Raw genomic sequence first — 144,179 nt, forward strand, 5'->3', positions numbered from 1 at the left:
ACAGCTGGAAGCGGTCTCACTGACAAGTGAAACGGATTTTCATCTAGAAAACCATTACACTTGGCAGAAAATTTCATCTGACTTGGAGAAGACAGATTAATGTATCGCGAAGGCTAATTTTGAATTGTAAAACTTTATTTGAAGTCACAAAGGCTGCCGTGAGAATAACATCCTGTGTCACAACTAGTGACAGGTGATGCAATGTTATGACAAATGAGACCGAAAGCATCTTGGGTCAAACTTTTATCTTTAGTCATAAGAGGATGTTGTTGTTACAAGTTCCCCATGTGCGATGCTATATAATTCATTTGACAGTGTCATATTTACTTCATGATAGACCCTCTCTGTAAAGTGTAACTGCTAATGTTCTTGCTGATGGTGTTATAATCCCTTTGATGTGTTGCTCTGAGGGAAAGTTCTGCTGTCTTCTGATTTGCGGCCACAGTAGGAGTTCTGGGGGAGGAAGAATGAGAGCAGCCAGACTACAGGACCGTGGTTCAACCAAACCTGATTTACTAATGCTGAAGCAATAGCGCTCATTGTGCCAAAAGATCAAGGTTGTCTGTAACCGCTTCTTGAATAATATATAGCCGACTAGAATAATTTCAACTCTCTTGTTTTGAGTGTGGACCAGTGATGTAACTATTGTACTATAAATAAGAAGGCAGACTTCATGCATAAACAACATTTCCTGCATATGCAAGATTAGGCCTGCAGAGCGATGACAACTGTGTGACAACAGCGGAGAGAGTACAGTGTGTTATATATATACACTGTAAAAAACGTTCTGTAATTTTAACAGTAGCACAGGCAGCACAGTAGCAAGTAGATTACTGTAAATGTACAGTAAATTATTGGCAGCAGCCAATAAGAAGCCAATACATTACCTTAGATTTATAGGACCTTTACTGAAACACAAATTTACAGCATGTTACTGTAACACCTGACTACAGCAACATGCTGTATTTCTAGAATCTACAGTGCATTACTGGAAGCACAGTGCTTAGTAAACTGCTTCAGATGTACAGTGCTGTTAGCTAGTACCAACGACAGGCAGTATTTATGTCACATATATTTGACATACTGTAGGTACTTCAATGCCTATTTTGTTGTTTATATTTTGCTGGACCGACCTACAATTCATGTTGCCTATTTAGTAACAGTTGAATTAGAATACATGTATTGTAGTATTTTCTAATAGAAAGATATACTTGCAAGTAACCCGCTTAACTACAACATTCTCGGTAATGGTAACATCATCTTTTTACCTGCAATGACTGTGGTATATTCTTATTTACTGTCACGCCTTGGTCTTAGTATTTTGTGTTTTCTTTATTTATTTGGTCAGGCCAGGGTGTGACATGGGTTTATTTTGTGGTGTGTTTTTGTATTGGGGTTTTAGTAGGTATTGGGATTGTGGTTGAGTAGGGTTGCCTAGCATAGTCTATGGCTGCCTGAGGCGGATCTCAATCAGAATCAGGTGATTCTCGTTGTCTCTGATTGGGAACCATATTTAGGTAGCCTGGGTTTCACTGTGGGTTTGTGGGTGATTGTTCCTGTCTTAGTGTTTGTATTTCACCAAATAGGCTCAGTCACTTTGATTTTTCTTTTTTCCTTGTTTTGGAAGAGAAGAGAACGTGCGCCATTCTCCTTGCGGAGATGGTGCTAAATCCATCAACACGGTCGGTCCCTGGGATTGGGCTGGCCAACACGATTAGGTTTGCTTGGAAGGAAAAGGAGTTGGAGCCTTTAGGACGGGAAACTTTTGGAAGGATAATATTGATGGGGATTCTAAAGCTGACGGTGAAGGACGTGTTTTGTTTCCAAGGCAACTCGTTGGAGGGAGCATACGACGTGGCACTATATACAGAGGAGAAACACGATGATATCCTGAGAAGGGCAAGAGCAGTGGGAGGTGAGAGGCTGATGAGCCACTATGAAATAACAAGCCTGGCGAAGAACAACTTTAGGGTTGTAACTGTCAACATTTACAACCCATACGTTAAGGACGAAGAGGTGAGGGCCTTTCTGGGGCGATACATGGATAACGTCTCCTCAGCAAGGCACCTCAAAGACTCCCTTGGGTTTTGGAATGGGAGGAGAGGCTTCCAGGCCCTCCTCAGAGAGGACCCAAAGGGACATGGTGGCTACCTCCATCCTCCTGCTATGTTCTCCCTAGGGGCTGACAGGGGGACGTTGTTTTATGCACGTCAGCCCCCATTTTGCAGGCGCTGTATGGCCTACGGCCACATATTCGCCTCGTGCAGCACAAGAAAATGCAGATTTTGTGGATCTGAGGAACACGAGGCGAGGATTGTGACAAGCCTAAGGCGTGCCACGGGTGTGGCTCGTCAGCACACCTGTGGCGGGGGTGCCCGGCTCGTCAGAGGTCATATGCGTCTGCGGCTGGGGGGGAGCAGGAGCGGGGGATGGGGGAAGAAGAGGAGGGGAAGGAAGCACGCCTCATGACCTGAGTACAGGTCCAGAGGGGAAGGCCGCAAGGAAGGAGGAGGAGCAAGAAGCGGCGGATGGAAGAGAGAAGGAAACAGAAGGCACGGGAGTAGGAGAACCAGGAAAAGCGGCAGAAGAAGGCAACCGAGTGGAGGAGCATGAGAGAGAAGAAAGCGAGGGAGGAGTGTTGGAGAAGGAGATGGTGGAAGAGCAAGTGGACTGGGGGGAAAGTACCCTGGTGGAAGAGATGAGGGGTATGGTGGAGGAGCTGGCGGGGGGGAGGGTGGTATCTCTCCACTGCCGCCATCACCAAAGAAGAGAATGAAGAGGAGGGTGCGATTGGCCGACAGTGAGAGGGAGGGGATGGCCAAGAGAGTGATGGGGGTGGGAGAAACCTCTGGGTTGCTGCTGGTTTCCCCAGGCCCTCAACTTCTGTTGGGTGGGGACACACCTAACAAGACTCAGGACTGGGTACAGGAGGGGTGGGGAGTTTTTTGTTTGGGGACTCAGCCTCCCCGATTTTTTTTCCAAACCAGCTGCAGCACTGGGGAGGGGGAGGGGGAGGAGTGTGGGGGTAGACCCAGGGTGCAGGGCACCCCAGAGCCAAACACTATTCCTGCATCCTGGGTTGGTGAGATGGAGGAAGAGGGGGGGATGTCGGGAGTACGGATGGTGTTCTCACCGGTAGATATGGAGCAGGGGAGCATCGGGTGAGTCTCCTGTTTTTGTTTTTTTCTGTCTGGGTTTAGAATTTGAGTGTATTACATGATTTTATTTTATTCTTTCATGGCATCTAATTTTACTTTTGTTAGTTTAAATGTAAGGGGTTTAAGGGATTTTGTTAAGAGGAGGGCGGTTTTTAGTTATTTGGAGGGTGTGGGGTTTGATTTTTGTTTTTTACAGGAGGTTCACCTGAGGGATGGAGGGGATGTTAGTAGGTTTAAGAGGGAGTGGGACAAGGGGGAGTCGGTTTGGGGTATTGGGGGGGTGCACTCATCGGGGGTAGGGATTTTGTGTGGGCACAGGGAGGTAAAAGTGGAGGATTCTTTTGTGGTAATGCAGGGGAGGGTTATAGGGGTGGATGTCACGATAAGGGATTGTAAATTTAGATGAGTGGTGGTGTATGGGCCACAGGTGGTGGCAGACAGGGGGAGATGGTGGACTGTCTGACGCCCCTGTGTGTCACAAATAGGAAATTAGTGATAGGGGGGATTTAAATACAGATTTAGGAATAGGGGGGGATAGCAGTGCAGGCGCCATCACCAGGCTAATGGCTTGCCATGGTCTGGTTGATGGTGGTCTGCACACTACTCCGAAAATGGCCGGTCCTACATGGCGCAACTCCAGGGGGTTGAGCGGAGGTCTTTGGGTAAGTTGTCTGGGCGGCTGTTGCCTGTTTTCTTTTCGGATCACGACGGGGTGCTCCTGCAGGTGGGGTCGCCAGTCTGCCTCTTTGGTAGGGGGTACTGCAAGTTAGATCGGGATGTGCTGGAGGAGCAGGCTTTTGTTGACGGGTTTTATGGTTTCTTTTGGAGGCTTGAAGGCCTCCGGTCCATGTGCGAGGGGGTGTTAGAGTGGTGGGAATTAGTTAAGGTGAGGATTAGGGCTTTTATAATAGGGTATTGCAAGAGGAAAAAAAGGGAGGAGAGGAGGGAGGTGGATCGTATCCAAAGGTTAATTGAACTCTAGTACGAGGCAGGCAACCTCGGCGGGTCGTTTGACTGGGAGAGATCCGCAACCCTAAAGGCGCAGCTCAGGGAGTTGCAGGAGCGGAAGGCTCGAGCTTTCCTGGAGCGTGCGCATAGTGGCTTTCTAGAACACAATGAGACTTGTTCTGCTATGTTCTTTAAGTCAGTTAGGGCCAGACAGAGTAGGAAGGTAATGCATGGCGTTAGGGAAGAAAATGGTAGTATAGTTAGAGAACCAGAGGATATGGTCAGGGTGACAACTGATCATTTCCAAGGTTTATTTAAGGAAAGGGAAATAGATATAGAGCAGGGAAATGTGTTTTTAGAACACTTGTCCAGGCGGTTGCCGGAGGACATAAGAGAAGTGATGGAGGCCCAGATTTCACTAGAAGAGGTTGAGAGCGCTCTTAGGAGGATGGGAAAAGGGAAGGTGCCTGGGATGGATGGGCTGCCGGCTGAGTTTTATCTCAAGTTTTGGGGTATACTTGGACCAGTGGTCCTCGAAGTCTTGAAGGCCATCCTTGAGACGGGGGTCCCGGGGGGATCAATGGCTGTTGGTGTGCTGTCACTTTTATATAAGAAGGGGGAAGTAACAGACCTTGGCAACTGGCGGCCGTTGACCATGCTGTGTGTAGATTACAAGCTACTTGCAAAGGTTTTAGCAGACCGGTTGCACACAGCCCTTCCCTACGTTGTCCATGAGGATCAGACGTGCGGGGTAGAGGGCCGCTCTATTAGATGGAACCTACAGTTAATAAGGGACTCCATCGCTTGGGTTGAAGATAGAGGACTGCCTTTAATGGTAGCAGCGCTAGATCAGGCGAAAGCTTTTGATCGCGTGAATAGATCCTTTTTATTCAGAGTGTTAGGTCGATTAGGATTTGGGGAGAAGTTCATAGGATGGATTCGTACATTATATGTCGGAGCGGGGTGCCGAGTTAGTGTAAATAGTCACTTGGGTGACGTTTTGACCTCTCGTCTGGGGTCAGGCAGGGGTGCCCACTCTCGGCTCTCCTCTTCGTTCTGTACATGGAGCCTCTGGGGGCTGCCATTAGGGCAGACACAGGGGTGGAAGGCTTGTTGATCCCTGGAAGTGGTGGGCTGCGTGTTAAGATGACGCAGTACGCCGACGACACTTCCTTGCTGCTGTGCAAGGACTCGTGCCTGACAAGGTCCCTTGCCATCTTTGGGGATTTCACCCGAGTGTCGGGAGCAGTTCTGAACAATGCAAAGTCTTCCGTCAAGTTTTTCGGAAGATGGCGCGGTAGAACGGATGTGCCCGGGGGGTTATCTCTCTGTGAGAGGGCCCTGAGGATTCTCGGGGTCCATTTTGAGACCTCCGGCTCAGCGACGCTAAACTGGAACATGCGTATCGCAGTGGTACAGAGGAAGCTAGCAATGTGGAAGGCTAGGTATTTGTCTTTTATGGGCAAAGTCCTGGTCCTAAAGGTGGATGTGTTGCCGTCTCTTTTGTATTTGGCGTACATCTACCCATTGCCGGCTTGTCTGAGGAGGCCTCTAGTGAGGCTTGTGTTTCAGTTCATGTGGAGTGGCAGGTGCGAGTGGGTCGCCAGGGCACGCATGATCTGTCCCATCGGGGAGGGAGGTAAGGGGGTACCACATTTCCCCCTCAAGCTGGACACAATTTTTGTTTCTTTCTTGTTAACGGAGCTTGCTCACCCAGTGATACACCCGTCCGGTTACCTCCTGCGGGTGTTCTTCTCGTATCAGGCGAGAAGCGTAATGGTGTGGTCTAACACGGGTCCTCGGGCGGAACAGCTGCCATGGCACTTTGGTCATGCGGCCAAGTGGCTGCGTGCGCACCCTGAGGTTGAAGTTGCCCGAGTAGGTTTAGATCACAGGCACCTGTACGAGGAGGTCAGAAAGGCAGGGAGTCCGGCGCCTGTAGTGGGAATCTCGGAAGTGGTCTGGGAGGGAGTGCAGGCGCGGGGTCTGGACAACAGGCTCAAGGACCTGAATTGGTTGAGCCTCCATAAGTGCTTGCCGGTACGTTCCATCATGTACCGGTATAGTTTGGTGCAATCCCCCACCTGTCCAAGATCCTCTTTTGGCAGGGAGGAGACTGTGCGCCATGTCTTTTGGGACTGTGCCTTTGCCGGAGTAGTATGGGCTAGGGCACGGGTGTTGTTAGGTTTGGTAAGGGGGGATTTTGTATTGACGTGGGCCAGGTTAAGGAGAGGTGTAGGGAGAGCGACAGGGACGGATAGGGACAGGTTTCTGCTCTGGCTTCTCATGAGTCTCTTTAAACGGGGGCTGTGGGAAGCCAGGCAGAACATGGTGAAGACAGGGAGAGATTGGGGGTGGAAGGGATAGTGAGGAGGGTGGAAGGAGATTTGAGGGGAGGATGAAGAGGGAGGAGAGGAAGTGGGGGCAGCATGCTGCTCGGGAGAGGTGGAAGGGGGGTTTAGGGCTGGGTGTCATTTAGATTTGTAAGGGGATAGATTAGGGACGGGGAGATAGGGAAAGTTATTTTGTAGGGTGACGGGGAGGGAAGATGCTCCCCTGAGGTTTTGTTTGGGGTTTATGTTTAGTTAAATTAGTTAAATTAAAATACCATTATTTGAGTATGTATGAAAATTATGAGTTGTAAAGAATGAATGGTATTGAAGATAATAAATTATTTTTTATTTAAAAAAATAGGCTGTATAGGTTTTCACGTTCCGTTTGTTGTTTTGTATTGTTCGTTTGTTCTATTTCATTAAAGAACATGAGTAACCACCACGCTGCATTTTGGTCCGACTCTCCTTCGACGGAAGAAAACCGTTACATTTACCTTAATTTAATACACAGTTTGTAAGTCTCTCGATAAGAGTCTCTGTTAAATGAGCAAAATGTAAATGTAAAAATGAACACTTCCAAAGCACACTGCTGGGTATTATTCTAATGAAGACCGCCTCCAAACAAGGCCATATTTGATCAAAATACAAACAGTTTATTAAGGGCGGAGCTCATTAGAATGATATCCAGCAGTGTGCTTGGCAAATGTTTATTTTTAACATTTACATTTTGGTCATTTAGCAGACGCTCTTGTCCAGAGCAACTTAGTGTCAGTGCATTCATCTAAGGTTGATAAAAACCTACATATCACAGTCCGCAAGTAAAACATTTCCTTAACCGTTACTGGGAATGTTGTTGTAGTTAAGGATACATCAGTCTTCAAAATATCTTTTATTTGTAACATGTTACATTTTCTAATGTTTCATTGCCAATCTCTGGCCAATGCAAGGTATGTTAATATTCACAGTAACTATAAACCAGCTTCCTGTAAGTAATTGGATAATGCAGAGCAATGACACAGTACAATATTGTAATATTTGCCAAATATACTCTAAAAAAGTAAATGCTCCTGTAATAATGTTGGTATTTTACAGTAATTACATGGGATTAGTTAGTGCAAGCAGGTTGGCATTTGTATATTACAGCATACTAGTTGGTGTTCAATATCACTTAAAATTCTAGAGACCAAAACAAAGACTTCAAAACTGGCCATTATAACAGCTCAGCACTTAATATTCAACCATGAAAGGTTCAAGAAACACAGTCAAGCTGATCTGTTCTCTATATCCATTACATTGTCAGGGCACTACTACCACATATCAGTTAAATTGGTATAGCATTCTCACTAACGGGTGCAACAAATATAGCCATTCACAGGGCACGCCTCAAAATATGTTAATGAGCCAGCAACTCTTTCCCCTCCCACAACATTTTTTCCACAATGCACCATAATTTACAGAATGGTGCAGGTAATATTTTACCTGTATTTAACCAAGCAAGTCAGTTAAGAACAAATTCTTATTTTCAATGACGGCTTAGGAACAGTGGGTTAACTGCCTGTTCAGGGGCAGAACGACAGATTTGTACCTTGTCAGCTTGGGGATTTGAACTTGCAACTAGTCCAGTTACTAGTCCAACGCTCTAACCACTAGGCTACCCTGCCACCCCAATATACCTATACAGCAATACAGTACTTTATTGTTCAATTGTTTTGTAATAAAATTATAGCAGTTGCTAACAGTAAATATGTAATTCTATATTACAGAATACCAAATGAATATTTGGTGTTTGATATCACTTGTAGAGGCCTTAACAAGGCTTTGAAACTGGCAGTGACGACAGAGCTAAACGCCCATTAAAGGTCCGAGACGTATCTGATCTGTCCCCTATATACATTTAACTGTTAGGGAACTACTACCACATATTACTTAAATTGGTACAGCACTCTCACTAACGGATGCAACAAGTATAGCCTCTTACAAGATACGCCTCAAATTGTGTTAATGAACCACAACAACAGCATGCGCACACAAAAGGTATTTGGTACATCAAAATTACAGTATGGTACTGTGTTCTATAAGTGTAGTACTGAATTACAGTAAATTACTGGCAGCACAGTAGTCAGTACATTTCTGTAGATTTACAGCAAAAGGTTTTTAGATGTAAAAATATGGTATGGTACTGTATTCTGTGAGGTGGTACTGAAATACAATAAATTACTGGTAGCACAGTAGCCAGTAAATTACTATAGATTTACAGGACACATTTTTAAATATGTTATGACACTGTATTCTGTGGGGTAAAGCATTTTCACCAATGAGTGCAACAAATATAGCCTCTTACAAGGCATGCCTCAAAATATTTTTATGAGCCAGAGATTCTTTCACCACCCACAACATTTTCTCACAATACACCATAATTCAGTGTTCTGCTGAAATTGTATTGTACAATTATAGCAATTGTTGTAATTTTACAGCAGTGTAGCAAAATGCCATTGAGCTCCCAAAATGCATTGCTCTTTACAGTACAGTACTGTAATATAGAATTACAGTAGCTAACTGTAAAAATGTTGCTGTAAATGTACCGTGTAGATCTGAGCGGGCCTGGCTGTTGATTTGTTTGTTTGTTTGGAGTTTGTACTTGTGTGTAAAAAGTATCTGATATGCTGAGGAAAACAGAGTGTATGACAGTATGTAATATGTGGTGTGTGTCTGACTGCTTTTGTGTGTGGGTATATTTGTATGCCTCTCCAATTGTTTGAGTGCATGTGTACAGTATGTGACTGCATTGTTGATGTTTGTACAACTGGTCTCTGTGCATGTATGGTATGTGCATATCACATGACACACATGCATACAACTTTTATACAAATTAGTGGATGTGTGTTATACTTAAGTATAATGTGTTTCAGGAGAGTATAGCAGTTTTATAAGTGTTTGTATTTAGTCTAGGTGGGTGCGCGTAGGTGTGTGTGTGTATTTTGACATATAGGTGTGTGTGTGTGTGTGTGTAGGTGTTTTTATATATATACAGTATATACAGTGGGATCAAAAATGACCGGCACCCCTGACTGGCAATGCAGGAATTCAATTCCACTTATTTATGTTTATCTAAGTCTTAAGGAACTATATTGAGCCATTACATCACTTCCTGTTTCACTAGGGTATAACAATTAGGTAACAAGCATGCAGTATCCCTTTGTCCTCCAACACCATGAAGAAAACAAAATAACTGGCAGTTCAAAATTGACAGATGGTTGTAGACCTTCATAAATCTGGTAATGGCTACAAGAAGATACACAAACAATTAAATATACCACTGAGCACTGTCAGGACAATTGTTACATTTTTTAAAAGATATGGAACAGTAGAAAACCTCATGGGTAGAGGACGCAAATGCATTTTGCCCCCCAGGATAGGGAGGAGGATGGTGAGAGAAGCAACAAAATCCCCTAGAATCACTGTGAAAGAATTGCCGTCCTTGGTGGCATCTTGGGATCACCAGGTTTCAAAAAGCAACATCAGACGCCACCTCCACAACCACAGGCTCTTTGGAAGAGTTGCCAGAAGAAAGCCCTTTCTGACTCCAAGACACAGACACAAGCGCTTGGAGTTTGCCAAACATCATTTAAATTATGACTGGAAGAAGGTGCCTCTCTCACAGCTCCACATATGAGCCCCATATGTTTCTTTCTCTTGTCCTCCCCCTCACTCCTTTTAACACAAGCAAACATGGAGTGGGGACGGTAACCACGACACCTTCCTCTGGCGGAGCTCTGTCTCCTTGTCCTCCTTGTCTACTTGTGCTCTGGTCAGATGAGACCAAAATTGAACGTTATGGTCAGATACAGCATCGGCATGTTTGGCGTCGAAACAGAGATGCATACAAAGAGAGGCACCTCATACCCACGGTGAAATATGGAGGGGGGTCAGTGATGTTTTGGGGCTGCTTTAATTCCAGAGGTCCAGGGGCACTGGTTAAGATTGATGGCATAATTCCACCAAGTATCAGGCAATTTTGGCTGACAATCTGGTTGCCTCTGCCAGAAGTCTGGGACTTGGCCTTAGGTGGACTTTCCAACAAGACAATGACCCAAAACATACCTCAAGATCCACACAGAAATAGTTGTGGCAACAAAATCAATGTTCTGCCATGGCCATCTCAGTCGCCGGACCACAATCCAATCGAAAATCTGTGGGCTGAGTGGAAGAGGGCAGTTGATAAGCGCAAACCCAAGAATGTGAAGGATATTGAAAGGATCTGCATAGAGGAATGGTCCAAAATCTCTCCAAATGTGTTCCTTAACCTTGTCAAACATTACAGGAAAAGACTCCATGCAGTTATCCTTGCCAGAGTTGTTTGCATTAGTACTAAATGAGGAGTGCCAATAATTATGAAACCTTGATTTTGGTGAAATTTATGTTGTATTAAATAATTGTATGATTTTGGTTGGTTCCACTGAAACATGAATAAAGTACAGTATTTCTCACGTTGGTATTTTGAGTTTATCTCTATAATTATATTGTTTATATTTTTTTAAGTATTGTTTGTACATTGCCAGTCAGGGTGCCAGTAATTTTGGAGCCAACTGTAAATATGTGTGTATGTGTGTGTGTGTGTAGAGTAGTGGAGCTGCTAATTGCAGGTAATGGGGACGTTCCTCACTGAGCGCCAGTATACATACACAAACCTGTCCGTCAAGTGCACTGTCACCATGGCAACAACCTACTTCCCAGCGAGCTAGTGGCGAGCGAGTGTAAGGGAGCCGCTGTCGGAGGAAGACAAGAAGACAGAGCTCCGCCAGAGGAAGGTGTCGTGGTTACCGTCCCCACTCCATGTTTGCTTGTGTTAAAAGGAGTGAGGGGGAGGACAAGAGAAAGAAACATATGGGGCTCATATGTGGAGCTGTGAGAGAGGCATCAGTGACTGAAACAACTAGAAGTGAACCAGAGGAGAAAATAGACATTTCCCCATTACCGGGTATAGGTTTATTATGCTTGTGTGTGAGCATTACAGGCAACTTGTTTGTGTTGATAGAAGTGGACAGCTCCCTGTGTGTGTATTCGCGAATGTTGCCATGTGTTTTCAGCAATCAGTTTGAGTATGCCTGCATTATGCAGGTGTATACATTTACAGTATGTACACATCTGATGCTCATAGTTCACTATCATATTTTATATCCTTCTTTCCCCTGTTACTTTTTGGTTGTCTCTGTTAACAGATTGGACTGATTCCGACAGCCCTGACAATGAGCTTGAAGCCTTTGGCAAATCTGTCAAACACCATGTAACCATTACAGACTTAACATCCAGCTTACATCACCACCAGCCTGATAATGAGCAGATTACTGAGTATGAGCAAGGGACAGAGTGTTGGTGATAGATCTGACACACTGTGTGTGTGTGTGTGTGTGTGTGTGTGTGTGCGTGCGTGCGTGTGTGTGTGTGTGTGTGTGTGTGTGTACAAAAGAAAACATCAATGACGTTAGTCGACGGTTATCACTATATCACACCAATGATGTGTTAACATTAGACATTACTTGTGTAAGACGTTAAGATTAGAATGTGTTTGCTATCGTAGTGACATCAGAGTCAAAATTGTTGTATTATCGTCTCCCATTGTATATGGAGTAGGGGACTGTTTTGTTGGATGGGGCAAGATGAGTATATGTTTGTGTGTGTGTTTGTGTCCGTGTGTGTTGTAGGGTGTGAAGAAAAGAGAGAGAACGTCATGGATGAGAGAGAGAAGGTGACAGAGAAAATGATAGGTGGTGATAAGGGAAGGTCCCTGTCTTTCTGGGAATTGAGAAGAGATTATCTTTAAAAGATTCCGAGAAAGACAGATGGTGTGAAGGATGCTGGGAAAGACCAAAGATTTCAAACTTCTTGTGTGAAAATTCTGAGCAAGTTAAAAAAGGAAGGAGAGGAAAAAGAGGGGAAAGAGGGAAAGAAGGGGGAGTTGTAGATAAGAGAGAAAAGAAAAAAGGGAATGTGGGGGGACTACTAATTGGCCTTCAGAGAGAGGTGAGACACAGCTGGCTGCATGCACACACACAGAGGTGAAGCGGTGTGTTTACAATCACAGTTGACCTGAAGGTAGATGTGTGTTTCAGTCTAATTAACAGCAAACAATTTGGTTCTTCACACAAAAACTTTGTGTAGATCGTAACAATTAAATCCCACTTTGTAACACAACAAAATGTAGAAAAAGTCAAGGGGTGTGAATACTTTCTGAAGGCGTGTGAAAGTGTTCATAGTCAAGTCACATGCTGCATGTGCCACAGACCATGTCTACTGATCCACATCACTCACGGTATCTTATTCAGTTGAGACAATCTTCATTGGAAAGCCTTGACACCTCTCCAGCAGTGACCAAATGAGAATGCTACATGATTGGCTATATCATCAGAACTGTTGAACAAGAACAACTGCAACTTTAGAGGTTAATGATGGAGAAACCTCTCAATGTACAGAGGTACCCATGAACAACATGATGAACACTGTAAAGACATGTAGTGAATTCAGGGGGTAGCTCTGACCGTGACTCGAACCTGGGTCCGACGCCTGTAACGCCGACACCTTATCTGCCACACCAAAAGGTCCGAACCACTTCATGAGGTTGTTCGGTGTTGTATTAACGTCGCTACATTACCCCACTTCTTCATGGAAGCGTGTCCCCACGCTCCTCTATACCAAGACCCTCACGTGTGCACACCTCTCTGACGGCCTCACTGGCTCCATCCCACTCCATCAGCAATGTAGCAAACGGCAGGGCGGGGAGGTGACCCCAATTCAAACTCCCACTTGGTGATAATTGTAACGTGGCTCATATAGCGAGAATCACTACAGAAAGTTGCTACCATCACTTTGCTGTTCCTGTTGCCCCTGCCTTCAGCCCATCTTCTAAGAACCAGTCGGATCCAGAGGGGCGTTGTGTCAGCACTGCTTTGTGACGTATTGACTCATATTCAATCAGTGGCTGCACGCTAATCAGTGGAAACAGATGGGATGAAATGAGCAGAGCTTTAAACCACGGGACGACCGCCAAGATAGGACGGTTCCATTGCTATGGAAACGGCTACGCTCGTTTGCTGTGGTAACGGCCCTGATTACTGTCGCGGGAAACAGCATTCTGGGATGGATCCGAGCGGTGACCAGCTGTTCAGAGGATGCTTAGAGACTAAAGATGACACGCTCCCTAACTCCATGGTCATCACATGGTCCTAGTACTGAACGGAAAAGGATGATGATGATGATGATGATGATGATGATGGACAAACGCAAATAGAGGACGTCACAGTGATGACATCCATGATGATGACCACAAGGACAAGAAAGACAGTAGGAACAAGTGGAAAACAAAAACAGTGATGACATACAGTGGATAATAATGATCATGATGATGATGATGATACTAATTAAGTTGAGAGTAATTAGGTGGGAGATTAAAAGCGAAACCGTAGAGGTTTCAAAACATCACAGACAGGAAGTTAACTAACTATAGTACAAACGGCTTCTATGGGTGGAAGAGTGAAGGAGCTCACCGACTAACCAGAGAGGTGATTTCATTGAAAATGGGGAGATGGGGGAGGGGGAGGAGTGTGTCTTTGAGAGTAGCCTGACTCATAGCGCTGAGAGAGAGCCAACAGGAAGCCAGATGCAGGTTCCTACAGTATTTAGAGCAGCAAGCCTGATCGTTGGCCATGTTCAAAGAGACTGCTCAGAGGAGGTATGTTGAAAGGTGAGCTACGCAGGCATGCTCGCACGCACACATACACGTGTCTCATACACAATGCTCTCTCTTTCTCACACTGACAAACATGCACACACACACAGTCAGTCACGATGTAATCCAAGCCCAGGAGAAAGGCAGGGATATAAAGTGTTGGTGATTGACACTATGTACTGTACATATATGGCATACCTGGATAAGAGGATAAGCACCTGGCTCATGTGTTCAGCTACTGCACCTGATCTGGGGGAGAGGAGAGGGTAGGACCAGGAGGAAAAGAAAGAGGTGAGGTGGAGAAGATATAAGTCATAATTTGTCTAGGGCCTAAGGCAACTTACTATGACTTACATCCGGCAACTACTTAGGCCATACAGACTGTTTACAGTTCACACACACACACACACACACACACACACACACACACACACACACACACACACACACACACACACACACACACACACACACACACACACACACACACACACACACACACATCATGGGTGTAAAATTTTTACATTATGTAATTTGAGGTGGAAGAGAATTCAGACACTGACAGCTCACCTGTGAGTGTGGTAGTCATCTGCTCTGGAGTGGTCTGTGTGTGTGTGTTAACAGTCACTGTCTGGAGAAGTCTCTGAGTGAGTGTGTGTAATCACTCATCCATTTGCAGTAGATAGATCTGTAAGTATGTGTATGAATGGACATTTCCGTGTAAAGGCTGTGAGTATTGGTGTGTATGTGTGTGTGTGTGTGTGTGTGTGTGTGTGTGTGTGTGTGTGTGTCTCACTGTGACTGTGTGTATGTTAGTCCACTCTGCAAAGGCCTTTGAGTGTCTTTCAGTGCTACACATCCTCTGTTAGTCTATACTGTATTGATCATCTCTGCTGCTCTATCTACTGAAATCTCTCTTCTGCAACATGTTTTTCCTACACTGAAAAAATGTGTTATTCCTCAGCTCGTAAGGTTCCTTGGAGATCTCTTGCCCTATAAAGCACCTCTGATGTTGCATCTAAAGGTTCTTGAAATGTTTAGAAGCATGCAGATGTGTCGCTTTCATAGCACACAGCACACTGGCCAGTGTTAACTAGTGTTGATTCAGGAATTTAATAAACACTGTAAAGAGTTAAACTAACACACATTGGTGTGAAAGAATCCCAGTGTTAATGTTAATAACCAGAGTTGAACCAAAACCACGCCCATCAATATCATAATTGCCAGCAAGCTCTTTTCAGGTTGATTTTTGAAATAGTTTGTTTCGATATCTATGTTTCTGCATGTACATTGATTGATGAATTAATCTTATTCTACTCAACCATAAATTAAATAACAATTCTGAACTTTTCCACTTGTTACTGAAATGGTTGTTCCATGTTAAAGGTATTTTCACATTTTTGTCTTCCCAACCCTGTTCATTCTGAATGCAGGTTTTGGGGAGAATAAAAATTCAAAATGTTTGATATCCCCCCTCTGCCTGGATTCCAGGCATTGTTATAATTCCAGGATTGTTATAATCTCCACCCGGCACAGCCAGAAGAGGACTGGCCACCCCACATAGCCAAATCAAATTAAATCAAATCAAATCAAATTTTATTTGTCACATACACATGGTTAGCAGATGTTAATGCGAGTGTAGCGAAATGCTTGTGCTTCTAGTTCCGACAATGCAGTAATAACCAACAAGCAATCTAACTAACAATTCCAAAACTACTGTCTTATACACAGTGTAAGGGGATAAAGAATATGTACATAAGGATATATGAATGAGTGATGAGCAGTTGCCGTACCAGGCGGTGATACAGCCCGCCAGGATGCTCTCGATTGTGCATCTGTAGAAGTTTGTGAGTGCTTTTGGTGACAAGCCGAATTTCTTCAGCCTCCTGAGGTTGAAGAGGCGCTGCTGCGCCTTCTTCACGATGCTGTCTGTGTGAGTGGACCAATTCAGTTTGTCTGTGATGTGTATGCCGAGGAACTTAAAACTTGCTACCCTCTCCACTACTGTTCCATCGATGTGGATAGGGGGGTGTTCCCTCTGCTGTTTCCTGAAGTCCACAATCATTTCCTTAGTTTTGTTGACGTTGAGTGTGAGGTTATTTTCCTGACACCACACTCCGAGGGCCATCACCTCCTCCCTGTAGGCCGTCTTGTCGTTATTGGTAATCAAGCCTACCACTGTTGTGTCGTCCGCAAACTTGATGATTGAGTTGGAGGCGTGCGTGGTCACGCAGTCGTGGGTGAACAGGGAGTACAGGAGAGGGCTCAGAACGCACCCTTGTGGGGCCCCAGTGTTGAGGATCAGCGGGGAGGAGATGTTGTTGCCTACCCTCACCACTTGGGGGCGGCCCGTCAGGAAGTCCAGTACCCAGTTGCACAGGGCGGGGTCGAGACCCAGGGTCGAGCTAGCCTGGTTCCTCTCCAGGTTTCTTCCTAGGTTTTGGCCTTTCTAGGGAGTTTTTCCTAGCCACCGTGCTTCTACACCTGCATTGCTTGCTGTTTGGGGTTTTAGGCTGGGTTTCTGGACAGCACTTTGAGATATCAGCTGATGTACGAAGGGCTATATAAATACATTTGATTTGATTTGATTCCAATAGGAATTACACATCACTTTGCAAACTAGCATAATGTGACTTGTAGGCCTGATGTGGCCTCAAAACTATGGGGTTCAGACCACCGTATTATGTATTGTCTTAATTAATTACATTTGAATGACAACGTACAGTATATTCATTCAGAAACTCATTTGGTGAAGTCCACAGGACTGAAAATGAATCAATGCAACAACCATTTCTCTGTCACTACAAAATACCGTCATGGGTGGGACCAAAGACAGTACAATATGAAGATGTCCAGAAAGTGCTTATCCAATAGAAATCCCCGATCACACTTGTCATGACGACATTGGCTAGCTAAGCTCATGCCCAGAAACACATCATCAGGTCTAACGGTTGTCTCTCGCTGAACTGCTCATGTGCAAGCCGTCAAATCAAAGGCACTCCTTTGTTATAAAGTAGTTTTTGACAAAAATGAAAATGTATCGGTTTGTCACTTTCATGAGGTTGGAGTAATAACATGTTCAACTACTTAGGACATTGGCTCTAATCTAGGTTGTGCCTTTATATTTTGTGAAAGTTAACAGCTAAGCAGTAATTTTCACTTCTCTCATTGACTACTCAAACCCCAAACCCCGGCCTGGTCCGTTTGCTCTGTTTTGCAAGCGTTCCCGGAAGACTCGCAATGTTGATTCTTCAAAGACACTAAAATGGTTCCACCATGTCATCACTCTCAGCAACCTTATTTGGTTCCAACTTGCACCTTCATTTTTAAAAGTGTAGGTCATTGCTGTAAGACAATATGCTCTCAGCAAATATATCTAGTATACCTGCTAAAGCCATGGTAAAATGAAATAAAAAATATTGCTCTATTTATGTTGATTATCTCTGTGCAACTGTGACTGTACATGGCCATCCGGCTGGCCAGCTCTAGTTGTGTAGTGATTTATTATTCATGGACATATTTCTGTGCTCTGCTGTAATTGCAGCGTGCCGCAGCAGTGGCTGCATCTGATGGAGTACAAATGAATAAATAAATCTGGACCGAGGAGCCATTTGGACGTTTGACATTTACTGATGAGACAATTAAGAAAGCAGCGCACAAACACACAGGCAAAGGGCCAGGAAAACACATGCCCACACTTCCACAAACAGTATAAACACACATGCTTGAGCACAAATGAAAGACCAACACACACAAACCAATAGTGGAGCTCAAACATCCACACACTTGCCAACTCACATCAAAGCACACAAACATACACACATGACTGCATGCAAACTAACACAAGTGCACACGCGTTATGTCTCCTACCTAATTTGGAACTTTCTTTTTTCCCAGGGTCCCGTTCTATCCTAGAAGATATAGGGGCACCAGATGAGGTAAGTCTTGGAAAAGACAAGATAAACACAAATGCAAACACACACACGCACGGACGCACACACGAATGCAGCGGCCATGGGACAACATAGATGTGATGTTACTATATAGGCAGCATCCTAGAGATAATATGACTCCATGCCTTCATCAGGGAATTGTAGTTCTGCATAAGGATTTAGCAGTCCAGCACATTAGGCTGCAAGTCTTTCATTAGGTCTCCATTTGGACTTGACATGATCACCCCTGGTCTATGAGGTAAAGTCTCTCACCTTATGGACCATTCTTACATCGAAATTGATATTGTAGGCTCTATAGATGGGTTAGCTGACAACGTCATGAAAACAGCGTGCACGGCTTAACGGGGCAGAAGTCTCTGAGTTGTTGTGATTATGGATGGCCAGATGGCTAACAATGACAAGAAACTGCCATGTGGGGAATCGTGTCTCATTTCAGCTAGTTTCATCTTGTTCTTGATACCATTTTCTTGTTTTGAGGTGTTTTGACTGATTTCATGTCAATGCTTATATGGCAAAAAATGTGCTATCTAGTTTACCAACAATTGTAACGACGACGTATGAGACACAAGTGCTCATTGTGCGTTGTTGCTAAGCAACCAACCATCTATTGGTAGCTAAAATAGGAAATTAGCCCGTTTTACTTTTTTACAATTTACCTCTTTAAATTGCAGTTCTTCGCTTCAAGTCAACTCGTGGCTGATGATCCCCCACACTTAAAGGCACTATATTTCAAATAGGTTACAACCTGGTAACAACCAATGATGTAGGCCTATATAAACCCTGGGTTGCTAATGCTATCTATTGGCCAATGAGAGGCTTTGAAGCCACCGGTCAGACATTTTATTGGACAAAATTACATACATTTAAGTATTTTTGTTGTTGTAGTGGGGCTAGTAACATTAGTACTTTATTTTTATGTTTAGCTCACATTATATCATTTAATGTGGTTGATTGGTCGAGGAATGTGTCAATTTGTTAGTAGGCAAACAGAAGAGTGTCCTCCTCTCCTCGATAGCCACCTTTCATGGAGGATACTCTTGGCCTTTTATCAATTAGATTTGCTCACCTTCTGCGTCTCGCCTCCTTTTGAAAAAGGTCAAAGTTAATTGAGGAGACATGCTGAGGAGAGTGAACGTGGATGGAAATGCACTTGCTTGAAACGAGATGGTCCTTCTCCACTTGTATGTCATTAGGCAAACGTTTACAGGGTGGATCGCAAAATAAATGTGTAAAGTGCTCAAAACAAATAAAGTTAGTTGAGCAAGACATTTCATATATAAAACAATAAGTAACATAGGGGTGGGGGATATTTTAAAATGCTCGACCACTTATTGGTTTCCCCAAAACATCAAAGGATTAAAGTACCACTTGTATCCTAACTGAAAGAGTTTTGAAATCAGCTTTTGTTTTGTCAAAGGACAAAAACATGCACACGTTAAAAACAATATGATCCTTATTATTTCACCTATACAATGTCTTGCACAGCTAACAATTTGTTTTGAGCACTTTACGCATTTATGTGTAAACGTAATTTGCCTAATGACGCTTGAATGGAGCAGGACCGTCTCATTTCAAGCAAGCCATTTTCATCCAAGTTCACGCTCCTTGCCGACTCTCCTCGATTAACTTTGACCTTTTGCAAAAGCAGGCGAGAGAGGACGCAAGAGGCGGGCAAATCTAATTGATAAAAGGCCAATATGACAGACAAAACAGACCGAATGTGCTAGCCTGACGACTCAAACTGAACTATTCTGCTGCTCTGTGTTCGCTAAATAGTTTTTCCCTCGTCCGTGGGCGTGGCGTTTGGCCGGAGCGAGGAGTCTGGGTAGCCAGGCAACAAATGTGCAGTATTCATGCATCGGATTTGAAACAGCGGCGTGCAGCTCGGTTAACGGGAGGAGAAAACGGACAGTACCTTTCCCGAAAACAATGAAGACGGGCACATTTCCTAGGTAAGGCTTTGTTAGCGCCCTGCTGGATTTGCAGGCAATTGCTCTTCACGCTTCAAAGCACTTTGTGGGAATAGCCCGCGGTTACATACAATGAGTGTAACAACGAGCAGTCACTGGGCAGAAGGAGATGTGGCTACAATTCAGACAGCGATTTTATATATTTTTGGAATGAATGTATCAGTAAAACAATTAGGGAAGAATATTCCATAGTAAATGAGTAGCCTGAACGGTTTGCGTGAATGGTTTAATCTTTGCAGTCAGAATGATGAAAGCCATAGCCTAGCCTACTGCATGCACCCTTGTACTATTGTATCCTATCATCATCGCTACCTACTCCTTGATACATTTAGAAGCTTACAACATAGTTGGTATTATAAAACAACCTCGCTCTACCTCGTGCGGCAACATTGTAGCCAAGCCACACATGTAAGCGAAAGCCTACTTTGTAGGGAATCATTAATGGACATATTTGCTTGTTCACATCAGTCCAACTGCATTATGCCTTCCTGTGTTCTACGCATTCCTTTGAGTTTTACGCAGTAGCTCGTGAAATGAGAAACTCGTGAAATGAGACAATCATCTGCTGTTTAAACTATTAGACCACAAGTTTCACAAACGAACAACAGTTCTGTTTGTGTTGTGAAACCATGTCTGTGGCATACGAAGAACGTTTGATTGCGGAGGACCTTGTGTCCATGTGAGATTTGAGGCGGCCTGGCCTCCATTCAATTACGAACAGTAAAAAGGGAGATAAGATAGAACAGACGGAGGTGTAGAGGCAGGGTCAGGCTGCAATTCAAACAAACCTGCCATAGAAAAGTTTAGAACCCGTTTTTCACATACTTCCGCCTGCACACCTCTTATTCTTAACTGGTAGTAGTACTAGTATCACAAACCATAAGATAATTTATTTGGCCCTGGTTAACTAATACATCTCCTCTACGGGTGACTCGGTCAATTACATTAAACACAGCGGCCATGCCAGTCCTTTGGCAGGCTGTTGGTGGATGCTCATGCCCGCCCTGTGAACCACGCTGTCTGTGCCAGGAGATGTCTGATTTAAGACCATTTAGATCGCATCATTATTGACTTAAGCAGCGGTTTGAATCCCACCCAACAGTGTTATGATCTCAATAGCCTTTGCATTAGACAAATTGAACGGAAATGCCGGTAATTATGCCATTTGAGAGAAATTATAAGAAACGGAAAGAACACAAGTGCCAATGATGAAGAATCTTGGCAATTTGCCCGATAGGTTGGGAGTGAGTGTGTAGTCTTTGAACTGGTCAGATTCCTTGTTGCTTTGTCTGGGATCTACAGATGGGTCTAGGTTTGCCTCAGAACAGAGGTCTTTTTACTCAATTGCCTAACAAATAAAAACCAAGACTCATCTGAGGGAAAGGGAGGGAGGAAAGAGCAAAATGCATCTTTTGTATAAAATATTCCGCAGCGTACACCAATTTACATTTGTATCAATATACAGTCCTTGAACAAACTACATTTCAAATGTGATGTTTGAAGGATACAATCACAGTAAGTGGTATAAAACCCCCAAACCAAAACAAAGTGTCACATTCTCACAGACTTATGAAATCATGTCCCTTTGCAGCACGGGGAAGGTGAACCAAAGAGGGCTTTAACATTGAGGACACTCTGCTACCTGGTGGCGGTAGTGTGTTCTTTGTAGTGATGGGGCAAAAAATCGATACAGTTGAGTATCACAATATTATTGTTGACCATATATCGATACTTATTTTCTCATTGCTCTCTTGTCGCTCTGCAGCTGACATAACGATGTGCTGTATGTTTGTAACATTGAGTCACAAATAAATCGCATTATCCGATCGCAATACATATGGCATCGTGATACATACATCATCGCTATACAAATCATATCGGCACCTAAAAAGCCAACTTTATTAATGTTTACATACTGTTTTACCTACTTTATATATGTATATACTGTATTCTAGCCGTGGCTCATCCTATATAACTACTGATGTACACACCTTTTCTATTTATATACTGTCTATACACACCATTCACATACATGTATATGTGTATTCTGGAGTTTGGTCCGGAAGCTAAATTCCTGCAATTCTATCCATTTTGTCATGGGGTTTTGTACTGTGTATTTAAATGCTGTATTCTCGACAAAGATTAGTCTATTATTTATACTACTGTGCATTGTATTTTAGTTACACTGTTTGTACACACCACATTTATTTATATACTGGATTCTTGACATAGCTCATTCTACTATATCTACTGCTGTGCATATCATTCTTAGTACATCTTGTGTAAATTCATCCGGTGTATATACCTATAGATTGCATGTGGATTAATGTTACAGTGCTATTTGGCTGAATTGGATTCATTATGACATGGTATAATTATTTGTATACTTGTCTGACATTTTACTGCATTGTTAGGAGCTAGTAAAATACGCATTTTGTTGCACCTGTTATAACATCTGCTAAACTGTATACGCTACCAATAAATGTTGATTAGATTTAAGTATCATGATAATATCGCATCATAAGGTCCCTGGCAATCCCCAGCCCTAGTTATTGTGCAGCTGGACAGTTTATGATTGAACAGATCAAATTGAATTTATCACATGCGCTGAATACCACAGTAGACCTTACCGTGAAATGCTTACTGACAAGCCCTTAACTCCATTTCTTGAACTCCATTGTTGGTTAAGAAAATATTTACTAAATAAACTAAAGTATAAAAGAAAAGTAACACAATAAAATAAGAATAATGAGGCTATATACAGGGGGTACCAGTACCGAGTCAATGTGCAGGGGTACAGGTTAGTCGAGGTAATTTGTACATAGACTGCATTGATAATAAACAGCGAGTAGCTGCTGTGTAAAAACAAAGGGGGGGTTTAAGTATATAGTCCGGGTGGCCATTTGATGAATTGTTTAGTTTTATGGCTTGGGGATAGAAGCTGTTAAGGAGCCTTTTGGACCTAGACTTAGTGCTCTGGTACCGATTGCTATGCGGTAGTAGAGAGGACAGTCTGACTTGGATGACTGGAGTATTTGACAACTTTTTGGGGCCTTCCTCTGACACCGCAAAGTATATAGGTCCTGGATGGCAGGAAGCTTGGCCCAAGTGACGTACTGGGCCGTAGGCACTACCCCCTGTAGCGCCTTGCGGTTGGATAACGAGCAGTTGCTATACCAAGGTGATGATTCAACCGGTCAGGATGCTCTCGATGGTGCAGCTTTAGAAGTTTTTGAGGATCTGGGGACCCATGCCAAATCTTTTCTGTCTCCTGAGTGGGAAAAGTTGTTGTGTCCTCTTCACGACTGTCTTGGTGTGTTTGGACCATGATAGTTTGTTGGGCTTGTGGACATCAAGAAGCTTAACTTTCGACCTGCTCCACTACAGCCCTGTCTGTGTGAATGGGGGTGTGTTCGGCCCTCCTTTTCCTGTAATCCACGATCAGCTCCTTTGTCTTGCTCATGTTGAGGGAGAATTTGTTGTCCTGGCACCACACTGCCAGTTATCTGACCACCGACCTATAGGCTGTCTCATCGTTGTTGGTGATCAGGCCTACCACTGTTGTGTCGTCAGCAAACTTAATGATGGTGTTGGAGTCGTGCTTGGAAATGCGGTCGTAGGTGAATAGGGAGTACAGAAGCGGACTAAGCATACACCCCTGAGGGGCCCCAGCGTTGAGGATCAGTGTGGCAGATGTTTTTGCCTACCCTTACCACCTGGGGGCAGCCTGCCAGGAAGTCCAGGATCCAGTTGCAGAGGAAGGTGTTAGTCCCAAGGTCCTTAGCTTAGTGATGAGCATTGTGGGCACTATGGTGTTCAACGCTGAGCTGTAGTCAATGAATAGCATTCTCACATAGGTGTTCCTTTTGTCCAGGTGGGAAAGCGCAGTGTGGAGTGCAATAGAGATGGCATCATCTGTTGGGGTGGTATATGAATTGGAGTGGGTCTGGGGTTTCCAGGATTATGGTGTTGATGTGAGCCATGACCAGCCTTTCAAAGCACTTCATGTCTACCGACGTGAGTGCAATGGGGCGGTAATCATTTAGGCAGGTTACCTTCGCTTTCTTGGGCACAGGGAATATGGCGGTCTACTTGAAACAGACTCGGGCAGGGAGAGGTTGAGGTTGAAAATGTCAGTGAAGACACTTTCTAGTTTGTCCGTGCATGCTTGGAGTTCACATCCTGGTAATCCGTCTGGCCCCGTGGCCTTGTGAATGTTGACCTGTTTAAATGTATTGCTCACATCGGCTACGTAGAGCGTTAACACAGTCATTCGGGAACAACTGGTGCTCTCATGCATGTTTCAGTGTTGCTTATCTCGACGTGAGCATAAAATGCATCTATCCCATCTGGTAGTCTTGCGTCACTGGGCAGCTCATGGCTAGGTTTCCCTTTGTAGTCCGTGATCGTTTGCAAGCACTGACACATCCGACGAGTGTCAGAGCCGGTGTAGTAGGATTAAATCTTATTCCTGTATTTACGCTTTGCCTGTTTGATGGTTAATTTGAGGGCATAGAGGGATTTCTTATAAGCGTCCAGATTAGTGTCCCGCTCCTTGAAAGCGGCAGCTCTAGCCTTTAGCTCAGTGCGGATGTTGCCTGTAATCCATGGCTTCTGGTTGTGATATGTACGTACGGTCACTGTTGGGACGTCATCGTCGATCTACTTATTGATGAAGCTGGTGACTGAGGTGGTATACTCCTCAATGCAATTGGATGAATCCCTGAACATATTCTAGTCTGTGCTAGCAAAACACTCCTGTATCGTAGCTACTGCTTCAGTTGAACACTTCTGTATTGAGAGAGTCACTGGTACTTCCTGCTTTAGTTTTTGCTTGTAAGCAGGAATCAGGAGAATGGATTTGTGGTCAGATTTGCCAAATGGATGGCGGGGGAGAGCTTTTTATCCGTCTCTGTGTGGAGTAAAGGTGGTCTAGAGTTTATTTATTTATTTTTCCCCCCCTCTGGTTGCACATGTGCCATGCTGGTAGAAATGTGGTAAAACTGATTTAAGTATGCTTGCTTTAAAGTGCACCACTTCTGGATGAGCATTTGCTTATGGCCTTGTACATCTCGTTGAGTGCGATCTTAGTGCCAGCATCGGTTTGTGGTGGTAAATATACGACTATGAAAAATATAGATAGTGTGGTCTACAGCTTATCATGAGGTACTCTACCTCAGGCGAGCAATACCTCGAGACGTCCTTAATTTTTGACATTGCGCACCATCTGTTATTGACAAATAGACACACCACCACCCCTCGTCTTACCGACTGCAGCTGTCCTGTCGATGCACGGAAAACACAGCCAACTGTATATTATCCGTCTCGTCGTCAGCCACGACCCTGTGAAACATAAGACATTAGATTTTTAATGTCCCGTTGGTAGGATAGTCTCGAACGTAGCTCATCCAGTTTATTCTCCAGTGACTGCACGTTGGCCAATAGAACAGATGGCAGAGGCTACCCACTCGCCAAGAATTATCACAAGGCACTCCGATCTCCGCCCGCTCTACAGGGGTGTGTGATGTATGTTAATTTGTGTATTGCTGATGAATTAGAATGGGTGTGTGTTTGTTGAATTATAACAGTGGTATGTGGGTTTCTGGAATTGTAACAGTGGTGTGTGTGTGTATTTGTGGGTTGAGTTATAGCAGGGATGTGTGTTTGTATTGTTGAGTTGTAACAGGGGTGTGTGTATTTTTTCATCCAAACTCTTGGGGGTATTTTATAATGTGGGCTCCACAGTTATGCAGTACCCCCAGAGAGAGTGAGTGATTGTGTGAGTGAGATGGAGCTGTGGGATCAGTCATTTACAGTATGTATTTACGTGCATCTATACATTCATCTGGTACATGGAGTAGAGCGTGTCAGTTGACTATTTCTCAAGTTTTCCTCCTCTGTAAATCCATTTGAATTCAGTCACTTTTTGAGAGCACCCCTTTTTGATTTGAACAAAACCTTCCGTACATATTTGCCCATTATCATTGTGCTCAGAAAGTAACTTTTTGGACCTGAATGCCAAAACATTCAATAGATAAAGGCCCCCCCCACCATACCATGAAACATCCATGTCTTCATTGCTGGAAAAGATGAATGGTTGGGATTTATATAATTTAAAAGCTTACAAACAGGGTCAAACTATTTGGTGATTTCTTGAAAAAAAAAGTTTTTTAAATGAAATGGTAATTGGACGTTTAAGGTTAAAAATTATCCTAAAATGAACAAACTCCTAAAAATGTTTATTTGCAAATAGCTATGACCCTATTTTACATAATCTGAGGTTTTTGTGTTGTGCCCGCCATCAGTTGAGACACATGCTCTTGAACCTCAGATGATGTGAAGTATTATCTTAGCTGCAACATGTGAATTTCAAACAACATCAGAGTATACACATGTGTATACACACAATTTTTAACCTTAAATGTCAATTATCATTTGATTTAAAAAAACAAACATTTTTTTCCCCAAAAAATCACCAAATAGTTTGACCCCCGTTTGTTTGTAAGCTTTTAAATTATATCAAACTCAACTGCTTATCTTTTCCTGTGATGAAGACATGGATGTTTTATGGTATGGTGCGATATGCAAAATGGGTCAACTTTTAACACTTATCTCTTTTTGGCATTCAGGTCCAAAAAGTCACTTTCTGGCCACGTCTAGGTGGGTGGACTGAGAGTAGCTGAAGGGTGGGTTTAAAAGCTCATGTTCTATAATAGTTATGACTGAACACGATTTATATCAAATTACTTTATTCTTGTAACTACTGTAAAAAAAATTGAAATGTGTGTACAATGTACATTTAACAACAAAACAAAGTTTATTTTTGTACTCTGAAGAGGGGGGTGGTGGATGGTCAAAAAGTGAGTGAATTCAAAAAGATTTACCTTCTCTGTCTTGCTCACTGTCTCTCTCTCTCCCCTCCCTCTCTCTTCTCTCCCCCTCTCTTCTCTCTTTGTAATCTTGGAGAGGTGAGGTAGAGGACCACTCTTTCTTCCTACAGTCTCGCACAAATCTACATTTCAAACGTGATGCTGATGGATGCTACACACACACACACAGCTCCCCTGATGGCTGTGATCTCCACAACAGAACATCTGCATTAGTGTTTCAGCACATATTTCTTGCTCATTATGGCACCATGCCAGCGTGCACCTCTTTCTCTCTGTGGCTGGCTATTTATGGGGGTGAACGGAAGGGATGTGCACAGTTATTAAAATATCAGAACGTCATTAGGCCTATACAAAATTATAGGCCTATTTTAACACTAAAAAGGCTTTTTTGTGAATTAAATTACATACAACAGGGATCATCAACTAGATTCAGCCTAGATTCAACTTTTGTCTTGATATCCAATATGTAGTTAGTCTTCTCCCATCGCTACAACTCCCCTACGGACTCGGGAGAGGCGACGGTCGAGAGCCATGCTTCCTCTGAAACACGATCCTGCCAAGCCGCACTGCTTCTTCACACACTTCTCGCTTAACCCGGAAGCCAGCCACACCAATGCGTCGGAGGAAATACCGTCCAGCTGACGACCGAAGTCAGATTGCAAGCGCCCGGCCCTCAACAAGGAGTCACTAGACCGCAATGGGACAAGGAAATCCCGGCTGGCCAAACCCTCCCCTAACGCGGACGATGCTGGGCCAATTGTGCGCCGCCTCATGGGTATTACGGTCGGCTGTGACACAGCCTGGGATCGAACCCGGGTCTGTAGTGACGACTCAAGCATCACTCAAGGCTAAATATCTCTTTATTACGTGTGGAAATACTTTGGAACAGATTTTCAACATTTAAAATCACTTGGCGCTGATTTGCTGGTATTTTTAGTCTTTTATATCCAACAATAAAACATAAAAAAATATATAGATAACTTGAAGGGCCAAATAAAATCACCCGCCGGCCAAATTCGTCCCACAGGTCGCCAGTTAGGGAACCCTGACTTTTCTAAACTACTCGAAACAGGCACAATAATAATAATAATAAGAACTTAATTATATGGGATGCTAAATAACATTGTGGCGGCTACAAGTTGGCCAGTCTTGGCTGTAGCTGAGTTGCCTTGGCTGCATCTCGATCTTTCTCCCTCAGCTGCAGCAATAGAGCGCCAGCCTCTTTCCCTCACGCAGCAGTGCTCAGTTAAAAAACACATTTCTCATATCCAGATATCTGACAACAATTCATGATACTTTTCGAATAGGGAAATAATTTCAAATCCCCATCCCTAGTGAACAGGCCACGCTCCCTTTAGGGATGTGGAAAGCCCGCACACACCAAGAACAGTGACACTTTCAATTACGCTGCACACTCTTGCCTGCATCTAGCTACTCCAGGGAGTAATTGTTAGTCTAACAGTTGCAAATGTGAATTTCTATTGGACAAATTCAGGTATTGTTTTTATCCCTGTTTGGTTTTTAAGAAAAGTTTTTCCACAGAAACGGCGGAATGAATACACCCCCGATCACACACAAACAGTTCACTTTCATAGCAGCCACCTACAAACAGCATGATCACTTTGCTCGTTGTATATATAATTCCTTCCCGCAACTATACACGGTCTCCTCCTCTCACCTTTTGCCTCGCATGTGGACTGTCTGTGACCAGGCGAAAAAACCTTTCCAAGCCAAACCTTTATATAATGACGGCTATAACTACTACACACATCCTCCATTGTTGTCATAGTAATCATAGCTACTAAAACTAATGCGTTAGTAAACCCGCTAGCTACAATCATCCAGTACAGTGTACAGTCAGAAAGCGGTTTAGCAGTTACACAGCTGAGCCCCGGTGGCAATAAATTAATAAAACCAAAAGCTTACCTTGAATGAGTTCGTGTTGGATAGCTAGCTAGCTAACATAGCATCCCTCTCTGGTTGAATGTAAAATATATATATATGTGTGTGTGTCTGTGTGTGTGTGTGTGTATTGCTCACCCAATCTCTTGCTTCTCCTTCATTTTGGAAGAAATTAATTTGTTCAAAACTTCAACTATTGTCTTTCTCTCCCTTTTGAGTCAACTACTCGCCACATGTTATGCACTGCAGTGCTAGCTAGCTGGAGCTTATGCTTTCAGTACTAAACTCAGCAAAAAAGAAACTCCCTCTCACTGTCAACCGTGTTTATTTTCAGCAAACGTGTAATATATGTATGAACATAACACGATCCAACAACTGAGACATAAACTGAAAAAGTTCCACAGACATGTGACTAACATAAATGGAATATTGTGTCCCTGAACAAAGGGGGGTCAAAATCAAAAGTAAAAGTCAATGCAGCTGGTATCCACACCAGAAACTAAGCACTGCAGTGCATCTCCTCCTCATGGACTGCACCAGATTGGCCAGTTCTTGCTGTGAGATGTTACCCCACTCTTCCACCAAGGCACCTGCAAGTTCCCAGACATACCTGGGGGGAATGGCCCGAGCCCGTACCCTCCGATTCAACAGGTCCCAGACGTGCTCAATGGGATTGAGATCCGGGCTCTTCGCTGGCCATGGCAGAACACTGACATTCCTGTATTGCGCACCGAATGAGCAGTATGGCTGGTGGCATTGTCATGCTGGAGGGTCAGGTCAGGATGAGCCTACAGGAAGGGTACCACATGAGGGAGGAGGATATCTTCCCTGTAATGCACAGCGTTGAGATTGCAGGCAATGACAACAAGCTCAGTCCGATGATGCTGTGACACACCGCCCCAGACCATGACGGACCCTCCACCTCCAAATGGATCCTGCTCCAGAGTGCAGCCCTCGACGTAACGCTCATTCCTTCAACGATAAACACGAATCCGACCATCACCCCGGTGAGACAAAACCACAACTCGTCAGTGAAGGGCCCTTTTCCCCAGTCCTGTCTGGCCCAGCGACGGTGGGTTTGTGCCCATAGGCAACGTTGTTGCCGTTGATGTCTGGTGAGGACCTGCCTTTACAACAGGTCTACAAGCCCTCAGTCCAGCCTCTCTCAGCCTATTGCGGACAGTCTGAGCACTGATGGAGGGATTATGCGTTCCTGGTGTAACTCGGGCAGTTGTTGTTGCTATCTTGTACCTGTCCCCAGGTGTGATGTTCGGATGTACCAATCCTGTGCAGGTGTTGTTACACGTGGTCTGCCACTGCGAGGACGATCAGCTGTCCGTCCTGTCTCCCTGTAGCGCTGTGTTGGGCGTCTCACAGTACGGACTTTGCAATTTATTGCCCTGGCCACATCTGCAGTCCTCATGCGTCCTTGCAGCATGTCTATGGCACCCAGGTGAGCAGGGACCCTGGGCATCTTTCTTTGGGTGTTTTTCAGAGTCAGTAGGAAGGCCTCTTTAGTGTCCTACGTTTTCATAACTGACCTTTATTGCCTTCCTCCTGTAAGCTGTTAGTGTCTTAATGACTGTTCCACCGGTGCATGTTCATTAATTGTTTATGGTTGAACAGGCATAGGAAACAGTGTTTATACCCTTTACAATGAAGATTTGTGAAGTTATTTGGATTTTTATGAATTATCTTTGAAAGACAGGATCCTGAAAAAGGTGTTTATTTTTTTGTTGAGTTTAGATTCATTCTCTGATCTTTTTGATTTGATCGTGTCAGTTCATGCTGCAAGATCTCTGATAGCTTGGAGGATGTCCTCCGGAAGTTGTCATAATTACTTTGTAAGTCTACGAAAGGGGGTGATAACCATGAGCCTCCTAGATTTAGTATTGAAGTCAATGTACCCAGAGGAGGACAGAAGCTAGCTGTCCGCCGGCTACACCATGGTGTTAACCTACAGAGTGCTGTTGAGGCTACTGTAGACCTAATGTTGAGGCAAAAGTGTGTTTTTAATAAATCATTTGTTTTTGTAAATATATTTAGTACAGTTTAATCAACAAAAAAAAAGTTCACTTTTGTTTAAAAAATAAATAAAATGAAATTCAATGAGGATGGTCCTCCTCTTCTGAGGAACCTCCGCAACTCACAATCCACCCCCTTTCCTCCCTGGTATAACTACAGAAAGACATGATACTATGATATTCAGCACAGCACATCACAATATAGTACCCTATCATTATCCTCCCCTCTCTTATCCCCTGTGTCGTGACTTTGATTTAATGGGATGACTGTTATTTATCGAATCAACAAACTGTTTTAATTGTTACTCAATTTATATATATTGTGTGTTTAACAATGAACTCATTGTTGGGGGCACCACGGAAGAAGTTGTTTATCGTGTTTAATTCGGGAGATGTTATACATCGATAGGTCCCTTATTAATCATTACCTCATAAGTCTAATTTTGAACGTCGCAGACTTTTTGGATCTGTAAGAACCCCAGCCTTTTCTTATTATTCAATTCTACACAAACTGATTTAATTATTTATTTAATAACTGACTAAATAATAATACAGAATACACAATTACTTGAGACAAATGTCCCTAGTGAACTGACTAGATATGATGGCTAGATACACAATGGAAAGAGATAAAGGGACATTTTATCGTGGATACATTCTAGGACCGTTCTCAAATTAATCCTACACATTGCTCATGAACTGCTGCCCATTTCGGTAAGAAATGCAATGTAAGTTAGATGTCTTTGTTTGACTTCTCTCTGTTGAAACCAATCGAGCATTCTATGGAGAATGGCTTGTGGGTGTAAGGCTCTGATTGTCCACCAGAGGTCACAATGTTTTTAGTTGTTTTGGCTTGAAGTGAAGTGTTTCTTCAGAACAGATCTTCAGCTGCACCAATGATTGTCTGAGATGGGATCTTCTTCCTTTCTGGGGTAGATAGTCAATATTCCATATCCGTTTACAGGCACAGCTGCAGACTGTCAATGTTTTGGTCTAGTGAGTTTATCTTCAACTCTTGAGTTTCAGAGTTTCCAACCATTTGTAACGTTTAGCTCATGCTTCACATCTGTTGGTCTGCATGTTAATTCTTAATTTTTTAAATTTGTATTGAATATCCAAAACATACAATATACTTGCAGTGAAGCCACTCAACAACTACACCACACCGGTCATCCAACAGACTCCCATTCAGAGCGACACACAGAAGCATCCAGGGTCAACGCCCTGCTCAAGGGCACATCGACAGATCCCCCTCCAGACCAAAAAAACAGGGACACCCTCCCCCCCAACAGCATGTTAGTTCTTAGCGAGTACTTTTAAGCACTCTGGTCGAAAAGGGCGACTCCATCACAGATCCGCTCTTCTGACCTCATTCGGTGTGTGGTTTAGTTAATGTGCAAGGGACATGAAAACTCTGATCTCGTTAACTAAAATCACATTCCTATCATAACAAAAATAGTTTAATTGTTCTTTATATTCTATTAACATCATATTGGGCTCTCCTTCGTGGCCGACGTGAGTAAGACATTTAAGCGTGTTAACCCTTGCAACGCTGCCGGCCCAGATGGTATCCCTAGTCGCGTCCTCAGAGCATGCGCAGACCAGCTGGCTTGTGTGTTCACCGATATATTCTCTCCCTCTCCCAGTCTGTTGTTCTCACATTCTTTAAGATGTCCACCATTGTCCCTGTACCTAAAAGTAAAGGTAATTGAACAAATTACTATCACCCCGAAGCACTCACCTCTGTCATCATGAATTGCTTTGAGAGACTAGTCAAGGATCGTATCACCTCCACCCTAGACCCACTTCAATTAGCTTACCGCCCCAATAGATCCACAGACGATGCAATCGCCACTACACTGTCCTCTCCCATCTGGGCAAGAGGCTATGTAAGAATGCTGTTCATTGACTATAGCTCAGCATTCAACACCATAGTACCCTTCAAGCTCGAGGCCCTGGGTCTGAACCCCGCCCTGTGCAACTCTGTCCTGGACTTTCTGATGGGTCGCCTCCAGGTGGTGACGGTAGGAAACAACACCTCCACTTTGCTGATCCTCAACACTGGGGCCCTACAAGGGTGCATGCTCAGCCCCCTCCTGTACTCCCTGTTCACTCATGACTGCGTGGCCAAGCACGCCTCAAACTAAATCAAGTTTGCAGACGACACAACAGTAGTAGGCTTGATTACCAATAATGATGAGACAGCCTACAGGAAGTAGGCGAGGGTTCTGGGAGTGTGGTGCCAGGAAAATAACCTCTCACTCAACGTCAACAAAACTATGGAGATTAACGTGGACTTCAGGAAACAGCAGAGGAAGCGCACCCCCCCCCCCTATCCACATCGATGGGACCGCAGTGGAGAAGGTGGAAAACTTCAAGTTCCTTGGAGTACACATGACTGACAAACTGAAATGGTCCACCCACACAGACAGTGTGGTGAAGAAGGTGAGGAAGAGACAGAAGCTGTTTTTCAATCTCAAGGCCATCAGACTGCTAAACTGCATTCACTAGCACATCAGAGGTGTCTGCCTATAGACATAGATTAGGAATCACTGGCCACTTTTAGAAATGGATCACTAGCTACTTTAACGATGTTCAGTGTCTAGCATTACTCATCTCATATGTATAAACTGCACTCCACACTATTCTACAGTATCTTAGTCACTTTTAAATTTACATATTGCATCACTCATTTCATATGTATATATTGTATTCTATACTACGCCACTGACAGTTAAACAGCATCTCCAGCACATCAGAGGCTGCTGCCTATAGACATAGATTAGGAATCTCTGGCCAGTTTTCAGGAAATTAAACACTTTTAATGTCTCTGTATATTACATTACTCATCTCATGTGTGAACTGTACTCTATACTATTCTACAATGTCTTGTGTGTAAATTTTGCATCACCCATCTCATGTGTATATACTGTACTCCATACTATGCCACTGTATCTAAGTCCAATGCCTCTGTGACATATGTATAGTTATTCTTAATCCATTCCTTACTTAGATTACATGTATTTTGGGTATATGTTGTGAAACTGTTAGATATTACTTGTTTGATATTACTGCACTGTCGGAGCTAGAAGCACAAGCATTTCAGTACACCCGCAATAACATCTGTTAAACACGTGTATGTGACCAATAACATTTTTATTTGATTGGATGGAAACTTAAACAGCCGAAGGGGTTTCCTTAAGTTACAGTATTTGGTTCATAGAGTTTTTAAAAACATCACAAAATGAAAAGTGATATGACATGGTTATTCTTTAGATCCCCACTGACCATTCTTAACATTCCTATCTTAGAAATATTGTCCAAATTAACTTTTTTGGATGTTATAGTTTGAGGCACACGTTTCCTGGAGGACAAAGGCATTCCTTTGGTTGGTACTGAAGAGCAGGAGAGGGTTCTCTGCTGCATAAGAATTTCTGTTTGGCGTGAGGTTTCTAAGTGATTTCAATGAGTCTTTCTCCATTCGAATTTGTTTTAGAATGTTCAGTTGAACTTCAACCAAAACAAATTTCATCACTTTTATCATTTCTGCATTTCCTGCACTCAATTGCAGTGGTAGAAAAAGTACACAATTGTCATACTTGAGTAAAAGTAAAGATATGTTAATAGAAAATTACTCAAGTAAAAGTGAAAGTCACCCAGTAAAATACTACTTGAGTAAAAGTCTAAAAGTATTTGTATTTAAATATACAAATATACTTCTGTATCAAATGTAACATGCTGATTTTGGTCTACACCATCACTGGTATTATCAGGCTGCATTAGCTAGCTACGTTTGCTCTTAGTACATTTACTATCTAGCTAGCTATTAGCATTAGCTGCTAACAATTAGCATCTCACAAGATTTAGGGCAACTTGCTAAGGACAAACTAGCTGTTTGCTGATGTAAGAAACACAAACTAATGGTGTCATTATAGAACGCTAGTGAATTTATATTAAGAAGCAAAGTGAATACAACATTGTTGCCATGAACATTGTTGCAGGTGCTGCATTGACCATGCAGACTGAACGCAAGTGTCTCTTAGTTGAGGAACAACATTTAACAAACCAAACATTCAAATGCCATTATAGAAGGTAAAGTAAAAACCCAAACCGGTCCCTGCATCAATACCGGTATATCATAAAATATGGTATACTGCCCAGCAAAAACCTGCTGTTTGTTAAATATTGTGTTATATAGTTTGAAAATAAATAAATGTGACTCTGGATGACGACATGTTTTCCAACGTTAGATATGTTTTCCTAAAGAAGCTAAATCCACTTTGTTTTGTTTCCTTGCCACAATACTAAGAAGTATGGTGATACTGGTATAGTCCCAGCCCTACCTAACACATTTGAAAGCCTGTGGTGTAGGGGTGTGAACGTTTAAGTGAAGTTGGGATCCTTAACCTTAAGAAAACTCCCTAACCGAAAAACTGTTTTAAAATTTAAAATCGCAGTGCAGTTATCATAAAGCCATCTTTTCAGTGTTTATAGCCTAACAAGACTATATGGCTATGAAGTTTGTGTAATTGAAATAAAACCAGAGAGGAGAGGCAAACTTTAGGCTCCGTTGGGAAATTTGCGAGGCATGCAAGACAATTAAGAGGTATGTGCACGGTTCTGCCTGCCCCTGCTCTCTCGCCCTCGCGCTGGCCTGCCTGCGCTTTCTCTTTGCTAATGAGGAGAGTGTGTGTTCAGTCTTCGGTCTGTTGTGTGTAGACTATTCTAGTTTAGGCTATTAATGGGACGATGTCGCTGGGATAAAGAGGTATCTTCGGGCCAGTCTTGCGAGCACAGGTAGGCTACTCTTAGTTGCTGAGTGGGTGGGGGTGTTTTTGTCTCCCAAAATTACAGTAGGCTACCACTATAGCCTGTATTTATGACCCTTTTCAGATATGTTGGTATGTGGCACCTTGAAAGCGCCTCGGCAATGGCAAATACAGAGAAATGCCTTTCTTGCAAACTCAAAACCCTACAATGCAATAATCAATAACAATGTATTAATAGAAAAACCCCACAAGGAATAAGATATGAAATACACAAAGTAAGCATACTATATACAGGAAATATTTGAACTGTCAGTTCCAATACCATATTTACATGTGCAGAGATACTAGTGATGAAGGTAGATATGTATAGGTGTAAGGTGACTAGGCTACAGGATAAAAGATAAGCAGAGTAGCAGCAGCTTGCAGGTGTGTAGAGTCAGTAAAAATGTATGTCCATATTATGATGGAGTGAGTGTTTGTTGGAGTGACAGAGAAAATATTGAAATAAAAGGTCAGTAAAGATACAAGTACACTCTGTCCATGTAGCTATTTTGTTAGCTATTCATCAGTCATATTGCTTGGGGATAGAAGCTGTTCAAGATCCTGTTGGTGTCAGACTTGATGCACCGGTACCTCTTGCTGTGCTGCAACAGAGAAATAGTCTATGGCTTGGGTGGTTGGGGTCTTTCACGATTTTCCAGGCATTCTTTTTACACCGCCTGATATACAGGTCCTGGATGGCAGGGAGCTCGGCCCCAGTGATGGGCTGTCCGTACCTGTCCGTACAACCCTCTGTAGCGCCATGAGATCCTAGCCTTCCTGCTGCCTGCGCGCAGTCTACTCTTAACTAACTTTAAAGTTCAATATCGTGACTTACCAAGAGATTTAGTAGAAAGAAAGCACATCTAGCTACCCTACCATAAAAAGACAGCATAAACAACACGTTTATTGTTGTCAGGGAAACAATATATCATATGCCGTAGCAGAATTCTACTGCCGAAAAAGGTAGACACTTCTGACGGGACACTTTTGTTATCAATTATCGGCATGTTACTGTACTGCATTATTATGTGTGTAAAGGGTGGCGGTAGAGAACTTCACTGCCTGGCCCTAGCGGGCATGCATATGTTGTATGGCCATTATTCTGCATTGTGAATTGACTGGAATTGTAATATTTTGTTATCTTTTTAACGGAAAACAGATTTTCAATTTTTTATTTATTTTTTATTATTATTTTTTTTGAATGGCTGTTTAAACGTTAAGGACAATTGTCCATTTGTCACATTCCTACTGTGATGTAATCAACTCAAATCCTGTTAACCTCTTACTGGCACGCGTGCGCGTGCGCGTGTGTGTGTGCACTTCACCTTTTGGACTATCAGAGGTTGCCCCAGCCTAAACCCCTTTTTATGTAATTAACTGTCTCTTGTCTTGTGATTAGTGGTCACTCATTGAGGGCCATAATCATCAAAATAGTTTGCTGGGTTTCTGCCCTTCCAGGATAAGACTAATTCTTAGAAGTCTTACCCTGCAAGGCTGCAGAATTTGATTAATTCAACTTAATCAACAAAACAACGTTCTATTTGAAACATGCATATTTTTTTGACATTTAAAATAATTGTATTTCTCATCGACTACACCTTTTTTCCCTCATCAGCCATAAACTCTGGTTTAGATTGAGTAGTGCCACCACATCCACCCCCCTGGGTGAGGTCACCTGATAGATGCTGGTCCCTCAGTGTCGAGGGAAGGTCTTCCTTCCTGTGGTCATTACTCCCAAATGGCCCTCATGAGGACAATGAGAATGGCATATAGTTGTCAGGGGGAAGTGTCCCTGTGAGTTGACTCTGTCCACTTCTTCTAATAGTGGCTGTGCTGCATCCAGCCCCTGTATTGGTTAGGGTTGGGAATTGTCAGGGACTAACCCCAATACAATATTATCACGATACTAGTTCCCAATACGATATGTATTGCGATTCTCATGATTCTATATGTGTTGCGATTCGATGTTCCAAACATATTGCTCACCATATGTCTGCTGCAGAGGGACAAGAGAGCCATGAGAAAACAAGCTTTGATCAGTCATGGAAATACAGTGGGGCAAAAAAGTATTTAGTCAGATTGTGCCAATTGTGCAAGTTCTCCCACTTAAAAAGATGAGGCCTGTAATTTTCATCATAGGTACACTTCAACTATGACAGACAAAATGAGAAAAAAAATCCAGAAAATCACATTGTAGGATTTTTAATGAATTTATTTGCAAATTATGGTGGAAAATAAGTATTTGGTCAATAACAAAAGTTTATCTCAATACTTTGTTATATACCCTTTGTTGGCAATGACAGAGGTCAAATGTTTTCTGTAAGTCTTCACAAGGTTTTCACATACTGTTGCTGATATTTTGGCCCATTCCTCCATGCAGATCTCCTCTAGAGCAGTGATGTTTTGGGGCTGTTGCTGGGCAACATGGATTTTCAACTCCCTCCAAAGATGTTCTATGGGGTTGAGATCTGAAGACTGGCTAGGCCACTCCAGGACCTTGAAATGCTTCTTACGAAGCCACTCCTTCGTTGCCCGGGCGGTGTGTTTGGGATCATTGTCATGGTGAAAGACCCAGCCACGTTTCATCTTCAATGCCCTTGCTGATGGAAGTTTCCACCCCCATGCTTCACAGTAGGTATGGTCCTCCAAACACGACATGTTGAGTTTTTACCAAAAAGTTCAATTTTGGTTTCATCTGACCGTATGACATTCTCCCAATCTTCTTCTGGATCATCCAAACGCTCTCTAGCAAACTTCAGACAGGCCTGGACATGTACTGGCTTAAGCAGGGGGACACATCTGGCACTGCATGATTTGAGTCCCTGGCGGCATAGTGTGTTACTGATGGTAGGCTTTGTTACTTTGGTCCCAGCTCTCTGCAGGTCATTCACTAGGTCCCCCCGTGTGGTTCTGGGATTTTTGCTCACCGTTCTTGTGATCATTTTGACCCCACGGGGTGAGATCTTGCGTGGAGCCCCAGATCGAGGGAGATTATCAGTGGTCTTGTATGTCTTCCATTTCCTAATAATTGCTCCCACAGTTGATTTCTTCAAACCAAGCTGCTTACCTATTGCAGATTCAGTCTTCCCAGCCTGGTGCAGGTCTACAATTTTGTTTCTGGTGTCCTTTGACAGCTCTTTGATCTTGGCCATAGTGGAGTTTGGAGTGTCACTGTTTGAGGTTGTGGACAGGTGTCTTTTTTATACTGATAATTTCAAACAGGTGCCATTTAATACAGGTAACGAGTGGAGGACAGAGGAGCCTCTTAAAGAAGAAGTTACAGGTCTGTGAGAGCCAGAAATCTTGCTTGTTTGTAGGTGACCAAATACTTATTTTCCACCATAATTTGCAAATAAATTCATAAGAAATCCTACAATGTGATTTTCTGGATTTTTTTTCTTCTCATTTTGTCTGTCATAGTTGAAGTGTACCTAATGCTGAAAATTACAGGCTTCTCTCATCGCTTTAAGTGGGAGATCTTGCACAATTGGTGGCTGACTAAATACTTTTTTGCCCCACTGTAAGTGCTGAAAACAAATCACATTTTATTTGTCACATGCACCGAGTACAGCAGGAATACAATCTTACAGTGGAATGCTTACAAGCCCGTCAACAACAATGTAGTTAAGAAAAATACCTACAAAAAATAAGAAATAAAAGTAACATAATTAGAGTGCAGCAGTAAAATAACAATAGCGAGGCTATATACAGAGGGTACCGGTTCAGAGTCAATGTGCAGGGGCACCGGTTAGTCTAGGTAATTGAGGTAATATGTACATGTCGGTAGAGTGACTATGCATAGATAATAAACAGAGTAGCAGCAGTGTAAAAGAGAGGCGGGCAATGCAAATAGTCTGGGTAGCTATTTGATTAGATGTTCAGGGGTCTTCTGTCTTGGGTGTTGTTTAGAAGCCTCTTGGACCTAGACTTGGCGCTCTGGTACCGCTTGCCGTGCGGTAGCAGAGGGAACAGTCTACTACTAGGGTGGCTGGAATCTTTGACAATAGGGCCTTCCTCTGACACCGCCTGGTATAGAGGTCCTGGATGGCAGGAAGCTTTGCCCCAGCGATGTACTGGGCCGTACGCAGTACCCTCTAGTGCCTTGCGGTCGGAAGCCGAGTAGTTGCCATACCATGCAGTGATGCAACCCGTCAGGATGCTCTCGATGGTGCAGCTGTAGAACCTTTTGAGGATCTGAGGACCAATGACAAATCTTTTCAGTCTCTCGAGGAGGAATAGGTTTTGTCGTGCCCTCTTCACAACTGTCTTGGTGTGCTTGGACCATGTTAGTGTGTTGGTGATGTCGACAACAAGGAACTTGAAGCTCTCAACCTGTTCCACTGCAGCCCTGTCGATGAGAATGGGGGCGTGCTCGGTCCTCCTTTTCCTGTAGTCCACAATCATCTCTTTTGTCTTGATCACGTTGAGGGAGAGGTTGTTGTCCTTGCACCACACGGTCAGGTCTCTGACCTACCTATAGGCTGTCTTGTCGGTGATCAGGCCTACAACTGTTGTATCATCAGCAAACTTCATGATGGCGTTGGAGTCGTGCCTGGCCGTGCAGTCATGAGTGAACAGGGAGTACAGGAGGGAACTGAGCACGCACCACTGAGGGGCCCCAGTGTTGAGGATCAGCGTGGTGGATGTGATGTTACCTACCCTTACCACCTGGGGGCGGCCTGTCAGGAAGACCAGGATCCAGTTGCAGAGGGAGGCGCTTAGTTCCTTCAAAGATTATCACTATGGTGTTGAACGCTGAGCTATAGTCAATGAATAGCATTCTCACATGGGTGTTCCTTTTGTCCAAGTGTGAAAGGGCAGTGTGGAGTGCAATAGAGATGGCTTTATCTGTGGATCTGTTGGGGCGGTATGCAAATTAGAGTGGGTATAGGGTTTCTGGGATAATGGTGTTGTGAGCCATTACCAGCCTTTCAAAGCACTTCATGGCTACAGACGTGAGTGCTACGGGTTGGTAGTCGTTTATGCAGGTTACCTTAGTGTTCTTGGGAACAGGGACTATGGTCATCTGCTTGAAATATGTTGGTATTACAGACTCAGACAGGGAGAGATTGAAAATATCAGTGAAGACACTTACCAGTTGGTCAGCGCATGCTCGGAGTCCACATCCTGGTAATCCGTCTGGGCCTGTGGCCTGAATCTTGATCTGTTTTAAAGGGCTTACTCACATCAGCTGCGGAGATCGTGATCTCAGAGTCGTCAGGAACAGCTGATGCTCTCATGCATGTTTCAGTGTTACTTGCATCGATGCGGACATAGAAGTAATTTAGCTCGTCTGGTAGGCTCGTGTCACTGGGCAGCTCTCAGCTGTGCTTCCCTTTTGTAGTCTGTAATAGTTTGCAAGCCCTGCCACATACGATGAGCATCGGAGCCGGTGTAGTACGATTTGATCTTAGTCCTGTACTGATGCTTAGCCTGTTTGGTTCATCAGAGGTTATAGTAGGATTTCTTATAAGTTTCTGGGTTGGAGTACCACTCCTTTTTACCGGCAGCTCTACCTTTTAGCTCAGTTAGGATGTTGCCTGTAATCCATGGCTTCTGGTTTGGGTGTGCACGTACAGTCACTGTGTGGACAACTTCATCGATCCACTTATTGATGAATCCAGTGACTGATGTTGTGTACTCCTCAGTGCCATCGTAAGAATCCCGGGAACATATTCCAGTCTGTGCTAGCAAAACAGTCCTGTAGCTTAGCATCTGCTAAGCAGATGACCACTTTTTTTATTGACAGGCACTGGTGTTTCCTGCGTTTAATTTTGCTTGTAAGCAGGAATCAGGAGGATAAAATTATGGTCAGATTTGCCAAATGGAGGGCGAGGGAGAGCTTTGTTCGCATCTCTGCTCTGTGTGTGGAGTAAAGGTGGTCCAGAGTCTTCCCCCCCCCCCTTTTTTGTTCTTCTCTGGTTGCATATTTAACATATTTAATAATTAGGTAAAACGGATTTAAGTTTCCCTGCATTAAAGTCCTCGGCCACTAGGAGCGCCGCCTCTGGATGAGCGTTTTCCTGTTTGCTTATGGCTGGATACAGCTCATTGAGTGCGGTCTTAGTGGTGGTATGTAGACTGCTACAAAAAATACAGATAAACTCTCTAGGTAGATAAGCTGTAGCCCACACTATCATGAAATACTCTACCTCAGGCAAGCAAAAACTTGACACTTTCTTAGATATCGTGCACCAGCTGTTTATAGATATCCGTAGACCGCCGCCCCTTACCAGAGGCTGTTCTATCCTGTCGATACAGTGTATGACCTGCCAGCTGTATGTTATTCGTGTCGCCGTTCAGCCACAACTTGGTGAAACATAAGATGTATTACAGTTTTTAATGTCCTGTTGGTAGGATATACGTGCTTGTAGTTCGTCCACTTTATTATTGAGCGATTCTACTTTGGCCAATAGTACCGATGGCAAAGGCAGATTAGCCACTCGTTGCTGGATCATCACAAGGCACCCCGATCTCCTTCTGCGAAACCTCTCAGGGATGAGGGCCTGTTTGGGTGTCTGGAGTAAATACCTTTCGTCCGACTCATTAAAGAAAAATGATTTGTCCAGTTCAAGGTGAGTAATCGCTGTTCTGGGCAGAAAAGTATTCTGGCTACACTGAGAAAAGGACAGGAGAAAAGTAGCTATGTCAGAGTGCTGTCTGCTGATAGAATGCCTGTTTTGTGAATTCTTATCCAAGTGTAGAAGTGCAACTGAAGCACAAAATCTACAGTAAGAAGTACTTTAGATCTGCATTTACAAAGCGCAGAGATATTTCTTATGCGTTTTAGCTTAGATTTTTTCGTAAAAAAAACAAGTTCTGCATTTACGCGACCCCTAAGTTTAACTGGCTAGTTATGTGATTTGAGTGATTTGGTCTTATGTAGCAACATTTTTAAAGTTTTTTTTTTTTACATTGGATAAAAGTGGAGACCCAGAGCTAGAAAATTGTATATAATACGCTGCAGTTGAGGAACAAATGGGGAAGTAATTCTGCTTTGAAAGTTGATAAACTCGTAACCCCACTTTTGAGAAAATGTCTCTTGAATGTTTTGGGACACCTACTGGAGAGTTCTTCTTTTTCAAATCAAATCAAATTTTATTTGTCACATACGACATACATGCGAAATGCTTGTGCTTCTAGTTCCGACAATGCAGTAATAACCAACAAGTAATCTAACAATTCCAAAACTACTGTCTTATACACAGTGTAAGGGGATAAAGAAAATGTACATAAGGATATATGAATGAGTGATGGTACAGAGCAGCATAGGCAAGATACAGTAGATGGTATCGAGTACAGTATATACATATGAGATGAGTATGTAAACAAAGTGGCATAGTTAAAGTGGCTAGTGATACATGTATTACATAAGGATGCAGTCGATGATATAGAGTACAGTATATACGTATGCATATGAGATTAATAATGTAGGGTAAGTAACATTATATAAGGTAGCATTGTTTAAAGTGGCTAGTGATATATTTACATCAATTCCCATTATTAAAGTGGCTGGAGTTGAGTCAGTGTCAGTGTGTTGGCAGCAGCCACTCAATGTTAGTGGTGGCTGTTTAACAGTCTGATGGCCTTGAGATAGAAGCTGTTTTTCAGTCTCTCGGTCCCAGCTTTGATGCACCTGTACTGACCTCGCCTTCTGGATGATAGCGGGGTGAACAGGTAGTGGCTCGGGTGGTTGATGTCCTTGATGATCTTTATGGCCTTCCTGTAACATCGGGTGGTGTAGGTGTCCTGGAGGGCAGGTAGTTTGCCCCCGGTGATGCGTTGTGCAGACCTCACTACCCTCTGGAGAGCCTTACGGTTGTGGGCGGAGCAGTTGCCGTACCAGGCGGTGATACAGCCCGCCAGAATGCTCTCGATTGTGCATCTGCAGAAGTTTGTGAGTGCTTTTGGTGACAAGCCCGAATTTCTTCAGCCTCCTGAGGTTGAAGAGGCGCTGCTGCGCCTTCTTCACGATGCTGTCTGTGTGAGTGGACCAATTCAGTTTGTCTGTGATGTGTATGCCGAGGAACTTAAAACTTGCTACCCTCTCCACTACTGTTCCATCGATGTGGATAGGGGGGTGTTCCCTCTGCTGTTTCCTGAAGTCCACAATCATCTCCTTAGTTTTGTTGACGTTGAGTGTGAGGTTATTTTCCTGACACCACACTCCGAGGGCCCTCACCTCCTCCCTGTAGGCCGTCTCGTCGTCGTTGTTGGTAATCAAGCCTACCACTCTTGTGTCGTCCGCAAACTTGATGATTGAGTTGGAGGCGTGCGTGGCCACGCAGTCGTGGGTGAACAGGGAGTACAGGAAAGGGCTCAGAACGCACCCTTGTGGGGCCCCAGTGTTGAGGATCAGCGGGGTGGAGATGTTGTTGCCTACCCTCACCACCTGGGGGCGGCCCGTCAGGTTGTGAACGACCCATTCAGCATCGTTCACAACCTCTTAAGCATTAGCCCCAACCATCTCTTTCAGGATTCACATTTGAGGCCATGTGCTAAACAGTGAGTATGGTAGTGTACAACCAAAGATTAAGATGTAAGGCTGGTTTATACTACTACAATCGACATGTCACTGCGACAACTGTATACAGACATCGTGGACATTCTATTGTCGTCCGACATCAAATTTATCATTGTCGTTATGAAAAAGTATATGAACACCCAAATATCATGCAGCCTGTCATTTTTGTGTTTACTTTTTCATAACGACAACGATAAATTTGATGTTGGACAACAATAGAATGTTCATGATGTCACTGCGACAACTGTATGCAGACATGTCGATAGTAGTATAAACCAGCCTTACGTCTTAATCTTTGGTTGTATACTACCATACTCACTGTTTAGCACATGGCCTTAAATGCAGCCTGTCAGCCTGGGGGTCCAAAATATCATAACAGGTGCATTTTAACACAAACCCATCCCCTTAAAAAATAATTTAGTAGATGTCAATTTAGGAAACCAGGCAACTAAAAGCAACTTTCTAAACAAAGTTTTTGGTTCGTTTCTAGCTTGTTAGGTGTAAACAGTACAGTGAGATGGTTACTTGCATAATGGAGTCTTTTTGTTTAGACATGTAGCTAGCTAAACAAAACTGTTCATTTGCACAATATCTTTCATTCGCTTGTAAATGTCCAAACTCACCAAAAATGACATTTTGGTAGCTCCTACCTAATAAATATATATATGAGCTGGATTGACTGTCTTTGCAATTAGTTTATTTTCGTTTGGGCTCGTTAGCATATTTAGCTAGCAGCCTCCATGGAAATTCACTATTACTTTTGCTAATTCTGTTAGCATTCCGGTAATAGATGACCAATGTAAAAATAAATATATATTTTTTAAATTATTTTTTGGGGTGCCTCAGTGTACTAAGCCAGTAATATCGTAAATCCTTGGATGAGAGAAGGACAGTATGACGATATGAAAATCTGGATACTGCCCAACAATAGTTTCCATATGTTTGTATGCATGTTCGGGAAGACCTTTTTCACATTTTATTACGTTTCAGCCTCATTCTAAAATTGATCAAATTGTTGTTTTTTTACTCGTCTATCTACACACAGTATCCCATAATGACAAAGTAAAAACTGTTTTTTTAGGTATTTTATTAAAAATACATAACTGAAATATCACATTAACATACAATACCAGTCAACTGTGGACACCTACTCATTCAAGGGTTTTTCTTTGTTTTTTAAAACAATTTTCTGTATTGCAGAATAATAGTGAAGACATCAAAACTATGAAATAACACACACAGAATCATGTATTAACCAAAAAAGTGATAAACAAATCAAAATAGATTTTAGTTTCTTCAAAGTAGCCACCCTTGCACACTCTTGGCATTCTCTCAACCAGCTTAACCTGGAATGCTTTTTCAACAGCCTTGAAGTAGTTCACACACATGCAGAGCACTTGTTGGCTGCTTTTCCTTTACTCTGCAGTCCAACTCATCCCAAACCATCTAATTTGGGTTGAGGTTGGGTGATTGTGGAGGCCAGATCATCTGATGCAGCACTCATCATGCTCCTTCTTGGTCGAACAACTCTTACACAGCCTGGAGGTGTGTTTTGGGTCATTGTCCTGTTGAAAAACAAATTATAGTCTCACTAAGTGCAAACCAGATTGGATGGTGTATTGCTGCAGAATGCTGTAGTAGCTTGCTGGTTAACTGTGACTTGAATTCTAAATGAATCACTGACAGTGTCACCAGCAAAGCACCATCACACCACCTCCTGCATGCTTCAAGGTGGGAACTACACATGCAGAGATCATCTACTCTGTGTCTCATAAAGACACGGCAGTTGGATCCCAAAATCTCAAATTTGGACTCATCAGACCAAAGGACAGATTTACACCGGTCTAATGTCCATTGCTCGTGTTTCTTGGCCCAAGCAAGTCTGTTCTTCTTATTGGTGTCCTTTTAGTAGTGGTTTCTTTGCAGCAATTCGACCATGAAAGCTGGTTCACGCAGTCTCCTCTGAACAGTTGATGTTGAGACCTGTCTGTTACTTGAACTCTGAAGCATTTATTTGGGCTGAGGCTGGCTAATGAACTTGTCCTCTGCAGCAGAGGTAACTCTGGGTCTTCCTTTCCTGTGGCGTTCCTCATGACAGCCAGCTTCATCATAGCACTTGATGGTTTTTGCAACTACTTGAAGAAACTTTCAAAGTTCTTGAAATTTTCCGGATTGACTGACCTTAATGTCTTAAAATAATAATGGACTGTTTCTCTTTGCTTATTTGAGCTGTTCTTGCCATAATATGGACTTGGTTTTTTACCAAATAGGGCTATCTTCTTGTCACAACACACAACTGATTGACTCAAACGCATTAAGAAGGAAAGAAATTCCACTAACTTTTAACAAGGCACACCTGTTAATTGAAATGCATTCCAGGTGACTACCGCATGAAGCTGGTTGAGAGAATGCCAAGAGTGCTGTCATCAAGACGAAGTGCGGCTACTTTGAAAATATTGTAAAAATAAAGGAAAAACCCAGGAATAAGTAGGTGTGTCAACTTTTGACTGGTACTGTAAGTATTCAGACCCTTTACTCATTATTTTGTTGAAGGACTTTGGCAGCGGTTACAGCCTCTGGTCTTCTTGGGTATGACGCTACAAGCTTGGCACACCTGTTTTTGGGAAGTTTCTCCCTTCTCTGTAGATCCTCTCAAGCTCTGTCAGATGGGGAGCTTCGCTGCACAGCTATTTTCAGGTCTCTCCAGAGATGTTCGATTGGCTTCAAGTCCATGCTCTCGCTCAGCTACTCAAGGACATTCAGAGACTTGTCTCGAAGCCACTCCTGCGCTGTCATGGCTGTGTGCTTAGGCTCGTTGTCCTATTGGAAGGTGAACCTTTGCTCCAGAGTGCTCAGGACTTCATCAAGAATCACTCCGTTCATCTTTCCCTCAATCCGGACTAAATCAAATTTATTTAAATAGCCCAGCCCTTCGTACATCAGCTGATATCTCAAAGTGCTGTCCAGAAACCCAGCCTAAAACCCCAAACAGCAAGCAATGCAGGTGTAGAAGCACGGTGGCTAGGAAACTCCCTAGAAAGGCCAAAACCTAGGAAGAAACCTAAAGCGGAACCAGGCTATGAGGGGTGACTAGTCCTCTTCTGGCTGTGCCGGGTAGAGATTATAACAGAACATGGCCAAGATGTTCAAATGTTCATAAATGACCAGCATGGTCAAATAATAATAATCACAGTAGTTGTTGAGGGTGCAACAGGTCAGCACCTCAGGAGTAAATGTCAATTGGCTTTTCATAGCTGATCATTGAGAGTATCTCTACCGCTCCTGCTGTCTCTAGAGTTCAAAACAGCATGTCTGGGACAGGTCAGGGTTCCATAGCCTCAGGCAGAACAGTTGAAACTGGAGCAGTAGCACGGCCAGATGGACTGGGGACAGCAAGGAGTCATCATGCCAGGTAGTCCTGAGGCATGGTCCTAGTGCATGTCAGAGCAAAAACCAAGCCAGGAGGTCTCAACTAGTCTCCCTGCTGCTGAAAAACATCCCCACAGCCTGATGCTGCCACCTCAATGCTTAACCGTAGGGATGGTGCCAGGTTTCCTCCAGACGTGACGCTTGGCATTCCGGCCAAGTAGTTCTCTCCATGTTTCTTATGGTCTGAGAGTCTTTTAGGTTCCTTTTGGCAAACTCAAACTGTGCTGCCATGTGCCTTTTACTGAGGAGTGGCTTCCGCCAGGCTAGGAAGAGTCTTGGTGGTTCAAATCTTCTTCCATTTAAGAATGATGAAGGGCACTGTGTTCTTGGGGACTTTCAATGCTGCAGAAATGTTTTGGTACCCTTCCCCAGATCTGTCTTGACACAATCCTGTCTCTGAGCTCTACAGACAATTCCTTCGGCCTCTTGGCTTGGTTTTTGCTCTGACATGCACTATCAACTGTGGGACCCTATATAGACAGCTGTGTGCCTTTCCAAATCATGTCCAATCGATTGAATTTACCACAGGTGGACTCCAATCAAGTTGTGGAAACTGCTCAATGATGATCAATGGAAACAGGATGCCTCTGACCTCAATTTTGAGTCTCATAGCGAAGGGTCTGAATTGTTATGTAGATAAGCTGTTTCTGTTTTTTTTAAATACATTAGCAAACATTTCTAAAAACCTGTTCACTTTGTCATTATGGGGTATTGTGTCAAGATTGAGGAATTTTTAAAATTTAATTTCAGAATAAAGCTGTAACGTAACAATGTGGAAATAGTCCAGGGGTCTGAATACTTTCCGAATGCACTGTATTTGATTCCAAACCAGCCATTACAATGAGCCCATACTCCTATAGCTTCTCCCACCAGCCTTTTCTGGTGTATTGGCACTCTGACGGTGTACTTTCCCATGATGAGAGAAACGTCTCTTGAGCAAGGCTTATTAATCAATCCAATGAGTCAATGCAGTGAATCAGCAGAGCTACAGCCTGGCAGTGAAAAATACCTGGCAAACAGGACCTCTGCTGACTGATAAATGGGTGTGTGTGTGTGTGTGTGTGTGTGTGGTGTGTGTGTGTGTGTGTGTGTGTGTGCGTTTAAACAAGACATCATCCACACTGCATGGTTGACACATTAGTCATGTACTATGGAGGCATCAAGGTCTCTCCCTTCCTCTCTCCATTTTTTTATTGAGGGGTTGGGTTAAATGCAGAAGACACATTTCAGTTGAATACATTCAGTTGTGCAACTGACTAGGTATCCTCTTTCCTTTCGTCTAAATGAAACATCCTCCACTCATAATTACAGGAAGTCTGTACTAGAGCTGGGCAATATGAACAACAATTCTGGTAATTTATAATGATAAATAGAATGCTAAGTTTATAACATTTAAATGTTATCACCCTTAAAATTACTACACTGAACAAAAATATAAACAACTATTTCAGGGATTTTACTGAGTTACAGTTCATATAAGATAATAAATCAAATTTAATTAATTAGGCCCTAATCTATGGATTTCACATGACTGGGAAAATGGATGCCTTAAAAAAAGTAGGGGACTGGATCAGAAAACTAGTCGGTGTCTGGGGAGACATCTCCTTCACATAGTCTGATTGTGGAATGTTATCCCATTGGCTGTGCGAAGTTGCTGGATATTGGCGGTGTTAGGTTCTGAACAGAGAAACTAAAACGGACGACTAGAAAAAGCTCACACCAAGTTTATTCACCCACTGTGTCATACAGCGGCAATTTTTTTTTGCCCATGATCAAACAACAATTTTTACTGCCTGTCAGGGCAAGAGTAGTGGTGCAACTATTGTGCTGTTGTCTTCGCAGTCACTTCTCCATGATTGTTCATCAGTGACCTCCTGTTCACCTTATTCAACAGACCTGGGTCATCTGTTCAACTTTTCTCTCACAGTAATTTTCCACACACCTATTTCCTCTTCACCCTTCTTTGACCCCTGACATATACAGTTGATGTCGGAAGTCTACATGCACCTTAGCCAAATACATTTAAACTCGGTTTTTCACAATTCCAGACAGTTAGGATCACCACTTTTATTTTAAGAATGTGAAATGTCAGAATAATAGTCGACAGAATGCTTTAATTTCTTTCATCACATTCCCAGTGGGTCAGACTTTTACATACACTCAATTAGTATTTGGTAGCATTGTCTTTAAATTGTTTAACTTGGGTCAAACGTTTTGGGTAGCCTTCCACAAGCTTCACACTAAGTTGGGTGAATTTTGGCCTATTCCTACTGACAGAGCTGGTGTAACTGAGTCAGGTTTGTAGGCCTCCTTGCTCGCACACGCTTTTTCAGTTCTTCCCACAAATGTTCTATAGGGCTTTGATGGCCACTCACTACCTTGACTTTGTTGTCCTTAAGCCAACTTTCGAAGTATGCTTGGGGTCACAGTCCATTTTGGAAGACCCATTTGCGACCAAGCTTTAACTTCCTGACTTATGTCTTGAGATGGTGCTTCAATATATCCACATAATTGTCCTCCCTCATGATGCCATCTATTTTGTGAAGTGCACCAGTCCCTCCTGCAGCAAAGCACCCCACAAAATGCCGCCACCCCCGTGCTTCACGGTTGGGATGGTGTTCTTCGGCTTTTTCGTCCAAACATAATGATGGTCATTATGGCCATACAGTTCTATTTTTGTTTCATCAGACCAGAGGACATTTCTCCAAAAAATACGATCGTTGTCCCCATGTGCAGTTGCAAACCATAGTCTGGCTTTTTTATGGCGGTTCTGGAGCAGTGGCTTCTTCCTTGCTGAGCGGCCTTTCAGGTTATGTCGCTATAGGAATCGTTTTACCCTTCTATTGCTTGTTAAACAAACATTTTTCTCTGAGCAATTTAATCATTATAATATCATTTCTCAATTTTTCTGAGGAGACAATAGTTCAGTATTTGTATTATTTATTTTAGTATTTTTTTGCTCATCTTTGTCCAGGTTGCCAGTAATTATGGGCCTGTTTGTTCACCAGGCTGTGCGCTGTGTTTGAGTGGCAGGTGGTGGGATGGCTGGAATGATCTGTGGGTCTCTGTGGCCTGCAGTGTGAGCTCAGCTCCACGTACTAGGTACTAGCCACAAGGAGACTGGACCTACTGCTGGCACACACACTCGTAGGCATATCTCTACACACAAAGTAGAGAGGTGGCGAGGAAGTAATAAGGTAAGGGAGGAAGACCGAATGTAAGGAAATAACATTACTGTTGGCTATGCTGCTGGATTAAGGTTTTGGCGGAGTGTGTGTGGGAAGGATTTACCCTCCTGTGTTTTAGGTCATAGGAAAAGGAGGAAATATGAACAACATATCCCTCACTCCATCAGAGAGATCTGCCGCTCTCCATCCCTCAGCATTCCTCTCTTCCTCCTTTTAGCTCTCTTATCTTTCTTTCTCCTCACGTCTTCCTCCTCCTGCGTCTCCTCCTTTTATCTCTTTCTCTTTCTACCTTCATCTCTCTCTGCGTCATGTCTCTTTCCTGGCTGACTGGCTCTCTCTATCTTAGGGCTGGCACAATTAGTATTAACTGTGTAACCGTTATGGATGAAGATGGTCATAACGGTTTGATCATTTTTTTTTGGAACTGTTTCTGCTGTAACATGGACTCTCAACAACACCCCCAGCAATGCAGCAGCACACAGAAATAGAATGAATAGAACAGGCTTGGAACCTAGGTCGTTATCAATAAAACGTCACAATACGGTGCAGAGCGTTCGATTTGGAGACCCCCAACTCTACTAAAACCATTGACCAACTGTGCCATTTTCAAGGGATTGTTGTCTCTTTTGGTTGTAATATCATCACCTTTTAAGAGCGTAGTCAGAGTTACACGTTTCCGATCTATTCCACATTTACCTCTGTTATACAGAAGTAACTGCATGCTTTTCATGATCAGTAAATATCAATTGATCTTGTATTTTCAGATTTCTGAGGGTAGCCGATCCATTTTGCATGTAGCTAGCTAGCTAAGCAAACGTCTAATTTAGCTTGCTTCATCAGAGATTAGGCTTTTGGAAAAAGCTTGATGTTGTCAGTTGGACTACTGTCATCACCACTATAGGTGGCAAGCAAATATAGCCATCTACCGGTAGTTGATCTTCACAGCCCTAGTCTCGCTCTCTGTCTTTCTCTTCTTGTCCATCTCTCTGTTGGTCTCTCTTTTTGCCTGAACAGTCTGGAGGGAGGGGGTTCAGGGAGAGAGTGTGCACGTGAGTTTCATACCATGTACTACTAGCAGCATATTAGCCACATATTGTTATGTGCTAGCTGTTGGTCTGTTTTGTTTTATAAATGTGCAACGAGCATAGAAATACATTTATATAAGGAATTGGCAACTCCTTCTAGTTCTGAGAAGTATGCTTCTTATACAGGTAGGCAGGCCACTTTAAATTTGGAATATTTCTTATTTAACTTGGCAAGTCGTTTAGGACAAATTCTTATTTACAATGACGGCCTACCCCGGCCAAACCCTCCCCTTACCCAGACGATGCTTGGCCAGTTGTGCGCCACCCTATGGGACTCCCGATCACGGCCGGTTGTGATACAGCACGGGATCAAACCAGGGTCTGTAGTGACTGCTCTAGCACTGTGATGCTGCGCCACTCGGGAGCCCTCTTGACACTTGATTTCAACATCTAAACAAAGTGAGCAGGCTTATGTAGTTCAAACAGTTGGAGACGGACAGAAGGGTCTATTCATAACAGTGCAACTGTTTGACCTTGTTAGCAAGCAAATTGATCCAAGTTGGTTAGACTTTAAAGATTAGCTGGCTACTCACTAGCATGTGGGCCTGGTGTGCTTGAGAGATTGTTTGAGACCGGTGTTAATTTTCCGTAAAGCCTGCTATAAGAAGTTAGTAAATATTAGTGGATGTGTATCGTTTGTTATATTTGTAACAATGGGTATGTTCATAGACAGACTTGAAAGCAATATCAGTGATTATTGCAAAAAAAGGTTAAACTATTTTAATAAAATGATTATTATTATGGTTGGTCTTATGGTTGCAGAAGACTTTTGTATTAGCCTATGTATAATTTCACAAGCCCTGAATTAATTAGATTATTCCCGACTGTTTGAAATAGTGTATTGACCTTTTTTTAATGGTGCAACAAAGCTTGTGTCGAGAAAGTAAAAATGTAAATATAAATGGAGATATGATTTTTGGTCAGATGGCCCGGCCCTAGTCCTGTGCTATCCTGTGGCAGCTATATTAATTTTTGATGCTAATAGGCGCTAGCAGGGTTGCCAACTCGGATCAAACTCCATCCTAGAGATGATGGAATCCCTTTTAACGTGTTTACGTTTCAGTTATGTTATATTTCATTCAAGAATATTCCTGAATATCTCCAGGCCAAACTAGGGGGTAGCAAAGCAACCTTCTGAGCTAGCCTTTCCCTTCACTTGCAGACTAACTGTTATTAGCTACAGTATTAGGTATCATTAGAGATTAATATCACAGATGGAACAATGAGCCAGATATTTCACCAGATGTATAAATGTGACGCATACGGTTGGTGTTTCCACTCACTACCAAATATGGTGAAGAGGAAGCCAGATGGATTTTGACCTACATTCTGCAAAAAATGTTCCTTGATTTTTAAACATTTATCAATACAGTTTTCTGTTTCCAAAACTAGAATCTGTAACAGTGGACTACGTTTTGTAGACCCTTTGCCACTGTTTGTAAAAATTGCCTTGTTTAGGAGTGCAAGAGTGAATTGAGTTATTGCACATGTGCAATTCACAGAGTAGGCTCTGTGAATTTCCCTAACGGAAATATGCAAATAAATGCTAGAAGGTGCCAATAGGATCTCGCTTGGCTCTGTCCACCTTCTTGCTTGTTCTACCCACTGATTAATTTGCTTCCATTGAAAATATCACCTCTCTGACCCCTGCGAGTGGAGCAGGGTGAACCTGTAGGTGAGGGGCAGGGATGCAGGCTCTACACAGGAAGAACGTGGAGAGGGATCCACTGTTCATATGGTCTGGCAAGCATGATATGAGCTCATTGATTGTTATTCTTCCTGTGCATCTTGCCCTTTATCTGCGTCTCTTCCTCTTTCATGTTCTTTCTCTCTTTACTCCCTTTCTCTCCCCACCACAATATTTCTCTCTCCTCTTCCTCTGAGGATTTATTCCATCCTTTTTTCTCACTGTGATTTTGTAATATCCGAGCGGCTCGGGTGTCTGCTCTGCTGTCATAAACTGTGAGGGAATTGATACTCGTATAAATGCCTTTGGTCTAATGAAAGCAGTAGTGGTGCTTGTGTAAAATCAGTGGGCAAGCCAAGCCGGGGGCGACATATAACAACCTATGTATTGTGATGATTGCTTTCTTTGCTCTATAACCTGTTAGGTCTATATATCACGGTCACAAGGCATATGAACTAAGGCCGAGACAATAAGAAGACAGTGGCAGAATAAATTCAACCACACCTTTTTTTTTATCACAACACTGGAGAGCAACCTCCACAAAACATTATTGCATGTAACAAAGAGTTACATGACCTACTGGTCAAGCAAGTTAGTGTTTCTGACATTTTTGGACCACTAAACAACTATTGAAGTTGCAAAGAAAACAGGAGCTGCCTTCACTATTCAAGCACCATTTCACCGTTTTCCAACATTATTCAATCACCCATGTTTAGTCTAGTACAGTGACAACTAAAATATAATAAAAACAATTTCATCCAAGCAACCTAATCTGAATGTGTCGGTCCCTGGTTCTGTTTGTTTGTGTGTGTGTGCGCGCATTTGTGCAAGTAGAAAAAACGTGTTTACTCACCCTACTTGTAGAGAAATGCCATCCTACCTGGCTAAAATGCTTAATTGCATGGCCAACTTTAGCTAGTTAACATTAGCCTTCTACATATTGAACTTCCATCCTCTCAGGCCAGGAGCACAAAAATATATGAATTTATGGTTGGATCAGAATCGCCATTATAATCATTGGCCAGGATGGAGAATTAAGTAAAACCACAAATCCAAATCCATATCTCCATCCATAGCTAATTTAGGAAAGGGACCATTTTAGTTAGCTAGCCACTGAAGGACAACATTACATTGAGATGCATTACGAGTTTCTGTCAATGACGAATGCTCTCGAAGTGATTGGAGTGAAGCCAAATCCAAACTGGCTTCCCTTAACACTTTTGTTTGGTGCACCAGGACCATTCACAGTTTAGCTCGACGCTGATTGGCTATTATTTTATAGGAAAAAATGATCACGGGAGACCAAATGCTCGCTTTCTTCCTTTGTATTCAATGCTACGGGCAGCAACAATGTCATACTCCTTTGGACCAGACCTCATCAGATGGTCTACAGAGACCGAGGGGGGCTGTTTCGCCCGCTCAGATGCTTTCTTCATTGAGATACATTCAGCCTCTTGCGAATTGAAGGAAAAGACAAAAGATTTAGGCAAGTCAGTTAAGAACAAATTCTTATTTACAATGACGGCCTACCCTGGCTAAGCCCTAACCTGGATGACGCTGGGCCAATTGTGCACCGCCCTGTGGGACTCCCAATCACGGCCGGTTGTGATACCGCCTGGAATCGAACCAGGTCTGCAGTGACGCCTCTAGCACTGAGATGCAGTGCCATAGACCGCATAATAGTTTTAGTTCAAGGCCGCAATTGGTTGTAGAACACTCTTTGGTTTCAGTAGCAGCTCTTATGACACTGGCTGTTCAGACCTGGGTTGAAATAGTATTTTGGTTTTCCATACTTAAGGTGTGCTTTATTTAGCCTTGCCGCCTGACATAATGGAACCAATAGGATAGTTCCGAAAGTTCAGTGAAGTGCACACTGAGTCAATTGATGTTTTGACAATCTTATCCAAGTGACAATTATGCTGATGTGTATATACAAATAATGCATTAAGAGAATGTGTTGATTGGCTATATCTCTATTCACAGTTTAGCTTTAGCAGCTGTGGGGTTTAAGTAGGACTGTAAACTAAATTATTTGTCTTTTATTTCCCATATCTTTTCCTTAGGGCTCTATCTGGCTTTAGTTATAGTTATACAGTGCCTTGCGAAAGTATTCGGCCCCCTTGAACTTTGCGACCTTTTGCCACATTTCAGGCTTCAAACATAAAGATATAAAACTGTATTTTTTTGTGAAGAATCAACAAGTGGGACACAATCATGAAGTGGAATGACATTTATTGGATATTTCAAACTTTTTTAACAAATCAAAAACTGAAAAATTGGGCGTGCAAAACTATTCAGCCCCCTTAAGTTAATACTTTGTAGCGCCACCTTTTGCTGCGATTACAGCTGTAAGTCGCTTGGGGTATGTCTCTATCAGTTTTGCACATCGAGAGACTGAAATTTTTTCCCATTCCTCCTTGCAAAACAGCTCGAGCTCAGTGAGGTTGGATGGAGAGCATTTGTGAACAGCAGTTTTCAGTTCTTTCCACAGATTCTCGATTGGATTCAGGTCTGGACTTTGACTTGGCCATTCTAACACCTGGATATGTTTATTTTTGAACCATTCCATTGTAGATTTTGCTTTATGTTTTGGATCATTGTCTTGTTGGAAGACACATCTCCGTCCCAGTCTCAGGTCTTTTGCAGACTCCATCAGGTTTTCTTCCAGAATGGTCCTGTATTTGGCTCCATGCATCTTCCCATCAATTTTAACCATCTTCCCTGTCCCTGCTGAAGAAAAGCAGGCCCAAACCATGATGCTGCCACCACCATGTTTGACAGTGGGGATGGTGTGTTCAGGGTGATGAGCTGTGTTGCTTTTACGCCAAACATAACGCTTTGCATTGTTGCCAAAAAGTTCAATTTTGGTTTCATCTGACCAGAGCACCTTCTTCCACATGTTTGGTGTGTCTCCCAGGTGGCTTGTGGCAAACTTTAAACAACACTTTTTATGGATATCTTTAAGAAATGGCTTTCTTCTTGCCACTCTTCCATAAAGGCCAGATTTGTGCAATATACGACTGATTGTTGTCCTATGGACAGAGTCTCCCGCCTCAGCTGTAGATCTCTGCAGTTCATCCAGAGTGATCATGGGCCTCTTGGCTGCATCTCTGATCAGTCTTCTCCTTGTATGAGCTGAAAGTTTAGAGGGACGGCCAGGTCTTGGTAGATTTGCAGTGGTCTGATACTCCTTCCATTTCAATATTATCGCTTGCACAGTGCTCCTTGGGATGTTTAAAGCTTGGGAAATCTTTTTGTATCCAAATCCAGCTTTAAACTTCTTCACAACAGTATCTCGGACCTGCCTGGTGTGTTCCTTGTTCTTCATGATGCTCTCTGCGCTTTTAACGGACCTCTGAGACTATCACAGTGCAGGTGCATTTATATGGAGACTTTATTACACACAGGTGGATTGTATTTATCATCATTAGTCATTTAGGTCAACATTGGATCATTCAGAGATCCTCAGTGAACTTCTGGAGAGAGTTTACTGCACTGAAAGTAAAGCGGCTGAATAATTTTGCACGCCCAATTTTTCAGTTTTTGATTTGTTAAAAAAGTTTGAAATATCCAATAAATGTCGTTCCACTTCATGTTTGTGTCCCACTTGTTGTTGATTCTTCACAAAAAAATACAGTTTTATATCTTTATGTTTGAAGCCTGAAATGTGGCAAAAGGTCGCAAAGTTCAAGGGGGCCGAATCCTTTCGCAAGGCACTGTATTTCCTGATTCTCTATATGAGATCGGGAAGGTTTTAGTAAGTCTTACCAAACAGCACGCCAACTGAGATCCTTGTCCGTCTGTCTTCTGTTTGATCAGACTTCCTGAGGGCAGCTTGTGTTAGACTTAGGCTGCAGAGATTATGAATTATAGAGTATTTGCGCTGTGTTACATGGTTCTGCACTACACCTCCCTCCCCATTCTCCTTCTCCGATCATTCTATCTCTCTTTTTTCCCAGTCTTACTGGCTGTTATTCTTCCTCTTTTCATCACCTCTTCCACTGTTCAAAAGCTCTGTGTTGTGTACCTAGAGGACACATTTTACAATAGAGCTAGAACTCTTCCTCCGCCCCCTTTCTCTCTCAGTATGTGGTTTTCTCTGCCATGTAAAGTCATGACCACATAATGAACAACCTCAGGGTAAAGGGCCTGCTAATGCTTAGGCTAACTCACTCTCTCTCTTTTTCTCTCAATGATTGTATAGTGTATAGACTACAAAAGATAGTCTTGCGTGTATAGATGTATAGGGCCTTTATGAATGGTGAGAATGATGCTGTAGATTTGAAACAATTGCATATTAATTGTAAGTGATATGGTGACATTTCACCCGGCATATTAGAAGACAAGGTGAAGAAATGACCTTATTGCTTAAACGGACCGGATCCTCTTTGATCAACAGGAATGGGCTAGCTGATAGGGGCTAGGAGTGGATTAGGAATTGAGCATCCAACAACATGCTTCGAGAAGAGAAGGACTTGATGTTTTGGACAGAACACCATGTATACCACTCTGGAACACTTAATTATTTTTGAGGAACAAAATGCTTTACCTGTGTGTACAGTACATACATGCAGGTTTTAGGGTTGTCCCATGGGTGTACATCAGGGACGGGCAACTGATGGCCCGCGGCCCCCCTTTTGAAGGCCCTCGGCATCATCAGTTTTTCGTGTTAGCCCATGTCAGCTAGCATTTTTTTTGATAGCTGGTCACAAAACGAATGTAGCAATCTGAACTTGTTATTATGGTCTAATTACCGCCTGGGAGGCCACAATTGATTTTGTTGGTCAGGCTCACTCAAATATCTTATTAAAAAACGGCAAACATTTCTCTCCACCCTATGGGAAAATGTGTGGCCCCCCTTTTGAAGGCCCTCGGCATCATCAGTTTTTCGTGTTAGCCCATGTCAGCTAGCATTTTTTTGATAGCTGGTCACAAAACGAATGTAGCAATCTGAACTTGTTATCATGGTCTAATTACCGCCTGGGAGGCCACAATTGATTTTGTTGGTCAGGCTCACTCAAATATCTTATTAAAAAATGGCAAACATTTCTCTCCACCCTATGGGAAAATGTGTAGAATTGCAGAAAATAAGCAGTAAAACGCAGACCTGCAGGCATCTGCGTCCCCCTCATGATCATTTCAGATTTTTTTGTGTCCCCCATCAATGTTGCCCATCCCTGTAGATAGTAGAAGGAATTATACTCCACAGGAAAGTATTTTGGTCTCTCTTTACCCCTCTACTACTGAACTCACTCATACATTACACTCTTGTACACTTCTTTCTTCCTCTCCTTCCTGTCTGGTTGAAGTTTGTGTTTTTAATGAGAAACCCGAACCTCCTGAGACCTAATTATTATTATTTTTCACTAATTTATAAATCACTGCACATCTCCCGCTACCCACTCAGCATAGGATAGATGAACTCACTGATGAGGGAGGATTGCCACTCAGAGAAAATATTATAATCCATGTTACAGGGCTCTAGACTAACTTTTTCCACTGGTGGCACTGGGGCTACCAACTTTTTCAGCTTATGGCACCAGCACATGATTTGGTCGCACCAATTTAATGACCTGACCGATGTACCTGCATTCCATATAGAACCAGGCTAATAATGACTAGACATCTTTTTTAAATGTGCATGTCCTTGCAGGGCTTGACATTCAGGTAAATTTGCCAGTGGCACACCGGGCCAACTGAAAGCCACTGGCCTGAATGAGAAGACTGGCCTGGGAAAGCGGATGATGCACACATCATTTAAGGCAAGGCACCACACCCTAATGGGGTATTATTTTTCTCCCTTAATCACAATTAACTTTTAGACACTAATACTTTTTTTTGTAATACAACTTTTTTTTAAATGTTTTAAAATATACAAATTAGGCAATATATCATTAAATATACACATATTTCATATACCCCAATTCCATTTTTCTTGGCACTAGATGAAGTTAGCCTTTAAACATTTTGGTTTCATTTTGTTAAGACACTCCAGTATCAAACTTGTATAGAGTAGATTGTGAACAAACTGGACTATCCTTCTATCTGTAAAATGCTAAAGACATGTACATAAACTGCATCTGTTTAGTGCATATTTTACAAGAAAAAATGTAATCTAGAATAATATTTTTGCAAAAAAGAAACAATTCCCTGGTATATAAGTCTGGAGGATATACTGTTTGTAAGAATAACCACACAATGTTGGTGAATGCAAATGCTTCTGAAGCTGAGAAAAATGTGTTGGCATGTGAGAACAGCGACTTTCAGGAAATGGCAGTTAAAGAGGAGTAGCCTACAGCGAATTAAACCTACCGTTCATCAAATTCATATTTAGACCCAATCACTATCTCTTCAAAGTAAGTTACTACATATAGTCCAGTTTGTAACATTCTCTATGAATTGGGCTTTTAAATTATGTATGATTTACATGTAGTGAGCTTTGAAATGATGGATTTATGTCCATTTTGAATGTGGTCAAAATTCAGTTTTGCCCCTTATTTGTACTACTATTAAGAGGACAATATACCCCAAAATCTCAATAGATAAATTCATGAAAAAATTTAATTTCAGCCTGTGGTGCCTCACCTTATGTTATTTTTCATTTGCGGGATGTGCAAGTAGAATATAGCCTACCGTTAATACACAAATGCATTTTAACTTGACTATCTTATTTACATTGATTGTTTGGAGGGGGAAAAAATGTTTGCGGATTCTCAAAAAGGGTGTTATTGTTAGCAATTTTTAACATTCACTGTGCAATTGTAGGGATCTAAAAGTCAGTTTTATCTTTTGGTGAATTCAGTTTTCTGTTTTTTTTCAGGGTTTCACTCTCAAAATCACCCTTTTAATTGAATTAAATTGCGTTCCTAGCAAGAGACTGTTTGGCTAGCCCTGTACTGTACAATGTGCTGTGTAAACTACATGTGATGGCAAAGTTTTGCAAGACAAATACCCTCGCGATTGATGCAAATCATCATGATATTCTGCCAGGTAAGCCTACGTTGCACTCAACAGTTTAATTGGTTTAAAAGTTTTTTGGGAAAGGCTGATGACTTTATTGAAAAATAAGTGTCGCACTGCCAAGTCTAAGGGTCGCAAAAATGAGTGTTTTGGTTGCAGTTAAACTTTTTGAAATGTTTTCTGCATACAACATTTGGGACCCACTTCAAACAAATTACAACCTTTTTTATGAGGCTTGTATTGATGTTTATATACATAAATAATTCATAGGCTAATACAGTATATCATGCATATATACTGAACAAAAAGATAAACACAACATGTTAAGTGTTGGTCACGTGCCTCATGAGCTGAAATAAAAACGCACAAAAAGTTTATTTAGCTCAAATTTTGTTGGCATATTTGTTTATATCCCCGTTAGTGATCTTTTCTCCTTTGCCAAGATAACCCATCCACCTGACAGGTGTGGCATATCAAGAAGCTGATTAAACAGTATGATCATTACACAGGTGCATCTTGTGCTGGGGACAATAAAAGGCCAGTCTAAAATGTGCAGTTTTGTCACACAACCTAATGCTACAGATGTCTCAAGTTTTGAGGAAGGAATGTCTGCAGGAATGTCCAACAGAGCTGTTGCCAGGGAATTTATAGTTAAATTCTCGACCATAAGCCGCCTCCAACATCATTTTAGAGAATTTGGCAGTATGTCCAACCGGCCTCGCATCTGCAGACCAGTTCAGGACCTCCACATGCAGCTTCATCACCTGCGGGATCGTCTGAGACCAGCCACCCAGACAGCTGATGAAACCGAGGAGTATTTCTGTCTGTAATAAAGCCCTTTGTGGGGGAAAAACATTTCTGATTGGATGGGCCTGGCTCCCCAGTGGGTGGTCCTGGCTGCCAAGTGGGTGGGCATATGCCCTCCAAGGACCACCATGGCTGCACCCCTGTCCAGTCATGTGCAATCCATAGATCAAAGCCTAATTAATTTATTTCAATTTGCTCATTTCCTTATATGAACTGTAACTCAGTAAAATCTTTGAAATTGTTGCATTTTGCGTTTTTATATTTTTGTTCAGTATACATTGTATTAAGTGTGAATGTTTAAGCCACCGGTCTCCAACAGGTAGATTCATTCTGTCTTCCTTTGCAAATTGTCATAAACAACCTTCCCGGCAACAATCCAATCAAAGCCACATTGACATTCCTCCTTTTTCATCCCCTCTTCCATTGTTCAAAAGCTCTTTGTATCTAGAGGGCACATTTGTACAATAGAACTAGCACAGCTCTCTCTCTCTCTCTGTGTGTGGTTTTCTCTGCCATGTAAAACCACGACCACGTAATGAACCTCCTAGGGGTAACGGCCTGCTAACGCTTAACTCAGTCTCCTCATTGTCCTTTTCCTCCTGCTCTTCCCCCACTTTCTCCTCCAACTCCTCTCTCTCCTCCCTTACCCATCAGTCCTACTCTTCTCCACCACAAGATGACAAAGACCACCCATTCTCTCCCTGTCTCCGTCTCTTACTCACTCTCTACATTTCTATGCATCACGGTTTCCCTCTCTCCCCTTCACACTTCCTCTCTGTCTCCCTGTCATCTGCTTCATACATTTTTATTTCTCTTTTCCATCTTTACAGTATACAATTATATCATTCACTTTGTCTCTCTATTTCCCTTGCCCTCCTGTCTTTCAATCTGTGGTATACATTTGTTGTTTGACTGAAGTTACTGATGCACAGATCCTGATTGCTGCCATGTGAAATGCTCCCCCTTCGACACACACACACAAACACACAGGGATTTGTTCATGTTTATCACCCTCACACATCGGGCCCCAGTGGAGCACACAGGATGACTTTGCCATGAGGAACCTTTTTTGTTTTTGTCTGGCTGTTGAGTCTCAATGAAGGCTGCTTCTCACTGTTGTTACTGCCCTGGAGGTCAGATGGCACATTTACACAGGTTGGCCTCTAACCTGAAAGGTCTGAGCTGAACCACAGAGACTCACAGCTCTTGTGGGCAGGGTTGTAAACCCTCAGAGAGGGAGTGGGAGGGAAGACGCACATTCCCACTTCAATAAAAAAAAACTACATTCAAAATGAAAACGTATGCAAATGAAATTTTATCACATATACTGCCCCAAGCTTGTGATAAGATTCCATTTGCATAGGTTTCTGCTCTTTGAGTAGTTTTTGATATGGATGTGTTTCTTCTCTCCCTCTGTGTTATATCCTTTCCCTTGGATTTCATATTCCAGGGTGTACATGTACCTTTTCCTCTCGCTGTCCTCCCTTGGGCCACAACCCAGCCTGACCCCCTTTCCTGACTCCGTTTAGCCCAGTGGTTTATCTTGGCTTCCCAGTGTGGGACGTCTGGAGGTCAGGACAACCACAGGAACTCCCCTGAGACCGCTCCTCCTCAGCTCGGAGCCCCCCACCCATCTCTAGAGATTTGTTCCAACAATACAGGCAATACAGGGTTGCTAGAACCGTGTCATTGAGGTGTCAGGCAAGTTCATTTAATCTTGCTGTGTGTGTGTGTGTGTGTGTGTGTGTGTTGTCCTACCTAATTTGTACCTTTTTTTATTTCTCAGGGTCCCGTTCTATCCTAGAAGACACATGGACTAAAAGAAGTAGGGGCACCAGGCGAGGTAAGTCTTGGAAAAGACAATAAGATAAACACACACACCAATACAAAAACCTTTTGAAAAGACGGGATGTATCCTTTTAACCACAATCAAAACCCTCAGGTCCACTTTAGGTTAAGACTGTCACCTTTGACCTCTCACCCCTGCAGGCCCTCTGGCTGTCCTCTCAGCTGAGACCTGACTGCTGATTGGAGCCGGCCTGGTGTTCGTATAGGTGTGTGTGTGTGTGTGAGGAGATGAAGTCCAGTATGCGTCAGTGGTGGAGGCTGGTGTTTGTGGGCATGTTGGCATGGGCCCTCCTCTTCCTGGTTCTGCTATCCTACTTCCTAGATGCCCGCGTGGACAACGAGGCCCTGACCTCCGCCGGCTCCTCGCTCTCCCAGCATCCCGACACGCGGCGCTTGTCCTCCATCCAAGCCGCCTCCCACCAGCAGCACCACTCAGTCATGGGCTCCCGACCCGAACCCGCCTACACCACCTTTACCACCATCTACCCAGACCCTAACTCTAACCATTACCCAGACTCCGAAGCAGAGCCCAGCCCCACTTCCACCACCTCAGAGCCTGGCCTGGAGCTGAGCCAGAACTCAGACAGTGGTCCCTACGGGACCAGCCATGAGGGGGTGGGGGGCAGCCGACAGCAGCAGGACTACCTGGACCCCCAGACCCTGGCTGCATGGTCCTCCTTTGGCACGGAGAACGTGGGATCCCACTCCGACCAGGCGGTGACCCGCAGCCGTGAGAGAACCGCCTGGACCCCCTACGATGCTGAGTGGGGGCCCAACCGAACCAAGCGCAGATCCTCACGTGAGGATGAAGAGGGGGAGGAGGAGGGGGTTCAGACGAATAACAGCCACAGGAGGAGGACCACAGTGTGGGGGCGTAGGAGGAAGAGAGATGGGTGGGGAAAAGAGGAGGATTTAGAGGAGTACTACTTCTCCAAGTCGGCCTCGGTGGTGCAGCGACTTTGGCGGGGAAGTGTTTCCTCTGGAATGCTGTCCCCGCGGCTGCAGCGCGCTATGCGTGACTACCTGAGTGCCAACAAACACCATGTGACCTATAAAGGACGCAGACGGGCCGCCCAGAGCTCCAGGGAACTGCTGTGTGAGCTGAAGGATCAGGCCAGGCTGAGAACACTGGACGGGTCCGAGCAGCCCTTCTCCTCGCTGGGCTGGGCCCATCTGGTGCCACGCCTGGCCCTGGAGCAGCTCTACAGACAGGGGGGCCAGAGGGGCTTCAGGAGCTGTGCTGTGGTGACCTCTGCTGGGGCTATTCTGCACTCAGGCCTGGGGAAGGAGATCGGTGAGTGAAGGCTAGAGGGGTAGAGAGGGGAGTGGACAGGGGATGGTAGAGGAGGGGAGAGGGAAGGAAGAAAAGGAGATGGAGGGCAGGGGGAGGGAGGGAGGTATGCAGGTTAAATGGGATGAAGGGATTGAAGGAGAGCTGGGATACGATGGCTGAAACTTCACACTTTTTTATTGGTACAGTAAATTGAAGAAAAAAACACTTTTCTGTTTTACCTAATGCCCTGATAAATAGAACCCTGGTCTTGCCTATATGTGACTGTGTGTCTGTCAGAGTGTGAAATACAGCATTGATCCTGAGCAGATTTCTCCGTGACAACCCAGTCTGTTTATGTGAGGGGAGAATGTCTCTTTACGAAGTGACATCCACAGCATTGATTGGGAAGTAAATTTGTCGTGTAACGCTATCGACTTCCCAATTCGCCCCACAGCCTAGTGTTAGCTTACTGTAGCACAGTGACGTGACATTTGGTCTTGGGCTCTAAACTGTCTCACACACCAAGTAGGGGACCTCTATCACCCAGTAACAATTTCTATGATTGGCTGAAAGGGAATTGGCATGTCATATTTCCCGAAGGGTCTAGAGCAGTTAATTTGGAGATCTTCTATATACTGTATCTCTAGAATACTTTGGTTGACTGCATTGCAGTTTGTCTTTGTGTGTGTGTCTTCTATTCTTTGCGTTGGCGGCTCTATGTGGGCATGGGGAGAGTGTGAACTCGGGGACAGATGGCTCACTTGTTTAATTGTATAGATTAGCAGGAAATCAAACCATATTGATCTCACTTAGATACTCCTCATCTGTCCAATGCTGAGGTGTTTCTGGAAATACCTTTCTGTCTTCCCATCCTTTCCTTCACGCCAAAGTGTGTGTACAAGTATGTGAATGTATGTTTGACATTAGAGTCAATAGGATGAGAGGTTTGTGAATCTGTCGTTGGACATCTGTACCAGGCTAATGTTTCGCTGCCCCCGTGTGGTGAATTGGCTGAATAACATCCTCAACGGCCTTCTACGGTTTAGTCGTCTCATCGCCTCACTGCTCTCTCCCGCCATATCTCTCCACATCCACCCCCCCCTATCCATACACTCTCCTTCTGAATTCCAAATAGACCCCCACCCCTCAGCTATACCTTAGCTTAGGCCTTTGTGTAGATCAGAAAGGTGTCTCCAAGATGGTATCTGATAGGTGTATCCAAATGGTGAAAATTACACCTTTTCCTAACCAGAGCACAAGATGGCGTTATTACCACATGGGCATTTCCACGGTAACCGCATGATGCTGAGATTTCGATTTTCACTTGAAAATGTATGCCAAACAAAAACCATTGATTGCAAAGTTAAACAAATGATACAACTCTGTTTAACAGTTTCTACTGACATTTGAACAGAAACACATTTACTTGAACAGAGTAGATGTAAAGTTGGGTTACAGAATGACAGTAAAACTCTGTTTAAATATCTACTCTGAAATTAAGATTCAAAGATGTCTGCTGGAAGAAAAAAGTATATTTTGGTCATTGAACTACAGTAAGTGAAGTGGATTAACACCCAGTAACAGAATGCTGGTATCAGAATGACATCATGGGTCCCTGTTTCTCTTCATGGTGGTAGGTCCTGAATAAGTACACACTAATATCCGGCATTATGAACACCAAAGAGCTCTCCAAACAGGTCAGGGACAAAGTTGTGGAGAAGTTCAGATCAGGGTTGGGTTATAAAAAAATATGGCACCACAACTAACCTGCCAAGAGAGGGCTGCCCACCAAAACTCAGACCAGGCAAGGAGGGCATTAATCAGAGAGGCAACAACGAGACTAAAGATAACCCTGATGGAGCTGCAAAGCTCCCCACGGAGATTGAAGTATCTGTCCATAGGACCACTTTTTAAGCCTTACATTCCACAGAGCTTGGCTTTACGGAAGAGTGGCCAGAAAAAAATAAGCAAACATGTTTAGTGTTCGCCAAAAGGCATGTGGGAGACTCCTCAAACATATGGAAGAAGGTACTATGGTCAGATGAGACTAAAATTGAGCTTTTTGGCCATCAAGGAAAACCCTATGTCGGGCAAACCCAACACATCTCATCACCCCGAGAACACCATCCCCACAGTGAAGCATGGTGGTGGCAGCATCATGCTATAGGGATGTTTTTCATTGGCAGGGACTGGGAAACTGGTCAGAATTGAAGGAATGATGGATGGCGCTAAATGCAGGGAAATTCTTGAGGGAAACGTGTTTGTCTTCCAGAGATTTGAGACTGGGACTGAGGTTCACCTTCAAGCAGGACAATGACCCTAAGCATACTGCTAAAGCAACACTCGAGTGGTTTAAGGGAAAACATTTAAAGTCTTGGAATGGCCTGGTCAAAGCCCAGACCTCAATCCAATTGAGAATCTGTGGTATGACTTAATAATTGCTGTATACCAGTGGAAACCATCCAACTTGAAGGAGCTGGAAAAGTTTTGCCTTGAATAATGGGCAAAAATCCCAGTGGCTAGATGTGCCAAGCTTATAGAGACATACCCCAAGACACTTGCAGCTGTAATTGCTACAAAATGTGACTCTACAAAGTATTGACTTTGGGGGGGTAAATAGTTATGCACACTCAAGATGTCTTTTTTTTGGTCTTATTTCTTGTTTGTTTCACAATCAAAAATATATTGCATCCTCAAAGTGGTAGGCATGTTGTGTAAATCAAATGAGACAACCCCCCCAAAAATATATTTTAATTCCAGGTTGTAAGGCAACAAAATAGGAAAAATGCCAAGAGGGTGAATACTTTCGCAAGCCCCTGTACATTTAACTTTGTTCCATATTGTTAGCTTTCATTTGACACCAAATGTAATGTGTCCCTATGAACTTCACATTAGTGCTCATGGGGCCTTTTCATGGAAATGCCCACAATGCTTGTACTTGACTGTTAATTTTGACCTGGGAAATGAGATGGGGGTGGGGGGCTGCCTGTGGATCCAGTAATAGTACTTCAACAATATTGGTGCTCTGAGAAATAAATGGTCCTGCACATGAGCCATACTAGCTAGTGGCAAGAGGACGAAAACCTACCATTTTAACCATGACCATTTTCAAATGTTTTAATTTTTTTATTTAACCTTTTATTTAACTAGTCAAGTCAGTTAAGAACACATTCTCATTTACAATGACGGCCCACAAAAAGGAAAAAGGCCTCCTGCGGGGACGGGGGCTGGGAGTAAAAGGTCAAATATAGGACAAAACACGCATCACAACAAGAGACAACACTACATAAAGAGACCTAAGACAACAGCATTGCATGATACCAACACATGACAGCAACATGGTAGCAACACAACATGGTAGCAGTACAAAACATGGTACAAACATTATTGGGCACAGACAACAGCACAAAGGGCAAGAAGGTAGAGACAACAATACATCACGCAAAGCAGCTCCAACTGTCAGTAAGTGTCCATGATTGAGACCATTAATCATAAGAATGTGTGTGTGAGACCATGTACACCTGAGTGTACAAAACATTAGGAACATGCACTTTCCATGACCAGGTGAATCCAGGTGAAAGCATTGATCCCTTTTTGACTTGTTAAATCCACTTCAACAGTGTATATAGAGGGGAGGAGACAGGTTAAAGTGATTTTTAAGCCTTGAAACAGTTGAGACATGGATTGTGTATGTGGGCCATTCAGAGGGTGAATGGGCAAGACAAAGATTTAAGTGCCTTTGAACGGGGTATGGTAGTCGGTGCCAGTCACACCGGTTTGAGTGTGTCAAGAACTCAAACACTGCTGGGTTTTTCACACTCAACAGTTTCTCATGTGAATCAAGAAGGGTCCACCAGCCAAAGGACACCCAGCCAACTTGACAGAACGGCGGGAGGCATTGGAGTCAACATCCCTGTTGGACATCCCTGTTGGACGCTTTCAACACCGTGTAGACTCCATGCCTTGACGATTTGAGGCTGTTCTGAGGGCAAAATAGGTGCAACTCAATATTAAGGTATTCCTAATGTTTTGTACACTCAGTGTATGTATACACTTTGTGTGTGAAGGCCAGCAGAAGGGCACACTGCCTGTGTCTTATGTCAGTTTGAAGGCTTCCTGGTGATGTTTGATGATGATCATAGAACAAATACGAGTAGAGCAGGTGCCTGTGAAACTCCCTTCAGTTACACACGTTGACCACTAGAGAATACTCTCTCTATGAGTAGTGATAATTTCATGTACTATTGCATCAAAGCACAGAGCTGAATCCTGCACTAGGTTGCTCATTTACCAGATTGTCCATGTCAAATGGCCATTCACGGTGATTGGTCATCCAGGTCGAGTGTTTGGACTATGGCTGAACGAGGGCAGTCGGGGTGAAGTGGAAAAGGTCAAGGAGACTTAAAAGTGAAGAACTTCACTACCAGACTCTCAGGGTATCACTAGAGGTTAAGAAGAGGCAGGTAGGCAGACTCGGTGGCTGGACCAAGTGAACACTGCCCAAAAGACAGACTATTGGATGTCATCTAGGGACTTGTCGTTTATGAGCACTTGATTGATTTTCTGTTTCTGAGGTGGCCTTTTGATATTTGGCTGCCAAAACTTGATTGTCTTAGCTAAGTAACAGCTGATTGACGTAGAGTGACACTTACATTTTTTCATCGAATGACACTTTGACTGACTTTATTTCTGACGTGTTTTCTTTCTGTCCCGCCCCCCAGATTCCCATGATGCAGTTCTGCGGTTCAACGCTGCGCCTACAGAGGGCTACGTGAGAGATGTGGGGAACAAGACCACCATCCGCATCATCAACTCACAGGTGTGTGTCATAAGGCTAACATGCATGTCACAAGCTAAGAGTCACTACAACAAGCTTCACGACTCATATGTGCCTGTAATCAAGTGCCGTGGCCGAGTAAGTGATTCAGCATGTTGAATAGACCATGACTCATTCAAACAAACAACATGACTCCTCATATGTGCCTGTAATCAAGTGCCGTGGCCGAGTAAGTGATTCAGCATGTTGAATAGACCATGACTCATTCAAACAAACAACATGCATCCAAACACATGAGCCTGATTTGCATATAAATAAGAACGTGATTCATTCAAAGCAGGTGTGTGTGTGTGTGTGTGTGTGTGTGTGTGTGTGTGTGTGTGTGTGTGTGTGTGTGTGTGAACCAGCTGTCCTCCAGTACTAGGTAGACAGTGAGTGATTACCCTTACCCATTTTGTGTAAGTGGGTCTTCACCACAGCTCCAGTTCAGTCATCTTCTCCCAGTGAAGAAGTCATCTTCTCCCACTCAGCACAGAGAACAACATGCAGTAAAGACACACGCACGCACACTAGCGCATTCTACTACTGTCACACTAACAGTCAAAGCAACAGCAGAGCTCATTCTACTGTGGACCCACAGCTCCCATGGGGAGAGGGCGAGTGTGTTTGTTTTCATGCGTGTGGGCACTGCAGTGCTGCATCAAGTTTCATGTGTAACCTTTGACCCCTCCACTTTACAGATCCTGGCCAATCCCAAGAACCACTTCAACACCAGCTCCCTGTATAAGAAGGTGACTCTGGTGGCCTGGGACCCTGCTCCGTATGCTGTCAATTTGCACAAGGTGTGTGGGAGTGTGTGAATTTTAGATTCTCCTTGACCGTCTAGTTTTTATTTTGGTGATAGTTCTAAAATAACAATCTTATTTAAATACATATTGCTCCATAGTTTTTTTTTACATACTTTATATCTTGTTTTAGTCGTTTAAGTTTACACTGAAAAGGTTTTCCTATGTGCCGCTGCTAAATACATATAGAGGAAACACTGCACTCTTCTCAAACCTTGCCCACTCTCTTTGAGAGGTCCAGTAATGGCACCTAAATGGTGATATTTAAAGAGTTGCTCACCAGAGCCCATGGCACCTGTTGAATTGGTGGAAGATGGGCTATGGTTGCCATGGTTATGCTAGCAATGCTAATGAGGACCTGCGTAGTGGAAGGCCCCGTGTGGAAAAGTTAGCCTCGCTTGTCTGTTTAACTCACGGCCCTCAGGGACAGGGTGCTACATCATATACACCAACACACTGACGGCATCAACGCAGATTTATTACACATCAGCTTTATATACCCTGCACTCCTCCTTTCTTCTCTCTCCAGTCCTCTGACACTCTCTCCTTCATCACCTCCACTTCTTATCCCATTCTGTTTTACTTCTTATCCTCTTTTTCTCCTGCTTCTTATTCATCTCTTCCTTTATCTTCACTTCCATATTTTTCTCCTCTTTTTCCCTCTGGCCTTCCTCCCTGTTCTCTCCTCTTCTTCCCTCTGGCCTTCCTCCCTGTTCTCTCCTCTTCTTCCCTCTGGCCTTCCTCCCTGTTCTCTCCTCTTCTTCCCTCTGGCCTTCCTCCCTGTTCTCTCCTCTTCTTCCCTCTGGCCTTCCTCCCTGTTCTCTCCTCTTCTTCCCTCTGGCCTTCCTCCCTGTTCTCTCCTCTTCTTCCCTCTGGCCTTCCTCCCTGTTCTCTCCTCTTCTTCCCTCTGGCCTTCCTCCCTGTTCTCTCCTCTTCTTCCCTCTGGCCTTCCTCCCTGTTCTCTCCTCTTCTTCCCTCTGGCCTTCCTCCCTGTTCTCTCCTCTTCTTCCCTCTGGCCTTCCTCCCTGTTCTCTCCTCCTCTTCCCTCTGGCCTTCCTCCCTGTTCTCTCCTCTTCTTCCCTCTTGTCTCCACTTCCTCCCTCTTCTCTCCTCTTCTTCCCTCTTGTCTCCACTTCCTCCCTCTTGTCTTCCTACCTGTTCTCTCCTCTTCTTCCCTCTTGTCTCCACTTCCTCCCTCTTGTCTTCCTCCCTGTTCTCTCCTCTTCTTCCCTCTGGCCTTCCTCCCTGTTCTCTCCTCTTCTTCCCTCTGGCCTTCCTCCCTGTTCTCTCCTCTTCTTCCCTCTGGCCTTCCTCCCTGTTCTTCCTCCCCTCTTCTTTTTCCCTCTGGCCTTCCTCCCTGTTCTCTCCTCTTCTTCCCTCTGGCCTTCCTCCCTGTTCTCTCCTCTTCTTCCCTCTGGCCTTCCTCCCTGTTCTCTCCTCTTTTCCCTCTGGCCTTCCTCCCTGTTCTCTCCTCTTTTTCCCTCTGGCCTTCCTCCCTGTTCTCTTCCCTCTGGCCTTCCTCCCTGTTCTCTCCTCTTTTTCCCTCTGGCCTTCCTCCCTGTTCTCTCCTCTTCTTCCCTCTGGCCTTCCTCCCTGTTCTCTCCTCTTCTTCCCTCTGGCCTTCCTCCCTGTTCTCTCCTCTTCTTCCCTCTGGCCTTCCTCCCTGTTCTCTCCTCTTCTTCCCTCTGGCCTTCCTCCCTGTTCTCTCCTCTTCTTCCCTCTGGCCTTCCTCCCTGTTCTCTCCTCTTCTTCCCTCTGGCCTTCCTCCCTGTTCTCTCCTCTTCTTCCCTCTGGCCTTCCTCCCTGTTCTCTCCTCTTCTTCCCTCTGGCCTTCCTCCCTGTTCTCTCCTCTTCTTCCCTCTTGCCTTCCTCCCTGTTCTCTCCTCTTCTTCCCTCTTGTCTCCACTTCCTCCCTCTTGTCTTCCTACCTGTTCTCTCCTCTTCCTCCCTGTTCTCTTCTCTTCTTTCTTCTTGTCTTCTCTTCTTTCCTCTCCTCTTCCTCCCTGTTCTCTCCTCTTCCTTTATTTATATTTTGTGTCCTTAATCTCACCTGGGTTCCACTTTATCACCGTCCTCTCTCTTTCGCGTGTGTGCGCCCTCTCTCCCTCACTCTCATGCTTGCGCTCTCTCTCTCTCTCATCCCCTCTCTCTTTGAGTAGAGGTGCATGATCAGTAACAAGTCCAGGGGAAAAGGACGAAGCCGTGATTATCACTGTGATAGGAGAATATGATGCAATGTAGTTGGTCCAGGAATAGGTTGCAAAATGGCTTAATATATTCTAGGAATAACTACAGGTATCAACTTCCTTCAATCTGTCTCTTTGTTTAACTGTTTCTCTGTGGTATGCCAGTCTAGAGTAGACTATAACTATTACCCCCTCCCCATCGCTCTCCCTCTTTCTTTGTCCCCCTTTCTCTCGCTCGCCCCCTTCTCTCTCTCTCTGACAGTGGTATGCCAGTCCAGACTATAACCTGTTCAGTCCATATGTGGAGCACCGGAGGCTCCACCCCACCCAGCCCTTCTACATCCTCCACCCCAAATATGTGTGGCAGCTCTGGGACGTCATCCAGGGCAACACCCAGGAGACCATCCAGCCCAACCCACCCTCCTCAGGGTTCATAGGTGAGACTGTATACCCACATATGCATACAGGTGTGTATACACACGTACAAGCACACGCACACACACGCACTTACTCAAGTGTTTTGTAAAACAGGCTCTGTGGTTATAATGTTAACATCAGAGAGTCTGATATGCAGCCAGTCGACCCCTCCATGTTGTGTAATACAGTGCTTGGGCTCAGCATCTGCTTGGCGTCATGTTATTGTATTATAATATAACAGCACTACAGGACCTATAGCAACACTCACGGGGCTATTAAAACCTAGCCTAGGTCATCAACAGAACAGTGTCGTTCTTATTATAACCCACCTCTTCTTCAGGTCACCTTGACTGCAACGCCGGGTTGCTGTTGGCATCCTCCCCTTCTCTAGACCTCTTCCTGGGTCATGCATCAAGTAGTACAAGGCTGTGTTGCGGTAGGATTTGGGGTGTTTAGGTATTCGTTGAGTCAGACCCCCATATGTCCAGTTTGGGGAGAACGATGTCTCACAGATATTTTATTGAAGGAATATCCTTGTCCCTAATAATAAAGTGTGGTGTATTGCAGTGCGATATTACATTGTTTGCGTAATTATAATATTATAAGTAAGTACATTTCAATTTGCTCAGTAGACCGGTGAAATTAAAAATCACACCAGAAACACACAGACATGTCAGACTGAATTCAGCGCTTTCTTTGTACAGGTTCTGATGAAGGGGGAGAGGTCAGGGGGGAATAAGTTTGGGAGGGGGGTGGTAGGTACCCCAAATATCACACATGAGTTCAAAGCCACTTCTCCCCAAACAAAATGCTGGCAGGTCTGGCAAAAGTCCCATTCTCAATCTGTGAGATCCATGTAGTTCCACAATAGAGAAGTCCGAGATCAGAGCTTCAGTCCGAGATCAGAGCTTCAGTCCGAGATCACCCACAGTCACCAGTGTACCAGTATCCTTCAGAGCTGTACTGCTCAGTATTTGTTCTCTTGATGAACTTTTATAGTCTTTATCAGCTCTTTACTGGACATCCCATAGCTTATTGCACCAGTCAGTGGATGCACCTCAAATCGCACCCTATTACCCTTCTTTCCCGTGCCCTATGTAGTGCACTACGTTGGGGAATAGGGTGCGATTTGAGATACATCCACAGACCTTCTTATCAGTCTTCACAGTCAGGACAACAGAGGCTGGGAGTAGCGTAACCACTGGCTGTGTGTGTGTGTGTTAGAGGTGCGGGGTAAGTGTGTGTGTGTGAGAGGTGTGGGGTAAGTGTGCGTTAGAGAGGTGGGGTAAGTGTGCGTTAGAGAGGTGGGGTAAGTGTGTGTGTGTGTGTGTGTGTGTGTTGAGGGGGTGAAATGTGACAGAGATACTCCTTTTCACTTGGGCAGTCGATGTGTTTAGAAAAGAAGCAAGTGTATCGAGCAATGGTTTTTACACCTCACAGAGACAAGCCAGAGAACAGGCCGAGTGATATCAAATGGTACACATAGTTCATAACCACACACACCCTCTCTCCCCTTTGAATGCAGCACACATGCTCACTCTACAGCCCCCCCTCCCTCATGTATACATATACAGAAATGTACTTTCTCTTGCACACACAGCATGTACAATTTCACTCCTACATAAAGATAAACACAGCAGTTGGTAAACAAATGGAAGGGGTTGGGCTGGAGTAGACGAGCGCATGGGCCTTGGAGACTATTGGTCAACACAGTAGCTAGCTAGCTAGCTGAGCCATGCATCAACACCCACCAGGCCTTCCCGGCGTGCCCGCTCATGAGAGAGTGACCTCGGGTGGGTTGGTGTGCTCTGTGACCAGGGTGCTGCAGCCATGGTTCTGGATACCCGTGGAGATCCGGGCGGTGCACGCCACCGTGTTGCTGTACACGCGGCGGCTAAGCTGGATGGCGGTGGTCTTGGAAGGCATGGAGGATTGGCCGTTCTCCGCGGAGGGCCTTTCACACCGGATCAGGATGAGGAAACACCTGTAGAACTGAGGAGGAGGGAGAGATTACATGGGAGAAACATGGCAGGGCAGAAGAATGGGGTGAGGAATGCAAAAGGAAGAGTTGGAAGAAAAGTCTAAGTATTGCTTGGTGGTCGCAAAAAAACCTGCATGTGGAAGGTGTTGCTACAGCAAAGATGAGCGAAAACATCATTATCCATGTCCTCTTTTTGCTAATTGGTCGCATGCGCAAACTAGCATTCATAAATGGATTTATCTGCCGGTATTGTTCCGTGTTACCATGGTAACTGATTCTATAGGCTCTAGCCTGCTATCTCTGGGTTGTATGAACAGGGTCATTCAGGAGTGCTAATATGACGTCAATTCCATTCTTGGTCAATAACGTTTTAACACTTCAACTGCACTTATTATTTGGTGGCCACCTCGCTTGATCGTCTAACAAGAACAACATGCACACTCGTGTTCAGTCTCCTTTGAGAGGTTGGACAAATGTTTCCATTCCCTGAGTTTGACCTGTCACATTTCTCTCTGATGTCACCAAGGTAAACAGGAAGTGAGGTGGTAGAGAGGGAATGGCCCTGTAAGGACTTCAGTTCATCAGCAGAGTAGCGTGGTCTTGTCATGTTTAGTGTGACCTCACAGGCCATTAAACATGCTACATACAGTAGTACATCACACTAACACAGCTGCCCCCAGAGCCATGCACATTGTCAACTCAGCGCTCTCTTCCTGGATTCCTATTTCTCATGGTTGACTGACCCTCTGAGAGATAACATAGTGTACATCAGGGAGTACCCGTACACTGTTTAGATGATCCTGTAGTTCCTTTAGCAATGTTTACTCTAAACTTTGATGAAGACCCTTTTGTGGTTGAAACATTTCCAAATAACTGAGTGTACATTATTTTGGAGGGGTGGTAGAGTAGGAAAAGAAGCTGCTACTTGCTCTGTCTGTTTATACCCTCTCTGATGTTTTTGCAGGGTGTGTGTGTGAACAAGAATGGATTTGGGGGTGAATTTAGGGTGTTTGTGTGAGAGGCACATGGTTAGTCTCTGTATGTTGTAGGTGTGTTTGGATGTGTATTTATGTAAACATTGTGTACTAGGTGGTTCATAATTGGTTGGTATCCTAACTGAATGTATGTTCTGTTTTACTATAGTTAAGAGAAACAATAGTGCAACAGAGCTTGGATACCAGGCAACTTCATAATCACATAATTCAATGTAAGGATTGCGTGTTTTGCAGAATGTGTGAGTATGTATATACTAGACCAGTGGTTCTCAATTTTTGTCACGGGAGGTTTTGAATATATATATATATAAAACATTAAGAACACGTTCCTAATATTTAGTTGCACCCCTTTTTCTCTCAGAACAGCCTCAAATCGTCAGTCATGGACTTTACAAGGTGTTGAAAGCGATGCGGGCCCATCTTGACTCCAATGCTTCCCACCGTTGTGTCAAGTTGGCTGGGTGTCCTTTGGGTGGTGGACCATTCTTGATACACATGGAGAAACTGTTGTGTGACAACCCAGCAACGTTGCAGTTCTTGACACACTCAAACCGGAGCGAATGGCACCTATAACCATACCCCGTTCAAAGGCACTTAAATATTTTGTCTTTCCCAAACACCCTCTGAACGACACAGACAATCCATGTCTCAACAGTCTCGAGCATTAAAAATCATTTTTTAACTTTTCTCCTCCCCTTCATCGACACTGATTTGAAGTGGATTTAACAAGTGACCTCAATAAGGAATCATAGCTTTCACCTGGTCAGTCTGTTATGGAAAGAACAGGTGTTCATAATGTTTTGTACACTCAGTGTAGATCTTATTTTAATATGAGAAACGGTGTCTGAATGTAAACAACTAACCGGTAGAAAGTGTGCAGGAATAATAAGGAAAAGAAATGCCACAGTATTTTGCATCATGTGTAGTTCTGTTTCTTTAACTTGATTACTGACATGCAAAACATTTTGGGACTATTATCAACAATGGATAAATGAAACACCTAAAGATGTTTTTTTGTTTGTTGTGGAATTGTCCTTTTTAATCAGTATTTTCCATATAGAGCTATTAGCAGTGCTATTTGGCAGATTTTGTAGTCTCAAACAAGCGAGCTTGCCAACATTCTTCATCGGGAATTATTGAAAATGGGAAAAGGTGGGAATGTTGTTCCCTTATTTAATATAATTGCTACATTTACTGTCAATAGAGAATTCAAAATAGTTTTCAGATTGCATTTCAGCCCCTCAAAAAATGCAATGCGAATATTGGGTTGCAACTGAAACAACCTGCTTCAATTTGGGTCCCGAGGAAAAACCAGTTGAGAACCACTACGCTAGACTATCTAACCCCTTTCTCTCTACCTTGTCGTTGTAATGATAGGCATCCTCCTGATGATGGCGCTGTGCGAAGAGGTCCACGTGTACGAGTACATCCCCTCGCTGCGACAGACAGACCTGTGCCACTACCACGAGGGCTACTACGACGCAGCCTGCACCCTGGGGGCGTACCACCCACTGCTTTACGAGAAGAGCCTGGTGCAGCGCATCAACACCGGCCCCGAACGAGACCTGAAGAGGAAGGGCCGCGTCACCCTCCCTGGCTTCAGCACCGTCAACTGTGACCTCTGAACGATCAACTTATGAACTCTGACCCTTAAAAGAAGCCACATGTGGAACCACCACAACCCCACAGGACAAGGGGGAAATGGTGCAATAATAACCCTCTGACCTCTGGGGGAACCCGGAGGGAACCACGTAGAACAGTGGAGAACCCAAGCCATAGCCCCTCTGTGTGGGATGGGATCAAACCAGAGGGTGAAGGTCTAGTGTAACTACATTTATGTCAGGACTTTTGAACAGAACCCAGACAGGGTGAAACCCAGCCTTCCTTAGAGGATAATGGACCCAAGACGGCCTGAAGTGACTGTATCTCCCGATCTCTGCCATTGCTGAGCCGGAAGAGAGGAGAGCTGTATAGTGTAGCAATAGATTAGTGTTATTAGATTTTTTTTATATACAGTACCAGTCAAAAGTTGGACTCAACTACTCATTACAGGGGTTTTCTTTATTTGAACTATTTTCCACATTGTATAATAATAGTGAAGACATCAAAACTATGAAATAACACACAGAATCATGTAGTAACCAAAAAAGTGTATATTTTATATTTGAGATTCTTCAAAATAACTCATTTGCCTTTGACAGCTTTGCACACTCTTGGCATTCTCTCAACCAGCATCATGAGGTAGTCACCTGGAATGCATTTCAATTAACAGGTGTGCCTTGTTAAAAGTTAATTAGTGGAATTTCTTTCCTCAATGTGTTGTGAAAAGGTAGGGGTGGTATACAGAAGATAGCTCTATTTGGTAAAAGACCAAGTTCATATTATGGCAAGAACAGCTCAAATAAGCAATGACAAACGACAGTCCATCAATACTTTAAGACATGAAGGTCAGTCAATCTGTAAAATTTCAAGGACTTTGAAAGTTTCTTCAAGTGCAGTCGCAAAAACCATCAAGTGCTATGATGAAGTTGGCTCTCATGAGGACTGCCACAGGAAAGGAAGACCCAGAGTTACATCTGCTGCAGAAGAGAAGTTCATTAGTTACCAGCCTCAGAAATTGGAGCTTCAGAGTTCAAGTAACAGACACATCTCCACATCAAATGTTCAGAGGAGACTGTGTGAATCAGGTCTTCATGGATGAAGAAACCACTACTAAAGGACACCAATAAGGGACTTGCTTGGGCCAAGAAACACGAGCAATGGACATTACTGGTGGAAATCTGTCATTTAGTCTGAGGAGTCCAAATTTGAGATTTTTGGTTCCAACCACTGTCTTTGTGAGACGCGGAGTAGGTGAACTGATCACTGCATGTGTGGTTCCCACCGTGAAGCATGGGGGAGGAGGTGTGATGGTGTGGGGGTGCTTTGCTGGTGACACTGTGATTTATTTAGAATTCTAGGCACACTTAACCAGCATGGCTACCACAGCATTCTGCAGCAATACACCATCCCATCTGACTTGCGCTTAGTGGGACTAATCATTTGTTTTTCAACAGGACAATGACCCAACTCACCTCCAGGCTGTGTAAGGGCTATTTGACCAAGAAGGGGAGTGATGGAGTGCTGCATCAGATGACCTGGCCTCCACAATCACCTGACCTCAACCCAATTGAGATGGTTTGGGATGTATTGGACCGCAGAGTGAAGAAAAAGCAGCCAACAAGAGCTCAGCATATATGGGAATTCCATCAAGACTACTACTACTTCCAGGTGACTACCCCAGGAAGCTGGTTGAGAGAATACCGACAGTGTGCGAAGCTGACATTAAGACAAAGGGTGGCTACTTTGACTCTCAAATATAAAATATTTTGATTTGTTTAACACTTTTTTTGGTTACTACGATTCCATGTGTTATTTCGTAGTTTTGATGTTTTTACTATTATTCTACAATGTAGAAAATGGTTATTATAAAGAAAAACCCTTGAATGAGTATGTGGCCAAACTTTTGACTGGTACTGTATAACTTAATGTGTTTTGCTGTTGTGAAGTGTTTTTCTAGAGCTCTGGTTGCTCGTCTTCCTTAAAATGACTTAAAGGACAGTCCCACAGTTTTTTAATGATGGATGTTTGTTTTTTTATGACTCTCATGGGGTGGTAAATTAATCTTTGAGAAAATGAGCAGTGGTCTGCACTGAATGTCTGAAAACACGTCCATACCAAACACACACTTCTGAACATGTACAAACTCGGCATACACCAGCCACACACTCCTGACAACCCGTAACAAAAACTTGAACTTTAATTAAAAATGTACCTCAGTACCACTTCAATGACAATACACGTGCTCATACATACAGGTACATGTATCTCAATACAGACATGCTGGAACTACACCAAACACTCATCACATCAGTATTACCTAATCAAGATGGTACATTGTGTTTAAAAAAAAATCTACAGTCACACATTCTTCTGTGTTCAACATTCCTTAAATGTCCTCTAGTCTTATTTCAAAGTCTTATTTGATGGTGTTGTTGTCATCAGGGTTTTGATTGCTGTTGATGCTGCTGCTGTGCTTTATGCTCAATCACTCTTTGCTCTTCTTTTCTCATCTCCCAAGCTGTACCGGACCACTTGCCAACTCCTAAAGAGGTTGTCATACTCCCACTTAGGTCTTTAAGACTGGCTGACTGGTTGCCACTTCAAGGGCATGCACAGTTCTGTGTCTGGCGGATAGTTAGGTACCAAACCCAGGAAAACCCTTTGGTTGCCCGTTCTTTGGCCTAATCCAGTACAATGATGTCCTTTTTAAGATTTGTGAACACCAAAGGATGCAGGGCTAGGCTAGCGGATAGGAGTTAGGGGGTAAGAGAGGACTCGCAAAGCATTCTTTCAACAGCTGTAACCCTGTGCCTAGTAGCCAACCGGACACTGGGTTGCCTTTCAAAACACCCAAAGACTGATCTTACACATACTGTATGCTATCCATGTAACTGCAGTGTCATTGTTGTGGTTTTTATTGCTGATTTAATTGTTTAATAGTTAAGATTTAAAGAAAGTTGTTAGTCACCTGATAGTGTTGCTCAAACCGTCCAGTGTTCTGTTAGTGGCGGGCTGGGGTAGGAGAGGTCACTAGTCAAACTCCCTTTGAGTGTCCACCCCATGCCAAAAGGGAATTGAACCAACACCCTCTCTCTGACGTCTCTTTAAAAGCAGCTGTAATTACTACGATGATTGACCTGCCTCTTTAAATGAATGTAATCACACCACACCTCCGACTGTCAAAGCCAAACCTCTCCCTAGGACAGTTGTATCTACGAGCACACTACAGATGTAGGATCTTAATTTGATCCAGTTTGCTACAGCAGGAAAATAATCCTGCACAACGGGAAATGTGAATTTATTATGTGGATTATAATAAATTGACTTTTTGTAGGGGTTGACATGTCAAAGTGAAAACTACAAACTTCAGAAGCTTTTTTTAAACCTCAAATACGCTACAAGTTTTAAATGAACTGGTCTTGAAATGCAGGACTCCAACAGGGTGATCAAATTAAGATCCTACATATGTGCCATAGATGGTCAAGGGATTCAGTCTGCAGGGTTCGGTAGCTGGACTGCCTCCCAGGCACGTCATGCTGATATGGTTTGTGGCATTCAGCAGAGCTAGTAACTGAAGCCTACCATTCCCTATGTCTTTACCATTCTCATTTTGACTGAATCCTCCAATATTGTTCTGAAAGTACTCTTTTGCCTGGGCTTGCAGCAGGCTGCCACGATGCGCTGCCAGAGACCTTTCTTATTATGGCAGGGATTTGAAGCAGTAACATCTCCAGACTCATTCTTTGTCCGGCTTTAATGTCTTCCTCGTTTACACCGACTCTGTGCCAGAGCTGCCTGCAGTGCGTTTCAGCTAGCTGTCGTGTGTGTGTGTAGGAGAGGAGGATAACTCAGAGATCCTATAGATCATCCTATATTGCTCTATATTCTATGGGATCACTATCTGGCCATGCTAGAATGGACAGCGGGGGCTGTTCTTTCTAACCACAAATCCGCTTACAACTACTAAGCTTCACCTTTATCCCAAGCTGAGCCTCCTATAAGACCAAACAGATCATGCACTTGTTGTCAATCAGATATGCCATTATGGCCACTGTAGTCCTTTCTGTAATGGCCAGATGGTGACCATTCCCTGGGTAGGGACAACTGGGAGGGGTTGACATTGGCAGCCATAGTGACATAATTCATAGAGATTTGTGTGTGCGTGTTTTGTTTGTTTGTTTTGCGTTGTGATATTCAGGAAAGTGTTGCTGTGCCCTTGCTCCAGGAACAGTGCTTAACCAGGGTTGAGGAAACAAATTGATCCGGTCGTAAACATGGCAGTCAAACGCTGCATGGAATATAGAGGCATCTGCTGAAGAGATTGTTGTTGTAATCAAGTGATGAGTGAAGAGAGACTGAACAGGAATACCATTTAGAGTTGGAGCCGTTTTAAATATGATTGAGCTACCTAGGATCAATGACAGTGTTAATAACAGTGCAAACCCTTCCCAACCGGTGTGACAGACCATTAGCTTGGGGAGCCAACACAAGTCTTTTAGGTTTTAGGCAAGGTTACTCGGCACACAAGCATGGTTCAGAAGAACTGTTACACCGGCACGCCAGGCAAGCAAAATATTTTGAGCCACATCTGCTATCTCATTAACACATGGCTTGAAGGAGCCAGACACACCGCTGCGTCAAATGATTTCCCAAGGCCCACCTCTCACTGAGAGATCTAACAAAGGGAAACAGAGGGGGGGGCTTTGATGAAACTGTCTGGAATGGTCTCGACTCACACCACTATCATAAGTATCATCTCTGATTCATGTCCATGCATCATTATTGAAGTGTTCAAATCATTCAATGTAATTGTTACGTTTGTGATTAACACTGACAGTGTTAAAAAAAAAAAAAAAAGATACAATAACTTTGTTTCTATTCCAATGCTTAGAGCAGGTAAATCTATCTGGAGCAAGGATAAGTCTTAAACTGTCTATGTATGTGTACTTGTCTGGATCCCAATTAGCGTTTGCAGAAGCAGCAAGCTACTCTTCCTGGGGTCCACAAAACATGACAAGTAACAAAACACTAATAGACAAGGACAGTCACACATTTGAATTACAACAATGATAGACAAACAGTACAACAAAAAAGAATACAAACAATACAGCTAAAAAGTTGTCTGTACTGTGCTTTACTCTGTACTTTCCTGTACACAAGAAACAGCATCCAAGACATAAGATTTTCTACCTGCGTTGTGCAAGTGTATATTGTGTGCGTAGGGAAATTTTATCCAGCTGGAAACGAGAGCAGCAATTATTAGTTCCGTAGAAGCACTTCTTGATCAAATGCAATGCCTTTGGCAACAGCATTGAAATCTTGATACTGTGCCAAATGTAATTTGTGGGTGGATATGTTTCTTATAGCAGGTATTTTTAAGGTGCTCCCTTCAGGGGGGGTGTTATAGGATAAAGATGACCAACGTATCTGCATGGGCCATAGAGAATGATAGAGGACGCTTCTTTGTATCTGTCCCATTATGGTGTCTGAGCACATGGGCGGCATCATTGAGGCCATATCCATTTGAGTTGGTATGCAAACTGCCACCTATAGTGTGTTGTTTGAACAGATATAAAGCCAAGGTTGCCGATTTTATATCCACCTGCATTTATGGAATGTTTGCTCACAAGTATAATTCATTGGCTGATTTCCTCCTTAACCACCTAGTTAACTACTTCAAAATGAGGGCATTTTTCAATGGTGTTGCCCATGCTAAAATACGCTTTTGGGAACTAGAGTCCTCTTATCATTCTCTGTGGTAAGGATGGACACGCCAGGTGCATTGTGTTCAACAGAAACAACACAGAGAAAGTCGTTTTGGAGATCACTGCTTAACTTGATCCCTCCTCCAGTTGCTCTGTACTCCTTCTGTCACAATTTTTTTAGAACTATGTTTTTCCTTTTGATTTGTCATTGCAGGTTTCTTTATTAAAATTTGAATAGGTATTTAAGTTGACTGTTTGTATACATTGAAATTGTTAATTTATTGTTCTATTTTTACCATGTAAATAAACGCATTGTACGTGTACAAAAGATCTCTCCAGAGTAATCAATACTTAGGTCGGGATTCAATCTGTGGAGTGCTGTCGGCAATGCACCATTTATTGGTAATTTCCGATTGAACCGACATGTGCAGCGATAAGAATGCAATTGGGAACATTTGCCTTTCAAAGCCATATTGTTGACATCTCAACCTCAGATTACTAACAAGAAACCCACACTACCACGCACCCCCAACAAAAATACTACCCCCCCCGACTAACCTGTTTGTTCATGAGGATGTAGATGAGAGGGTTGATGACAGTGCTGCTCTTGGCCAGGAGCGAGGGCACCACCGCAGCCACGGGGGTGATGATGCCGGGCCGGCCAAACGTCGCCATCATGGCCACCACGCCGTAGGGCATCCAGCACAATATGTAGCACACCACTGTAGTCAGCACCATGAACAGGATGTGGTACTCTCTCCGCCGTGCCGCTGTCCTACGTATCTTACCCACCTAAAGACAGGTGAGATGAAAGGAGAGCGTGAGGGGAGGTGACGGTGTTTCGTCACCCCGGGGAGAGAAAATAGTCCTTTTGTCCAAACAGAAATGCACAGGTTTGCTGTATTTATATTCTCAAACCCCTGGACATCACACACACACTCTGGATGTTTGATGAATGCTTATACTTGAGAACGAATAGTCTGTCTCTCTCACTCACATCCCTGCAGTGTAGGTTCATTGTTCTGCCTGAGGGCTTCTCTCCAAACCCACAGAGAGCCAGTGGTAATCAGTCCATCCATTTTGTGACGCTAACCTTCCATTTCAGCCAGGAGACAACTGACACACCATTCATCTCCCCCACCCGCCCTATCGGGGGACAGCGGAGAGGGAGTCCATACTCCTCCCTCCATTCTAGAGGACTAAGGCACTGACACCCTCTCTCCATCCTGTTGCGCCAACACTTGAACTCTGTGTGTTAACCTTTTGAGCTAATGCCTAAGGCATTTCGGTCTCCCAGGCAAGGTTTAATTATCACATGTATCTGTGCCTTGAGTCGCATGCCATTTTTGCAGATTCATCTGCTGAATTTGGATTTCTCGTTGCCCTGACCTGGACCTTCTAGCACGCTTCAATGGAAGTGCGCTACTGGGACCACTCACTAATCCTACTTGTCTGAATTGCTGAATTACTGTGGGGATCTGAGGGGTTGGGCGCTGGGGTTGTCTTCATAAGTCTGTCCCAATTCGGTCGTAAAAACTTGCCTGGCTACCGGTCCACATCCCTCAGGTCAAATGCCACACCCACTAACGTTTCTTCTCCACGATGAGTCTGGATTTCCTCTCCTCCCGGAGAGTGAACACATTCTGACATTCTAAATGGTCCCAGAAACCGATGGGTTGGGCCAAGGCGAATCATGAGTCACGTCATTTTGACGCAAGCACAAACAACTTCAAAGATGAAAGGTTCAAACTAATGTATGGAGCGATCGACAGGGCAGCAGAATTAAATGTATGACGAGTTGTCAGGCAACGTAATTACAGCTCTAATAGCAAAACAGTGGCGGGCTGTATTCATTGTCGATTGGTCAATTCTTGACACCGTGCACTGCAACTGACTCTGGCACATTTAGAGAAAGCTGCTTACTCTTATCAGGGGAGTCCGAACAGAAGAAAGGGATTATTTAGATTTGGGATTAGAGAGGGGTCAGTAGCTAACACACACAACAAAATAACCCCATAATCTATGTGTAAGTGTGCATATACAGTGGGGGGAAAAAGTATTTAGTCAGCCACCAATTGTGCAAGTTCTCCCACTTAAAGATGAGGCCTGTAATTTATCATAGGTACACTTCAACTATGGCAGGCAAAATGAGAAGAAAAAAAATCCAGAAAATCACATTGTAGGATTTTTAATTAATTAATTTGCAAATGATGGTGAAAAATAAGTATTTGGTCAATAAAAGTTTCTCAATACTTTGTATTGTTTGTTGGCAATGACAGAGGTCAAACGTTTTCTGTAAGTCTTCACAAGGTTTTCACACACTGTTGCTGGTATTTTGGCCCATTCCTCCATGCAGATTTCCTCTAGAGCAGTGATGTTTTCGGGCTGATGCTGGGCAACACGGACTTTCAACTCCCTCCAAAGATTTTCTATGGGGTTGAGATCTGGAGACTGGCTAGGCCACTCCAGGACCTTGAAATGCTTCTTACGAAGCCACTCCTTCGTTGCCCGGGCGGTGTGTTTGGGATCATTGTCATGCTGAAAGACCCAGCCATGTTTCATCTTCAATTCCCTTGCTGATGGAAGGAGGTTTTCACTCAAAATCTCACGATACATGGCCCCATTCATTCTTTCCTTTCCACGGATCAGTCGTCCTGGTCCCTTTGCAGAAAAACAGCCCCAAAGCATGATGTTTCCACCCCCATGCTTCACAGTAGGTATGGTGTTCTTTGGATGCAAGTCAGCATTCTTTGTCCTCCAAACACGACGAGTTGAGTTTTTACCAAAAAGTTATATTTTGGTTTCATCTGACCAAATGACATTCTCCCAATCTTCTTCTGGATCATCCAAATGCTCTCTAACAAACTTCAGATGGGCCTGGACATGTACTGGCTTAAGCAGGGGGACACGTCTGGCACTGCAGGATTTGAGTCCCTGGCGGCGTAGTGTGTTACTGATGGTAGGCTTTGTTACTTTGGTCCCAGCTCTCTGCAGGTCATTCACTAGGTCCCCCCCGTGTGGTTCTGGGATTTTTGTTCACCGTTCTTGTGATCATTTTGACCCCACGGGGTGAGATCTTGCGTGGAGCCCCAGATCGAGGGAGATTATCAGTGGTCTTGTATGTCTTCCATTTCCTAATAATTGCTCCCACAGTTGATTTCTTCAAACCAAGCTGCTTACCTATTGCAGATTCAGTCTTCCCAGCCTGGTGCAGGTCTACAATTTTATTTCTGGTGTCCTTGACAGCTCTTTGGTCTTGGCCGTAGTGGAGTTTGGAGTGTGACTGTTTGAGGTTGTGGACAGGTGTCTTTTATACTGATAAGTTCAAACAGGTGCCATTAATACAGCTAACGAGTGGAGGACAGAGGAGCTGTCACGAGTCCGACTGAGGGTGTTTTGCCCCTTCCCAGGAGGGTGGCGCTCGGCGGTCGTCGTCACCGGCCTATTAGCTGCCACTGATTGTTTTTCCTCCCCCTCCTTGTATGTTTAGTGGTAGCACCTGTTCATGTTTAATTAGTTTGTCTTTATTAGACAGCCGGCCCGCCTGGTTGTTGTGCGGGATTATTTCAATGTAACCTTCGGCTCTGTTGTAGAGGTACGTGTTAGTGCCTGGTCGTGATTTTTTCCATTGTACATTTTGATTCCCTGTGGTTGGGAACATAACTTTTGTGAGCACCCTGTGGTGCGTTGGCGCTATTAAAAGACGCACAGCATTGAACTATGTCTCCTGCATTTGACTCCACACGCACGACACCCGGAGCATTACAGAATCCCGCACCTATCAAATTGAATGGAGTCAGCAGGAGCAGCAGCCAACCCTCTCCCATCGATGGAGGAACGGGTTCTCCACCACACCACCGTCCTCCATCGGATCGGATCCACGATGGATCAAGTGATGGAGAGAATGGACAGATGGGAGAGGAGTGGTCTCCTCTCTCCACCTTCGGCACCCACGGTCCCGGACTCCCCATCTCCCGACTCCAGCACCCTCCGTCTGACGCTACCGAGGGCTTATGATGGAGCGGCGGCGGGTTGCCAGGGGTTTCTGCTTCAGCTGGAGCTATACCTGGCCACCATCAGACCCACTCCCTCAGGAGCAGAGAGGGTGAGTGTCCTCATCTCCTGCCTCACGGGTCGTGCTCTGGAGCGGGCGAACGCAGTCTGGAATGGCCCAGACTCTACCCAGAGTTTTCCCGCCGCTTCCGTGTCGTGTTTGATCACCCTCTAGACGGCCGAGCGGTGGGAGAATGACTATTTCATCTCAGGCAGGAGAGGAGGAGCGCCCAGGATTACGCGCTGGAGTTCCGGACCTTGGCAGCCGGATCTGGGTGGAACGACAGGGCCCTTATGGACCACTACAGGTGTAGTCTCCGAGAGGACGTCCGCCGGGAGTTAGCGTGTCGGGACACCACTCTGTCACTGGATCAGCTGATTGACATGTCCATTCGACTGGATAATCTGCTGGCTGCCCGCGGGCGTTCAGAGAGGGTCCTGTGCGTTCCACCACCCAGCCCCTCCGCTCCCATTCCGATGGAGTTGGGAGGGGCTGCGCCGAGGGGTACCGGAGGAGGCGGCCTTCCCTGCACCAACTGTGGTCGGAGAGGACACACTTCTGATCGGTGCTGGGGGGCTCCGTCTGGGAGTAGAGATGGCAGGCGGAACACTTCTCGGTCACCCCAGGTGAGTCAGCATCAAACTCACCCAGAAACCCCTGTTGGCCACATGTTTGTCTTAACCTTTTTCCTTCACTTTTTTCCCTCTTCCCAGCATAGGGCGCTAGTCGATTCAGGCGCAGCTGGGAACTTTATGGATCGCGGACTCGCCCTTAAGTTAGGGGTTCCGCTGGTGCCGATAGATTCTCCTTTCCCCGTGCACTCCCTAGATAGCCGGCCATTAGGGTCAGGGATGGTCAGGGAGACCACGGTCCCACTGGACATGGTGACGCAGGGGAATCATAGGGAGCGTATCAGTTTCTTTATTATTGATTCGCCTGCGTTTCCAGTGGTGCTGGGGACTCCCTGGCTGGCCCGGCACAATCCTAAAATTTCGTGGACCCAGGGGGTTCTCCATGGGTGGTCAGAGGAGTGTTCTGGAAGGTGTTTGGGAGTTTCCATCGGTGCCACGTCGGTGGAGAGTCCAGACCAGGGTTCCACGGTGTGCATTCCCCCCGAGTATGCCGATTTGGCAATCGCTTTCTGTAAAGTGAAAGTGACTAAATTACCACCTTATCAACCGGGAAGGGATTGTACGATAGATCTTCAGGTAGACGCTGCGCTTCCCAAGAGTCACGTGTACCCGCTGTCCCAGGAGGAGACGTTGGCAATGGAGACATACGTCACGGAGTCGCTGGGACAGGGGTACATTCGGCCCTCCATTTCACCCGTCTCCTCAAGTTTTTTTTGTGAGGAAAAAGGGAGGCTTGCGTCTGTGTATCGATTATAGAGATCTAAACGCCATCACAGTGGGGTATAGTTACCCTCTACCTCTCATCGCTACAGCGGTGGAATCGTTCCACCGAGCGCAGTTCTTCACAAAACTGGATCTCAGGAGCGCGTATAGTCTGGTGCGTATTCGGAAGGGAGACGAGTGGAAAACCGCATTTAGTACTACATCAGGCCACTATGAGTACCTCGTCATGCCGTATGGGTTAAAAAATGCTCCAGCCGTTTTTCAATCCTTTGTAGACAAGATTCTCAGGGACCTGTGCGGGCAGGGAGTGGTTGTTTATATCGATGACATTCTGATCTACTCGGCCACTCACACCGCGCATGTGTCTCTGGTGCGCAAGGTGCTTGGTAGACTGCTGGAGCATGACCTATACGTCAAGGCTGAGAAATGCGTGTTCTCTAAACGAGCCGTCTCTTTTCTGGGATATCGCATTTCCACCTCGGGGGTAGTGATGGAGGGTGACCGCATTAGGGCCGTGCGTAATTGGCCGACTCCGACCACGGTAAAGGAGGTGCAGCGGTTTTGGGGTTTTGCCAACTACTACCGGAGGTTTATCCGGGGTTTTGGCCAGATAGCGGCTCCCATCACCTCACTGCTGAAGGGGGGCCCAGTGCGGTTGCAGTGGTCAGCAGAGGCGGAGGGAGCATTCAACAAGTTGAAGGCGCTTCACTGATGCGCCCGTGTTGGCGCATCCGGACCCCTCTCTAGCATTCATAGTGGAGGTGGACGCGTCCGAGGCTGGGGTGGGTGCCGTGCTATCACAGCGCTCGGGTACGCCACCAAAACTCCGCCCCTGCGCTTTCTTCTCAAGGAAGCTCAGCCCAGCGGAGCGTAACTATGATGTGGGGGACCGGGAGTTGCTAGCGGTGGTTAGAGCTCTGAAGGTGTGGAGACACTGGCTTGAGGGGGCTAAGGACCCCTTTCTCATCTGGACCGACCACCAGAATCTGGAGTATATTCGGGCAGCTAGGAGACTTAACCCACGTCAGGCAAGGTGGGCCATATTCTTCACCCGGTTCTGGTTTACTTTGTCTTATAGACCGGGCTCCCAGAACGTAAAGGCTGACGCACTGTCCCGCCTTTACGACACGGAGGATGGGTCTACCGAACCTACTCCCATCCTTCCTGCCTCAAAGCTGGTAGCCCCAGTGGTATGGGAGGTGGAGTCGGACATCGAGCGGGCGTTACGGGCTGAACCCGCGCCTCCTCAGTGTCCAGCGGGGCGAAGGTACGTGCTGCTTGGTGTTCGGGACAAACTGATTCGGTGGGCTCACGTCCTACCCTCCTCGGGTCACCCTGGGGTGACGAGGACAGTGGGGAGCCTTCAGGGGAGATATTGGTGGCCTACGTTGGCTAAGGACGTTAAGGGTTATGTCTGCTCCTGTTCAGTGTGCGCTCAGAGTAAGGCTCCTAGGCACCTTCCTAGAGGGAAGCTACAACCCCTCCCCGTTCCACAGCGGCCATGGTCACATCTGTCCATAGATTTCCTGACCGATCTTCCGCCGTCTCAGGGGAACACCACGGTTCTAGTGATTGTGGATCGGTTCTCTAAGTCCTGCCGTCTCCTCCCATTGCCCGGTATCCCTACAGCCCTACCGCCCGGAGGCGTTATTCACCCATGTCTTTCGGCACTACGGGGTGCCGGAGGACATCGTTTCTGATCGGGGCCCCCAATTCACGTCGCGGGTATGGAGAGCGTTCATGGAACGCTTGGGGGTCTCTGTCAGCCTGACCTCCGGTTATCACCCCGAGAGTAATGGGCAGGTGGAGAGTGTGAACCAGGAGGTGGGTAGGTTTCTGCGGTCGTATTGCCAGGATCGGCCAGGGGAGTGGGCACGATACATTCCCTGGGCTGAAATAGCTCAAAACTCACTACGCCACTCCTCTACTAACGTGTCCCCTTTTCAGTGTGTGTTGGGGTACCAGCCGGTCCTGGCACCATGGCATCCGAGCCAGACCGAGGCTCCTGCGGTGGAGGAATGGGTACAGCGCTCCAAGGAGACCTGGAGGGCCTTCCAGGAATCTCTACGACAAGCGAGTGGACGGCAGAAGAGGAGTGCTGACCGCCACCGCAGTGAGGCTCCCGTGTTTGTACCGGGGGACAGGGTCTGGCTCTCGACCTGAAACCTACCTCTCCGCTTGCCCTGCTGGAAGCTGGGTCCGCAGTGTGTAGGGCCCTTTAAAGTCCTGAGGAGAATAAACGAGGTGTGTTATCGAGTACAACTCCCTTCCTATTATCGTATTAACCCCTCGTTTCATGCGTCTCTCCTCAGGCCGGTGGTAGCTGGTCCCCTGCAGGACAGTGAGCTACCGGAGGTCACTCCCCCCCTCTGGACATCGAGGGGTCCCCGGCGTACACGATCCGGGCCATTCTGGACTCAAGACGCCGGGTGAGGGGCCTGCAGTACCTTGTGGACTGGGAGGGGTACGGTCCGGAGGAGAGGTGCTGGGTACCGGTGGGGGACATCTTGGATCCATCCATGTTGAGGGATTTCCATCGCCTCCATCCGGATCACCCTGCACCTCGTCCTCCGGGCGACCTCGAGGCTGGTGTCGGCGCGCTGCGGGAGCCGCACGTCCGGGGGGGGTACTGTCACGAGTCCGACTGAGGGTGTTTCCCCTTCCCAGGAGGGTGGCGCTCGGCGGTCGTCGTCACCGGCCTATTAGCTGCCACTGATTGTTTTTCCTCCCCCTCCTTGTATGTTTAGTGGTAGCACCTGTTCATGTTTAATTAGTTTGTCTTTATTAGACAGCTGGCCCGCCTGGTTGTTGTGCGGGATTATTTCAATGTAACCTTCGGCTCTGTTGTAGAGGTACGTGTTAGTGCCTGGTCGTGATTTTTTCCATTGTACATTTTGATTCCCTGTGGTTGGGAACATAACTTTTGTGAGCACCCTGTGGTGCGTTGGCGCTATTAAAAGACGCACAGCATTGAACTCTGTCTCCTGCATTTGACTCCACACCCACGACACCCGGAGCATTACAGGAGCCTCTTAAAGAAGAAGTTACAGGTCTGTGAGAGCCAGAAATCTTGCTTATTTGTAGGTGACCAAGTACTTATTTTCCACCATAATTTGCAAATAAATTCACAAAATTACAGGCCTCATCTTTTTAAGTGGGAGAACTTGCACAATTGGTGGCTGACTAAATACTTTTTTGCCCAACTGTATAGTGTGCATATGCATATACATGCTCACATGTTTCTCAGGACATTCCCCTGCGCTCACTCGGAGTGGTTTAGGGCTTTGTGAAAGCTGCTGAATGTTTCACTCGGAGTCCAGGACTCGGAGTGAAATCCCACTAAACAGATTTGCATTGGGTAATCCAGCCAGCACTCAGCTAACACACTCATTCATTCCCTCCTGATTCTATCTGAAGGGGAATAAAGTGTGATGGGTCATACACAGACGTTTCGGTTGTAACCCATACAGTGAAATGCTGACTTACAAGCTCTTCCTCAACAAGGCAGAGTTCAATTATAACAGAAGCACGCAAAAGAGAGACAAATTAGAAGGGAGAGGGAGGGAAGAGGAAGTGTGTGAACCGACACACTGAAGAAGGCCAAACTATCTGTGTCTGCTATCCTGATGAAGTGAGCTTTATGCAACATCTTTTTGAGTGCGAACCCATAACACTTTATTGCTTATCTGGATTGACGTTTTATGCACCAACCAGACTTTTGGGGGGGTGCAATGGTCCTCTTTTGATTTATACATCTGAGGGGTGAACACTTTTTGGAGTAGGCACTTACGGTGAGAGACATTTAACCACCTCAAAGTAGTGGACTGAGAAAGGTCCTAAACAAACCATCACACGTCGCTTACACACGCTGGCTGGGGGAATACTTACACACCGTAGCAGCTTCACTTGAAAATGTGTTTTGGCAGCATGAAACCCCTCAGATTTGTTCTTGGAGGGTCATGAACTCAAGCCAAACTGCTATTTTGATTGTAAATGTATAAACGCAAAGAAATGGTGGATAAAATGACAAGGTTGAAACCACCTCCTCCAGACTCACTGGGTTTTCTAGAGGGCTGATCTTGGAGTTAATTCACCACCCCAAACAACATGCATGTGCAGATGCATGGAGTACATCTTGATTAAAACACAATAAGGGTTTTGATCAGAGTGCTGACCCTACCGCCCCCACCACTCCACTCCACTCTACCACACCCCCCACCCACACCTGTTTGACGGCCCACAGCAGCCGACAGTAGCAGTAGACCATGATGACGATGGGCAGACCCAGGCAGAAGATGAACAGACAGATGATGTAGGCGTGGGACTGAGCCGTCCTCAGGGTCCATGACACAGAGCAGCTGGTGCCGGCGCCCTCCAAGTCGTAGCTACTCCAGCCCAGCAGGGGGGGCACCGTCCAGAATATGGAGTAGAGCCAGGAGCCCCCCACAGCCAGCAGGGGCTTGCGGTAGTCAGGACCACGCTTGTTGTACAGGGTCAGGGTGCTGTAGCGGTCGTAGGACAGGACCACCAGGGAGATCAACGACACAATACCTAGGGAGGGGCAGGCATATTATTACAATTACAACATCTAACCTTTCTGTTATTTGCATGCCATGTGGAAATGTTTGTCTATCATTATGTGAAATGCTTCGTTGATGACATCAAATTATGTTAAGGAGAGTTTTTACTGTATGATGACGTCATGAAGACACTGGCATTTAAAATCCAAAAGCCATTTAAAATCGTAGTTTACTACTTTCACTTTATTTTTACTCCATACATTTTCCCTGACACCCAAAAGTACTTATATTTTGAATGCTTAGCAGGACTGGAAAATTGTCCAAATCACACACTTATCAAGAGAACACACATGTTTTGTTTATAAATGATGTCTGTGTCCCGGTTGATGAAAGGAGAGGACCAAGGTGCAGCGTGGTGAGTGTACATGATCAAAATGACGCCGAACAAAAACAAAAAACCAAACCATGAAGCTCAAAGGCTAAATGCCCTAAACAAAGTCACCCTCCCACAAACACAGGTGGGGAAAAAAGGGCACCTAAGTATGGTTCCCAATCATAGACAATGATAGACAGCTGTCCCTGATTGAGAAACACACCCGGCCAAACACAAAGAAATAGAAAACAGAACACAAAACAGAATGCCCACCCCAACTCACGCCCTGACCAAACCAAAATAGAGACATGAAAAGGATCTAAGGTCAGGGCGTGACAGTCAGAGTTGGAGTGTGCTCCTGGCTAAAACATAAATTGTGCTGTCTTTTTTGCTTAATGAGTAATTTAAAATTATGCTTAGGTATATTTTTAGAATTACATTTACTTTTGATGTTTAAGTATATTTAAAACCAAATACTTTAAAACTTTTACTCAAGTAGTATTTTACTGGGTAACTTTCACTTTTACTTGAATCACTTTCTACGAAGGTATCTTTACTTTTACTCAAGTATGAAAATGGGGTACTTTTCCAACCACTCGCATTGTAGCAGGTCCTATCACATGACCTGGTAGGCCCTACACTAACCTCAGCAGCTGACAGGCTGATGAGGAATTTGTTACGGGAAATAATCACTATCAAAGATCTTAGGCATTATATCCACCAACCAATGGTATTTCTTAAAATAGGTCAACCCTGGCTGCCAGTGGGATAATTTAAACCTACAAATTTGAGGTTAACTTTTGTTCTGTTGGTCTGTAACTAAATGTTGTGTGTCAATATTGCATTGATACGTCCTTGACTAGGCTACTAGTATTAGACAAAACATTTGCATATAAGACAAAATCCCACATTTTGCTTATCTGTTTCACACACGTCCATGTGCTTTTATGTTAAAAAAAATATAAATGATGTCCTTACAACATGTAAGTTTATTGTACATTGTCATAAAAAAAAGAACCTTATGGACTTGTCAAATAGCAGTGATGTACCATTATTGCCAAATAGCATTGCTTCTGTGAGGCACACATTGCTAAAGCGGATGACTTTGACATCGATAGTGTTCTTAAACCATGGGTTCGAACCCCCTCGTGGCAAGCTTCTTTGTTGAGCAAAAAATTTTTCACTGCCAGTCCTTAATGGGCTCTTGAGGGCTCCCGAATGGTGCTGTGGTCTAAGGCACTGCATCGCAGTGCAAGAGGTGTCACTACAGTCCCTGTTTCAAATCCAGGCTGTAACTGAACCACTCGTAGGAACTCAGCTCGTCCTCTCCTCTCTCCCAGACTGCTGTAGCCCACTCCAACGTGGTCCGGTCAGCAGGGAAATTACTGTGGCAACCTTAGAACACTCAGTGGTGGGGGCTCCCGTCTGATGGGCGAAATAGAGGGAGTACTGGAGTAGGAAGCCACGGCATTACAATGGAGTACCGTCACACTTCTCCGGAAAGGACAGTCAGGCATCACTGACCTGGGCGGAATGCTGGGCAGGCTGGAGATTGGCTCACTGTGATAAGCCGTGGTAGGAGGCCCTCTGATAGTGGTATGAAGAACTTCTCTGGTGGTGTCGAGACGGTGGAGAATGGGGAGGACCTCCTCCATAGCCATACCCAGTTGCGCCAGGCAGTGGTGTTGGAGTAGATGACTCTGTTCGTTGATTGTGCCCCAAGGGTCAATACTGGAGCCCCTCCTGTTCAGCCTGTACATTAATGATCTGCCTTGTCTGTACTGGGTCTGAAGTTCAAATGTATGCAGATGATACAGTGATATATGTGCATGCAAAAAGCAAACAACAAGCTGCACAAGAACTCACTACTGTAATGGTCCAGGTTACAAAGTGGCTCAGTGACTCGTGTTTGCATCTCAATGTGAAAAATGTTTTGCATGTTCTTCACAAAGAGAGCAACAGATGCTACTGAGCCAGATGTCTGTGTGTCATGGGAGAAGCTCCAGGTGGTATCTGATTTTAAGTACCTTGGCATCATACTTGATTCCAACCTCTCTTTTAAAAAGCATGTGAAAAAGGTAATTCAAATAACCAAATTCAACCTAGCTAATTTCCGAGTTCCGAAATTGTTTGACTACAGGAGGTAGCAAAACTGTACTTCAAATCTATGATACTCCCCCACTTAACATACTGCTTGACTAGTTGGGCCCAAGCCTGCTGTACAACATTAAAACCTATTCAGTCTGTCTACAAACAGGCTCTCAAAGTGCTTGATAGGAAGCCCAATAGCCATCATCACTGTTACATCCTCAGAAAGCATGAGCTCCTGAGTTGGGAAAATCTTGTGCAATACACCAACGCATTTCTTGTATTCAAGATCCTAAATGGCCTGGCTCCCCCTCCACTCAGTAATTTTGTTAAACAGAAAACCCAAACATATGGCAGCAGATCCACAAGGTGTGCCATGAGAGGTGACTGTATAGTTCCCTTAATTAACACCTTTAGTAAATCCGCTTTCTCTGTGAGAGCTTTCCATGTCTGGAGTACACTGCCATCAGACACACATAACTGCACCACATCGCACTTTCACAAAATGCATGAAGACATGGCTAAAGGTCAATCAGATTTGTGAACATAATCCCTAGCTGTGTATTGCCACTTTCCATGTCTGTTGTCTGTAGCTTGTGAGGTGTGGAAACACTTTGTTGATTTTATGAATTTTGTCTTGCTGCTGTTTGTTCTATGTTGTTCTGTCTGTATGCTATGTCTTGCTTGTCCTATGTTGCTCTGTATATATGCTGTCTTGCTTGTCCTATGTTGCTCTGCGTGTGCTCACTGCTCAATGATTGTCTATATTGTAATTGTTTTTAATAACCTGCCCAGGGACTGCGGATGAAAATTAGCCGGCTGGCTAAAACCGGCACTTTCACTGAAACGTTGATTAATGTGCACTGTAAATATTTTCTTTACTCTTTCTTGAACTGCACTGTTGGTTATGGGCTTGTAAGTAAGCATTTCACTTTCAGGTCTGCACTTGTATTCGGCGCATGTGACAAATAATGTTGGATTTGATTTGATGGTTGCCAGGGCTGGTGGTCGACCGGTGACGTCGTGCAGGGGGGCGGGAGTAGGCATGACAACGTAGCCATTCAGAGGTACCAGAAATCTTCCACTATGTTCTAGCAAACTCAAAAATCAATCAAATAAAATAAAACACAGCATCACTTAATGCACCTGACATGATATAATCTGTAGTCAGACCATTCTAGTTCTAGTGAAGAAGGAACAATGCTTTTTGCTGACATTATGTATGAATCAAATAGGCCTGGCTGTGCCTCGGGCTACCGCACACACACAGACAGAACCGGCACGGACACGTGACACATAGCATAAAATAATGCGACCAGCAAAACAGAAAACACACTGTTTACACAACTTATGGAAGCCTAACACCATTATCACACTATCACCAATAGAGACAACACGTGTCACATCAAAAGTGACAGGCTCGTGGTACTGAAAGGACATACATGTGCACTCCATGGTGATGAAGGAGAGAGAGTTTTGGTCAAACGCATAGACATGGCTGATAGACAGCCGACAGCAGTCACACACAGCATAAAATATTGTTAAAGAATAAGCAGCCCATTCACTCCAGCAGGCCCTATGAAATCATAGCAATACAAAAGCATAACCATTTCATTTACAATAGGAAATTAACAAAGCAGCTTTTACTTCCCATTGCAAATACACAGTTTATTAGGTACACCACCCAGTTCACGAAAATTGATCACTCCTACAGACAGTAAGTCACGTGGCCGTGGCTTGCTCTATAAAGCAGGCAGACAGACATCAAGGCATTCAGTTACTGTTTGATTGAAAGTTAGAATAGGCAAATCAAGTGACTTAACCAACTTGAGAACTTGAGAACCAACCAGAATTCTGGTTGTTCTGGAGGGAAAGGGGGTTCTGACCCGGGACTAGATGGTTTTACCTAATAAACTGGCCGGTGAATGTATACTCTGGGAACCTACACAAACGGTCCGATTGAGTAATCCAAACCATCTGAGACAGAATTCAGAGGACTTTGCAATGAACACACATTGACTTTACTTCACTACATTCCTAAAGAAAATAATGTACTTTTTACTCTGTACATTTTCCATGACACCCAAAAGTACTCATTACATTTTGAATGCTTAGCAGGACAGGAAAATTGCCAAATTCTCGCATTTATCAAGAGAACATCCCTGGTCATCCCTACTGCCTCTGATCTGGAGGATTCATTCAACACACATGCTTTGTTTGTAAATGATGTTGTAATCGGCCTGTGTGTAGCTGGTGTGGAGGAGTCAGGCGCAGGACAGCAGATATGAGTAATTAACGTTCTTTACTCAAGAATACAAATATATACAACACAATAAACTAGTCCACAATAACAGACTGTATACATACAAACAATCACTCACAAAAACCATGGAGGAACAGAGGGATAAATAATGAACAAGTAATTGGGGGATTGAAACCAGGTGTGTAAAACAAAGACTAAACAAATGGAAAATGAAGTGGTTCGCCGGTGACGTCGACCGCCGAACGCCGGTGACGTCGACCGCCGAACGGCGGTGACGTCGACCGCCGGTGACGTCGACCGCCGCCTGAACAAGGAGAGGGACCGACTTCGGTAGAAGTCGTGACAGATGTCTGAGTGTCGGAGCATGCCCCTGGCTATCCGTGAATAAAAAAACAAGAGAATGGTGCTGTCTGGTTTGCTTAATATAAGGAATTTAATATGATTTATACTTTTACTTTTGATACTTAAGTAAATTTAAGCAATTACATTTACTTTTGATACTTTAAAATATTTAAAACCAAATACTTTTATACTTTTACTCGAGTAGTATTTTACTGGGTGAATTTCAATTTTACTTGAGTCATTTTCTATTAAGGTATCTTTACTTTTTTGCAAGTATGATAAGTGGGTACTTTTTCCACCACACAGTCCTCCATCTAAAAAAACATCTGAATTTTAAGTGAAAGCTTCCTGTAATCTATTTTGACAGATGTGATGTTGAGACTTCAGACTCATCCCAGGAGGTGTTATAGTTCACTAGGTAGTCTGCTAAAAGCTCATTATAACTCTGAACACAGACAAGCCGCTTAGAACCGCTGGGACGCCTGGTAAAACAAAGAGACATGAAGAGACAGAGTGGTAGCAGGAGTAGTGGCTCTACATCCTGATGAGCAGATTTAGCCTCATGTAATTCCAGGCAGTCTCTCCTCTTTATTACTCATGTCCTATATGCTAAACTCTTAAAAGTAAAGGTGCCTGGAAGAACCTTGTGGGTTGCCACACTGGCAGAACCTTTCCAGTTCAAAAGGAAACCCCTCTGAAAAGGGTCTTTGAGGAACCCCTGTGTAAAGGTTAGTTTCGGAACCTTTTTGTGATTGGAGGGGCTCAATATATTGCCAAGACGGCAACCTATCAGATTGGAGGTGTGGCTTATTAGAGACTTGGCTTACAGATAGTTATTTTTGGCCAACTGTTAGTGTAAATGTAACTCCTGTTCATCATGTTAAGTTTGTTCACTTCACATATAACCTACATAATAATAATACTGCTGATTACATATAGTAATAAAGTGGTAACTAAATCAACTTTGGGATTTACACAACTCAGGAACTTATACAACTCAGTCAGCCTCATTGAAGTTACAAAGCTGTCAGTGTTCAACCTAACATGTAATGACAATACAACAGAACAGATGAAAATGGCGCCGATTAGATAGGGCAGCTGTGCTTCTAGCTCGTAGGCAACTTTGCAGTATTTCGTTTTTTATGTGTTACTTCTCACATTATTAGCCCAGAATTGTTTTTGTGATATTACATATCACAAGAACTTTTGGATACCAGACTGACGGTAACTCCCCACCATTACCAACATTACGACCAGGAATACGACTTTCCTGAGTCAGACCCTTTGTTCGTACCCCCCCAGGGCAATTGAACTGATTCCAGAGGCTGATCCAAAACACTGCCGGTGGAGAAGAGGTATTCGGAGTGGACTTCTAGTCCGACTCAGGAGGCGCACACACCACCCACTGCTTCCGAGTATATTATTCGCTAATGTTCAGTCTCTAGATAATAAAGTTGACGAGCTCAGGATGAGGATTTCCTTCCAGAGAGACATCAGGGACTGTAACATACTGTTTTACGGAAATATGGCTCTCTCGGGATATACTGTCTGAGTCCGTACAGCCAGTTGGGTTCTCAGTTCATCGCACAGACAGGAAAAAATATCTCTCCGGGAAGAAGGGCGGTGGTATATATTTCATGATTAACTACTCATGGTGTGATTGTGATAACATACATGAACTCATGTCCTTTGTTCACCCGACCGAGAATACCTCACAATCAAATGCCAACCTTATTACCTCCCAAGAGAATTATCTTTGGTTATAGTCACAGCCGTGTATATTCCCCCTCAAGCCGATACCACAACGACCCTCAAAGAACTTCACTGGACTTTATGCAAACTTGGATCCACATATTCTGCGGCCACATTTATTGTAGCTGGTGATTTTAACAAAGGACATTTGAGGAAAACGCAACCAAAGTTCTATCAACTGTTCTATCTATTGATTGTAGTACTCAACCCTACTACTCCAACTTCCAGGATGATGACAAGGCCCTCCACCACCCTCCCTTCTGCAAATATGATCACGACTCCATTTTGCTCCTCCTTTCCTATAGGCAGAAACTCAAACAGGAGGTACCCATGCTAAGGACTATTCAACGCTGGTCTGACCAATCGGAATCCATGCTTCAAGATTGATCACGCGTCCCGGGATATGTTCCGGGTAAACTCTGACAATAACATTGACGAATACACTGATACCGTGACTGAATTTATCAGGAAGTGTATAGGAGATGTTGTACCCACTGTGACTATTAAAACCTACACTAACCAGCAACCGTGGATAGATGGCAGCATTCGCACCAAACTGAAAGTGCGAACTACCGCATTTAACCATGGCAAGGTGAATGGGAATATGCCCGAATACAAGCAGTGTAGTTATTCCCTCCGTAAGGCAATCAAACAGTCAAAACATCAGGATAGAGACAAAGTGGAGTCGCAATTCAATGGCTCAGACACGTGTGTGGCAGGGTCTGCAGACAATCACGGACTACAATGGGAAAACCAGCCACCAGCCAAAACACTGACATCTTGCTAAACAGCTTCAGTGCCACTGACGTTGCCCACTACCAAGGACTGTGGGCTCTCCCTCTATATGGCCGTCGTGAGTAAGACATTTAGGCGTGTTAACCCTCACAAGGCTGCCGGCCCAGACGGCATCCATAGCCGTGTCCTCAGAGCATGCGCAGACCAGCTGGCTGGAATATTTACGGATGTATTCAATCTCTCCCTACCCCAGTCTGCTGTCCCCACATGCTTCAATATGTCTACCATTGTTCCTGTACCCAAGAAAGCAAAGGTTACTGAACTAAATTACTATTTCCCCGTAGCACTGACCTCTGTCATCATGAAGTGCCTTGATAGACTGATCAAGGATCATATCACTTCTACTTTACCTGACACCCTAGACCCACTTCAATTTGTTTACCACCCCAATAGATCCACAGACGATGCAATCGCCATCGCAGTGCACACTGCCCTTTCCCATCTGGACAAGAGGAATGAATACCTATATAAGAATGCTGTTCATTGACTACAGCTCAGAATTCAATACCATAGTACCCTCCAAGCTCATCATTAAGCTCGAGGCCCTGGGACTGAACCCCGCTTCCTGGGTATTTGGCTTCCTGATGGGCCATTCCTAGGTGGTGAAGGTAAGAAACAACACCTCCACTTCGCTGATACTCAACACCGGGGCCCCACAAGTGTAAGTACTCAGCCTTCTCCTGTACTCCCTGTTCACCCATGACTGCGTGGCCACACACGCCTCCAGCTCAATCATCAAGTTTGCAGACGACACAACAGTAGCAGGCCTGATTACAAACAATGATGAGACAGCCTAAAGGGAGGAGGTGAGGGCCATTGGAGTGTGGTGCCAGGAAAATAACCTCTCACTCAACATCAACAAAATAAAGGAGCTGATCGTGGACTTCAGGAAACAGCCGAGGGAGCACCACTCTATCCACAGTGACGGGACCGCAGTGGAGAAGGTGGAAAGCTTCAAATTCCTCAACATACACATCACTGACAAACTGAAATGGTCCACCCACACAGACAGTGTGGTGAAGAAGACTCAATAGCGCCTCTTCAACCTCAGGAGGCTGAAGAAATTTGGCTTGGCACCTAAAACCCTCATAAACATTTACAGATGCACAACTGTCGGGCTGTATCACCGCTTGGTACGGCAACTGTAACGCCCCATAAATACAAGTAGTGCTGAAGTCAATCTCACCTCCACTTTGAACCAGGATTGATTGACATGCATATTATTAATGTTAGCTCTCTAAGTACATCCAAGGGCCAGCTGTGCTGCCAGGTTCTGAGCCAATTGCAATTTTTTAAGTCCCTTTTTGTGGCACCAGACCACAGAACTGAACAGTAGTCCAGGTACGACGAAACTAGGGCCTGTAGGACCTGCCTTGTTGATAGTGTTGTTAAGAGGGTAGAGCAGAGCTTTATTCTGGACAGACTTTTCCCGATCTTAGCTACTGTTGTATCAATATGTTTTGACCAAGACAGTTGATAATCCAGGGTTACTCCAAGCAGTTTCATCACCTCAACTTGCTCAATTTCCACATTATTTATTACAAGATTTAGTTGAGGTTTAGGATTTAGTGAATGATGTGTCCCAAATACAATGCTTTTAGTTTTAGAAATATTTCAGACTAACTTATTCCTTGCCACCCAATCTGAAACTAACTGCTGCTCTTTTTTAAGTGTTGGAGTCATTTCAGTCGCTGTAGTAACTGACGTGTATAGTGTTGAGTCATCCGAATACATAGACACACTGGCTTTACTCACAGCCAGTGGCATGTCGTTAGTAAAGGCCAGGGCCCAGACAGCTGCCCTGGCGAATTTCTGATTCTACCTGGATTATGTTGGAGAGGCTTCCATTAAAGAACATCCTCTGTGTTCTGTTAGACAGGTAACTCTTTATCCACAATATACCAGGGGGTGTAAACCCATAACACATACGTTTTTCCAGCAGAAGACTATGATCGACAATGTCAAAAGCCACACTGAAGTCTAAAACACTTCCCACAATCTTTTTATCATAAATTTCTCTCAACCAATCATCAGTCATTTGTGTAAATGCTGTGCTTGTTGAATTTCATTCCCTATAAATGTGTTGAAAGTCTATTTGTCTACTGTAAAATAGCACCGTATCTGGTCAAACACAGATTTTTACAACATTTTTCCAAGGGTTGGTAACAGTCTGATTACTGGCTCAAATAGCCGACCAAAGGGGGATTTACTATTCTTAGGTAGAGGAATTACCTTTGCTTCCCTCCAGGCCTGGGGGCACACAATTTCTAGTCGGCTTAAATTGAAAATATGGCAAATAGGAGTGGCTATTATCATCAGTAATTTTCCATCCAAGTTGTCAGATCCCGGGGGCTTCTCATTGCTGATAGACAACAATATTTTTTCACCTCTTCCATACTCACTTTACAGAATTCAAAATGACAATGCTTGTATTTCAAAATTTGGTCAGTTATGCTTGGATGTGTAGTGTCAGCATTTGTTGCTGGCATGTCATGCCTAAGTTTGATAACCTTGCCAATGAAAAAATCATTAAAGTAGTTTGCAATAGCAGTCGGTTTTGTGATGAATGAGCCATCTGATTCAATGAATGATAGAGCTGAGTTTGCCTTTTTTCCCAAAATTTCATTTAAGGTGCCGATGGATGCATCACCGTCATCATCATCATTACCACAATGCCTACATTCTAAAAGGGGGTCTCAGACAGGCACATTCTTACATTCTATGAGTGAGTAGAATGTAATAATGGCGCCGGAGGGGATGGCTGCCGTTTTACGGGCTCCGAACCAATTGTGCTATTTTGTTAGTTTTTTCACATTGTTTGTAACTCATTTTGTACATAATGTTGCTGCTACTGTCTCTTATGACCGAAACGAGCTTCTGGACATCAGAACAGCGATTACTCACCTCGAACTGGACAAAGATTTTTCTTTAATGAGTCTGACGCGAAGGATATACGGCTTTCCAAGAAAAGGCACAAATCCCCGTCATCCACGTGAAGAAAAGACGTAGAAAAAGGGGGAGGAGGGAGGGGTGCCTTGTGAGAATTCGTAGGCGAGTGAGTAAACCTCCACCACCATCCGTACTATTGACCAACGTGCAATTATTGTAAAATAAACTGGACAATCTATGATTAAGACTATCCTACCAAGGGGACATTAAAAACTGTAATATCTTATGTTTCACCTAGACGTGGCTGAACGCCGACATGGACAATATAGACCCCACACATTGACTCAATACCAGTACCTCTTTTATATAGGTTTGTTGTTATGTAATTTTCTTATGTTACTTTAAAAAATATATTTTACTTTAGTTTTCTTAACTCTATTTCTTGAACTGCATTGTTGGTTAAGGGCTTGTAAGTAAACATTTCACGGTAAGGTCTTACACCTTGGGGGTGGTGGAGGATCGGCTAAGGTTGCAAAACCTAAGAAGTGGTTATATATGATTATAAAATGAATGAAAGTAAACAAATAAAGATAAAATATATCCATACGATATGATGCAGGAAACCGCAGAGAATGTGAGTCTCTATAAAAGATGAATCATTAGTCTGTGTGTAATACTGCGTAATACAACTACATAAAACTGCATAATATGGTGTCATACTGCAGGAAAGTACGTAATACTAATAAATACTTCACAAAACTGCATACAGCACTGCATATAAATACAGAGCACTCTGTCATACTGTGTAACACTGCACTACCTAGGCAGCACTACATTGGCTTCAGACCAGCAGATCAGTCGTGGTACATATGAAACGACAGCTTCTCTCTAAATAGTAATGATGTGTGACACTGCGCTTCAAGTTTTATTGGTGTTAGTTTAAGGTGATTTGTGTTTATTTGTCCTTATCAATGATCATTTCTCCTGACTGCATAACTCTGTTTTAAAAGGACTGACTCACATGGCACAAGACAGAGTTCTTTGTTCTCTGTTTAGAAGCTTTCAGAGTTTTAGTGCAGCAAATCTTCCAGCACTGTCGGGTTTTGTTGGGTTACCAGTGGTCCAAAGGTTGCTTAATTAACTTTCTTGCCATGTAAACAGTGTACAGGTGTTCTCCTGTCTTTTTGCATGCTTTGTAATTACCCTGCACCTGAAATGAGGTAAATATACCCTGAAAAAAACAACCAGGATGTACCTCATCCACTCTTTGATGGGGAGGGCTCCCACGTCTCTTCTGCCTGGCCTGCGCTGATTACTCACAATGCACTTTGATGTAGAGCAGGCAATAATGTCATTTTTCGGCAGTGCCGGATCTCCTGCTGTGCGAATTTGATTGAATTCCGGCAAAAATGGAATCCCAAAAAAAAGCTGTATTTCCGCAACAGTTGGGTGAAGGAGGTTTAGTGTCAATATCTAAGGCCATAAAATGTCATTATAGTAGAGACTTATCTATGCCCCTGCAGCTGAGATCCCTCCGTATTGCCATGATCTGGTTGTAGCAAACAGAGATTATCTCTGCAGTGTCTGGCTGTGTGTGCTTGTTGTGTGTGCTTGTTGTGTGTGTGTGTGTGTGTCATGTAGAATGGACAGGGAATAAATTGTACAGTTGTAAAGAGCAGAGTGTGAGGAAGTGGAGAGTATGGAGTGATGAAGTGAGACATTTTCTAATTGGTGGGAAAAAAAGACAGTCAGAGACTGACAGTTCATGAGTTATAAATAGATAGACTTAGCAAAAAAAGAATGTCCCTTTTTCAGGACCCTGTCTTTCAAAGATAATTTGTAGAAATCCAAATAACTTCATTGTAAAGGGTTTAAACACGGTTTCCCATGCTTGTTCAATGAATCATAAACAATTAATGAACATGCACCTGTGGAGGGAGAGAGAAGAGAGGGGGAGAGAAAAGAGAGGGGAGAGAAAAGAGGGGGAGAGAAGAGAGAAGAGGGGAGAGAAGAGAGAAGGGGAAAAAGAGAGGGGGAGAGAGAAGAGAGGGGAGAGAGAGAAGAGAAGGGGAGAGAGAAGAGAAGGGGAGAGAGAAGAGAAGGGGAGAGAGAAGAGAAGGGGAGAGAGAAGAGAAGGGGAGAGAGAAGAGAAGGGGAGAGAGAAGGAGAAAAGAGAGGGAGGGAGAAAAAAGAGGGCGGGAGAAAAGAGAAGAAGAGAGGGAAGGAGAAAAAAGAGAGGGGGAGAGATGAGAGGGAGAGAACAGAGGATAGTGCGTGTGGCCCAGTCAAGCTTCCTGCCATCCAGGACCTCTACACCAGGCGGTGTCCGAGGAAGGCCCTAAAAATTGTCAGATTCCAGCCACCCTAGTCATAGACTGTTCTCTCTGCTACCGCACGGCAAGCGGCACCGCCAAATCTAGCGCCAAATCTAGGTCCAAGAAGCTTCTAAACAGCTTCTATCCCCAAACCATAAGACTCCTGAACATCTAATCAAATGGCTACCCAGACTATTTGCATTACCCCCCCTTACACCACTGCTACTCTGTTGTCATCTATGCATAGTTACTTTAATAACTCTACCTACACGTACATATTACCTGAACTAACCGTTGCCCCTGCACATTGACTCTGTACGTGTACCTCCCTGTGTATAGTCTCGCTATTGTTATTTTACTGCTGCTCTTTAAATACTTGTTACTTTTATTTCTTATTCTTACTCATCTTTTTTTTTTAACTGCATTGTTGGTTAGGGGCTTGTAAGTAAGCACTGTTTCACTGTTGTATTCGGCGCATGTGACTAATAACGTTTGATCTGATTTGAATTTGACTATAGATCATGTTCCGTGGCATGCTAAGAGTTTGAGCCGCTACTTTAACCAGTTCCCCCTGTGAGAATAATCTGTAACCCGTCAAACACAGACAGTTCCCCCTGTGAGAACCCGTCAAACACAGACAGACATGTTACAGTAGTGAGAGTCGACAAGTCGAAAAAGCAGCCAGACCCAAAGATATGTTCACTGTGTTTAGAGAACTTCCAATCAGTCACCGTGGAAGTGAGAATAATGAGAAAGATGGATATAACAGAGAATATTCCTTATATAATGGTATTCTGGCAGAATGAGATGCCTGTTTGAGTTAGATAACGTGTATGTGTGTGTGTGTGTGTGTGTGTGTAGTAGATATGCAAATCAATTTCATTTTGCAGCACAGATCATTTGCTGCTACACTGCCTTGAACAATTTTTCAATCTCACTTATGTACTTCTCTCTCCAATTTTGTGTTAAGGAATATCAGACACATATTTTTTGAACATTAGCGCAGAAGGAAGTCGAGGCCACAGAAACATGAAAAAATGTATCTGAGGCAGCAGGTATACACACTGACCTGTGGAGAGCAGAGCAAGAAGAAAGTACAGGGGTATAATTATGTAAACAAATGCCTCCTAGAGAACTACATTAAACATGAGGAATTCAATGTATTTGCCCTACAGGAATGTCTTTCTACTTTAATTAGAATTTACTCTTCCACATAGTACCTCTCCCACTCCAATACAGTGCATTGAAATTGCTATTTTCTATTGCTATGCTCCCAAACATCATTTTTCTCATTCAGACTTGTTCACTTCACTTGCCATTTGTCACCTCCTACCAATGATCTTTTATTCAATGGCTGACTGGATAATATTGCTCACGTGTTCACGTGTTTTGTACCTCCAAGTTGTCAAGGCTGGAGGGAAGGGAGCAAGGGCAAAAATGAAGAGAGCAAGGGCAGGAATGAAGGAAGCAAAAGCAGGAAGCAAGGAATCAAGTTTAGTAAATAAGAGAGTAAGGGAAGGAGTAAAGGAAGCAAGGGTAGGAATTAAGGTGAGAAAGGGCAACAATGAAGGGAGCAAGGGAAAGAATGAAGGGAGCAAGGGCAGGACTGAAAGGAGCAAGGGAAGGACTGAAAGGAGCAAGGGAAGGTATGAAGGGAGCAAGGGAAGGACTGAAAGGAGCAAGGGAAGGTATGAAGGGAGCTAGGGCAGGTTCCTCTGTTTGGAACCCAACCCAGCCCTTTGCCAGCAGAGAAAGAGTCTGTAGTCTGATTGTTAGCTAATCAATATTCATAAAGCACTGCTGTCACGTTCGTTGGACTAAATGTCGGACCAAGGTGCAGCGGATGTTGAGTTCCACATTATTTATTAGAAAGTGAAACAAAGCAAAGACAAAAACAAATAAACAATAAACTAACAACGAACCGTGACTACAGAGATGCTACGTGCACTAACTCAAAACAATATTCCATAAAACACAGGTGGGAAAAACAGCTACTTAAATATGATCCCCAATTAGAGACAACGATTACCAGCTGCCTCTAATTGGGAATCATAAATAATCACCAACATAGAAAAACAAACAGAACCCCACATAGAAATAATAAACTAGACTAACCCCCCAGTCATGCCCTGACCTACTCTACCATAGAAAATAAGGACTCTCTATGGTCAGGACGTGACAACTGCACACAGGAGGCTCATAATCTACTGAAAGTGTTAAATTTAACACTGGTACAATGCCTATAAGGGTCCATACTTTTCAGTGTTAAATTAATACACTGCTTAGTGTAAATCCTTTAGTGCTGAACGATTAGTGCTTATTGAGGTCTGTTTGGTTTCGGTTTGATTCTCTTTTTAAATCACGTTTTTTTCGATTTTGGTTTCGATAATTTTTTTAATACATTAAATGTTTTTTAAATTTTTTTAATAGAAATTCCAAAGCCCAAAATAATGAGAATTCAATTGCCAAAACATTCAAAATATTCCATAGACTCTGTTAGGTCCACATTGGTTACACATCAGCAGAAAAATGGGAAATTACTATGATATAATACAATATTTCAGTTGTATACTTACTTTTTTTGATGATGTATTATTTTTCATTCCTAATTCCTTTTTTAAGTCATCATCTCATCTTTGCTCAGGCAGTAGCAGTCTGCCAGCCAGACCTAACGTAATCTATGTGTTCCCTATACTGTACTGTCTTTAGTCAACCTATTTAGCTAGCCTGCCTAAGTAGCCTATGCTGCACAGCTGTCTGACAAAATAATTTTAGCAGTTCTTCAAAGTAGATAAGGTATACTTTCATGAACTGTCTCTGTCCCTTGTTGTTGTGTTGTGTAGCTTCCTCTCTCATGCGGTCTTTGCGGTATGTCTGTATCTAACATAGCTGATGTAAAACTGTATCTGTCCAGAGATCTGTATATAATAATATATGACATTGATTTTGTCTAACAAACCTGAGTCAATGGAAACCTGCCTTCTGACTGTCCATTAAAGCTGATATAGCTGATATAAATCTGTAAAAAAACGTTTTACTTTTTAAAAATGTACATTCCCTTCAATATATTACAGGGAAGGTCCGTAAAAAAAAGTTATAACAGATATATGTGACCGACTGGCTCAAATCGGTCTTATGTAGCAAAATGTAAAATTGTGTTTTTTACATTGGATAAAAGTAGAGACTCAGAGCTACAAAATGGTATATCATACACTGCATTTCTGATAGTGCTGATGACTGGTCTGTCCGAACCACACATGAACAAGGGAATCTATATTCGGAGAGCCTGTTTCTGCCCTACCTTTGACTTTGGTGCAAGGCATGTGATGTCCATAACCTCTTCGTCACAAAACTCCCTGATCTTCTCAAAATAATATGTTTATACAGATATCAGTTCCATAAAATAATGGATATTGTACCAATACATTTTTGCCAGAAGGTTTCCCTTTTGTTTTCTTTTTACAGTGCAGGTGTGTGTGTGCACGCACATGTGTTTATGCGTGTTTTAGTTGCTGCCAGAAACCGACTAGGTCTCAGAATTAGACATTCATCCATGTTTCTCAAATGTCAAGTCTCGAAGTTGTTCCAAACGTCAAAGTGTTTACGGTTAAGTTTATGTATTAATTCCAAATTTTTTACTACCAATTTGCATGTTCAAATACAATGAAAGAAAGTTGTTTTTGAGATTTTTGTTTTAAGCCTATCCCAAACCTTAACCATTCAGAGTTAATAACTAAATGTAAACACTTTGATATTTGAGGAACATCTAATTCTGACATGAGACTGAGTTGGTTTCTAGCAGCAGCTTGCTTACACACACAACTTTCTATCACGGGACTTAAACATGCAACCTTCAGCACCAGAGACAAATGCCAATGCCTATCTGCCAACCCCAACACCCTAACAAAACCCAAACCTATTTGAAGGTAACAGTGCTCACTGTTGCCCCTAATGGCCGGTTTCCAAGTCACCTCGCGACATCCTCAGACATGGATTGAATACTGACTTGTATCATACATGGGTGACCTGGTTGCCAGAAACAGCATGAGCCGAAACACATGGTATACAGTGCGTTATGCCATTGTATGCTATGGCTTTGTGTTCACTACACAGTACTGCTCTGCGTTAGTGCGTTTCAAACCACTACACCCACGTCTCACCGTCAGAAACAACTTGTATCTTAGTGGGGTACCGTTACTATTACACACATTACGCATATTGACATCGATGCAGAGCCAAACTCTCCCGAAATAAAACTCGAAATGCTCCGTTGAGACATTGTGAGTTGGGGACAAATTTAGGAAACAACATTTTAGTTAGCTATTAATTTATGTGAAAATAACAATTGAAGGCATTTAGAATAATTTTATTAAAACTTAATTCGAGGATGAGCAGCTGCTACCTAGTGATTTAGTTGCCGGAGATATTCAAATTCTTACAGCACGGTCAGTCAAATAAACTATGAATAGGGTAGGCTACACCATCCATGAAAGTTGTTTTACGACTATGAAATTACACTTGAACGATTTAACGAAGACACAAGTTTAAAGTTCCATCCATTGGCTAAATCTACAATATACAGCAGCCCTACCTTATCACTCACAGCGCATGCAATGAGCCTTTATAGGCGAGAAGGCTAGAGAGGCATCCGACCGACTCACCGAAGCAGGAGTTGATGAAACCGTACCACAAGCAGCCGTGGCGGCCCAGGAGCCACTTTCCCTTGATACTGGAGGTAAAACTCAGCGTGGTCCCGAACATGCACACCAGCATGTCGCTCACGCTGATATTGAGCAGGAGCATGTTGACCGGGGTACGCAGCTTCTTGAACTTGCAGAAGAGGAGCAGTACCACGAAGTTGTTGAGGAAGCCGAAGGTCATGATCAAGCCCAGAAACACGGAGAGCACGATGAAGCCAGTCCTGGAGAGGGTCTCTTTCGGAGTGTCGCTCCATTCCCGGTCCAGTAAGCTGAACGGGTCGTCGCTCACGTTGTAGCTATAGTTGAGGTCAGCCAGATCATAAATCATCCTGGTTTCTGTTCACGAAGGCTAGTTTCATATTACTCTGGCTGGGGGAAGTTTGGCTAAATTGCGGCAGGCAGTGCGCACGGAGCTCACGCCATCATTACCTGGCCATGTCCCTCCCTATCTCGCCACCAGCGTCAGCGCTCCACAGGAATGTCCAGGCCTCCATTAAGGCCTACAAGTACAGCTGGTTGCTTAATCTACGCCGTTAATCACTGTGCAATATCACTCTTCTTTTCCATTTGTTGAATATTCTTTCACGGTAAAAAAATATATATATATTTCCAGTACTAGTGTAGTTTTGAGCAGCTTTTAGCATCAGTTGTTACAAGTGCAAACTCACCCACACGTCTAGTGAATGTTGGAGGATATGATATCTCAACTGCGTGGCAATGTCGCAAGGCAATCCCAGCGTGCGCAGCGAGGCTGGTCCAGGGTGTCCATCGCGGTTACGCGCAGTCTTTGGAGTTCATTCACAAGTCTCGAATGGTGCTTAACGTGTCTTGCACACTTTACCCACTTGCTAGGACATTTAAAAAATACATTATTATTGATTATTGCTCATCATATTATTGCTGACCCACATACACTAAGAGTGCAACCGTGTATCTATCTATCTTATGTTTTGTTCAAGAGAGTATATAATGGAATTGTTTTGCTTCAATGGTCAGGCGACTCTAAAATGTGCCTGCCTTTGTGATCTAAATCCAAGCTTCAGTTATTGTGTACGGTGCTCCTTTGCTACTGTTGAATTTAATGATCAGTCACTGCGCGCGAGCCTGGGAGTCCTCTGTTCCTTGGGCTAGCACGGTGCAGCTTATTATAGCCAGATCTGTGTGTGTGTGTGTGTGTGTGTGTGTGTGTGAGAGAGAGAGAGAGAGAGAGACTTTATAGAGAGTGGTTAGTTCAAGAAACAAACCCAGTTTGCGCATTCTCATTTGCTATATTTGTACGTCTGAGCGTGGCTTTTACATTTTGAATTCTGTGTTCGGATACACTTCCGGACATGCAACGAATTTATTTATTTTAATTTTAAAAAAACATTCCATTATTCCTTTGTTTATCATTGTGTTACATTCTACAGTAGGTTTTTCATAAAATTATTGAAATTCTGAAGGAAAGTGGAATGTTCCTCATTAACATAATGAAGGGGTACACGCAATGCCGTTGGGGGTGTGATTGACATTAAACATACATAAATATATTTTTAAACATTGTTTTTCTTCACATTTTCAAACAGGCCATTTATATTTTCCTACTGGGTATTACATCTAGTGTCAAATACAGGTAGCCTAGTCAAATAAACAACTAATCATATTAAGAGAGTTTGAAAGTGGATTCTCAGCCCTCATTAGCATGAAAACTAAATACAGGCACAGACTGTGTGTGGAAAATGATTTAAGACTGAGACTCTCCAATACAACCCAACATTGCAGAGTTATGTGCATCCTTTCAAGCACACCCTTCTCATTAACCTGTGGTGAGTTATTCAACATTTTCGACGAAAAAACATGGTTTTATATGTAAGATGTTTAAATAAAGAGCCAAATTATTTATTATTATTGTGCCCTGGTCCTATAAGAGCTCTTTGTCACTTCCTACGAGCCGGGTTGTGACAAAAACTCACTCTTATGTTTAATACATATGTTTAATATTTATTTAAATGTTTACTTATGTTTAATAAGTATCGTATAGTGTGTGTGTTGCAGGCTTACAATGATGGCAGAAAACTACATTTGAGAGTGCGCTGTCCCTGGTGCTAGAGGGGGTACGCAGCTGAAGGTTGAATGTTTGAAGGGGTACGGGACTATAAAAAGATTGGGAACCGCTGTTCTAGGGAAAGGGGATATCTAGTCTGTTGTACAACTGAATGCATTCAACTGAAATGTGTCTTCCTCATTTAACCCAACCCCTCTGAATCAGAGAGGTGCGGGGGGCTGCCTTAATCAGCACCCGGGGAACTGCATTTCTCAGAATGACAGATTTCTACCTTGTCAGCTTGGGGATTCGATCCAGCAACCTTTCGGTTACTGGCCCAACACTCCTACCCGCCAGACTACCTGCCGCCCTCAAACTGGTTTGACACTGGCTTGATATCCCCATGGTTCTATTCAAAGTCATGTTCTCAGAAGGTTAATAAAACCTCCCAGGAAAACTTTCAGGGAACCATAGTAAAACGTTCTCAGAACCTCCCTGCAATCATAAACATTTATGTTCCCAGAACAGGCATACTTTTCACTTCCATTCTCAGAATGTTTAAAAAACGTTAAGTTTTACTGGTCAGGAAATGTATGGCTTCGTTCCCAAAACCAATGGGAAAACAAAAACTAACGTTCCCACAACTTCCAAAGAACCAAATGTGTTAGCTTGGTATGTTAGCTGGGTATGTTCTGAGGACACATTTTGGCTTGGAAGCCTTCAGGCCATCTTGCTGGTTTCACAGTTCTCAGTGTGTGAGCTCTCAGATGTGAGAAGACAGGGAGCTGGTCTTGCCAGAGGCTTTGGTGCCAGTGTTGATGCTGCTATGCTGTGAATTCCATTCCCAGCTATAAGCCTTAGAGAGAGAGAGGGGTGGCTTTGAGAACAAGGAGGAATGACGCTCACTACATCATTTTGCTCCAGTATGCATCGAAAAGGCAAGTAGAGGTCAAGAGGGATTTCAAACAAGAAATAAATGTGCACACTGCTCATGCTCGTATCGTTTAAAAAAAATAGCTTACATGGCAGCCAATCGGAAGGCCTTTGACAAAGGCACTAATGAAAGCTACGAGGCTGACATGTAAGCTTTAATTAAAGAAGTGATACAAGCAAGAGGGAGAGAGAGGAGACATTGTACCGCATCGTTGGACCAATATCAAATCAACTCTTTGCCCCCACTTGGCACATCTTGACTCACACTCCAGGATATGAAAGGCCTGGATAGGTAACGGCTCAATCTAGCCCTGTGGCAGGCTGTGTGGAGTCTCCACTATGTTTCTTACCCCTGTCTATCCTGTTCTGCCAGGTCTTACCTGCAAGGTAAGTATAGGAAAAACTTAGAGGTATAGGGGTTCAGGCTTAGTTTGACTACAATTCAATCAAACCTGTAATGTTTATGCGGAATTGCAATGTGTTCAACGCTCAGTCATGGTGTTCGGCCAAGGTCTGGAACCATTGCATAAGACCATGAAGCTACTACTCGTGCCAGCCGATGGTGGCTCCTTGGGAGGAGATGACGTTGCGGGGCTGGTCTGAGTCTGCTGGGTCAGTCATGGCCAGTTCGTACTATCACGGTTTAGGGAAGACCCAGATGCAGACAGTGTCAAAGTAACAAAAGTTTATTACTAGAACAGGTGCAACAGGTCAAGGGCAGGCAGAGGTTAGTAATCCCGATCAGAGTCAAACGGTACAGAACGGCAGGCATTCTTAGGGTAAGGGTAGGCAGAATGGTCTAAACCGGGCAAACTAGAAAACAGGAACTATAGAAAAAGACAGGGGCAAAGGGAACAACGTTGGTAGGCTTGACAGACAAAACAAACTGGCAACAGACAATCAGAGAACACAGGTATTAGTACACCGGGGATAATTGGGAAGTTGGGCGACACCTGGAGGGGGGTGGAGACTAGCACAAAGACAGGTGAAACAGATCAGGGTGTGACAGTGTCCTGAAACAACACACACTTCTTACTCTGAAAACTGGAAACATCTATCTGTGCCCAGAGGCTACCTGGTAGTAGTGGATTTTTATTATTTTATTTGACATTGGGGAAAAGAGCTATTTCATAAATACAACAATGCAGGATCGATTTACCACATCAATGTTCGCACAACAGTTACATGACACATTTGTTACAGTAAACCACTCAACCTACACACATTACACACTGACCCAAACTCTTACATCTCAATGTACCCACACACAAATGCATGTTCATCTAAACTAAACACCTGCCTGTGTTTGTCTAGCTGGGTTTGTGTCTGTCTATCTGTCTGACCATGTTTATTCATGTGTTTGTCCATGAGTGTGTACTGTATCTACAGTGCAAGCACCAGAATGTCCGTTTCAGTAGAGCAGGTCCCACGTGGATTATAATCTTAATAATCATAATACAGAATAACCATTGCTGACAGGGACACACAGCAGGGATCGGAGCCGTGGCACTGTGGCAGTTTACCCTATGACAACCACATCGTCCCACAGGGCCAGACACACACATTTAAATACTGTTCAATTCAATCAACTTTATTTGTTCCAAATTCAATTTGGCTGAACATGACTGTAAAGAAATAACAACAGAAATAAGAAACAACAGAAATAAGAACAGCTGACAAAATAAGAAATACATAATCAACATAATAAAAGACGACTCGTACAAAATCAAATCAACACTCCCTCAACCTAATATCTAGTACCCTTTCTCTCTCAATCACACCGCTCTGCATGCGCTTAGAAATACAAAGAATATGTCATGTCTACAAATGGAAATACACTATATGTCCAAAGTATGTGAACACCCCTTCAAATTAGTGGATTCGGCTTTTTCAGCCAAACCTGTTGCTGACAAGTATATCAAATCGAGCACACAGCCATGCATTCTTCATACACAAACATTGGCAGTAGAATGACCTCATTGAAGAGCTCAGTGACTTTGAACGTGGCACCGTCATAAGATGCCACCTTTCCAACAAGGCAGTTTGTCAAATTTCTGCTAGAACTGCTCCAGTCAACTGTAAGTGCTGTTATTGTAAAGTGGATACCCCTAGAAGCAACAATGACTGAGCTGCGAAGTGGTAGGCCAAACAAGCTCAGAGAACGGGACCGCAGAGTGCTGAAGCGTGTAACGTGTAAAAAATAGTCTGTCCTCGGGGCAACACTCACTTCTGAGTTCCAAATTGCTTCTGGAAGCAACGTCAGCACAAGAACTGTTCGTCAGGAGCTTCAGGAACTGTGTTTCCATGGCCGAGCAGCCGCACACAGCCTATGATCACCATCCACAATGCCAAGCGTCGGCTAGAGTGGTGTAAAGCTCACCTCCATTGGACTCTGGAGCAGTGGAAACTCGTTCTCTTGCATGATGAATCACACCTCACTATCTGGCAGTCCGACGGACAAATTTGGGTTTGGTGGATGCCAGGAGAACACTACCTGCTCCAATGCATAGTGTGAACTTTAAAGTATGGCGGAGAAAGAATAATGGTCTGTGGCTGTTTTCATGGTTCAGGCTAGGCCCCTTAGTTCCAGTGAAGGGAAATCTGAATGCTACAGCATACAATAGCATTCTAGACGACTCTGTGCTTCCAACTTTGTGGCAACCGTTTGGGGAAGGCCCTTTCCTGTTTCATCATGACAATGCCCCTGTCACAAAGCGAGGTCCTGCCAGGAGAATTTTTAATCCCAATGATAATAACTGACAATCAATCAGCTCTGACCAGTCCCCGAGATCTGTAACACCATGGGTTTAATAATAATTAGTCAAAGACTCAGCTTATGCAAAAGGATAGTACAGTTTATTCACGAGAACGTTCTGAAGTCCATTATACAAAGACATCCATATTATAGCTGTGCACAGACATCCACACAAACAGTAGATATCCTACGCACATACTTCCACACAAATAGTAGGTGAGTTTTATCTCTATAGTTCTCACCACTGTGTATCACTGCCCAGCCGACAGTTCCATTCCCCCTAGATTAGGGAAACCTTGAGAAGTACTCTCTATGCTCTCATAGGTTCCCCAGAGGGGTTGCCAGGTCGGTCCAAACACAGTTTTAATTGTTCTTTGGTATTTTCCTAGGCACCCACATCCAAGTTCAAATTCTAAACTACGCCTTGCTCAGACAGTCTGTGTTTTTCCACTATACATATACATTGTTTAACCTAATTCCAACTAAAACTACACACATCATCAGATTATAATTTTATGATTCTAATCAATTTCATACCGTTATAAGGCTTCAGAGTGGAATTATTTTATCATTATCTTTCAACCTATACATTATTTTATCAGGTCAATATAGAAATCGTTTGTTGAGATTGGTGTGTAAGAACTTGACTGGCCTGCACAGAGCCCTGACCTCAACCCCATTGAATACCTTTGGGATTAATTGGAATGCCGACTGCGAGCCAGGTCTAATCGGCCAACATCAGTGCCCAACCTCACTAATGCTCTTGTGGCTGAATGGAAGCAAGTCCCCGCAACAATGTTCCAACATCTAGTGGGAAGCCTTCCCAGAAGAGTGGAGGCTGTTATAGCAACAAAGGGGGGGACCAACTCCATTTTAATGGCCATGATTTTGGAATAAGATGTTCAACGAACGTTTAGCTTAAAATGTTGATAAACTATTATGCTATTTCTTCACATTATAACCGCAGCAATGCGCACATGGCATTAGGCTATGAGCGCTAATGTTCCATTAGCAGGAAAAGAACATTCTCAAAAGGGACCACAAATGTGATTATGCATGTAATGTTTTTATTATAAAGGTGCATTTCTATGGTGAAAATGAACTTCCCCAAACTGGACTCGCTGCTTATGTATTCCAGTTAGCCTCTACACCCCTTGTAAAGCAAGATTAATGTGCTTTATTTTATTTGGCCAGTTGTGAAACAAACCTTATCAAAACATACAGGCCCATGGGCTAGGATACATGAGGTTTGCGACTATGGTTAAAAACAGGGGCAGTGGGAAAAAATACATGTCATCTATGCACTTAAATAGCGAATGGAGATTGGATCTTTTCACGTGGCTCATTTTCATGCCAGCCAAGTAGGCTATCCTCATGTTGTAAAGAGAAGCAATGTGCTTCATATTAGGAAAGTTGATAAATAAATATAGTAGGCCTAGCCTATATAAAGCTTATAAGATCCTCCTCTTTTTAATAGAGGCCATCATTGTTTTCTCATGCAATTGCATAGCCTATAGAAATGTTGCTGCAACATGAGCTCATGGGCTCTCATGAAGTGTTTGATTAGATTTTTGATCACATTTGCATTGATGTCAGAGTGATTAGAGGGACAATAGAGTGCAACGTACCAGGCAGTTAGCAAGTTTGGTAGGAAGTTAATGACCCTCAGCAGCATCTGAGATGCTCAGAGAAGACTAATTACCGTGACTAAACAGTCACGTGGAATTTGACTGCTGTCATGGCTCGTGACTGCCAGTGTGGCGGTAATACTGTCACCGTAACAGCCCTAGTGCCCACATACTTTTGGTCATGTAGTGTATCTTAATGCCTTCCGCATTAGAATATCTGTGAGTAATGTTTTGTCCAGTTTTCACAACCATTTTCTTCAAAGCTCAGCTGCTTGCTTGTTAGTGCTCATTAGGCCTGCTCCTTTAAAATGAATTTGAATTGGACATTGCATTACAATGAGTTACAATGCGGCAATGGGGAATTGACAGTGTGGGATGTAAGCCCAAAGCCTGTGGTGTGCTGTTGTGATTGAGATGAATTTGAATGGGTTGTTCCACGTGGGAGTTGTAATGTTATAAAAGTAGCTCAGTGTTCGCATCTGTATTGTACAATATAAAACTTATCATGAAGTCGCCTTCGTGTGCTCATATAATGACGGGACAGTGTCATGATCCATCACATTAGATAATTTTATGACACCCAAATGCAGGACACCTTTATGGGCATCATAAACTGATCTCAGTCTGTTCTAATATTCTATTTCTATGATAACACCTGACTGAACATCTCACACCATGTCATGACTGGCTTATCTGCCAGGTAACTTTAGACAGGCTAATTATCAAACCAAATCAAAGTTTAGTGGTCATGTACACAATTTAGCATATGTTATAGCGGGTGCAACAAACTGCTTGTCTTACTAGTTCCGAACAGTTATGCAAAAATGTCAAACAAGTACACAAATAATAAACAAAAACAAGAAACAAGAAATCATGAATTCCAGAACTAATCCAAAAAATGAAAAATATAAACGCAACGTGCAACAATTTCAATGATTTTACTGACTTAAATTTCATATAAGGAAATAAGTTAATTTAAATCAATTTATTAGGCCCTAATCTATGGATTTTACATGGGGCATAGGCCCACCCACTTGGCAGCCAGGCCCAGCCAATCAGAATGAGTGTTTCCCCACAAAAGGGCTTTGTTACAGACAGAAACACTCCTCAGTTCCATCAGCTGTCCATGTTCCGTGTGGCTGGTCTCAGGTGATCCCACAGGTGAAGAAGCCGAATGTGGAGGTCCTGGGCTAGCATGGTTACACGTGGTCTGCGGTTGTGAGGCCGGTTGGACGTACTGCCAAATTCTCTAAAACGGCGTTGGAGGCGGCTTATGGTAAAGAACTGAACATTAAAGTCTCTGGCACACCTCTGGTGGACATTTATGCAGTCAGCATGCCAATTGCATTCTCCCTCAAAACTTGAGCCATCTGTGGCATTGTGTTATCTAACAAAACTGCACATTTTAGAGTGGCCTTTAATTGGCACCACCACAAGGTGTACCTGTGTAATGATCCTGCTGTTTAATCAGCTTCTTGATATGCCACACCTGTCAGGTTGATGGATTATCTTGGCAAGGGAGAAATGTTCACTAACAGGGATGTAAAGAAATGTGTGCATTTGTTGTTGTTGAGAAATAAGCGTTTTGAGCATATGGAAGAATTCTGGTACCAACACTTTACATGTTGCGTTTATATTCTTGTTCAGTATAAATACCTGCAGTCAACTTGTGCAATATGTTAGGAGATCACACAGATTGGGTTCTTCATTTCACCTTGTAACATTATGTTACATTATGAAGTTTATCGTAGTTCCCCAGAACAGTTGAGTAAGTTATGTTTTTTTGTAAATAGCACAATGGGAGAAAGTGGGAGCTGGTGAGTCCAGCTGAGTATGTGGTTGCTAGTCCAGCTGAGTATTAACTTGCTAGTTAGCTCAGTGGCTGAATTAATAAGGATATGGTGCATCATATAGTTTTAGCATTCTGCAGTGTTTGAAAAGTCAAAGGACTTTGGATGAGTTATCTGTACAGCTGGCACTGCTATCTTGGTTTCCTTGTGTTTTTTCTCCTCTCCATTCTCTGACCCTCAGTCTGCTCCTCCCCCCTCTTTGAGGAGCAGAGCAGGCAGGCCTGTTGCCCTAGTGACTCCAGATTCCACACAGACAGAGCAGGCAGGCCCGTTGCCCTAGCGACTGCAGACTCCACACAGATACAGCGTGTACACATCTTTGTCTCTTACTACAGGATGCGATGGCTGTTCAACAGTCTGATGGCCTGGAGATAATGTTGGCTCACCCCTAATTTTTCTGCTCTCTGTAACCTCTGGCCGCATGGCAAATGGCCAGTACGCCTTTCTCCCTCCGAGGGGCCAAAATGTATCTCTCTCGACAGTATCCAGAGGACTGACTATTGAATGTGTGATAGTACAATGCTATATTATCCATGTTAGGTATCTATCTGTAACTTGTCCTCTGAGTAGAACTCTGATGCCATCTATATGGATGTATGATCTCTGTGGTAACATGTATCTGTACAGGGTGAACTTGAAACAACTCTTTGCCAAGGGGTTTTATTGTCCTCTCATGAATTCTGTCTTATTTACATTGGTCTCATCCCCCAGACAAGCCTGTAGATGCTGTGACACCGCATGGAGATTGGGCCTGGGTGATTAGGTTACTGTAAACTTGGTATTGTTTGATTGGTCAATGTTGGTTGGTTTTACACATTCAGATGTTAGAAATTAAATGAAAGTCTGTTGTTCTCTCTATTATCCTATTTCCTGTCCATTGGACACATTTTGTATGATATTTTCTAATTTCCTTGGCTTCTAGGCCTCCGGCCTAGTTGGTATCTCTTTGTCCATGCTTTGTCTTCTAAGTTAACCTTAGGATCTACAGTATATGCCTAGAATTATGCTTTGTCGATATCATTATTGCCTTATAACTTAAGCTTTATGCCTTGTATGTGAATCCCTTCATTTGACAAGTTATTAAATAATACTTGCTTTGATATTCACTTCTCATGACCATTCCTTGATCTTAGCCAGCTAAATGCATAATACCTGTTTGCACATGGTTTTACTATAATGTTAAATGGAGTCAGATATACTTTTAATAGACTTTGTCCATTAATTGATTATGGGTTGCATGTGAGGTATACAGAACCAGTCAAAGGTTTGTCACACATACTCATTCAAGTTTATTTTATTTTAAATTTGCACAATTTTCTACGTTGTAGAATAATAGTGAAGACATAACCTATGAATAACACATATGGAATCATGTAGTAACCGAAAAGGTGTTAAACAAATCAAAATATATTTTATATTTGAGATTCTTCAAAGTAGCCACCTTTTGCCTTGATGACAGCTTTGCACACTCTTGGCATTCTCTCTACCAGCTTCATGAGGTAGTCACCTGGAATACATTTCAATTAACAGGTGTGCCTTGTTAAAAGTTAAATAGTTGGATTTCTTTCCTTCTTAATGCGAGCCAATCAGTTGTGTTGTGACAAGGTAGTGGTGGTATACAGAAGATAGCCATATTTGGTAAAAGACCAAGTCCTTACTATGGCAAGAACAGTCCATCATTACTTTAAGACATGAAGGTCAGTCAATCCGTAAAATGTCAAGAATTTTGAAAGTTTCTTCAAGTGCAGTCGCCAAAACCATCAAGTGCTATGATGAAACTGGCTCTCATGAGGACCGCCACAGGAAAGGAAGACCCAGAGAGATAGGGGCTCATCTGGGTGTGAGGCATTGGTGACCACTATGTGGCTGGTTTTCCCTTTATAATCTGTGATGGTTTGATATCCCTGCCACATGTGTCTCGTGTCTGAGCTATTGAATTGTGACTCCACTTTGTCCCTGTAATGTATTTATGCCTTTTTGATAGACTTACGGAGGTCATAGCTGATCTGTTTGTAAGCGTCCATGTTCCTTGTCACCTTACCATGTTTAATTGCTGTGGTTTACGCATTCAGTTTTTGGTTTGGATTTGTTCTAATTGTCACAGCAGGAACAATATCAGTCATGCGCTTCCTGATGAAACAAGTGACAAAGTCAGTGTAGTGACAAAGTCATCAAAGTTATTCCCAGAGGCGACCCGGAACATATCCCAGTCCACGTGATCAAAACAATCTTTTAGCATGGATTCCGATTGGTCAGACCAACATTGCACAGAACTTTCCACAGGTGCTTTCTGCTTATAGGCGGGGAAGAGCAGAGGGGAGGTGTGATCTGATTTGCCAAAGGGTAGGATCTTGTAGACATTTCGGAAGGGAGAGTAACAGTGATCAAGCATCTTCTCTGCTCCTGTGGCACAGGTGATGTGTTGGTGAAATTATGCAAGAATGTTTCTCAGATTTCCTTTGTTACATTCCCCAGCTCCAACAAATGCGGCTTCAGGGTGTGCAGTTTTCAGTTTGCTCAAAGTACAGTGAAGTTCCTTGAGTGCAGCCATGGTGTTGGCTTGAGGGGGGATATAAACGGCCATGACAGTAACCGATGTGAATTCTCTTGGGAGGTAGCGTGGTTGGCATTTGTGGGTGAGGTATTCCAGATCAGGAGAGCAAAAGGTCTTCAGCTTTTGAACGTTGTTACAATCACACCATCAGTTATTAACCATGAAACATACCCATCCACTGTTGCTTTTCCCAGAGAGTTCTTTCTTCTTGTCCGTGTGATGTACCAGCAGGCTGTATGGCCAAAGAAAGTATAGCTGGCGCAAACTATGACTGTAAAACAGATTATGTTACCATCTTTCATGTCCCACTGGAAGGAGATCCTCACCCTGAGCTCATCTACCATATTGTCAAGAGAGTGTAAATTAGCGAGTTATATACTTTGAAGCGGTGGGTGGTTTGCTCTCCTACAGAGTGACTATAATGCCAGCTCTTCGTCCTCTCCTTCGGCAGCGTCTTTTAGGTAGTGAAAGCGGGATGAATGGAGCCGCTTTGTACAGTGCCTTGCGAAAGTATTCGGCCCCCTTGAACTTTGCGACCTTTTGCCACATTTCAGGCTTCAAACAAAGATATAAAACTATTTTTTTGTGAAGAATCAACAACAAGTGGGACACAATCATGAAGTGGAACGACATTTATTGGATATTTCAAACTTTTTTAACAAAGCAAAAACTGAAAAATTGGGCGTGCAAAATTATTCAGCCCCTTTACTTTCAGTGCAGCAAACTCTCTCCAGAAGTTCAGTGAGGATCTGTGAATGATCCAATGTTGACCTAAATGACTAATGATGATAAATACGATCCACCTGTGTGTAATCAAGTCTCCGTATAAATGCACCTGCACTGTGATGGTCTCAGAGGTCCATTAAAAGCGCAGAGAGCATCATGAAGAACAAGGAACACACCAGGCAGGTCCGAGATACTGTTGTGAAGAAGTTTAAAGTCGGATTTGGATACAAAAAGATTTCCCAAGCTTTAAACATCCCAAGGAGCACTGTGCAAGCGATAATATTGAAATGGAAGGAGTATCAGACCACTGCAAATCTACCAAGACCTGGCCGTCCCTCTAAACTTTCAGCTCATACAAGGAGAAGACTGATCAGAGATGCAGCCAAGAGGCCCCTGATCACTCTGGATGAACTGCAGAGATCTACAGCTGAGGTGGGAGACTCTGTCCATAGGACAACAATCAGTCGTATATTTCACAAATCTGGCCTTTATGGAAGAGTGGCAAGAAGAAAGCCATTTCTTAAAGATATCCATAAAAAGTGTAGTGTAAAGTTTGCCACAAGCCACCTGGGAGACACACCAAACATGTGGAAGAAGGAGCTCTGGTCAGATGAAACCAAAATTGAACTTTTTGGCAACAATGCAAAATGTTATGTTTGGCGTAAAAGCAACACAGCTCATCACCCTGAACACACCATCCCCACTGTCAAACATGGTGGTGGCAGCATCATGGTTTGGGCCTGCTTTTCTTCAGCAGGGACAGGGAAGATGGTTAAAATTGATGGGAAGATGGATGGAGCCAAATACAGGACCATTCTGGAAGAAAACCTGATGGAGTCTGCAAAAGACCTGAGACTGGGACGGAGATTTGTCTTCCAACAAGACAATGATCCAAAACATAAAGCAAAATCTACAATGGAATGGTTCAAAAATAAACATATCCAGGTGTTAGAATGGCCAAGTCAAAGTCAAGACCTGAATCCAATCAAGAATCTGTGGAAAGAACTGAAAACTGCTGTTCACAAATGCTCTCCATCCAACCTCACTGAGCTCGAGCTGTTTTGCAAGGAGGAATGGGAAAAGATTTCAGTCTCTCGATGTGCAAAACTGATAGAGACATACCCCAAGCGACTTACAGCTGTAATCGCAGCAAAAGGTGGTGCTACAAAGTATTAACTTAAGGGGGCTGAATCATTTTGCACGCCCAATTTTTCAGTTTTTGATTTGTTAAAAAAGTTTGAAATATCCAATAAATGTCGTTCCACTTCATGATTGTGTCCCACTTGTTGTTGATTCTTCACAAAAAAATACTGTTTTATATCTTTATGTTTGAAGCCTGAAATGTGGCAAAAGGTCGCAAAGTTCAAGGGGGCCGAATACTTTCGCAAGGCACTGTATATCCAAAAAAAGGATCCAGGTCTGGTAAGTCAAATTTGAGGTGAGTGATCTCCGTTTTATCTATGATTATACCATAAACATTCTGAGCAAAAAAAGAAAGAAATAACCAAAAACGACAAAATAATACTGCAGAGTTGGCTAGGAGCTAGAAACAGGGTGGCCGTGTCTGTCGGCACCATCTACGACCTTAAGGCCTAGATTCAAGACACCAGACAAAAGTTACGTAACAGTAAAAAGTAAGCCAAGTGGTTATATGAGAGGTCATTGCCCCATACCTGCCCAGGCAAGGGGTGATGCGTTTGGGGACCAGGTGTAGAAACATTGACAAGAGCCATGCTCTGATGACACAGATGATAGGCTGTGTCATCAGACGTGACAGTATGGTGACGGTACACAGAGGACCACGTAGCTGTCAAATTAGATGGGTATATTTAGTGCAAGATATAATATGCAATGATTCACGCTTACGGTCTCTTTTTCCCTCTATTTTTCAAGACCTCTCTTTCAAGACCTCTCTCTTTTAAGACGTCTTTCTCTTTATTCCTTCTATTTATGTCCAACAAGCTCTCTCTCTCTCTCTCTCTCTCTCTGTCTGTCTCGGTCTGTCTCTCTCTCTCTCTGTTGCTTTCATTATTTCTCCCTCTCTCTCTCTGTGTCTTTGTCTGTCTATCTGTCTCTGTCGCTTTCATTCTTTCTCTCTCTCTCTCTCGCTTTCATTCTTTCTCTCTCTATCCCTCTCTCTCTCTCTCTTGCTCTCTCTATTTATGTCCAACAATCTTTATCTCTCTCGATTTCATTCTCTCTCACTCTCTATTTAGGTCTAACACTCTCTCCCCCTCTCTCTCTCTCTTTCATTCCCTCTCTCCCGCTTTCATTCTTTCGCTCTCTCTTGCTCTCCCTCTCTCTCTATCCCCCTCTCTCCATTTGTCCAACAATCTCTCTCTCTCTCATTCTTTATCGCTCTCTCTTGGCTCTCTATCTCCCCCCCTCTCCCTCTCGCACTGCTCTCTGTGTCTCTCTCTCTCTCTGCTCTCTTTATCTCTCCCCATTAGCTCAGAGATAGTGAGAGGTAATAGACATACATATTGGTGTCCTCATAGTGTGTGTTGTGAGTTGCTTGTAAACGGTGTGTGAACCAAACAGCTGTGGCTGTTCATTCGTTTATCCTCAGTGGATTGAGTCTTTCTTCCCATGGAAACCTCATCAGCCTGCCCTCATTATCATCTACAGTAACAAGGCATACTGCATTGGGGTACTTGCTTTGTGAGTGCACCAATCTTCAGGATCTTAAGTTGATCACTCTTTTGTTGCTGTGAATTTTTCTGTACAGCAGAAACGGCAAACTTGTAGTGTATTCAAAGTTTTAAAAGGCTTCTGAAGTATGTAATGTCCACTGTAAAATGTCAGACTTGATTTGCTCTTACAAAAAAATGACCATAAATTATAATCCATATAATAATTCACATTTCCTGTTGCTGCAGGATCAATTTACGATCCTACATACAGTGGGGCAAAAAGGTATTTAGTCAGCCACCAATTGTGCAAGTTCTCCCACTTAAAAAGATGAGAGGCCTGTAATCTTCATCATAGGTACACTTCAACTATGACAGACAAAATGAGAAAAAAAATCCCAAAATCACATTGTAGGATTTTTAATGAATTTATTTGCAAATTATGGTGGAAAATAAGTATTTGGTCACCTACAAACAAGATTTCTGGCTCTCACAGACCTGTAACTTCTTTAAGAGGCTCCTCTGTCCTCCACTCGTTACCTGTATTAATGGCACCTGTTTGAACTTGTTATCAGTATAAAAGACACCTGTCCACAACCTCAAACAGTCACACTCCAAACTCCACTATGGCCAAGACCAAAGAGCTGTCAAAGGACACCAGAAACAAAATTGTAGACCTGCACCAGACAGCTTGGTTTGAAGAAATCAACTGTGGGAGCAATTATTAGGAAATGGAAGACATACAAGACCACTGACACTCTCCCTCGATCTGGGGCTCCACGCAAGATCTCCCCCCGTGGGGTCAAAATGATCACAAGAATGGTGAGCAAAAATCCCAGAACCACACGGGGGGACCTAGTGAATGACCTGCAGAGAGCTGGGACCAAAGTAACAAAGCCTACCATCAGCAAGGGCATTGAAGATGAAACGTGGCTGGGTCTTTCAGCATGACAATGATCCCAAACACATCGCCCGTGCAATGAAGGAGTGGCTTCGTAAGAAGCATTTCAAGGTCCTGGAGTGGCCTAGCCAGTCACAGGTCACAACCCCATATAAAATCTTTGGGAGGGAGTTGAAAGTCCATGTTGCCCAGCAACAGCCCCAAAACATCACTGCTCTAGACGAAATCTGCATGGAGGAATGGGACAAAATACCAGCAACAGTGTGTGTGAACCTTGAAGACTTACAGAAAACGTTTGACCTCTGTCATTGCCAACAAAGGGTATATAACAAAGTATTGAGAAACTTTTGTTATTGACCAAATACTTATTTTCCACCATAATTTGCAAATAAATTCATCAAAAATCCTACAATGTAATTTTTTCCTTTTTTTTTCTCATTTTGTCTGTCATAGTTGAAGTATACCTATGATGACAATTACAGGCCTCTCATCTTTTTAAGTGGGAGAACTTGCAATTGGTGGCTGACTAAACACTTTTTTGCCCCACTGTATGTAGGAACATGTCTGTACACACACAGACGCCTTGTGAATACCAATAAAGCCAGACAGTAGGGAGCAGCCTTGTCTTGTACGGGTTATAGTAAAAGACAGTCCTGACCCCCCAGGCCCAAATAAAGGAGTTCTGGTCACTCAGCCGAAGGACCAACACCTGTGGACAGTCTTTCTATAGAAAGAGGAGGAGGAAGAGCAGCAGGAGGTTTTATTACAATGAGGCAGGTGATAGAGTCATGACAAATGTTATTACTTCAATCCCTCTCTGGTGTATCACCTTGTGTTTAGTGAAATAGCCTATTTTTTATTGGCCAGATCCAGACTGGCATTTATTTTCACCCTTTTCATGATAACAGTGGCATACTGAAACAGGGTAAACTACAAAATAGCAGTCGATCTCTATCACAGTGTTTAGGGAAATACAAAAAATGCATTGGTCACTTTCAGGCTAACATTTCTTCTGTCATTTTTCATTACCACACATCCCACAATGAAGTCTTAAAGGAAGAGGGATTTTGTTGGAGGAAACTAGAGAATAGTGGTCGAAGCCTCACACACATACAACCACGCACACAATGTCTTGTGCAGCTAACCTTGTGGGGACATACAATTCAGTCCCATTCAAAATCCTATTTTCCCTAACCCGTAAATTTTCCCTACCTTAACCCAAAACCTAAACCCTAACCCTAACACTAATTCTAACCTTGACCCTAAACCCCCTTGAAATAGCATTTGACCTTGCGGGGACCAACAAAATGTCCCCAGTTGGTCAAATATTTGTTTACTATTCTATTCAAGTATAGTTACACACACACAGATTACAAAGAGCGAGACAAGAGTATGATAAAGTAGGGGAAATCAACAAGGAGAAAATGTAGAGTGCCCACAACTACACTAAAATGATAAACCATTCAACTGATAAGATGAACAGTAAATGCAAGTCAGAATTTTACAGTCATCACAATAGTAGACCAATTATAAGCAAGGTCAAGAATACGATGATGAAAATGCGGACAGTGGTATTATAATTGCCGATAAGGAGGCAGCCAGCCACAGTCTGCATAGTGTCGTGTCTTTACTATCATTAACTGTTTTTATCAAAGATTCTCTGTAATTAGTATTACGCGATTAGACTGAATAGTCATAATTACTAGGAAGTCGGGGCACCAAGGAAAAATATTCAGATTACAAAGCTATCATTTTCTAAAAGAACTTTTCAGATATTTTATCTGATCAATTAGTCTTTGAATTATTTACTTTACCGTCCTAATGAGACCGTTAGTCTCATTCCAAACATCTTAAATTGTTGGTTATCTGCACGAACCCAGTCTTCACTGAGTCATCCATACATCAATGGTCTTATATCATTTATTTATTACTAAGTAATTCACAGAAATGCATAAACAAACAAGGTAAATGTGGTTACAAGAAATGATAGGAGAATGTACCCTAGTGGGCTAAACCGGCATCACGGCTTGTTAGACAAAAGGGGAAGTGTGGGGGGGGTCAACTAAGAAGTCACTACAGAGTGATAATTATAACAATTGAAATGCTAATCCTTTGCACACGAACGCTCACTCATTCGGGAACAATTGCAATCAATATATATATATTTACGCTCAGTGTCGTCTTGATCGCTGGTGAAAAGTTAGTTTCTTTTGTAGAATTGTCTGTCTCTCTCCCTCTCTCGGGTTGTGGTTAGAGGGGATAGTTCAGTGACATTTATTCGTTCCATTATAGAATGGATGTTTCGGCGGTTGTCGTTCTTCGCGTTCAATGATACCGAATTCCTAGCTGCAGACTAGTAATTAATATCAAAAGACTTGTTCTTATTCTGTCGGTATCGATAGTCTAAGAGTTTAACCACGTGGTATGGTTAAAAGATTCAGCAATGGTCTACAACCTTTGTACTCTCCTAATGGAGAAAAACATGGTCTGGTGATAATTTCTCAAAGTTGGGTTTTATTCGGAATGGCAGAAAAGGGCTGTCCCAGGATGTCTGACCATATCTGGGCTCAGGGGCGGTCCTCTGATTTAGTTCAACTCCAATCCCCTTTGAGTTTTCCTTCATTAAACAGTCCAAAATCACATTACACAATTTAACAGTATCATACTCACTCATTCATCTTATACAACAATTAGATGTAAACCTCATATCTGAGGCTATATAAACAGCGTTATGGTAATGTGGCCACACAGTCTCCCATGAGCTTCCCCAAGTTGTGACAAACGGACCAGTTCGTAGCTGGATTCTTCACCCATCTTTTATACTTTCTCTGGAACATTATATTTGTTCGTACCTCAAGTGCTTTGAGGTGGAAGGAATTGCTTTGTTCTCTATGAAAATGTACTCTCTCTATACTGTGTGTCCATGAGGAGATCCTCAGGAATTTACGACATCTCTGACCACAGCAGCCTAGTTGAAAGGGGGAGGCAGGGCTTGCTATACCCAAAGAGGCCAACATGACAATAACTGGGTTTATTGAGACTATAGTTATTCTGTGATGATTAATGCTACAGTAATTGTACTAGTTCATGTGATCAGCTTTAAGATCTTATGAAGAGATGGTATTAGCGCAATGACAGCAATGACGATTTTGAAGCGGTTTCAGTATGCCACCATCTTCTAAAATAATGGTGTGTTATGGAAACATTGCACACCCAGAGCAGAATCCTAACTTGAATTTTCATACAAATCTCCCATTGACATCAATGCAAGACTTACAATAATATGATCCAGCAAAGACTTACACAACAGCCCCATGAAACGTCCGACCAAATTTACAATCAATCACTTGATCTTTGGCCTAATGGTGGCGGTCACGCCACACAACGGGGCTATTCCGGAACATAGCATGGGAACAGATCACGGAGTGAAGTATAGAATAGATTAGTTCTCATCCACTGAGGCGCACAGATGGTTAATTGACAATTGAAGGGTGATCCCATAAACAGACACACAAAACTGAATGGCAGATCTGTTTTTTAGGATTACAGAAAGAGAAACACAGAGAGAGAGAGATGAGTAAAAGAAACAGGAGAGAGAAACAGAAAAGACACTAGTGGAGAAATAGAGCAAGAGAGAGAGATTGATGGAAAATGAGTAATAGAGACAGCTATTTACAGTTGTGTGATCTGATCAATCTTTTACGTTTCTCCTCCATCTCCCAGTAGTTTTTATCTCATGCTCTTTGGTCCTCAGGTCCGAAAGTTATCGACCAAAACATTTAAATAAAAAAACTGTAGAGAGAGGTGACAGAAAGAGAGAAATTGACAACTTTCATATAGAGGAAAAATATCACTTTGACTTTCTCACTTAAGGCATAACTTTGGACATTTTCTGGGAAATGGCACTTATAGTAGGCTACATGCTATACCCAATATAGATTTTGGCCCTGGAGAGGGATTGTCTCTGTTTCTCTTTGCGCCCCTCTTTCCTTAGAGAAGGAAAGAAGCTACACTTCTGGAGTGTGGTGATACCTTAAAGGGATACAGTTCGAACAACGCGACTCTAACCAGAGCATAACGGACCTATTATTTTTATCCCCGGATTCCCACTGCAAACGGAACATTTATCTGGATCTTCACAACTAGCTAACCGCAACCCCGGATGACTACTCCTGGCTAGCGTTTCCAGCCACTTAGCTTGAAGCTAGCCCGGCCAGAGCTCGTGCTACCACCGAAGCATACTCCTGGGCTACAATATCCGGACCCACGACCGATCTATCAATGTCATCGCATGAAGAGGCATAAACAGACTTAACCCCATCGCGACGTCCCCCAAAGGCTAACTTTCTAGCCCTTGCCATCTGCTTGTTTGCTAATTCGGCCTGCTAACTGCTAGCTTGTTTAGCCCCGGGCTGCTAACTGCTAGCTTGTTTAGCCCCGGCCTACTAACTGTTAGCTTGTTAGCACAGGCCTGCTAACTGTCTGAATCGCCGCATCCCCAGCCAACCCAACCACTCACTGGACCCATATTTACTTTCAATCTCTTTTCGATTTTTATTCGATTATACCTTCCGGTAACCTGCCTCACCCAGTGTGATACGGAATCGCTATTATTTTTTAGAACACATTCAAGAACCTCCAGAAGCTAACCAGCTAACTAGCTACAAGCTATTTAGTCCTTGTTAGCCACTGCTAGCGGCTTTTACCTTCTGCACAGCCAGCCAGTTTTTTTTAGCCTGGATAATACTCGCCAGTCTAGCTTCCCTGACCCATCCACCGCTGCCCCCTGGACACTGTGATCACTTGGCTACATAGCTGATGCCTGCTGGACTGTCCATTAATCACGGTACTCCATTCTGTTTGTTTATGTTTTATCTGTCGGCCGCACTCAGGCTCTGTGTGTAGTTAATCCGACCCCCTCTGCCTAGTCAACGCCATTTTACCTGCGGTTGTTGTGCTAGCTGATTAGCTGTTGTCTCACCTACTGTTTTAGCTAGCTCTCCACTCAACACCTGTGATTACTGTATGCCTCGCTGTATGTCTCTCTCAAATGTCAATATGCCTTGTATACTGTTGTTCAGGTTAGTTATCATTGTTCTAGTTTACAATGGAGCCCCTAGTTCCACTCTTCATACCCCTGATACCGCCTTTGTCCCACCTCCCACACATGCGGTGACCTCACCCATTACAACCAGCATGTCCAGAGATGCAACCTCTCTTATCGTCACCCAGTGCCTGGGCTTACCTCCACTGTACCCGCACCCCACTATACCCATCTGCGCATTATGCCCTGAATATATTCTACCATGCCCAGAACTCTGCTCCTTTTATTCTTTGTCCCCAACGCTCTAGGCGACCAGTTTTGATAGCCTTTAGCCGCACCCTCATACTACTGTTCCGCCGGTGATGTGGAGGTAAACCCAGGCCCTGCATGTCCCCAGGCACCCTCATTTGTTGACTTCTGTGATCGAAAAAGCCTTGGTTTCATGCATATCAACATCAGAAGCCTCCTCCCTAAGTTGGTTCTACTCACTGCTTTAGCACACTCTGCTAACCCTGATGTCCTTGCCGTGTCTGAATCCTGGCTCAGGAAGGCCACCAAAAATTCAGAGATTTCCATACCCAACGATATCATTTTCCGTCAAGATAGAACTGCCAAAGGGGGAGGAGTTGCAGTCTACTGCAGAGATAGCCTGCAAAGTAATGTCATACTTTCCAGGTCCATACCCAAACAGTTCGAACTACTAATTTAAAAAATTACTCTCCAGAAATAAATCTCACTGTTGCCGCCCCCAGCTGTGACCTGGACACCATTTGTGAATTGATCACCCCCCATCTAGCTTCAGAGTTTATTCTGTTAGGTGACCTAAACTGGGATATGCTTAACACCCCGGCAGTCCTACAATCTAAGCTAGATGCCCTCAATCTCACACAAATCATCAAGGAACCCACCAGGTACAACACTAATTCTGTAAACAAGGGCACCCTCATAGATGTCATCCTGACCAACTGGCCCTCCAAATACACCTCCGCTGTCTTCAACCAGGATCTCAGCGATCACTGCCTCATTGCCTGTATCCGCAGTCAAACGACCACCCCTCATCACTGTCAAACACTCCCTAAAACACTTCTGTGAGCAGGCCTTTCTAATTGACCTGGCCCGGGTATCCTGGAAGGATATTGACCTCATCCCGTCAGTTGAGGATCCCTGTTAATTCTTTAAAAGTTACTTCCTCACCATTTTAGATAAGCATGCTCCGTTCAAAAAATGAAGAACTAAGAACAGATATAGCCCTTGGTTCACTCCAGACCTGACTGCCCTTGACCAGCACAAAAACATCCTGTGGCGGACTGCAATAGCATCGAATAGTCCCCGCGATATGCAACTGTTCAGGGAAGTCAGGAACCAATACGCGCAGTCAGGAAAGCAAAGGCCAGCTTCTTCAGGCAGAAATTTGCATCCTGTAGTTCTAACTCCAAAAAGCTGGGACACTGTGGTCCATGGAGAACAAGAGCACCTCCTCCCAGCTGCCCACTGCACTGAGGCTAGGTAACACGGTCACCACCGATAAATCCATGATTATCGAAAACTTCAACAAGCATTTCTCAACGGCTGGCCATGCCTTCCTCCTGGCTACTCCAACAACTCCCCCTCCCCCCCCCCGCAGCTACTCGCCCAAGCCTCTCCAGGTTCTCCTTAACCCAAATCCAGATAGCAGATGTTCTGAAAGAGCTGCAAAATCTGGACCCGTACAAATCAGCTGGGCCTGACAATCTGGACCCTCTATTTCTGAAACTATCCGCCGCCATTGTCGCAACCCCTATTACCAGCCTGTTCAACCTCTTTCATATCGTCTGAGATCCCCAAGGATTGGAAAGCTGCCGCAGTCATCCCACTCTTCAAAAGGAGACACACCCTGGACCCAAACTGTTACAGACCTATATCCATCCTGCCCTGCCTATCTAAAGTCTTCGAAAGCCAAGTCAACAAACAGGTCACTGACCATCTCGAATCCCACCGTACCTTCTCCGCTGTGCAATCTGGTTTCCGAGCCGATCACGTGTGCACCTCAGCCACGCTCAAGGTACTAAACGATATCATAACCGCCATCGATAAAAGACAGTACTGTGCAGCCGTCTTCATCGACCTTGCCAAGGCTTTCGACTCTGTCAATCACCATATTCTTATCGGCAGACTCAGTAGCCTTGGTTTTTCTGATGACTGCCTTGCCTGGTTCACCAATTACTTTGCAGACAGAGTTCAGTGTGTCAAATCGGAGGGCATGCTGTCCGGTCCTCTGGCAGTTTCTATGGGGGTGCCACAGGGTTCAATTCTCGGGCCGACTCTTTTCTCTGTATATATCAATGATGTTGCTCTTGCTGCGGGCGATTCCCTGATCCACCTCTACGCAGACGACACCATTCTGTATACTTCCGGCCCGTCCTTGGACACTGTGCTATCTAACCTCCAAACGAGCTTCAATGCCATACAACACTCCTTCCGTGGCCTCCAACTGCTCTTAAAACGCTAGTAAAACCAAATGCATGCTTTTCAACCGTTCGCTGCCTGCACCTGCACGCCCGACTAGCATCACCACCCTGGATGGTTCCGACCTAGAACATGGACATCTATAAGTACCTAGGTGTCTGGCTAGACTGTAAACTCTCCTTCCAGACTCATATCAAACATCAAATTTAGAATCGGCTTTCTATTCCGCAACAAAGCCTCCTTCATTCACGCCACCAAACTTACCCTAGTAAAACTGACTATCCTACCGATCCTCGACTTCGGCGATGTCATCTGCAAAATAGCTTCCAATACTCTACTCAGCAAACTGGATGCAGTTTATCACAGTGCCATCCGTTTTGTTACCAAAGCACCTTATACCACCCACCACTGCGACCTGTATGCTCTAGTCGGCTGGCCCTCGCTACATATTCGTCGCCAGACCCACTGGCTCCAGATCATCTACAAGTCCATGCTAGGTAAAGCTCCGCCTTATCTCAGTTCACTGGTCACGATGGCAACACCCACCCGTAGCACGCGCTCCAGCAGGTGATCATCCCTAAAGCCAACAACTAATTTGGCCGCCTTTCGTTCCAGTTCTCTGCTGCCTGTGACTGGAACGAATTGCAAAAATCGCTGAAGTTGGAGACTTTTTTCTCCCTCACCAACTTCAAACATCTGCTATCTGAGCAGCTAACCGATCGCTGCAGCTGTACATAGTCGATCGGTAAATAGCCCACCTAATTTTACCTACCTCATCCCCATACTGTTTATATTTATTTACTTTTCTGCTCTTTTGCACACCAATATCTCTACCTGTACATGACCATCATTTATCATTTATCACTCCAGTGTTAATCTGCAAAATTTTAATTGTTCGCCTACCTCCTCATGCCTTTTGCACACAATGTATATAGACTATTTTTTTCTACTGTGTTATTGACTTGTTAATTGTTTACTCCATGTGTAACTCTGTGTTGTCTGTTCACACTGCTATGCTTTATCTTGGCCAGGTCGCAGTTGCAAATGAGAACTTGTTCTCAACTACCCTACCTGGTTAAATAAAGGTGAAATAAAATGTTTTTAAAAAGACTTATGGATTTTTACAATGAGGCCCTTTAGCCACTTCCCCAGAGTCAGATGAACTAGAGGATAGCATTTGTACGTCTCTGTGTGTGGTTTGAAAGAAGTTACTAACTAGCGCTAGCTCAAATACTAACAAGCATGCTAGCAGACACCCATAGACTTCCATTCATGCTAGTTAGCATTGGTTCGCAGAACTAGCTCAAACTTCCTTCATACTGGACACAGAAACATACAAATTATATCCTCTAGTTCATCTGACTCTGGGGAAGTAGATAAAAGGGCCTGATTTCCAAAATCCCAAAGTATCCATTTAAGCCTGCCCCACTTTATAATTAGACAAGTATAAATTAGTTTGCGATCCTCCATAGGGTGCCCAGTTACATAGAGGAATAAGAGCAACATGTTAGTTTGTCAGGAGAGAAGAGGTATGAAAACTTTCAGCCAGTCCTCTCTCATTCTCTCCTTTCCTACCTCGCTTCCCTTCCTCTTATCCGTTGCGTGGGTCACAGCAGACAGTCATGTATCAGGTTGTCGACATTTTCCATTCCATCTATTCTGCAGGGAACAGAAAAAATTATTATTAACAATGATCAAGAGACTCCTTGTCTCCTTGGCAATATGAAGGGAAAAAACAATGAGGGAAAGTGAAAGAATGGCTAACTATAAAGACTGTGCTTGTAAGGGAAAAGGGAACCTAGTCAGTTGTAAAACTGAATGCATTCAACTGAAATGTGTCTTCCGCATTTAATCCAAACCCTCATGTTTTTGTGTAAACACTGCAACATAATAAAAAAAATAGAATTTTGAATGGACATTTCCCTCTGCCTTCTCCTCCAATTCATTTTAGCAGTGGGTTTTAATGAGTGTCTACCCCATCCGGCACCTAAACAGATTTAAACTGGGCAGTCTCCGACGTCCTTGATCACATTAACGAGGCCCATACCCATTGTGCCCCAATCAGCTCATTTTCCTTCAGATGTGGTGGGCAGGCGGTCTCGAGGTACTATGCTAGTAGTCCCAGTGCCCGACATCGTGGATAGCGTGGGTATGGCTGGGCCGTTGTTCAGAGAGCAGAACTGATGCTCCATTCTGTTACAGGCCAGCTATGGGGAGATGGAGAGAGAAGGGACAGCCGTGCCCGTCGAAGCCCAGCCTGGATCACCCTGCACTGGGTTGAGGCAGGGAGGGAGCATCAGCTGCAAATCAAATTTTATTTCTCACATGCAAAACAACAGGTGTTTGAATGAAACACTTACGAGCCCTTTCCCAATAATGTAGAGTTAAAAGTAAGGAAAGCAGAAAAAGAAAATAGTAACACAATACCAGTAACGAGACAATATACAAAGAGTACCGGTACCGAGTCAATGTGCAGGGGTAGTTATTTAAGGTAATATGTAAATATAGTTAGGGGTAAAATTGACTAAGCAACAGGATAGATAATAAACAGAGTGAACAGTCTATGGTTTGGGTGGCAGGGGCCTTGATAATTTCCGGCCTTCCTCTGACACCGCATGGTATAGAGGTCCTGGATGGCATGGAGTTCAGCCCCAGTGATATAGTGGGCCGTCTGCAGCACCCTCTGGAACACCTTGCAGTTGGATACCAAGCAGTTGCCATACCAAGAGGTGATGCAGCCAGTCAAGATTCTCTCAATAGTGCAGCTGTAGAACCTTTTGAGGATCGGTGGAACCATGACAAATCTTTTCAGTCTCCTGAGTGGGAATAGGCGTTGTTGTGCCCTCTTCACGACTGTTTTGGTGTGCTTGGACCATGATAGTTTGTTGGTGATGTGGACACCAAGGAACTTGAAGCTCTCGAACCCACTCCACTACAGCCTCGTCGAAATGACTGGGGGCGTGTTCAACCCTCCTTTTCTTGTAGTCCCCGATCAGCTCCACAGTCATCCGGAACAGCTGGTGCTCTCATGCATGCTTCAGTGTTGCTTCCCTCGATGCGAGCATAAAAGGCATTTAGCCCATCTGGTAGGCTCGTGTCACTGGGCAGCTCGCGGATGGCTTTCCCTTTGTAGTTCGTAATAACTTGCAAGCACTGCCACATTCGACAAGCATCCTGATCGGTTGCATCGCCGCTTGGTATGGCAACTGCTTGGCATCCAACAGTAAGGCTCTATCCAGGACCTCTATACCAGGCTGTGTCAGAGGAAGGCCCAAAAAAAATTCAGTCACCCAAGTTATAGACTGTTCTCTCTACTACCGCATGGTAAGCAGTACCGGAGCACCAAGTCTAGGTCCAAAATGCTCCTTGACAGCTTCTACCCCCAAGCCATAAGACTGCTGAGCAATTGACGCCCCCCCTGCTGCAACTACTCACTGTTTATTATCTATGCAGTCACTTTACCCCTATCTACATGTACAAATGACCTTGATTACCTTGACCAACCTGTACCCCCAATATTGACTCTGTACCAGTACACACTGTATATAGCCTCGTTATTGTTATTTGATTGTGTTTCTTACTTTAGTTTACTTAGTAAATATTTTCTCAACTCTATTTTCTTAACTTTATTGTTGGTTAACCTCTCTGGGATCGTTTGGGACGCTCACGTCCCACCTTGCCAAAAGCCAGTGAAATTGCAGGGCGCCAAATTCAAAACAGAAATCTCATAATTAAAATTCCTCAACCATACAAGTATTTTACACCATTTTAAAGATACACTTCTCGTTAATCCAACCAGTGTCCAACTTCAAAAATGCTTTTCGGCGAAAGTAGAATACATCATTGTTAGGTCAGCAACTAGTCACAGAAAGCATTCAGCCATTTTCCAACCAAAGAGAGGTGTCACAAAAAGCAGATATGGATAAAATGAATCACTAACCTTTGACGATCTTCATCAGATGACACTCCCAGGACTCAATGTAACACAATACATGGATGTTTTGTTCGATCAAGTTCATATTTATATCCAAAAAGTGTACATTGGCACCATGTTCAGAAATGCCTCCAAAATATCTGGAGAAATTGCAGAGAGCCACGTCAAACAGAAATACTCATCATAAACTTTGATGAAAGATACATTTTACATTAAAGAATTAAAGATAAACTTGTTCTTAATGCAACCGTTGTGTCAGATTTCAAAAGAGCTTTACGGCAAAATCACAATATTCAATAATCTGAGAACAGTGTTCAGCCACATAAGCAAGCCATACAGTTACCCGCCAAATTGTGGAGTCAACAAAAGTCATAAATAGCATTATAAATCTTCACTTACCTTTGATCTTCGTTGGAATGCACTCCAAGGACTCCCACAAGAAATGTTTGTTTTGTTCGATTACATCCAAATACCTCCGTTTTGTTCACGCGTTTAGTTCACTATTCCAAAGGCACAATGTGACACTGCAAAATCCAGACGAAAAGTCAAGAGTTCCATTACAGTTTGTAGAAACATGTCAAACGATGTTAACAATCAATCCTTAGGGTCTTTATATAATAAATCTTCAATAATATTCCAACCGGACAATAGCGTATTCCTTAAAGAGGAAAAAGAAGGAACGGCATGACCGCGCAGTAAACAACTGATTGGCCACAGCCTAGTCCTCTTGTTGAAACAGCTCTTATTTCGACACCCTTCCACAATAGCAGCCTCAAACAACTTTCTAAAGACAGTTGACATCTGCTGGAAGCCTTGGGAAGTGCAATCTGGCCCCATAGACACAGCATATTGGATAGGCAATCACTTAAATGAAAGTACAAACTTCAGATTTCCCACTTCCTGGTTGGATTTGTCTCAGGTTTTCACCTGCCATACGAGTTCTGTTATACTCACAGACATCATTCAAACAGTTTTCGAAACTTCAGTGTTTTCTATCCAATACTACTAATAATATGCATGTCTTAGCATCTGGGACAGAGTAGCAGGCAGTTTACCCTGGGAACCTTATTCATTCCCCCCTTATTCACCCCCCCCGTCACCAAGAAGTTAAGGGCTTGTAAGGAAGCACTTCTGGTAAGGCCTGTTGTATTTGGCGCATGTGACAAATAACACCTGATTTGATTTGAAGAAGCGTTGTCATGCCTTCTTCACGACTGTATTGGTGTGTGTGGACCATGATAATTCCTTAGTGATGAGGATCGAAGAGCTTGAATGGTATGCAAACTAGAGTGGGCCCAGGGTGTCTGGGATGATGGTGTTGATGTGAGCCATGACCAGACTTTCAATGCATTTCATGACTACAGATGTGAGTGGTATGGTGTGAGTCATTTAGACAGGTTACCTTGGCATTCTTAGGCACAGGGACTATGGTGGTCTGCTTGAAACATGTAGGTATTACAGACTGGGTAAGGGAGAGGTTGAAAATGTAAGTGCCTGCTGGTCAGCGGATGCTCTGAGAATGCATTCTGGTAATCTGTCTTGTGAATGTTAACCTGTTTAAAAGACTTGTTCACATTGGCTAAGGATAGCGAGATCACACAGTCGTCCGGAACAGCTGGTACTCTCATGCATGGTTCAGTGTTGCTTGCTCCAAAGCTTGTCTGGTAGGCTTGCGTCACTGGGCAGCTCGCGGCTATGTTTCCCTTTGTAACCCGTGATATAGCATCCGAGCCGGCGTAGTAGGGTTTGATCTTAATCCCGTATTGACGCTTTGCATGTTTGATGGCTCGTCGGAGGTCGTAGGGGGATTTCTTATAAACATCCAGATTAATGCCTTGCTCTTTGAAAGCGGCAGCTCTAGTCTTTAGCTCAGTGCAAATGTTGCTTGTAATCCAAGGCTTCTGGTTGGGATATGTACGTAGGGTCACTGTGGGGATGACGTCGTCGAGGCACTTATTAATGAAACTGGTAATTGATATGGTAAACTCCTCCATTTTATTCAGATGTATCCCAGAACATATTCCAGTCTGTGCTGGCAAAACAGTCCTGTAGCTCAGCATCCGCTTCATCGGACCACTTCCGTATTAAGTGCGTCACTGGTACTTCCTATTTGAGTTTTTTATTTTTTAAAAGCATGAATCAGGATAGAGTTATCGTCATATTTGCCAAATAGAGGGCGGGGGAGAACTTTGTATGCGTTTCTGTGTGTGGATTAAAGGTGGTCTAAAGTTGTCTCCTCTGCTTGCACAGGTGACATGCCGATAAAAATGTTGTTAACAAAGAGACACACCCCTCCCCCAACCTTACCTACCGCTGCCGTACGGTCTTGACGATGCATAGAAAAACCAGTAAGATGTTTGTTATCCATGTCCTTGTTCAGCCACGACTCCGAGAAAACATGGGATTGTAACGGTCATCGTTGCATGAAGAAGGTGTGGACCAAGGTGTAGCGTGTTATGTGTTCATGATTTTATTTAACTGAACACTGAAATAACAAAGCGACTGAACGAAACATCTCTGTCTGGTGCAGACACAAAAACAGAAAACAACTACCCACAAGACACAAGTGGGAAAAGGCTACTTAAGTATGGTTCTCAATCAGAGACAACAATAGACAGCTGCCTCTGATTGAGAACCACACCCAGCCAAACACACAGAAATAGAAAACATAGAACACAAAAACATAGAATGCCCACCCCAACTCACGCCCTGACCAAACCAAAATAGAGACATAAAAAGGATCTAAGTTCAGGGAGTGACAAGGATATTATAGTTCTTCAGGTCCCGTTGATAGTACAGTCTCGAACAAAGCTTGTTCAGTTTGTTGCCCAGTGACTATACATTCACCAAAATAATGGAAGGTAGGTGCGGTTTATTTGCACGCCAACGTAGTCTCATCAGAACTGATGTTCAGAAACTGTTTTCGGTCATAGGAAAGGATGGAAGAGATATTATGAACAAAAAAAGTAAAGATCAGTATAACAAAACACAAAGTAACAGAATTGGTAGGGAGCCCGTAAAATGCCCGCTTTCCACTGCAGTGCCATCTTTTCATTTTGGTGTTCTTCCACCATTAGCAGCTATTACCTGGTTCATTACCAAACGCACCAACCAACAGATGGGCCATTACAGAATTAACCAATATGATTAATGACCCCTCCCTCCAGAGCTAATGGTATCACCCTAGAAAGACATCACAGCAGGGGAGAGCGATGGAGAGACTGTTGTATTATTCTTTCCTTCAAACGTCCTCGTCTTTGGATGTACAGTACAGTACTTTGGAGTGTGTGTATGTATGCTTTCCCCCCTCCCTCAGTCTGACATTTAGTTCACTTCTGTCCTGTGATCTACTGTGGTACTCTGTGTTGAGATGGGTGTGGTGATGCAGACATAACCCTTTAATGACAAACATCTTTAACCTAACGGACTGTGCTTGAGGCTGGGCTACGTGATGAAGGTAAATATAGGAGTCCTGTTTCTCCTCTGTCAGATTCTGCCCCAAGCCCTTAATTTATATCATGGCCCCAATCACCATCAAAACCAGTCCACTCAGTCAATCTAAAGAGCCTATTTGAAGAGCGGGTCACCCCAATCGTGAATCCTAGCTAGGACCTCCAGAGAGGCGCAGCGGTCTAAGGCACTGCATCGCAGTGCTTGAGACATCACTACAGAACCGGGTTCGATCCCAGGCTGTGTCACAACCGGCTGTGACCGGGAGTCCCATAGGGTGGCACACATTTGGCCCAGCGTCATTCGGGTTAGGGGAGGGTTTGGCCAGGGGGGCTTTACTTGGCACATCACGCTCTAGCGACTCCTTGTGGCAAGCCGGGCGCCTACAGGCTGACTTCAGTCGTCAGTTGAACGGCGTTTCCTCTGACACATTGGTGCAGCTGGCTTCCGGGTTGAGCGGGTGTTAAGAAGTGGAGTTGGCGGGTCATGTTTCGTAGGACGCATGACTCGACCTTTGCCTCTCCTGAGCCCGTTGGGGTGTTGCTGCGATGAGACAAGATTGTAACTGGATCGCAATTGGATATCACGACATTGGGGAGAAAAAGAGGGGTAAAATACACAACAACAACAAAAATCACCTCACTGTGATTGATCAATTTAAAGAGAAGTTCAACAACAGGTTGAAACTGAGTGGCAAACATGGTTGTTGTGGATGTTGTTTCAAAGCCAAACACAACGAAACGGACAGCACTTTCCAAGGTGATGATTAATTCAAAACAACCATATGTATATTAGAGCTTATGCATACGCAGAGAGAGGGGCTGTCAACCGTTTAATTAAATATGTTTCCTTGTGAAAACATGTTACTATCATGTCACTGTTCCCAAACAGATTTCACCTGGTTTCCCATATTAAGCACTGGATAGCTGCAAGAACAGGGTTGGAGAGCCCATTGCATACAGAGTTTGGGCGGAATATCGCATTTTGCAGCAAAATAAAGTACCGGTGGGAATGTGGCCTCCCTATTTTAGTGCCCTTGTTCCTGCCCGTTTGATACTGGGCCATTCTAAATCAAAACTAATTGTATATATTAGTAAAGACAAGAATACATTGAGAATAGTTTGATGGGTGAAAATATGATCACTTCATGAGAGAACAGCATGTGCAGCCTGAGGCAAGGAACAGAGCGCAAGCTTTTTTAGAAACTTTCTCAAATCATCAATAGCCTATAGTCACAGCATGCAGCCCATATATCTTTTGATTCCTAAGGCATTCTAAGGGTTGTATCATTCACAATTAAAGTTTCCAAAATAACTCTGAATCTAGCATACAGGACCCATTTCAAATGATCACTTTTACTGTCAACATAGCCACTTCATATGCGCACTCTTGCTCTGGAATGAGAAAAATATCCATTCTATTTTATTCAAGTTGTTCAATTATATTCTTCTTACTGTAAATAATGGCACGGAACTTTTAAGCATATTTTGTCTGCTAAATGTACATGCCTACAGCCTATGGCATGGAGCAAAGCCAGATAACATACTGTACTCATATTCTTTTCTTCTGAAATACCTTTTCTTAATGTCGTGATGTTTATTTAGACTAAAATGAATAATGAATATGTTGTGATGGTGTATATTCAATTGATTTATGAGACTTTTTAAAAATGTAGATGTTCCTAGGGCTTGAATGCGTCTTGTATGCGTGGAGGCCTGGAAATGCTAAACTTGTTTATGTTAATGAACGGTCAATTACAGTGGGACAGGCAGAATTTTGCATGATAATAACCGGCTGACAAAACTTCATGACCGTCACAGCCCTAATCCTAGCTCGAGGAGAGTTTGTTGAAGTGGAGTTTAGTGTCTGAGTTGAGTGTGTGTTTCATCACAGAGTTGGCTTCCACAGGCGATTGTGCTGCCAGGCTTTGAAGTGACCTGAAGGGAGGTCTGGCAGGTGGAAATGATGAGTGGGCAGATCAGGGAGCTATTTCCTGTTTAATTTCCAAGTCATTTCAAAATCGTCTCTTGCCCCTCATCTCTGTCCTCAGGCCAGGGCAGGGAGGGCAAACACTCCTGTTTCCCTCTCGGCCTCCCTCAGTACCCTTCCTATACCTGCTCTGTGAGATTGGGATACAGGCTTCATTTGACATTCAGTTGTTCACAGTGATTATCTCTGCTGATTGCTTTGCTGTCAGAAGTCTGCTGGCCTGACCATGCATACAAATTGATCAACACCGGTGGTGGAACTGGTGACACTTACATAAACACACACACAAGCACAGATTACTCTCTCTATCCTTCTTGCACGCAAAAAAAATCACAAACAAATACGCACGCGCACACGCACAGTCTTGAACAGCTAACCTTGTGGGCACACACAATTCAGCCCCATTCAAAATATTATTTTCCCTAACCCTAACCCTAAGCCTAACCCAAAAACCTAACATTAGCCCTAACCCTAAATCTAGCTCCTAACCCTAACCATTAACGTAATTCTAAACCTAAAACACAAATTCTAACCTTAACCATAAATCCCCTAGAAATAGCATTTGATCTCGTGGGGACTAACAAAATATCCCCAGTTGGTCAAATTTTTGTTTTTTTTTCTTGTAGTTACACACACACACACACACACACACACACACACACACACACACACACACACACACACACACACACACACACACACACACACACACACACACACACACACACACACACACACACACACACACACACACACACACACACACACACACATAGTAATTTCAATTTGTAGCTATTTTTGTTTTATCCTTGGTTGTGTTGAGGAGGCTGCAACCTTGCAGATAGAAATG

The 144,179-nt window shown here is 43.7% G+C and overlaps 2 protein-coding genes across 3 annotated transcripts; one reads left to right on the forward strand and one right to left on the reverse strand.

Moving 5' to 3' along the window:
• Positions 1-19,834: 19,834 nt before the first annotated feature.
• Positions 19,835-77,787, forward strand: LOC112225352 (beta-galactoside alpha-2,6-sialyltransferase 2). 2 transcript variants are annotated; one of them, XM_042306523.1, is made up of 7 exons: positions 19,835-20,067; positions 63,179-63,235; positions 63,382-64,534; positions 69,235-69,332; positions 70,031-70,132; positions 72,584-72,758; positions 73,079-73,304. In XM_042306523.1, exons 3-7 carry the CDS (start codon positions 63,469-63,471, stop codon positions 73,192-73,194), a joined length of 1,557 nt encoding a protein of 518 aa, XP_042162457.1. In that variant the 5' UTR covers positions 19,835-20,067; positions 63,179-63,235; positions 63,382-63,468; the 3' UTR covers positions 73,195-73,304. The 2 variants fall into 2 exon arrangements, with proteins under 2 accessions (XP_042162457.1, XP_024245030.1); XM_024389262.2 differs by lacking the exon at positions 73,079-73,304 and adding an exon at positions 77,092-77,787 and having other exon boundaries at positions 19,836-20,067.
• On the reverse strand, positions 73,222-111,571 carry LOC112225353 (teleost multiple tissue opsin 2b). Its single transcript, XM_042306524.1, has 4 exons — positions 110,429-111,571; positions 92,656-92,981; positions 83,580-83,813; positions 73,222-74,730 (listed from the first exon to the last, which is right to left on the reverse strand). The coding sequence occupies exons 1-4, from the start codon at positions 110,793-110,795 to the stop codon at positions 74,512-74,514; spliced, it is 1,146 nt and encodes a 381-aa protein (XP_042162458.1). The 5' UTR covers positions 110,796-111,571; the 3' UTR covers positions 73,222-74,511.
• Between the last annotated feature and the right edge of the window lie 32,608 nt (positions 111,572-144,179).

The sequence above is a fragment of the Oncorhynchus tshawytscha genome, linkage group LG26, assembly GCF_018296145.1.
Source record: "Oncorhynchus tshawytscha isolate Ot180627B linkage group LG26, Otsh_v2.0, whole genome shotgun sequence".
In the NCBI taxonomy this organism is placed as follows: Eukaryota; Metazoa; Chordata; class Actinopteri; order Salmoniformes; family Salmonidae; genus Oncorhynchus; species Oncorhynchus tshawytscha.

Excerpts from the sequence above, each read along its gene's own strand:
- LOC112225352 (XM_024389262.2), top strand. The coding sequence starts at position 63,469 with ATGAAGTCCAGTATGCGTCAGTGGTGGAGGCTGGTGTTTGTGGGCATG. Across the intron at positions 64,535-69,234 it reads AGGCCTGGGGAAGGAGATCG|ATTCCCATGATGCAGTTCTG; the intron begins GTGAGTGAAGGC and ends CCCGCCCCCCAG. Across the intron at positions 69,333-70,030 it reads TCCGCATCATCAACTCACAG|ATCCTGGCCAATCCCAAGAA; the intron begins GTGTGTGTCATA and ends TCCACTTTACAG.
- LOC112225353 (XM_042306524.1), bottom strand. The coding sequence starts at position 110,795 with ATGATTTATGATCTGGCTGACCTCAACTATAGCTACAACGTGAGCGAC. Across the intron at positions 83,814-92,655 it reads TGCTGTGGGCCGTCAAACAG|GTGGGTAAGATACGTAGGAC; the intron begins GTGTGGGTGGGG and ends ACCTGTCTTTAG. Across the intron at positions 74,731-83,579 it reads ACATCCTCATGAACAAACAG|TTCTACAGGTGTTTCCTCAT; the intron begins GTTAGTCGGGGG and ends CCTCCTCCTCAG.